The sequence below is a fragment of the Bos mutus genome, chromosome 9, assembly GCF_027580195.1.
Source record: "Bos mutus isolate GX-2022 chromosome 9, NWIPB_WYAK_1.1, whole genome shotgun sequence".
NCBI lineage: Eukaryota > Metazoa > Chordata > Mammalia > Artiodactyla > Bovidae > Bos > Bos mutus.
Window position 1 is genome coordinate 99637571 of NC_091625.1, and position 144179 is coordinate 99781749.

The 144179-nt window shown below is 39.4% G+C and overlaps 2 pseudogenes; both read left to right on the top strand.

Annotated features, from left to right (window-relative positions):
- Positions 1 to 32155: 32155 nt before the first annotated feature.
- LOC102269824 (growth hormone-inducible transmembrane protein pseudogene) lies at positions 32156 to 34023 on the top strand (annotated as a pseudogene).
- A 3352-nt stretch (positions 34024 to 37375) lies between these two features.
- On the top strand, positions 37376 to 99558 carry LOC138989156 (regulator of microtubule dynamics protein 2-like; annotated as a pseudogene).
- Positions 99559 to 144179: the final 44621 nt, after the last annotated feature.

Consider the following 144179-nt stretch of genomic DNA (forward strand, 5'->3'; position numbering starts at 1 on the left):
ATCCCACATTGCAGGCAGATTCTTTACCAGCTGAGACTCCAGGGAAGCCCAAGAATACTGGAGTGGGTAGCCTTTCCCTTCTCTAGCAGATCTTCCCAACCCAGAAATCAAACTGTGGTCTCCTGCATTGCAGGCAGATTCTTTACCAACTGAGCTATCAGGGAAGCCTGTTGAATGATGGGTATAACATAAATCCCAGCGTGGCAGTGGTGGGATAAAGCAAGCCTGCCTGTCCTAGCCATGGAAGATGAGGAAAGTCAAGTAGTGGAAGCCAGAAAAAGCAGCAGAGATTGGTGAAGTTTAAGCAGGAGAAGTCATCAGTAGATTTTGTTTTATTTTTATTTGCATAGTGGTATATTAAAAATGTTCTATTATTGAATCTTCACCATTCTTCTGACCCTTATCCTAACCCATCTTACTCAAAGAAAGGCAAAATGAAACAGTCAAATCAAGTCCACAGAAATGAGAGAACATAACAAAGCAATGTGATGAAAATGAGTAATCAGGAAATATGTTCTTCATTTTTTTTTCTCTTTTCTATACCAAGATAAGAAATAATGCTACAAGTGTGTCAGAGTAGGCTGAATTCCTCCCAGTCCAATCTGGAAAACACACATGCTTTAGATGGTAGGTGTCCTCTAATTCCAATGCCTCAAGTTATATAGCAAATAGCAGTCGATTCTCTATCATTAAGGGTCTAATTAACTGCTCTTTACACCATTAAGTGTCTTGATTTTCTTCTGGGAGCCTGGATTCTGACATCACTCTGATAGCACCTTCCACAGAGGGAGCCAGAGCTGATAATTAGTCCATTTTGCATTTGGAGAACATTTCCTGTAAGTACCCGGTGGACGTCTTAGGTCAAACTAGCACCTAGGCTTCCACTGCTGGCGGCAGCTCTGCGTCCTCACATTCCCGCACTGTGGGTGCTGGGATCACCCACAGATGGAAGGAGCAGACGGGGCAGTCCTCTCCCAGCCTCCTTGCAGCTCCGGGTCCCGGGGTCTGCAGGCCCGTAAGCTTTTCTAGCTGCATCAGGACGCCACTGCTGACAAGAGAGCAGAGAAATAACGAGCTTCAGAGTCCGATCCCGACATGCTGGAAGGGGCGGCTGGACACGAGGGGTCCTTTACAACATCTCTTCCACCAGAATGTGGACAGAGGAGCTTGGTGGGCTGCCGTCTACGGGGTCGCACAGAGTCGGACACGACTGAAGCGACACAGCATGCAAGCATGCACTGGAGAAGGAAATGGCAACCCACTCCAGTGTTCCTGCCTGGAGAATCCCAGGGGCGGGGGAGCCTGGTGGCCTGCCGTCTATGGGGTCGCACAGAGTCAGACACGACTGAAACGACTTAGCAGCAGCAGGAACTTCCACCAGAAGGTCTATGAAATCTGCCATTTTCACTTGTGCTTCTGCTCACTCCTTGATTGCAGAAGCGGTTCTCCGGGAGTGCACGGAGCAGCTGTTGCAGCTTAGCTGGGAGGACTGAGGACTCAGCCCTCCACAGGAGCAGCCTGGCTCTCCTGACACTCAGGGCCAAGTTCTTGTCTCCTCTCTCTACCAAGGAGCCATCTTTATGCAGTCTCCCGCCTGAGAACTGATTTGCCGAGCAGGATGAGCCCAGAGGTTGGTTTGCGCGTTGCCAGGCTCTGCACAGATCACGGCTCCACTTCCCGCCACAGTTAAAACCCTCGGGCATTTGCTGTTGGCTCCACCAGCTCTGTTCCCTGAGTTCTTCACATCAGTTCCGCACAGGTACCTGTCAGAGGCAGCATGTTCATCCTCAAAGCTCTTGATGCCCTCAGGTCTGGAGGCCTGAGAGTTCCTTTCTATTTTGGGCAGGCTACACGGAATAGATACTTGTCATCTTTATCCTACCACTAATTTTAGAAGTGCACAACATTATGAAACTGGCTCTACCTTTAGGATTTCCGTGCCTTCTAAAACAATAAGGATCCCGCTTTAGTATTTTAATATTTGGGATTTTAATAGCGTGAATTATTCTTTACAAAAAGAAGTTTCATGGAATCCCATTTAATTATCAAAATTCTATGGCATAAGGAGGCAAGATATAATTTCCATTTTACTCATGATCAATCAATATCAGCAAAAAGCTGCAATCGACTAAGTTCATAAGTTAGAACCTATGCTCCTGCCTTGCCCTAGCCTACGCCGCATGGGATGAGGGCTTCTTTATAGACTGTCATTCTCACTCCAAACCCTAAAAAGCAGCCTTGAAAATTCAGCACCGGTTATAACTTCTGTTTCCTTTACACTCAACATCCAGGTGTCTAGCCAAGTGACACCAGCTGAACCATAGCCTCCCTTTCATCCCAGCATCATTCTCTATCAGACTGATTTCCCAAGAGCAAGACTTTTAATACTATAGCTCTTAGATATTATTCATTTGTCTGAAGTATGATTCTGATTATGTCATTTTCCTAGCTCATGGGTCTTCTAAAATTCTGTACTAGCCTCTAAATATAAGTTCAAAGGTGATACTCAAGATTTTCAATAACTTGATCAAGCCTATATTCCTGAAGTTCAGTATCACTAACTAACCCAATAATACTGATCCTGCTAATATCAGGTAATAAATTATAGCACTCTCTGGGTCTCAAGCCTTATAGGTAGAACAAGAATTCTCAGAATACCATTGCAGAGATAATATATTAGTCTGCTAGGGTGCCATAACAAAAATACCCACAGGATAGGTAAACTGTGGAAAACTGTATTTATCACAGAGGCTGGGGTCTAAGATCAAGGTGTTGTCAGGATTGGTTTCTCTAGTGGCCTCTCACTGTGACTTGTAGGTAACTCCCTTCTCACTGTGTGGTCATATTATTTTTCTTCTTCCTCGTGTATGCATTGTTTGAGTCACTTCCTTTTTCTAAGAACAATCCTATCAAATTGCAGCAAACCCTTGTGACTTCATTTAACCTCAGTTACCTCTTTCAAAGCTCCATCTCTAAATATGGGCTTCCCTGGTAGCTCTGTTGGTAAAGAATCTGCCTGCAATGCAGAGGCCAATTTCAATCCCTGATTTGGGAAGATACCCTGGAGAAGGGAATGGCTACCCACTCCAATATTCTTGCCTGGAGAATCCCATGGACAGAGGAGGCTGGTGGGCTCTGGTCCATTGGGTCACAAAAGAGTCAGACACGACTGAAGCGACTTAGCACACATGAACAAAACCTCAAAGACAATTAACAGGACTGCTGCTGCTAAGTCACTTCAGTCGTGTCCGACTCTGTGCGATCCCATAGACGGCAGCCCACCAGGCTCCCACGTCCCTGGGATTCTCCAGGCAAGAACACTGAAGTGGATTGACATTTCCTTTTCCAATGCATGAAAGTGAAAAGTGAAAGTGAAGTCGCTCAGTCCTGTCCAACTCTTAGCGACCCCATGGACTGCAGCCCACCAGGACTAGAACCTTAATATTTGCAGAAGTGGAAACACAGTTTCTCTCTACTATCACCATAATTTTTGACAAAGATAATCCCAGTAAAGCTAGTTTGTTTGTATTAAACTTGACCTAATTATTTATATAAATGTGACAAGCATAGTAACCGGCCATATAAGTTCCTTTTTAAGATGGCTTTGCTGAAACTTTTCATAGGTATTTTCAGACTTTCTCCTCAATAATACCATTTCAGTCCAAGCCTCAGTACCACGGTCAATGTTTGCACTCTGTCCTGTTACAAGGGACATGAAAATAATATTCCCTGAGGATACTTGAATTCTGGAAGAACCAGGTAGGGAGAAAAAGTACATTTTTCATATTTGGCCACAAGATGCTATGCTGTGCTAAGCTGCTTTAGTCGTGTCTGACTCTTTGTGACCCATGGACTGTAGCCCACCAGGCTCCTCTGCCCATGGGATTCTCCAGGTAAGAATACTGGAGTGGGTTGCCATTTCCTTTTCCAGGAGATCTTCCCAACCCAGGGACTGAACCCAGATACCCCACACTGCAGGTGGATTCTTTACCGTCTGAACCACCAGGGAAGTCCGAGAATACTGGAGTGTGTGTGTGTGTGCGTGTGTGTGTGTGTGTGCGTGTGTGAAACCACTTCAGTCGTGTCCAACTCTTTACAGCACTGTGGACTGTATCTGCCAGGCTCCTTTGTCCATGGGCTTCTCTAGGCAAGAATGCTGGAGCGGGTTCCCCTTTTCTTCTCCAGGGGATCTTCCCAACCCAGGGATTGAACCCTCATTTCTTACGTCTCCAGCATTGGTAGGTGTGTCCTTTACCACTAGCACCACCTGGCCACCAGGGAAGCCCAAGCCCACTGGAGTGGGTAGCCGTCCCCTTCTGCAGGGGATCTTCCCAATCCAGGGATCAAACCAGGGTCTCCTTCACTGCAGGCATATTTGTTGCCAGCTGAACTACCAGGAATTGTTTATAAGATAGAGCTTACCAAATCGTTGAGTGCTTACAAGAAAGATTTCTTTAAATTTGGGAAAAAAACATTAAAATCCCAGAAATATTTTAAGCACTTAAATCATAACAATTATAATCATGTCATCAGTTCCTGCAGCCCCACGTTATTCATTCTTGTTCTGTTTAAACCCAGTGTATCCAGTAGTTCTCCCAACTTTGCCTGGTGACTCAGGGTGTTAGGAAGAGTGTTAATTCCAAGAAACTTGCAAGGTTTTTGTTAAGGCACATGTAATTCTCCCAATTTTATCACTGGAGATTTTGGAAAGTATGCCCCTAGAAGGAAGCATGTTTTCTAAGTTTCTTTTCCTCTGTGAAGATGTTGGCTTTGCAGCAGTGGGAGACTTCAACCTATCTGGCAAACATATATGTACAATGATAAGAATATATTGAGAACTCATCGCAAGTGACAGTTGAATGAAGCCCAGCTGCAGGTGTTCAAGGGTCCAGAGTCAAGAGGCCTTAGCCTCTGAGAACAAAAGTAGATTTTTGTTGTTAAATTCACCGTGGTGGGTGAAGGAGTGTAAGATCTGATACATGGGGGGTTGACAGGATGTAGGGGTGAATCAGAGGCCATCTTGGATTTTCTATACATTCCCTGACTATTTACTTCATTTACAGCCACTGTTTATCCATCTTAATTTCTCCAATTCAGGAACAGAGTGATGCCACATTATAAGGACATTAGAATGGAAACAATTGTCAATAAAGGGTAGTTAATTTTTCAGAAGCAGAATGGCCTTCATCCACATGTGCCAACCACCTTCCTACACCTGCCCCTGGGTGAACATGGGCGAAGAGAATTTCCTGATATTCAAGTCCACTCCTTGTAGTGAGAGCTCAGTTTTGATAGCAACATTTTCAAAAGCTACCAGAGTAACAATCAGATCAGATCAATCGCTCAGTCGTGTCCAACTCTTTGCAACCCCATGAATCGCAGCACGCCAGGCCTCCCTGTCCATCATCCACTCCCGGAGTTCTCTCAGACTCACGTCTATCAAGTCAGTGATGCCATCCAGCCATCTCATCCTCTGTCGTCCCCTTTTCCTCCTGCCCCCAATCCCTCCCAGCATCAGAGTCTTTTCCAACGAGTCAACTCTTCACATGAGGTGGCCAAAGTACTGGAGTTTCAGCTTTAGCATCATTCCTTCCAAAGAAATCCCAGGGCTGATCTCCTTCAGAATGGACTGGTTGGATCTCCTTGCAGTCCAAGGGACTCTCAAGAGTCAGAGTAACAATAGGAAGATATAGAATATCAACGAGATAGATCATTTTCTTGTCCATTTTTTGATAGGTGTGGCATCATCCAACATGTTAATGTTGATGTATGGCAAAACCAACACAATATTGTAAAGTAGTTAGCCTCTAATTAAAATTAAATTTAAATTAAAAAAAAAAAGATAGTAACTAGAATTACAAGTGATAATATCGTACCAGGGCATACTAGATTTCTAGAAATTTTACATAATTTCTAGAATATTTGTATTATTGACACCTATCTACACAAATATAAGTAAGGAAGGTTTGGCATCTCTTATTTGACAATGCCTCCCTTGTAATTTAATATATCAAATACATCTCATTAGTTTAATAGCTTTCTTTTTATAAATACAGAGAATAAACCTTTTAAAATATTTTAGGGCCCTCTGAAAAATCTCAAAGTTAGATTGTGGTCAAAAAGACTTCATTTAGAATTTTGGGAAGTTTGTCAAAAATGTTTCTTTTAAAATTTTAAAACGCTTGCCTAAATAGGATCACAGAACATTATAAAACTTAACACTTAACTACCTATTAATGAAAGTAACTCTTTTAACATGAAGAGGACTCAGTTTTCCTAAGTAATCAAAGACCTGATGAAGACAGCAGACACAGAAAATGATTTTGATAAAACACAGAACCTTTGTTTTCAAGGCAAACCATATAAAGGGTAAAGAAAGCCTTTGTTTACAATTTCTTATTAACAGCAGACCAGCAATCAAGAAAGCTCTCTCCTTTCAGCAGACAATAGAAAATCAAGTTTAGTTTTACATAAGTATTGAACTGGGTAAAAAGTTCATTCAGTTCCCCTAAATCTCACTGAAAAACCCAAACAAAACTGTTGGCCAACCCATACATTATGGATACTAAAAATTATTTTTAACATTCCTATAATGTATATTCATTTGGGGCCATTTTGATTATACAAGATGAAATTCTCTCTTTTTTCTCTGTCTTTCTTTCCATATCCATTTAGTTTGTCTTAATTTTCTTCTTCCCATATCAAAATAATCAGAAGTTCTAGTTTAGACAAAATTACTCTCATTCCCTTAACAAAAAGCATCGTCATTCCTCATATCTTTTCAAAAGCAAAAGCATATCCTATCTTTCCTGCATGCAGAGCTGTTTGCCTTATTATTCTAGTAGCTTTAATTACATATATTAGAATTTTAAACCTGAGATCCTTAATTTCTAGTCAAAAATAAAGAAGTAAACAATTATAAACTGTCTTTTAGGTTAGATTTCTGTGGTTTGCCAAGTTTATAAATACTTGTTATAATTTTTAGAAACATGGTGTTAGAAAATTTCTCAGCATGGCACCAGATATATATTCTTGTAGACCCAAATATCTAGTTCTTCTGTAATAAGAAGTCAAAAGTAGAGAACCCATATGTTCTGTCATTAATGTTTCAGTATTTTATCTTTACTTGGAAATGATGTAGATGTTTAACAAATTTCTATCATTTAATTTGGCTTAGCAAAACTCTGACATTTCAAGTTACCAAAAAGATTTTGGAGGTTATTCTAAGTCTATATAATACATAATACAATAAGCTAAAAATTTCATCTAAAATGCTTATTCTCTTTATGCCTGTCACTTGCTTTTAACAATTATGTTTAGATCATTCCCCTAAGCTTCATGAGACATTTGACAAGATCAACTGTCATTCTGAGTTATTTTTACTGACAAATTTTGTGACAGAGATTGCAGGAACTGATTTGACTAATAAACTCAGAATAAAGGTTGTTTATTCTTCTCTGGTGGCTCGGTGGCTCAGATGGTAAAGAATCTGTCTGCAATGCGGGATACCCGCGTTCAATCCCTGGGATGGGAAGATCCCCTGGAGGAGGGCACGCCAACCCACTCCAGTGTTCTTGCCTGGAGAATCCCATGAACAGAGGAGCCTGGTGGGCTACAGCCCACGGGGTCTCACAGAGTGAGACACACCTGAGCGGCTAACACACAACACGGAAGTCCTTTCCCTGTGTCACATCCAGTGTGATAACTGCGATGCATATTTGTTTTGGTTACACCGACCAGCTTCTACTGGCTTTTATTTACCAGGATCATGCCAGATCATAGGAACTTGAAAAGCATCTGGGTTAATTTCTGTTGATGTCCGCTCCTCCAAGAGCTGGACTTCAAATCAACTAGAGCTCTTTTATAAATTAATTTTAGCAATGCCATCCAGAAGTTAAAAAACATCACAAATCTGCAACATACCTATATAGATATGCACACACTTATATATAACCAGATACAGAGACTTTGGAGAAGGCAATGGCACCCTACTCCAGTACTCTTGCCTGGAAAACCCCACAGACGGAGGAGCCTGGTAGGCTGCAGTCCATGGGGTCCCGAAGGGTCGGACACGACTGAGTGACTTCACTTTCACTTTTCACTTTCATGCATTGGAGAAGGAAATGGCAACCCACTCCAGTGTTCTTGCCTGGAGAATCCTAGGGACGGGGGAGCCTGGTGAGCTGCCATCTATGGGGTCGCACAGGGTTGGACACGACTGAAGCGACTTAGAACAGAGACTTTATAGTTACTACTATTTGTGGAAATGTAAATATGGTAAATAAAATGGTAAATATTTTACCATATTTACCATTAGCCCAATTAAAAAAACAAAAAAAAGACTCCTCTCTCTTTTTCCCCTTCTGACTAGACAAAAGTTTAGTTTGCGTTTCAAAGAACGCTTCTTAGGTTCTGGAGAACACAGGCTGGAAATCCACATCCACAAAGGCTGATTATGTGCAGGAAAATTCTGTCTCCAGTTCTGAATTTTTCAATTTTGAGAGAGATAGGTGAAATTTGGAGGATTAGGAAAACAAACAAACAAATGAAAGAAACACTTTAACTTCACAATTCTAGAGCCACACTTTGGCTTTGCAGAGATTTGCAAGACAAGAGCAGTGGTTTCCAATTCTCCAAAGAACTGGGTTGTAGTTTTTGTTTTAGCCATTTTTTATCTCTTTAATTTTTCATCAGTTTTTTGCAACAAATCTTTCAATGAGGCCATTGTGGAATTCTGAAACATTCTGGAGGCTTCTGCAAACTTATTAAAACAGGTATTCCATTCTGCTTGACTTGGCAGTTCATGCTTTTAAGTGAATTTTAAAATGATCTCAACTGTTTGGAATGTTCCTCTTAATGGTTATAATAATTCTAAGTTATTTTTAGTAAAATCCTGCCATCTTATTAGATATGCACAACTTCTGGGGCTATAGTTGTCAAATATAAAATAAGCATAAAATATAAAATAAGTGCTCGAAGGTGGTTCACACAAACCTTTGGATATGAAGAATCTTGTTTATTTTAGTTGGCTTTTGGTTGTCTCCTGCATGTGTGCTAAATCACTTCAGTCATGTCTGATTCTTTGTGACCCCATGGACTGTAGCCCACCAGGGGATTCTCCAGGAAAGAATACTGGAGTGCGTTCCCATGCCCTCCTCCAGGGAATCTTCCAGACCCAGGGTTAAACCCACATCTCATGTCTCCTGCATTGGCTGGTGGATTAATTACCTCTAGTTCCACCTGTGAAGCCCTTCTGGTTGTCTCAGAGTCAGACTAATGCCTAAGCGGGGTGAGGCCCTGGCGTCCTTGAAGTGCTTGGACTCCTGCGCACCCATGTTGCCACTTACTTTTCTTCAGAGATTCCTGTTAGCAACTGCCCTTTATTTAGTATCTACCTGAGGCCTTGAGGACTCAGTCCAGCTCCAACTGGACCCATTCTAATATGATCCCAAACCTAGTCTAAATTTCAATTTGGACCCAGTCTGTTCCTGGACCCATTCCAGTCCTGGTCCTTCAGATCAGATCAGATCAGTGGCTCAGTCGTGCCCAACTCTTTTCAACCCCATGAATCGCAGCACGCCAGGCCTCCCTGTCCATCACCAACTCCTGGAGTTCACTGAGACTCACGTCCATTGAGTCAGTGATGCCATCCAGCCATCTCATCCTCTGTTGTTCCCTTCTCCTCCTGCCCCCAGTCCCTCCCAGCATCAGACTCTTTTCCAATGAGTCAACTCTTCGCATGAGGTGGCCAAAGTACTGGAGTTTCAGCCTTAGCATCAGTCCTTCCAAAGAACACCCAGGACTGATCTCCTTCAGAATGGACTGGTTGGATCTCCTTGCAGTCCAAGGGACTCTCAAGAGTCTTCTCCAACACCATAGCATCAATTCTTCGGCGCTCAGCCTTCTTCATAGTCCAACTCTCACATCCATACATGACCACAGGAAAAAATCATAGCCTTGACTAGACGAACCTTTGTTGGCAAAGTAATGTCTCTGCTTTTGAATATGCTATCTAGGTTGGTCATAACTTTCCTTCCAAGGAGTAAGCGTCTTTTAATTTCATGGCTGCAGTCACCATCTGCAGTGATTTTGGAGCCCAGAAAAATAAAGTCAGCCACTGTTTCCACTGTTTCCCCATCTATTTCCCATGAAGTGATGTGACTGGATGCCATGATCTTCGTTTTCTGAATGTTGAGCTTTAAGCCAACTTTTTCACTCTCCACTTTCACTTTCATCAAGAGGCTTTTGAGTTCCTCTTCACTTTCTGCCATAAGGGTGGTGTCATCTGCATATCTGAGGTTATTGACATTTCTCCTGGTCCTTACCCACTGCCAATTCCCATGAAACTGTAGACTAGGGGAAAGGAATGAACCAACACCGCTCAAAGAATGGGGACTCTCAAACAAACCTCTCAAAAAATCTCTCAACAAACAAATCTCTCAAGAAACAAACCTCTCAACACCTCTCAAAAAAAGGGAGAACTGTGCATGCCACCCCCAGGTCCCATCATGGAGCTGGGGAAGGATTCCAAACAAGTGGGAAACTACAACAGTGCCCAGCAAGGAATCTGGGAATCAGGAGCTGAGGTTTTCCATTCAAAAACCAGGGAATCGAGGTATGAAATGCCAAACAGATCAGAAACTTGAACACACAGAAAGTGAAGCTCAACTGGGAGGGACTTACCACCAGCCCTTGAAAGTGTTGAGAAAGATGGTGAATTCAAAATGAAGTTCTCAAGTGCCACAGCTGATCCCAAATACCACTGGGACTTGGCCTGAGATCCCATCACTGCTGCCAGCCTGTCTAGCAGTGATCTTCGGACAAGAGGCTCCCCGAGTTTCCAGATTCTCACACCAGCTCACTGCAGTGACCAACGAACTGACTGTTTGTGTCCCTTGAAATTCATAGGTGGAAATCCTAACCCTTGATGTGATGGTTTTGGAACAGAGGTCGGGCCACAGGGAGGTGATTAGGTCCTAAGAGTGGAGTCCTCATGCACGGGATTAGGGCACTTATAAATGAGACCAAGGAAACCCCCACTCCCCTTCCTCCAAGTAAGAATAAAATGCAAAGGTGGTATCTGCAATCCAGAAGTCATCTCTCAGCAGAATCTGACCTTGTTGGCACCTTGATCTCAGAATTCCAGCCTCCAGAACTGTGATCAATGGTTACTCTTTATAAGGCTTTCTATCTATGGTATTTAGTTATGGCAGCCAAAACTATGAGACACTCAATCTTGGCATTTAGAAACTCTAAAAATTTCACGTGAACTTGTTACTCATTTTTATGGTGCCCAGCATCAGTCCCTCTCATGCTCTGATGCAGGTAAGTGAATATTGCCACTCTGGTTCCTGGAAGGCACCTGGCTTTCATCGGATTACCTTGGAAGCCCTGCTGGCACAGGTCACTTTGAGATTCAGGAAACATTATGAATTTGTAATTTCCCTGGATGTTATTTTCCCGTTAGGTGGACATTCTTCCCAGGCTTACTATTCCTATTCAGAAGCAGAATCTCTTTCTTTGCGAGTATTCAGAATATTGGAAAACAAAAATAGAGATCTATATTTATTTACACATTAATTATATTTAAGCTAACAGATAGGCATTTGGATAATCTTTCAACCTTTAATAAAATATAATCATCAAATTATATTTCTTACTCTCTCATAAGAAAATAATATTCACATAAGAGACTCAGTTAAGTTGAGTTCCGTCTCTCAGTTGTGTCCAACTCTTTGCAAACCCATGGGCTGCAGCACACCAGACCTCCCCATCCAACATCAACTCCCAGAGTTTACTCAAATTCATGTCTGTTGAGTCAAAGATGTCATCCAACCATCTCATCCTCTGTCTTCCTCCTCTCCTCCTGCCTTCAATCTTTCCCAGCATCAGGGTCTTTTCAAATGAGTCAGTTCTTTGCTTCAGGTGGCCAAAGTATTGGAGTTTCAGCTTCAACATCAGTCCTTCCAATGAATATTCAGGACTGATTTCCTTTAGGATGGACTGGTTGGATCTCCTTGCAGTCCAAGGGACTCTCAAGAGTTCTCCAATACCACAGTTCAAAAGCATCAATTCTTCTGCTCTCAGCTTTCTTCACAGTCCAACTCTCGCATCCATACATGACTACTGGGAAAACCATAGCTTTGACTAGATGGACCTTTGTTGCCAAAGTAATGTCTCTGCTTTTTAATATGCTGTCTAGGTTTGTCATAGCTTTTCTTCCAAGGAGCAAGCATCTTTTAATTTCATGGCTGCAGTCACCATCTGCCATGATTTTTGAGTCCAAAAAAATAATATCTGTCACTGTTTCCATTGTTTCCCCATCTATTTGCCATGAAGTGATGGGACCAAATGCCATGATTCTGGTTTTCTGAATGTTGAGTTTTAAGCCAACTTTTTCACTCTCCTCTTTCACTTTCATCAAGAGGCTTTTTAGTTTTTCTTTGCTTTCTGCCATAATGGTGGTGTCATCTGCATATCTGAGGTTATTGATATTTCTCCCGGCAATCCTGATTCCAGCTTGTGACTCATTAAATCCAGCATTCCTCATGATGTACTCTGCATATAAGTTAAATAAGCAGGTTGACAATATACAGCCCTGACATAGTCCTTTCCCAATTTAGAACCAGTCCATTGTTCCATGTCTGGTTCTAGCTCTTGCTTCTTGACCTGCATACTTATTTCTCAGGAGGCAGGTAAGGTGGTCTGGTATTCCCATCTCTTGAAGAATTTTTCCACAGTTAGTTGTGATCCACACAGTCAAAGGCTTTGGCATAGTCAATAAAGCAGAAATAGATATTTTTCTGGAACTCTTCTTTTTTTTTTGGTGATCCAGCGGATGTTGGCAATTTGATCTCTGGTTCCTCTGTCTTTTCTAAATCCAGCTTGAACATCTGGAAGTTCATGGTTCACATACTATTGAAGCCTGGCTTGGAGAGTTTTGAGCATTACTTTACTAGCGTGTGAGATGAGCACAATTGTGCGGTAGTTTGAACAATCTTTGGCATTGCCTTTGTTTGGGATTGGAATGAAAACTGACCTTTTCCAGTCCTGTGGCCACTGCTGAGTTTTCCAAATTTGCTGGCATATTGAGTGCAGCACTTTCACAGCATCATCTTTTAGGATTTGAAATACCTCAACTGGAATTCTATCACCTCCACTAGCTTTGTTCGTAGTGATGCTTCCTAAGGTCCACTTGACTTCACATTCCAGGATGTCTGGCTCTAGGTCAGTGATCACACCACTGTGATTATGTGGGTCATGAAGATCTTTTTTGTATAGTTCTTCTGTGTATTCTTGACACCTTTTCTTAATATCTTCTGCACCTGTTAGGTCCATGCCATTTCTGTCTTTATTGTGCCCATCTTTGCATGAAATTTTCCCCTGGTATCTCTAATTTTCTTGAGGAGATCTCTAGTCTTTCCCATTCTGTTGTTTTCCTCTATTTCTTTGCATTGATTGCTGAGGAAGGCTTTCTTATCTCTCCTTGCTATTCTTTGGAACTCTGCATTCAAATGGGTATATCTTTCCTTTTCTCCTTTGCCTTTCACTTCTCTCCTTTTCACAGCTATTTGTAAGGCCTCCTCAGACAACTATTTTGTGTTTTTGCATTTCTTTTTCTTGGGGATGGTCTTGATCACTGCCTCCTGTACAATGTCACGAACCTCTGTCCATAGGAGGTTAATAAGGGACAAATTAAAACTGGTAGAAAAAAAATGATGATGATAGAAAGAGTCAGATTTTCAAACTCTGGATCTATTATAAATTCAACAATATAAAATGTCAATGCCTATTTCATCTACTTTTCACCATTACAAAAGCAAAGCTATCAACAGTACATGTATACATTAAATGACAACTCCTGAGATTTTCCAGAAGATGACTTATCTTCAAAGAAGTTGCAATGGACCAATTCTATGATCTCCCACATTATCTTCCTGGTGGATCAGCAGTAAAGAATCTGCCTGCAATGCAGGAGACTTCCAGGAGACACGGGTTTAATCCCTGGGTCAGGAAGATCCCTGGAGAAGGGAATGGCAACCTATTCCAGTATTCTTGCCTGGAAAAATCCCATGGATGGAGGAGCCTGGCAGGCTACAGTCCATGGGGTCCCAAATAGTTGGACACGCCTGAGCATGCAGCATACACACACATATCTTAATTTTTAACACGTCTCTTAATAGCTTTGTCTATCAGAATGCATCTTTTATCTCAAATAAGTTCCTTGGATGATTCATCTTTGGAAATGCTTCTCTTTAATAGTGGTTGTGTTGTTTAAACAGGCAGCGCTGACACAGAAATTCATGTTTGGTCAGCATGTTCCCTGCCTGATTGAGGGCTGGGGGAAGGAAAGGGCGGGTCTGGACTGGGCATAAAGGGTATTCAGGCACTCTATTGTTGCAGTCTAAAGTTTCAGTGCCCTGGAAACACCCCATGGGTACTCACTCCTTGGAACTAGAGACAGGCAGTGCCCAGGCAACAGAGGGGTTCATTGTCATCGCTGCCTTCTCTTGAGAACATTTAACCCAGTGGCAGAGCGCCACTGCCTGCAAGCAGGCAGTGTTATATTACTCCTGGGTGGGAACAAAATCATGTGGGAGAGGTAAGAACAGCTCATGGAGAAAAATTACCATTTTGTATTTATTACTTTGGCTAGTTTAAGAGCCATAGGAATAGACTCTAATGCATTAAAGAGCAGATTCCCCAACAATGTGACTCTGTTGCTTGGTAAACTATTTTTAGAGACTATCTCAGCTGGCTTTTAAAGACACATGCCATCCCATTGTCAGAGGTTATTTTAGTGGTTCCTCAAAATGATATAAATAACACAACCTCCCTCTTCAGATTAAAGAAATATGGGACATTCTTCAATGAAATTTGTATTCTTAAAAAAATAAGACGGTTTTTCTTACTCAGTACTTTTCATTGCTAAGCTCTGACACAATTCTGTTTCATGTCTTTGATATGATGCTTATTCTGTAGTTTAGCTTTGCTTAGTTGCATAATCAGATGATAGGATTTTCTTGAAGCCTCCACTTGGAAGGTAGCACCTACTTATCTCTGGCGGAGTTCTAGATGCTGGTAAATTTTGTTCTGCAGTTGCATGGCCGGGTCAGCTTGCCGGAGAGCGGTACAGCTGCCATTGAACTTGAAATGCACTCAGAGTTCTTTCATCCTGACATACCTCGGGATTTATTTAATGTGAAATGGGGTAGAGAATCTACATTTCCATATTTCCTCTTTTTCCACAGGACAAAATAGTAAGGTTGAGACATTTGGGGGGATATTTACCGGAATGAGGCATTCCTAAGAAGATTAACTAACACCACAAGGCAATTTGAATCCTGCATTTTCAGCTAAAGGAGCTACTGGCTGTTGAGGGTTTTTGTTTACTGATCAGCTAGAAGCCCTCCCCCCCCCACCCCCAAGAAAGCTTACCATTTGTAGTTATTATTTTTATCAACTAAATCCCTTTTCTCCAGTGAGGTAACTGTGTTAAGTATATCACAAAGGAGAAATCAAGCAAAGCAGGTTTTCTTATAACTTTCATTGAATTCTTGGAAGATGTGTGGCCTTTTAAAAATATATTCAAATAAATATATTCTCTAGCGGACAGAATTAATGTGATTCTGGAGAACTGTGTTAGCGATTAACTCTTATTTCTTCCTGAGAATAAATGGTTTGAATTTTTAATATTGTTCACTGCTTTCTAACTATTGTATAATGCTAATGTGTTAGTGTATATTATCATCTTTTCATTGCTGGGCCTTTAAATATGCTAGATCAAGAAAACCAAGAATAATTTCAAGTAGTAGGCAAGTATTAATAACAGTTGGCATGTTGAATTTGCAGGCATGTGGTCCTTTATTTGAATATTGTCATAATGAACAGAGTTATTTCCTCTGTTCATTATGGAAATTAAACATATTTTAACTATCCTGCTGTAAACTTCTTGAAAGTTGGGGCCTTATTTATCATATTTTAAGTACTTGACATTATAACTAGCACCTAATTAATGTTCAAGAAAGGTTTAATAAATAAATGAACTAACGTATGCATGGCAAATGGTTGAGACAAAAATCTTTGATTTGCATAAGAGCCCAAGGAGGCCTGAATGTGAAGAAGTTTTCTTCAATCATTAGCATTGTTGGGAACATTAACCTGGGAGGCATGGAAACTTGCTCAGGACAGGTTTATTATCTTCTCCATCTGAATGTGCTTGAAAACATGCATTAAAGGTTTTGACTTACTTGATAAATGCACTATATTTTTCAGAAAACATGTACCTTAAAATATATATAATATTAAGTAAGATTCTCTTATCCAAACATTGATTTCTTAAATTTAAAACCAAAGATACTGTTGCGAGCTGAAAAGTCCCGAATGAGGTGCATGGACTTCCCCATCCTCCAAGGTAAATGATGAGAAGAAGAGAGCCCTTGAAGACAGGGGACGTGCTGTGTGTCTTCTTGCATTGTGTATTTTACTCTAAAAGTTGGGGAAATCCACACTATCCTTCATATTAAAAATTGCAACATCTATATAACATAGTCGGAGAAGGCAATGGCACCCCACTCCAGTACTCTTGCCTGGAAAATCCCATGGAGGAGCCTGGTGGGCTGCAGTCCATGGGGTCGCTGAGGGTCGGACACGACTGAACGACTTCCCTTTCACTTTTCACTTTCATGCGTTGGAGAAGGAAACGGCAACCCACTCCAGTGTTCTTGCCTGGAGAATTCCAGGGACGGGGGAGCCTGGTAGGCTGCTGTCTATGGGGTTGCACAGAGTCGGACACGACTGAAGCGACTTAGCAGTATATAACATAGTAAAGTACACATTCTCACCTGATATGAAGAGTCAACTCATTGGAAAAGAGCCTGATTCTGGGAAAGATTGAGGGAAAGAGGAGAAGGGGGTGACAGAGGATGAGACGGTTGAATGGCATCACTGACTCAATGCATATGGTCTGAGCAAACTCCAGGAGATAGTGTCCAGGAGATAGTGAAGGACAGGGAAGCCCGGTGTGCTGCAGTTTATAGGGTGGCAAAGAGTTGGACATGACTTAGCGACTGAACAACAACAAAAGTTGCTTGGTTGAAAGATGTGACTTTAAATAAACACTGAAATCAGGGTAGGCCAGTTTTGGCCATAAGGCCAAAGATATCTAAGACATGCTTGTTCTTTTTCCTTCTGCTTGGAGTCACTTCCCTAGATTTGTGAAGAAGCACTAATATGACATAAAAATGTTGCAAAGTTAGTGTTGCATAGGTTAAGTCTTTTAAAAAGAGAGAAAGGAACAGAAAATATAAGTATTATTTTGTTTTAATATTAGTCTTAGGTGTATGTGTGTGCAAATGTGTATGTGTGGGTTTGTGGTCTTTGCAAAGGCAACTGCCTTTTAGGAATTGAGTAGTGTGGCATTCTTAGTCAAGCTTTTTAAATACTTTATCCATTGATCCTTCACTCAAGCTGTAGAAAAAACTGAAAACACACAAAATAAAATAACTTCTGCAGGGATCCTTCTTCCATAGCTTGCCCTGTTCTCCTCTTTCTTCCAACCAACCAGACCAGCTTGTCTTCAACAGCATCTCCCAGTATTCCCAGTATCTCCCCAGGCTCCTAGATGCTGCTGATGGAACGTATCTGCTTAGCACCTGCAGAGTTGCAACACCCGGTAAGCCTGGACACAAGGTGGAGGTCTCAGCCAGCCAGGAGTCTCTCTCCTCTCTGTTCCTGCTTTTCCTTTACTTGCCATCACCTGCCTCCTTCTCCATTACTCAACCACACCATTTATGTGGCGTTCACGGTCATTAAAATCGTTGCATAGACTATGCAGAGAAAGAAAACTGAGAAGCACATTTAATTGTCATCAGGCCACCACCTCACACAGTCATGAGTCAAATTCTTCCAAATTTATAATTTCTTTTCCTCTTGTTCATAAGACAGTGCCCATTAAAACTTTGATTATCAGTTACTACAAAACGGAGGTAAGTGATGGGGGACAGCTCATTATTTAAGTCTTTCTCCAAATACCTGATTTTCATCTAAGCCAGAAAATGCTTCCCTTTCTCAGCATTCTCAGAGCACTTTTTGTCTTGACTAAGACACAGTGAAGTTCCCCTCAGCTTGACTAAACTTTAAACAGTTTTCTTCTGACTTTTATAGGGCCCCTTGCCTCCCTTTTCTTCAAGAATTTAATTTAGAAAACTTGCATTTGTAAGTTACTTTGTTGCCACTTCAAGATGAAGGCCTCCCGCTGGCAACCAACCTCCCCTAATATCCTGCAGTGCTTACTTTTCCACTAGTTCATCCCAGCTAACAACCATCCTGTTTTCTATTTCAGCAGAGTTGAGTTTTTCTCATTCCCCCATCGCAGTAGCATTGAATAAAATCTCCCATAAATTCAACCAGTGAAATTCTTTTACAAGACAGTCTTCGTGAGGAAGGTAACTATTGGTCTACGGATCTGATCACTGAGAGTGGTCATTGGATGGATCTTCTGAAATTAAGGAAAAGAGGAAAATGAGCAAGTATCTCAAAGAGGTAAAACAACACAAACATGTATGTACTACATCCTAGGCCCGGAGTGTCTCCCATTCTTCTGTGTACTAGTAAACTCAAGATGTTATAGTTGTATCTGTTGAAGACAAAGTAGCAGAACCCAAAGTTCTGCAAAGACTAGATTCAAGAAGTGAAATACTGAAAAAAAGTTTTAAAAAGTCACAAATGGTCTTTTGCTAAATGGTGTATTGGTTCGAAATATGAATAAGTCTTTATTATTTCCCAAATGAGAAAAGGTTACTTGTCTCCTCTGACTAGTTGCATCATACTAATCAGAGATTACTAGACTGAAAGCAGCTTGATTTTTTTTTTTTTTTTTTTGTAGTAAGCCATGAGGAAGAGGTCATTTCCCCTCCACATAACTATCTAATTGACTCAGTGCATGCATATTCACTTGTGTCTGACTCTTTGTGACCCTGTGGACTACAACCCTCCAGGCTCCTCTGTCCATGGGGTTTCCCAGGCAAGAATACTGGAATGGGTTGCTTTTCCTTCTCCGGGGGATCTTTCTGACCCAGGGATCGAACCGGCATCTGCTGTATGGCAGATTCTCTACTGCTTGAGCCATCCAGGAAGCTGGGTTTCCCAGCTGGCACTGGTGGTAAAGAACCTGCCTGCCAATGTAGGAGACACAGGAGACGTGGGTTCCATCCCTGGGTCTGGAAGATTCCCTGGGGAAGGAAATGGCAAACCACTCCAGTATTCTTGCCTGAGAAATCTCATGGACAGAGGAGCCTCCCAGAATATACAGGCCATGAGATTGCAGAGAGTTGAACACGACTGAAGCCACTTAGCATGCAGACACAGAAGACTGAACGCAGCCTGAAAGGTGTGGGTCCAGAGTCCTTTCATGGATTAGAAACCAGAGCCCTGATGGTCTGTGTCCTTCCTCAAGGTTACAGACTCAATGCTCCCGCCCTTTATTCAGAGCCCTTTCACCAAACAGCACTAATTCATACAACAGCTTAGGGAAGGAAATACCATGGAACTAAATTTAAATCGTATTAGACCTGACTGTATTGTTGAATGTTAGCAAAGTCATGTTAAGCAATCACTGACCAATTCAACTGCATTAAATTTATCCAAGTCTATCTGAATTCAAGATAGTTTTATGAAATACATTTTATTGTACTCAAAACTCTATAAAACTTTCTCCTATGTATATAGGCATTCTGGTTTTAACTTTATATTATTTTATATGGTTTTAAATATCAAAATAAATGATAAAAAGTGGGGAAAAAATAGCACCAACACAATGGATCAAAACCTCTTTAAGTCTGATGTGAACAACATGCAACTCTGCACCTTTTTCCTAAAGTATAGGACGGCTTTCCATAGCCCACCCAGAGATCACTGCTGGTGCCTGAGCTCTTTCAAAAACGCTCTCATCATCACTGAAGCACAGAGGCACCAGCACCATGAAGATATTTCCACAACTTTTAATTAGCTCCCAGGATTTTTCTTTTAGAGACTGCATTGTTTTAGGAGTAGCAATTAGCGGCTATTTTGGCTCCCTGATTTGTGGCTGTGTTTCTGACTGTCTCTCGTGGATTTAGAAGAGAGAACAATTACTTTTGGAAAGGGCAATGATAGGGTTCTTGCCTGACAGTTTTAACCCAGCCCTGGTGTGAGTCACCATGCTCCTGGAAACAAAGGAATGGAGTGGGAGCAAGATTTCCACTCTGCTTGTCACGTCGCAATTTCAGAACACTTCTCTTTGACCCATCTCTGCTTCTTTCTCAGTTCAAACTAGCATCTTCGAGGCACAGCAATGAAAATTTCTCATTTATAGCTAAAGATTTTTGACGAAAAAAATCTGAAACATCTTCAGAAATAGGGAGAGCACAGTGTCCTTTCCCTGTTGAACGTTCAGATAAGACCCTGCATGAGCCTTTTAGCCTGTCCGATATTTTTGCTTGTTTCCACTGGAATTTTCCTTCTTTCTTTTCTTCTCTCTTTTCTTCCTTCTTTCTTTCTTCCTTTCATTTTATTGAAGCATAGTAGATTTACAATGCTGTGCCAATCTCTGTTATACAGCAAAGTGACTCAGTTATGCGCATTCCTTTTTCATATTCTTTTTCAGTATGGTTTATCACAGGATACTGAATACAGTTCCCTGAGCTATACAGCTAGACCTTGTTGTTTATCCTTTCTAAACATAATAGTTTGCATCTGATAATCTCAAACTTCCAGTCCATCCCTCTCCTTCCCTGCTCCCTGCTTTACAAACACTATGAGGAACAAGCACAAAACAAATGGAGAAAGGTTATCAACTGGTCAAGGACTGTATAATCATCAGAGGCTTAGGTAGGATGTGGGTTCAGCCAACCACTGCGATATAGTGTCTCATACAGTTCACTGTTTATTCAGGCTTAAAAAGATCACTCTGGAAATTAACCAAGACAGAGGGCCTTTGAATATAACCTCCAAGATTCAGCTCTGTTGTTGCTTCCCTTATAAAACCTTCCTTCCCTTTAGTAAGAAGATAGCACTTCCTTCTCTTTGCTTATAAAGTATTTTGTTTGGTTCTCTTTTATACCACTCTTGACTGTCAGATCATAATGAATGCAACCATATTTATTCAAGGGTGGAAACTGTCTTACTAATGCTATTGTTTAATTGCTGGTGATCTGCCTTGAACACAGCAGGTTTCCAATATAGGTTTGCCTAATTAAGTTAATAAGAGAGTCCTTTGGACAGCAAGGAGATAAACCAGTCAATCCTAAAGGAAATCAACCCTGAATATTCACTGCAAAGACTAATGCTAAAGTTGAAGCTCCAGTACTTTGGCCACCTGATGTGAAGAGCTGACTCATTGGAAAAGACCCTGATGCTGGGAAAGTCCATGGGGTCACAAAGAGATGGACACAACTGAGCAACGGAACAACAGCCAAGCTAAACTGCAGACACGCAAGTATTTGTTCATTAAATGAGGGTCCACTTTCAAGAGCTACAAGTTTTGGTAAATTGTAGTTGGAGAAATATTACAGTGCAGCCAGTTCTTGTATGTTCTTATTTATCCTAGTTCTCTTTGTTCTGGTGTGAAGAGTACACACAAGTGCCTAAAAGCACGGATCCATTCAGTTCCATTCCAACTGAATTCAAATCCAAACCTTGATGCTAAGTAACTGAGAATTTGGGCATGTTTTGATCTCCTTAAATTTCATCTCTCAAACTGTAGTACAAACAGTTATCTCAGAGTGTTGAAGAATCTGAAAATGGTTGAATATTATATTAAAAAAAAGTCACAACTTTGCTATCAGTTTCTGTCACTGAGCAGATACTATAATGATTGCTTTCATTATTTTTCTGTTTTATAAGATAAATAGGAGAAAAAGCTTTAAATTCTTTTATATTATTCATACATAAATAGGAGAGTTTCTAGGCTCTGTAGCTCTCCATTCTCAACTGTCATAACTCCAAAAGGAAGAAAACTACTCAAAAATCATTACCCATCTTCTTCTCCAACTGAAAGGAGCAGCTCTTAATTCTGAACATAATAATTGTGCTTTGGAATTCTCAGAATCTAAGAGCTAGGTAGAATGACCCCACCTCTCCAGGGATGTAGAGGTAAGACTGGGAAAGACCAAATATAATTTAATGGTACAACCAGAAGAAAGTGGGAATAGATGGGGTTGCACATGTCACAGTGGTAAAATGTAGTAAAAAATTATAGAATCCAGCCAAATGCTAGGAAATACATAAATTATATATTGAAGATTAATAATGACCTCACCCAAATTAACTTTTTTCCCTTGCACTGATGATATTTCAGATTTGGTAGCATGTTTTGATATAAAAATTTATGTATAGAGTTTAATATTTCTTTTGTGTTTTCCTTTAATTCACACCTAAAATGAAAGTCAATTAACATGCAAATATCTGGAGATGTGTCTATTTTTCCACCACTCATGCAAAGAGGCATGTTTGAGTCCATGAAGGGAAAATACAAGTTGAAAAAAATTAACCATATGCTAATCATCACTGGCCACTTCCAATAACTTCAGTGTGTTTACAGGCGTTTTAAGTGATTGAAGCTGTGCTTGAACTATGTGTGCGTGTGCTTAGTCACTCAGTCGTGTCTGACTCTTTGCGACCCCATGGGCTGCAGCCCACCAGGCTCCTCTGTCCATGAGGATTCTCCAGGCAAGAACACTGGAGTGGGTGGCCATGCCCTCCTCCGGGGCATCTTCCCAACCCAGGGATCAAACCCAGTCTCCCACATTGCAGGCGGATTTGTTACCATCTAAGCCACCAGGGAAGCCCTCTTGAACTATATAGGTGTGTATATATATATACATATGTGTGTGTGTGTGTGTGTGTATATATATCTATATATATCTATATATATCTATATATATTCTGCTTTCTTCTCTCAAGGAACAGGAAAATATAATGATATGTTTGGTAAAATCTGGAGGTTGTGAGATAAACATTTTTGCTTTTTTCCTCTTAAATTAAAAAGTAGTTTGAGTAGTATCAGTACAGAAAAGGACCTAGGGGATTATCAAATTCTAACACTTTGCTTTTCAGATGAGTAAACAATAGTCTATAAAATCCAGGTCACAGCACAAACTATCACAAGTCTATGGCAGAACCAGGAGTAGAGGTGTCTTCTCAGCTCTGGTCCAGGCTCTTCCGCCACTTATCCTGGTTTTGCACGATTTTGGATGAGTGGTCATCGCACTTGTACACAGCATTCCTGGGAGTTCCTGTAAAGGGCCCATTGGAACAAGTTAGTTTTAATGTGAGGAGTGAACACTCCTTTGGGGGTGCATTCCAAATGTGAAGTAAGAGTCTATTCTTTTTAGTACACACACATGCACAGACAAGCGAAAACACACACACTCACATTATGTTTGCAGCCCCTTCCACATTTGCCAGAAGAACTAAAGAGCCTCCTGATGAAAATGAAAGAGGAGAGTGAAAAAGTTGGCTTAAAGCTCAACATTCAGAAAACGAAGATCATGGCATCTGGTCCCATCACTTCATGGGAAGTAGATGGGGAAACAGTGGAAACAGTGTCAGACTTTATTTTGGGGGGCTCCAAAATCACTGCAGATGGTGACTGCAGCCATGAAATTAAAAGACGCTTACTCCTTGGAAGGAAAGTTATGACCAACCTAGACAGCATATTCTAAAGCAGAGACATTACTTTGCCAACAAAGGTCCGTCTAGTCCAGGCTATGGTTTTTCCAGTGGTCATGTATGGATGTGAGAGTTGGATCATAAAGAAAGCTGAGCACCGAAGAATTGATGCTTTTGAACTGTGGTGTTGGAGAAGACTCTTGAGAGTCCCTTGGACTGCAAGGAGATCCAACCAGTCCATTCTGAAGGAGATCAGCCCTGGGTGTTCAATGGAAGGACTGATGTTGAAGCTGAAACTCCAATACTTTGGCCACATGATGCGAAGAGCTGACTCATTTGAAAAGACCCTGATGCTGGGAAAAATTGAGGGCAGGAGGAGAAGGGGATGACAGAGGATGAGATGGTTGGATGGCATCACTGACTCAATGGACATGGGTTTAGGTGGACTCTGGGAGTTGATGATGGACAGGGAGACCTGGCGTGCTGTGGTTCATGGGGTTGCAAAGAGTCGGACACGACTGAGTGACTGAACTGAACTGAAGTACATTTGCATTCATATTTATGATTTTTCTGTTACTTCCTTATTGATATTTGAGATTCCAACAATTAAAAAAGAATATTTCATACCCTAAAAAAAGAAAGCTTACTTTTTTAACAATATGGCACAATTACAGTGTAATCAATGCAATCAAAACTGCAAGAGGACAGTTGACCAGATTTCATATGAGCAGTTCTACTGAAGGTTCACTAACAGAACCTTTGCACAACTTATCAAGTGCTAATATGTACCCAGGGTTACCCCTCATCCTGCCTGTAGTTGGGGTACCTGAGTGATAGCTTTACAAGACCTTATTTGAAATATCTAAGGACTAGCAAGGTCTTCCCTGGCGGCTCAGTGGTAAAGAACTTGTGTGCCAATGCAGAAGACGTGTGTGATCCCTGATCTGGGAAGATACCCTGGAGAAGGAAATGGCCACCCACCCTAATATTCTTGCCTGGAAACCCCCTTGGACAGAGGAGCCTGGCAGGCTACAGTCTGTGGGTCACAAAGATAGTATATTATCGCATACTCAACTGCACTCTGTCCTTAAAAATTGTGAACAATGTTAAGTGTATTCTTTAAGTTTCATAGGGAAGTATGAGATTATAAATAACAAATCCTAGGGAAAGTAAGGCTTGGTTATACTAGTAGTATTTCTGACTTTATACAAATCTATTTTGACATAGAACTTTTAATATTAGATGAATAAGTAGTAAAATGTAAATATCAATCTTTATTATGTTAGGACATTTTTTTAAATTTAGAACTTTTATTTCAAAATCAAAGTCATCTGATCTTAATTGGTTACTGATGTGCAAAATCTGTCAAGTTCTCTGGTAGCGATGACAAGCAAGGTACGTACAATGATGCCCAGTTAGGTAGTGTCAAATTCAGTGCTGTAACTTGATGGGATGCGGGGATCCATAAGGGAGAGGAAAAACAGCCCATCCTGCGTCCACACCCATCTCTCACAATGAAAACCCCAAAAAGCTGCTGTCTTTCCCAGACCAAAGCTGACATGGCCAGTTCACATCATGGCCAGTTCCTTGAGAAATGGTCTCACCCACTAACGGTAGACTGTTTCTAAGACAATGTAATACATCTTGCAAAACCCCTATTTTATTGCCTTTGAAGCTGTTGAAAGTTCCTCTGATGCCCATCCACATTTTTTTTTTTTTTTTTTCCTGGAAAATAAGAGATACCTTCAAGTTCTGAAGACTACAGGAGACAGTTCATACTAAGCTTAAAGTTGTTTCCACCAAATCTCCACTTGGAAACTAGAAGTTAGCGAATCTTACTCTTCTTCCTCCTGTGTCATCTTGGGGTTCAGTTCAATACAATCCCTTGTCAATGCTCATCTTTCCCGTTCCACTTTTCCCACTTCATATTTCTCTGGAATTTTCCTCCATGTTTCAACTTCTCACCTCTTACTTCCTCCAGCCATTTGAACTCTGTTGGACACCATTCTACACTTAAACAACGACAACAACAAAAAAAACACCCAACCTTAGAAACTGTCAAACTTCATTTGACTTCAGTCACCTGATCGTGTGACCATATTCTTGACCATCTCTTAACCCAGAATTACCACTTCTCCAACATCTTAAACTCCAGAAGTTTCAGTGTCTCAAGTCAGGTCTGTGCTGCCCTCTGCTCACCGCATCTCTGTCCACTTCCAGTGGGATCAGTATTCTTCCGCTGTGGCGAGCCACCATCTCTTTCTCCATTTCAGCTCAGTAGTTTAGTTCTGTTCTGGCTTAACCACCCTCCCTGATCAATTTAGTCACAAAGGTTCAGCACTTCAACCATATTATCCATATATTTATTTCTGATAACCTCTTATCATGTGGTTACCATGTCTATTAACATCCTGTGAATCTATTAATTAAAGAACCCACCTTTCCCTTCCTATAACAAGGCTGTTTAGCGATGAAAAACCACAGAACAGGACCACTATGGACTCATAGTCTTCAGTCTCTGATGATTACGTAAAACTCAACTGCTCTTCTTTTATGTACTCCTAGTTGCCTATTTCTGTCTCTCTTAAAACTCTCAGGAGGGAACATCTCCTACTGCAAACAGAATACAGGCCAGCAGTGGAGGACGGGAAAAAACTGCACTCCCCGTCACTTCGGAACCTGTGTCAATCCAGACCCTATGGAGATCTGTCTCTGTTCTCCTTCTAGTTTCAGTGGAAGATTCCATTTCCCCTCTTCATGTGCTAATGTGTTTAAAATAAGCCCCCTGTAACTCCTCTGGGGGATTATTAAACATTAGCTACTGGTATGGCTCCTCCCAGAACCTAAGATTTATCTCCGTCAGTTCTTACCCCATTCCCCATAGTAAATAGACAGGCGTTTCTCTCCTGTCGTGAAACAAAGACTTTCTGTTGACTCTCCTCCTCCTCCTCTCCTCATTCTCCTTTCTCTCTCCTCTGTGAAGCTTTATAAATAAAAGTCAGTACTTATTTCTTGCATTTCCCCTTCATCACATTGAAATCTGGTGTCTGATTTTCGCACTCTATGACAATTGTTATTATCCAGATTGTAAGTGGTCAGATGACTTAATTCAGTGAATTTTTTTTTTTGGTTCTTATATTACTCATTCCATTTATGGTGTGTAAAATTAATTGCTTCTTATAGGTTTTAAGAGTCTGTCTGTCGTCATTGATAGGATTCTCTCTGGCCTCAATTTCTCTTCTTCCGTCTCTAAGCTAATTGTGAAGCAGATTCAGAGCCAGTGACTGCAGGAAGCAGGAGTGGTGAAGACCATTCTGGCGATGCTGGTGGGGCCACACAAACTTCTGCAAAAGGCAGCGTTGGCAGTGCTAAAAGTAGCACTTCCAGGGCTAAGAGGATTTTCAGGATAAGCTGTGGAGTCCGGTCCTCAAGGCTAGAGGCAGCAGATCCTAAATAGCTGTTGAGAAAATCGTGTTTTTTCCTCATGGAATTGAAACAGTGAAAAAAAAAAAAAAACTAGACAAATATATAATGAAACCTCGAGTAGTGATAAATGCTAAGAAAATTGAAGAAAAATGACACTGTGATAGGAAGTGGCCAGTGTGGACATGTAATGTTTTAACTACAGGATCAGAAATCAAGCTGAAGAATCACACTGGGGCCAGGTACTAACAGAGTGAAGCACAAACCATGAAAATATCTCGGACAGTCCTTTCCAGTCATGGGAAGGGCTGATGCCAAGGCCCCAGAACAGAGACAGGTCTGGCAATTTCCAAACATGATCAACACAGCAGGAGAGATGAAATCAGAGCTTAGACAAGGGCCAGCACTTGGAGGAGCTTGGATTTAGTTCTGCGTGTGATAGGTGTAGTTAGAGCGTTTTCAGCAGTGATGAAACACGGCCTGGTTTAATTTGGGGAAATGCTACTTTGTGTCCTGAATGAAGTAGAGAGTTTCAGAAAATCGGAACTGGAAACAAAGAGAGAAATAACTGAGTTGAAGGTCTTGGTGCCTTGCAGTTAAGTCACAGGAAAGAGGATGACAGGATATAAGTAGATCCAGGAAATATTTTGAAGGAAGAGCTGATAACACTGGATGATTGACAGCAAATGAAGTATGACTTCTAGGTCTTGAACCTTAGCTCTGAGATAGATGTTAGTGACATTTATGACACTGGGGGCGTGATGGCGCAATGAAGAATTCCTTTGGGGACAAGTTAACATGAATAGGCCTACAAGACATCAGAGAAGAGAGCCTTAAATTGAAGAACTTGACACATAGTAGAGATTGAGCTGGAAATGCAAACTTGACAGCTATTCCAGGTAGTAAATATGTACAGAGAAAAGAGAAATGCCAAGCAACTTAAGGCCAGGGAAAGGATGATCCAGTAAATAAAACTGAGAATAGAGAAAAGAAACGCCATGACTGTGGTGCTCTGGAAGGGTACCTGTGGATCGCATTTCAAGAAAGAGTGAATAATGAAGAAATGGTGCAAACTGCTGACTAGGTGTGGAAAGATACAGGGTATTGGTGCCTTCAACATGAGCAGGTTTGTGAAACAGGAGTGCTAGAGATGTGGGGTGTAAAGAGGGCTGAGAAAGTGGGGGCAGGGATTGGAAGCAACCCTACTAATGAGCTGTGCTATGAAGAGGAACAGGTATGGGAGTTACGACATATTCTGAGAACAGACAGTGTCTCCACATTTATATAATTGTTTCTTTAAGGACATGTTTGTTTGGTGTGGTAAATGAGATCCAGTAGAGAGGGACAAAGCAAGGATGCTATAGGAAGAAGGGAGAATTAAAGGACTAAAGGGTAAGGGAGAGCAAGAATCGATGAAATCCAGAGCAGAAATACGATAGTGGGAAATGCACCTGAGCAGCTATCCACTCTAACAAAAAAGAAAGCGAGCACCTTGGTACCCAGGGAGATGGGCTTTTGATTTTCCTGCAGCTCCTGTTTTCTAAGCAAAAGTAGATGAAATATCATGAACTAATGGTGAAATGGAAGCAGGAACACTGGGCATTTGAGAGGAAGGAGAAGATGTAAAATAGATACATCAGAGAGAAGCAGTGTACTTCATATAAATGAATAGAATTGCTAGGAAATAGCAAGGGCCCACTTGGGAATCATAGGGAAAAGTCTAAGAAGGGACTGGGTAACACTGTTCTAAGTTTCACCTCTTGCAGGGTAGGGCCTGTGTTTTATTTTCTCGGTCTCTCCTGAGCTTTCTGTGTGTGTGTGTGTTAGTCGCTCAGTCATGTCCAACCTTTGCAATTCCATAGACTGTAGCCCACCAGGCTCCTCTGTCCATGGAGTTCTCCAGGCAAGAATACTGGAGTGGGTAGCCATCCACTTCTCTGGGGATCTTCCCAACCCAGAGATTGAACCCTAGTATCCCACATTGCAGGCAGATTCTTTATCCTCTGAGCCTACCATAGTAGATACTAAATATGGAGAAACAGACATAGAGAATAGACTTATGGACATGGGGAGAGGGGAGGAGCAGATGAGATGCATGGAAAGAATAACCTGGAAACTTACATTATCATATGTAAAATAGATAGCCAATGAAAATTTGCTGTATGGCTCAGGAAACTCAAACAGGGGCTCTGTATCAATCTTGAGGGGTGGGATGGGGCAGGAGAGGGGAGGGAGGTTCAAAAGGGAGGGGATATATGTATACCTATGACTGATTAATGTTGAGCTTTGACAGAAAACAGCAAAATTCTGTAAAACAATTATCTTTCAATAAAAAATATAAATTAAAAAATAATGGAAATAAATGAGTTCATTGCACAACACTCTAAATGAGAAAATGTTTCTTTATATGTAAATATATCTCAGACTGTAAAAAAATACAGGTGCATAATTCATCTAAAAGCTTCTTTCACAAGTCATGATTATCCTCAAGATTATTACCATCCTTATATTCCATTATACTTTTCAGTTTGTAAAGTTTTCCTTGCAAAACTGTGTGTTTTTTAAACTTTGCTTTTAAGCTATTTGCATAAGTTATGACTATATTTAGGTTATTATATCACAGATGTTAAAAGTAAGCTTATTTTTGAATTAGACCATCATCCATTTGAATTATGGCTCTAAACCCTGTTAGCTGTATGACCTGAGACATATTACTCAAACTATTTTTTGCATCAATTATTTAAAAATAAAGTGAAAATACAAACACCTATTTTCTATGCAAAGTGCACAAGTAGAAAAATCATTATAACTGCAAAGATCACAGGAGAGAAAAGAATCAATGTAGGTATCTCAATGCATCAATGTAGCAGGAGAGAAAAGAATCAATGTAGGTATCATGTAGATAACCATGATGATGTGATCACTCACCTAGAGCCAGACATCCTGGAATGTGAAGTCAAGTGGGTCTTAGGAAGCATCACTACAAACAAAGCTAGTGAAGGTGATGGAACTCCAGCTGAGCTATTTCAAATGCGAAAAGGTGATGCTGTGAAAGTCCTGCATTCAATATGTCAGCAAATTTGGAACACGCGGCAGTGGCTACAGACTCGAAAAGGTCAGTTTTTATTCCATTCCCCAAGAAAGGCAATGCCAAAGAATGTTTAAACTACTGCACAATTGCACAAATCTCACATGCTAACAAAGGAATCCTCAAAATTCTCCAAGCTAATCTTCAACCGTATGTGAGGCAAGGACTTCCAGATGTTCAAGCTGGTTTTTAGAAAAGGCAGGGGAACCAGAGATCAAATTGCCAGCATCTGTTGGATCATACAAAAAGCAAGAGAATTCCAGAAAATCATCTATTTTTGTGTCATTGACTACACTAAAACCTTTGACTCTGTGGATCACAACAAACTGTGGAAAAATTCTTAAAAATGGGAATACCAGACCACCTTACCTGCCTCCTGAAAAATCTGTATGGAGGTCAAGAAGCAAAGGATAGAACTGGACATGGAACAATGAACTGGTTCCAAATTGGGAAAGGAGTACATCAAAGCTATATATTGTCATCCTGCTTATTTAACTTATATGCAGAGTACATCATGGGAAATGCTGGGCCAGATAAAGCACAAGCTGGAATCCAAATTGCTGGGAGAAATATCAGTAACCTAAGATATCCAGATGACACCACACTTATGGCAGAAAACAAAGAGGAACTGAAGAGACTCTTGATGAAAGTGAAAGAGGAGAGTGAAAAAGTTGGCTTAAAACTCAATGTTCAGAAAACAAAGATCATGGCATCCAGTCCCATCACTTCATGGCAAATAGATGGGAAAGCAATGGAAATAGTGACAGACTTTATTTTCTTGGACTCCAAAATCTCTGCAGATGGTGACTGCAGCCATGAAATTAAAAGATGCTTGCTCCTTGGAAGAAAAGCTATGACCAACCTATACAGCATATTAAAAAGCAGAGACATTATTTTACTGACAAATGTCCATATGGTCAAAGCTATGTTTTTTCCAGTAGTCATGTATGGATGTGAGAGTTGGACCATAAAAAAGGCTGAGAGCCAGAGAACTGATTCTAGAACTGTACAAAAAAGATCTTCACGACCCAGATAATCACGATGGTGTGATCACTCACCTAGAGCCAGACATCCTAGAATGTGAAGTCAAGTGGGCCTTAGGAAGCATCACTACGAACAAAGCTAGTGGAGGTGATAGAATTCCAGTTGAGCTATTCCAAATCCTGAAAGATGATGCTGTGAAAGTGCTGCACTCAATATGCCAGCAAATTTGGAAAACTCAGCAGTGGCCACAGGACTGGAAAAGGTCAGTTTTCATTCCAATCCCAAAGAAAGTCAATGCCAAAGAATGCTCAAACTACCGCACAATTGCACTCATCTCACATGCTAGTAAAGTAATGCTTAAAATTCTCCAAGCCAGGCTTCAGCAATATGTGAACCGTGAACTTCCTGATGTTCAAGCTGGCTTTAGAAAAGGCAGAGGAACCAGAGATCCAATTGCCAACATCCACTGGATCATGGAAAAAGCAAGAGAGTTCCAGAAAAACATCTATTTCTGCTTTATTGACTGTGCCTAAGCCTTTGACTGTGTGGATCACAATAAACTAGGGAAATTCTGAAAGAGATGGGAATACCAGACCACCTGACCTGCCTCTTGAGAAATGTGTATGCAGGTCAGGAAGCAACAGTTAGAACTGGACATGGAACAACAGACTGGTTCCAAATAGGAAAAGGAGTACGTCAAGGCTGTATATTGTCACCCTGCTTATTTAACTTCTATGCAGAGTACATCATGAGAAATGCTGGACTGGAAGAAACACAAGCTGGAATCAAGATTGCCGGGAGAAATATCAATAACCTCAGATATGCAGATGACACCACCCTTATGGCAGAAAGTGAAGAGGAACTAAAAAGCCTCTTGATGAAGGTGAAAGTGGAGAGTGAAAAAGTTGGCTTAAAGCTCAACATTCAGAAAACTAAGGAAGGAGAACTGCGTGCTTGAGGTGTCCAGGGACTGAGCATTTCAGATCTGCTTGGTAAACCTGGTGCACCACCATGCTGGCCGCAAGACTTGTGTGTCTCTGAGCTGTACCTTCCAGGGTTTTCCACCCAGCTTTCACCAAGGCCTCCCCTGTTGTGAAGAATTCCATCACGAAGAATCAATGGCTTTTAACACCCAGCAGAGAATATGCTACCAAGACAAGAATTGGGATTCGACATGGAAAAACAACCCAAGAACTCAAGGAGGCAGCTTTGGAACCATCGGTGGAAAAAATATTTAAAATTGATCAGATGGGAAGATGGTTTATTGCTGGAGGGGCTGCAGTTGGTCTTGGAGCTTTGTGCTACTATGGATTGGGAATGTCTAATGAGATCGGAGCTATTGAAAAAGCTGTAATTTGGCCTCAGTATGTGAAGGACAGAATTCATTCCACTTACATGTACTTAGCAGGAAGTATTGGCTTAACAGCTTTGTCTGCCGTGGCAGTGAGCAGAACTCCTGCTCTCATGAACTTCATGATGAGAGGCTCTTGGATAACCATTGGTGCAACCTTTGCAGCCATGATTGGAGCTGGAATGCTGGTACAGTCAATATCATATGAGCAGAGTCCAGGCCCAAAGCACCTTGCTTGGCTACTACATTCTGGTGTGATGGGTGCTGTGGTGGCTCCTCTGACGATCCTAGGGGGCCTCTTCTCCTCAGAGCTGCGTGGTACACGGCTGGCATCGTGGGAGGTCTCTCCACCGTGGCCATGTGTGCGCCCAGTGAGAAGTTTCTCAACATGGGGCCCCCCCTGGGTGTGGGCCTCGGTGTCATCTTTGTGTCCTCACTAGGATCAATGTTCCTCCACCTACCACTGTGGCTGGTGCCACTCTGTACTCAGTGGCGGTTTATGGTGGATTAGTTCTTTTCAGCATGTTTCTTCTATATGATACACAGAAAGTAATCAAGCGTGCAGAAGTAGTACCAATGTATGGAGTTCAGAAATACGATCCCATCAGTTCGATGCTGGGAATCGACATGGATACATTAAACATATTTATGCGTGTTGCCACTGTTCTAGCAACTGGAGGCAACAGGAAGAAGTGAAGTGACCCGGCTTCTGATATCCTCAATACATCAGATATCTGGCTTGTTTAATGGGGGCAGATATTCATTAAATAGTTTGTACAAGCAGCTTTCGTTGAAGTTTAGAAGATAAGAACTTGTCATCGTGTTTCAAACGTTCCAGTAATGTGATGCTTCAGGTCTGTTTTTCTCCTGGAGAATAAATTCAGTAGTTCTCTTCCAGATAGCACATGCATTTTCAATTCTTGTGTCTGAGTAATTCTACAATGTTCAAATGATTGTGAAAACCAAGGTTTGTTTTTCAGGAATTTGAGTGTTTTATCTATTTTAACATTTATTTGGTTTAGTGAAAGTTCACAAACTTGTGTACCTGCACTTTCCTTTTTGGAATGTTGAATATTAACAAGTAATGTCATAAGTGATGAAAGGATTTGGTGAAGGGACCAGAGAGAAGCAAAAGGGCACCTGCAGTGTTTCTTTGAATGCTCAGCACTGAGGCGATGGCCACGGCAAGCCAGGGAGTCTGCACATGGGCAGACAAGGCATGGCTGCATCTCCGCAGAGCCGCCAGACACACTGAGCAGGTGACAAAGACATCGAGGGTTCTCCAGGCGCTCCTTACAGTACAGATGGGGTCATGCTTGACTGCCTGCTGTCTCACGCTGTTACAGAGTTCAAAATGCTAACCACATGGAGAATTCCTGTTATGTGACGTGTATGTTGTAAGTCTTACTTTTGAATCACCTGAAACAAAGTATCGTTAAAACACTCAGGAAAAAATACTCAAAGCATGAATGTTATTGCATTTTTAAGTATAGAAACAATATGTGCATAATTGCTGAAAAATTTTGCAAATTTATTGAGATGCTTAAAGAAATGCATGCTTGCCTTTCTCATTTCTTCAAGCTTTAAAACTTTTATCAGAAAAACCTGTTTGTGATTTATACTTGAGATTATGAAAGTTCTTCCCTTTAATCTGATTTCTTGCATTCAAAAAGGAAGGCAAAGTGAGGCTTTTTTCCTGAACTGTATCGATCAAAAATGTAATGGAGAAAACACTTCATTAGAGTTTCCCCCGCCAGAATTTTCCTTCCGTATAGACCATTATCTTGTGCCCTTTGTAAGTTTTTTGATACAGAAGAGTTATTTCTGGAAGCTCTTAAGAATGAAAAAACTGTATGATTATTGAGATGGTATATCGACAAATATTTATTACAGTAATCCAGAAAAAACTATGCTAACCACCTCACTTCAGGATGTTTATTTCTGAATAATAAAGGTTCTAGTCAGGTGGTAAAAAAAAAAAAGAAAAAGAAAACTAAGATCATGGCATCCGGTCCCATCACTTCATGGGAAATAGATGGGGAAACAGTGGAAACACTGTCAGACTTGATTTTTCTGGGCTCCAAAATCACTGCAGATGGTGACTGCAGCCATGAAATTAAAAGACGCTTACTCCTTGGAAGGAAAATTATGACCAACCTAGACAGCATACTCAAAAGCAGAGACACTCCTTTGCCAACAAAGGTCCATCTAGTCAAGGCTATGGTTTTTCCTGTGGTCATGTATGGATGTGAGAGTTGGACTGTGAAGAAGGCTGAGCGCGGAAGAATTGATGCTTTTGAACGGTGGTGTTGGAGAAGAGTCTTGAGAGTCCCTTGGACTGCAAGGAGATCCAACCAGTCCATTCTGAAGATCAGCCCTGGGATTTCTTTGGAAGGAATGATGCTAAAGCTGAAACTCCAGTACTTTGGCCACCTCATGCGAAGAGTTGACTCATTGGAAAAGACTCTGATGCTGGGAGGGACTGGGGGCAAGAGGAGAAGGGGACGACAGAGGATGAGATGGCTGGATGGCATCACTGACTCAATGGACATGAGTCTGAGTGAACTCTGGGAGTTGGTGATGGACAGGGAGGCCTGGCCTGCTGCGATTCATGGAGTTGCAAAGAGTTGGACATGACTGAGCGACTGATCTGATCTGATCTGATCTGTTAGAGAAGACTCTTGAGAGTCCCTTGGACTTCAAGGATATCCAACCACTCAATCCTAAAGGAAATCGGCCCTGAATATTCATTGGAAGGACTGATGCTGAAGCTGAAACTCCAATACTTTGGCTACCTTATGTGCTGCTACTGCTAAGTCGCTTCAGTCATGTCTGACTCTGTGCAACCCCATAGATGGCAGCCCACCAGGCTCCCCTGTCCCTGGGATTCTCCAGGCAAGAACACTTGAGTGGGTTGCCATTTCCTCCTCCAGTGCATGGAAGTGAAAAGTGAAAGTGAAGTCGCTCAGTCGTGTCCGACTCTTAGCGACCCCATGGACCACAGCCTACCAGGCTCCTCCGCCCATGGGATTTTCCAGGCAAGAGTACTGGAGTGGGTTGCCATTGCCTTCTCCAACCTTATGTGAAGAACTGACTCATTTGAAAAGACCCTGAATCTGGGAACGATTGAAGGCAGGAAAAGAAGGAAACAATAGAAAATGAGATGGTTGGATGACATCACAAACTTGATGGACATAAGTTTGAGCAAGCTCCAGGAGTTGGTGATGGACAGGGAATCCTGTCTTGCTGCAGTCTATGGGGTCACAAAGAGTTGGATGTGACAGAGTGACTGAACTGTTCTCAAATTTGGATATGTTATTACAGAGTCACTGGTGTCTGAACTGTCGTAAATAATTAGAAAAATTGAAAAAATATATGAAACAACTTTTTCACATATTGCACCAAAGAAGGAAAAGGATTCAACCCTGGGAAAAGGGAGACCAATGAGGTGTGTCCTACCATCACTCCGATTTTGCTTGATGTCCTTTAGTACGCCATTTGTGGGAGCCGTTCTTAAAGTAGAGTCTGGAGTTTTGCTGACTTGACAAGGAAGAAAGGGGTGTCTGGGGGAGTGCTGATGGCTGGAATTTGAGTTGCAGAGAGGAGGATGCAGTGCAGAGGAAGAGCTTCAGGGACCCACACAGTGGCCCTGTGAATTCTTGCCTGGATCCTGAGACGTGCACTTGTAGAGACCAGCAAGGAGAAACTACCCTGCAGCCATAAGCGGCCAGATCAGGCAAGCACATGGGGGTCTGAGGTGTCTGAGTTCCCCTCAACCAGCGCGGGTGATGAAAGACCATTCAATTCTCTGTTGAGATCCCAGGAGGGTAACACTTCCGTGTCAGATTCAACTAGAGGTAACATACGGCCCGTCCAGAGTTGCCTTATCAGAACATGAAAAGAAGCTGCAAAAGTTTTAAGTTTCAGCATTTACTTCCTGGGATAAAGAGTATCTGCACCTGGACTTGTCCCTCCCATAACTATAGCTTCACATTGGATGAAAAACTGAAGTAAGCAGATCCTCTGAATGAACTTATTGGAAAAGAACCTGATGCTGGGAAAGAAGAATGGGGTGACCGAGGATGAGATGGAGAGATAGCATCAGCAAGTCAATGGACATGAATTTGAGCAAGCTCTGGAAGATAGTGGAGGACCGAGGAGCCTGATGTGCTCCTCGGGTAACAAAGAGTCAGACATGACTTAACAGCTGAACAACGACAGCCTACAAGTAACTTAATCACCTGCCATCTCAAACTGAAGCCCGATTGAAGAAATGTTTCAAAATTGTAATATCACAATATCCAGAATCTATTTTAAAAAATCACTTGATATGCAAAGAAACAGAAAAAAGGTGAACCATAAATGGAAAATGTTAGGTAATAGGGACTCAGAAATTCCAGAGATAATATAATAAGAGACAAATTCTTTAAAATAGCAATTATAGCTATATTCAAGTATTTAAAGGAAATAAATAAATGATATAAAAAGAAATATGTGGGACTTTTAGGGAAGAAAAAATATGAGTTGAAATGAAATTTTCAGTGAATTGACTTAATAGAATATTAGAATCTGCAGGGGAAATATATAATGAGTTTGAAGACATAGCAATCAAAGTTAACCAAAATAAAGGACACTGGGAAAAAAGGCTGAAATAAGCAGATCCTCAGAGACTTGCATACAATATCAAGGAGTGTAGCGTGCTATTTAAAGGAGAGGCGAAAGGGGGGAGCAGAAACAGTATTTGAAGGAATAATGACTGAAATTTTTCCAAATCAGATGAGAACTATAAAACTGTAGATGCAAAAAGACTGAAAAATCCAAGCAGGAAAGATAAAAATAACACAAATGACATCATAGTCAAATTGCCCCAAGGGTAGGGCATGGCATTTCTCCATCTCATCTTCTTCCAGAACCTGTTCCAAGCCATGGGGTGTGATGCAGACAACGGGGATGATGGGATGCAGCTGGTGATTGGTAGGTGTCCTTGTTTGTGAAAATAGGATGCATTGGTTTTACTCTAGGTTCTTTCAAGCTTTCTATTGGTTATAAATGTATTTCTCTACTGAAGGGAAAATGAACAGAGCCTTTTTGGCAAAAGATTTTGCACCAGGCTTCAGGGTCTGAAACACAAGGCCAGAAGTTCCTCTGCTTCAAGTGGAAGCAAGTTTTTGGTGCCCCTTCCTTCTAGTTTTGACTTGAAGCAGATCTTTTGTGCTAGGCCTTGCCTTCTCTGCCCCACCACAAAATACCCTACACACAGCCACATTTTACTCTCAGAAAAATGCCATCATTCCTAAAATATCGGTACAATCTGGAGAAATTAGAACATCCCACCCTTCATTCTCAGCCCTCTTGGTCAAGACCACTCCTTGCTGTCATTCAGGCAAAACGCCTGGACTGCTGGTTTTGTTGTTGCTGTTCAGGCACATGGTATGTCCGACTCTTTGAGATCCCATGGATGGCAGCACCAGACTTCCCTATCCTTCAGTGTATCCCAGAATTTGCTCAAACTCATGTCCATGGAGACAATGATGCCACCCAACCTTCTCATCCTCTGTTGCTCCCTTTTCCTCCTGCCCTCAATCTTTCCCAACCTCAGAGTCTTCTCCAATGAGTCAGTTCTTCCATAAGGTGGCCAAACTGTTGGAGCTTCAGCTTTAGCATCAGTTCTTCCAATGAAATTCAGGGTTGATTTCCTTTAGGATTGACTGTTTTTTTTCTCTTTGCAGTTCAAGGGACTTTCAAGACTCTTCTCCAGCACCACAGTTTGAAAGCATCAGTTCTTCAGCACTCAGCCTTCTTTATGGTTCAACTCTCACATCTGCACATGACTACTGGAAAAACCATAGCTTTGACCATATGAACTTTTGTTGGCAAAGGTGATGTCTCTGATTTTTAATACGCAGTCTGGGTTTGTCATAGCTTTTCTTTCAAAGAACAAGAGGTTTGTTTTTTTTTTTTTTAACTGCTAAAACTCTTTTTTTATTTTATTTTTTAACTTTACAATATTGTATTGGTTTTGCCATATATCAACATGAATCCACCACAGGTATACACGTGTTCCCCATCCTGAACCCTCCTCCCTCCTCCCTCCCTGTACCCTCCCTCTGGGTTGTCCCAGTGCACCAGCCCCAAGCATCCAGTATCGTGCATTGAACCTGGACTGGCGGCTCATTTCATATATGATATTATACATGTTTCAATGCCATTCTCCCAAATCATCCCACCCTCTCCCTCTCCCACAGAGTCCAAAAGACTGTTCTATACATCAGTGTCTCTTTTGCTGTCTCGTATACAGGGTTATTGTTACCATCTTTCTAAATTCCATATATATGCGTTAGTATACTGTATTGGTGTTTTTCTTTCTGTCTTACTTCACTCTGTATAACAGGCTCCAGTTTCATCCACCTCATTAAAACCGATTCAAATGTATTCTTTTTAATGGCTGAGTAATACTCCATTGTGCATATGTACCACAGCTTTCTTATCCATTCATCATTTCATGGCTGCAGCCATTGTCCCCAGTGAGTTTGAAGGCCAAGAAAATAAAGTCTGTCACTGATTCCATTTGTTTGTTGTTGTTGTTGTTGCATTTTCCTGGCATGGCACAGTTTGAGTCCAGTTCTAGAGGAAACAGAAGTAGTGGGTGGCCTTTACATGGTAACTGAGGATGAAGTGTGCTCAGTTTATTCAGTACTGCTGGGTAACTTTAAGGGACTTGTGTCAGTGGCCACACAGTTTTCCAGTTGGGGGCAGACTAATGTAAATCCATGTTTGTTGCTAGAAATCAAACTGAAATCTCAAGTTAGTTACAGGAAAGAGAAATAAAATATTGAGTTATTTGTGTTTCTTTTTAATTAACTTTAGAATCTTTTCTAATGAGTTTTGATGGCTTTCCCATCATATAAGCCCTTCATTGCTTTGTATCCCGTCTTTTCATGCTGCTGTTTCCTTCCATAACACTAGCCATTAGAGCTGGGGGTGTAAAAGTCCTCTCTTTAGCACTCAAAGTCACCTAGCACAGTTTTCTTCTCTTGATTCAACTACTTTCCATCCATTCTGAGCTTGCTAATATAAAAGAACCACCTGTTCTTTACAATTTCATAATTACCTTTTCTTTTTCCTTCTTGAAACCATACTAATCTGTCTTACTCTTGGGTTAGATTTCAAATTTAAAAGCTACATAAAATAAAGTGCCATATTAATGTGGCACTTACTGTTCTTGATTTCTGTGTGACTTATATAAACTAGTGTCAAAGCTTTATTGTCAGCAGTCAGAAAAGCTACACATTTCCTACTATGAAATATATTGCTGTGTACCTATTCAAGAATGTAGAAGTTATTTTTGGTTGTTCTCTGGTTTTCAAAACAAAACCAACTCTGATAGAATTTGTCACTATCAGCAAAACCAAAAAAAAAACAAAAAGAATAAAAATAGATAAACAGTGATAGCTTTTAGCTTGGGATTCTGTGTTTGCAGTAAACCCTAGTGCCAGGCTACTGAAAATTATAATTTTATTTCTGAGTGGTTGAGAAGTAGATAATAAATATACACACACTTAGCCTTATGTAAAACTGCAGAGAATACTACCAACAGAGGAGATGTGTCGGAAGACTCAATGCAGTTTACAGTGAATTAATAACCCTTTATAATAAGCATGCAGTTCTATTAGAGCAAGGAACATGCATTCTTTCTCACTTAATTATGAAATAATGAATAAAATAATTAGTTACGCGACACTACTTCTGCCCAGATTATGTGGCTGGTTTATAATCAAGGCATAGCATAAAGAAAAAAAAGGAGCACTCTAAGAATGTTTTTGTTTTGTTTTTTGGAGTAAACAATCTTTACTGGCAGTGTTAAAAGTGCAGAAAAAAGAAACAAGTCCAGAGGGACCATGAGGGAGGCAGGCATGGCTCTCCTCCCCTGGTTAGGACCTGTCACCAGGCCAGTGGAGTGGAAGTGCTTAACTGTGGATACTCTGAACCCAGAGCCTTCCCCAAAACAAGATCTCAGGTAGGAGGAAGCGTCCGTGATTAAAGATTACAGAGGAATACTTCCCCATCTATTTCCCATGAAGTGGTGGGACCAGATGCCATGATCTTCGTTTTCTGAATGTTGAGCTTTAAGCCAACTTTTTCACTCTCCACTTTCACTTTCATCAAGAGGCTTTTGAGTTCCTCTTCACTTTCTGCCATAAGGGTGGTGTCATCTGCATATCTGAGGTTATCGATATTTCTCCCAGCAATCTTGATTCCAGCTTGTGTTTCTTCCAGTCCAGCGTTTCTCATGATGTACTCTGCATAGAAGTTAAATAAGCAGGGTGACAATATACAGCCTTGACGTACTCCTTTTCCTATTTGGAACCAGTCTGTTGTTCCCTGTCCAGTTCTAACTGATGCTTCCTGACCTGCATACACATTTCTCAAGAGGCAGGTCAGGTGGCCTGGTATTCCCATCTCTTTCAGAATTTTCCACAGTTTATTGTGATCCACACAGTCAAAGGCTTTGGCATAGTCAATAAAGCAGAAATAGATATTTTTCTGGAACTCTCTTGCTTTTTCCATGATCCGGCGGATGTTGACAATTTGATCTCTGGTTCCTCTGCCTTTTCTAAAACCAGCTTGAACATCAGGAAGTTCACAGTTCATGTATTGCTGAAGCCTGGCTTGGAGAATTTTGAGCATTATTTTACTAGTGTGTGAGATGAGTGCAATTGTGCGGTAGTTTGAGCATTCTTTGGCATTGCCTTTCTTTGGGATTGGAATGAAAACTGACCTTTTCCAGTCCATTCTGAAGGAGATCAGCCCTGGGATTTCTTTGGAGGGAATGATGCTGAAGCTGAAACTCCAGTACTTTGGCTACGTCATGCAAAGAGTTCACTCATTGGAAAAGACTCTGATGCTGGGAGGGATTGGGGGCAGGAGGAGAAGGGGATGACAGAGGATGAGATGGCTGGATGGCATCACTAACTCGATGGACATGAGTCTGAGTGAACTCTGGGAGTTGGTGATGGACAGGGAGGCCTGGCCTGCTGTGATTCATGGGGTCACAAAGAGTCGGACATGACTGAGCGACTGAACTGAACTGAAGAATACTTCACAGGAGAAACACAGTGAGAATCTAGCTTCCACCATTTAAGAATACACTTTATATTAACTAGAACTTGACCCAGAAAGTTTCTAACTTTAAATTTGCAATGGTAAATAATGTGGCTACCTATGATCTTGACTTTCTACTTTTCAAAAAAAAAAAAAAAAACCTATTCTCTTGGTTCAAATTTCTAATAACATATGGAAGATTATTTTAGTAAAGGATTGCTAGAGGTAAGAATCTGCCTGTCAATGCAGGAGATGCAAGAGACATGGGTTTGATCCCTGGGTTGGGAAGTTCCCCTAGAATAGGAACTGGCAACCCACTCCAGTATTCTTGCCTGGAAAATTCCATGGACAGAAGAGCCTGACAGGCTACAATTCATGAAGTTGCAGAGTTGGATATGGCTGAGTACACACACATACACTCAGACACAGAGCCCATCAGACAATTCCTTACTTGGGAAGGAAAGATCCAGTTGTATTGAAGATTGCTTAACTCTTTGCAGAAGAAAGGGACATGGAGATGTAAATGTCCAACATCTTGCTGTTAGTATGATGGGTGTAACAAGAAAAAAAAACAAAAACCAGCAAAACCAGATTAGGCAGCCACTGATGCTTATCACCTGAAATAAAGTTGCTATTAAATCACCCCTAAAAAATGACGTATAGAGCTCAGGGTAAGTCAGGAAGACTCTCCATGGCCTGAGTGGAGGCAGAACCCTAGGCAGATAAATGATGGGAAAACATTCAAAGAAAAAAACTGACCAAAATCCAGACTGACTGACAGCTTAACCGACATGTACTCCAACTCTGCCTTTCTCTACACTATTCATTAAAAGATGATCTGCACTTTGAAAATAACCCTTGAATTATGCTATAACCAAGCAAAGTCAGACAGCAAAAATGAGGAAAAATAGTTGGGTGATTTTCATCAATCTTCAAGGTAGGAAATCAATACATAATTGTTAAGAAATATAAGTAAAATTATATAATATATTAAGGTTAATACAAAACAAAAATGCAATCTTTGATATTCTAATATTTCATAAAGTAACACAACAAAGTATTGACCATATTATGAAGATAAAATACAAAGAATCTATAAGAAATTAATCAAAACATTCCAAATAAATAAATATATTTACTCTGTAATAAAAATATCAGTAAAAAAAATAACAAGCAGTGCAAAGATGCCAATTAAAAGGACAATTGATCATGTCAGAAAAAATTTGTATTCAAAACCCATGTTCCAAAGTACTTTTTAAAATTAGTAATGTAAAACTTACAGAAAGTTTCATAGCCATGAATTCTTAAATGCTTAAAATATTACAAATATTTCAAAAGAAGTTAGACATTCAATTTAAAGAGTTGGAAAAACTTTAAGAACTAAATGAAATGAGAAATAATAATAGCAAAGCAGAATTAAGTTAATAATTAGAACTATGTAATAACTAAAAAATACATTTCTGCTTCTAGAAATAAATTGCCTATAAAATCAATTTCTGCTTCTCTGTGGAAAAATAATACTGAGATAGAGAAGGCACTAGCTATCTTGATAAAAAATAATTTCATAAATTTATAACTGAGAATGAGCTAGTAATCACAGAATTAGAAGTAATTCAAACATAGATATTAAGTAATTTGATCAATTGTCTCCATATTTTTTTGAAAACCTGGGAGAAATGGACAATTTCCTAGAAAAATATAACCTAATGAAAGTAACTGCTGATAGTCTAAAGTGACCAATTACTATTTAAGACATTGAGAAAGTGTCAAACAATACCCAGGTATATTCAGTTTCTCAAGTAGATGCTATTAAAACTTCAAAGAACATTTACATATTCATCTAATTGGAATAGAAAGACTGGAGATAGAAAATGAGTCAGGGAAGCAATTGAGACGATAACAATTTGGAAAATTTCAGAACTGATGAAACACTTTAATTCCAATTAAAACTGTATACAATGCAGCACACATCAAAATATCTCTTGATGTTAAAAACTGAACAGTGTTTTAAAATACATGAAAAAACAGCACACGATCCTATAGGGCATGACGGGGTAGTAAGTCCCAAATTGGTACTTACTGGAAAGCATAATGACTTCAATAGTATTAGACCTTGTAGAATGACCAGCACAGGAGTAGCAATAAAAAGTGTAGTTTTAGAATTAATAAATTAAAAACTTGGCAGGAACTAAAATTCTAAATTCAAAAGGAAAAAAGATGGTTTTAAAATATTAGACAGTAGATAATTTTAGGAAAAAACACAAAGACGACAGTAAAGACATATGTAATTGGACTAAATAATGCAGCTAAAAGGCAAAATTTTGTCAAGAATTTGGTAAAGAAATTTCCACAAATAATGGAATAAACTCTTCTATATGTTGTTTACAAAAATATATCTAAATTACAATGTTATCAAAATGTTGAAAAAAAAAAGCTAGGAAAAAATCTACCAAGAAAATACTAAGCAGAAAGAATGCTGGTATAACTCTTTCTTACTGGACAAAAATAGAGTTTAAGGGTAAACATTATTTGCATATTTCATAATGATAAATTTTAATATAGCTGAAAGATATAATTGTAATTAAGATAAGAATATGAATATAATTAATGAATAATTATAATTATAGTGTGCATTTAATAACACAGCTTAGAGATACAGAAGAAAATCTGACAGACTGAGAACTTTTTCAGTAACTAATAGATCAAGAAAACAAAAATCAATAAAGGTATAAAATGTTCAGATTTTATGGCAAGGAACCTAATCATAGTATATATATAACTGAACCCTAAAACTATGAACTCTAAAATTATGAACTTTTTTCAGTTCAGTTCCATTCTGTTGCTCAGTCCTGTCCAACTCTTTGTGACCCCATGGACTGGAGCATGCCAGGCCTCCCTGTCCATCACCAACTCCTGGAGCTTGCTCAAACTCATGTCCATTGAGTCGGTGATGCCATCCAGCCATCTCATCCTCTGTCTTCCCCTTTTCCTCCCGCCTTCAATCTTGCGCAGCATCAGAGTCTTTTCAAATGAGTCAGTTCTTTGCATAAAGTGGCCAAAGTATCGAAGTGTCAGCTTCAGCATCAGTCCTTCCAATGAATATTCAGGACTGATTTCCTTTAGGATGGACTGGTTGGATGTCCTTGCAGTCCAAGGGACTCACAAGAGTCTTCTCCAACACCACAGTTCAAAAGCATCAATTCTTCAGTGCTCAGCTTTCTTTATAATCCAACTTTCACATCCTTACATGACTACTGGAAATCAATGTGCTTATCAACCATAAATGGTGTATTACATACAATTTGCTCTATTTTAGATTATTTAGTAAATTCAGTAAGTTTCAATTTATTTCAAAGGATTAGTGTCATATAGATATTATCTTTTATCTCACTTTCCATATCCAAAATTCTTATATATTGTAAAACTAAGAAATTCTTCTAAATAACTCACAAATTAAAGGAGAAATAATAATGAAAATCAGAAATATCGAAAACAAGGCATCATTAAAAATGCTACACAGAAAAAAAACAGATGATTTTTTTTAATTTATTGGCAAAATTGCTCTCTTAAACTTTAAATGAGAAAATAGTAAGAGGTAATAAATTAAGCAACAGACATGGGGAGATATTATGGAAAGGCAAAGCCAATCTGAAGGAAAGAGGCAATTTGGCACTTTTATCAATAACCTCAGATATGCAGATGACACCACTCTTATGGCAGAAAGTGAAGAGGAACTAAAAAGCCTCTTGATGAAAGTGAAAGTGGAGAGTGAAAAAGTTGGCTTAAAGCTCAACATTCAGAAAACGAAGATCATGGCATCTGATCCCATCACTTCATGGGAAATAGATGGGGAAACAGTGGAAACACTGTCAGACTTTATTTTTGGGCGACTCCAAAATCACTGCAGATGGTGATAGCAGCCATGAAATTAAAAGATGCTTACTCCTTGGAAGGAAAGTTATGACCAACCTAGATAGCATATTGAAAAGCAGAGACATTACTTTGCCAACAAAGGTCCGTCTAGTCAACGCTATGGTTTTTCCAGTGTCATGTATGGATGTGAGAGTTGGACTGTGAAGAAGGCTGAGCACTGAAGAATTGATGCTTTTGAACTGTGGTGTTGGAGAAGACTCTTGAGAGTCCCTTGGACTGCAAGGAGATCCAACCAGTCCATCCTAAGGGAGATCAGTCCTGGGTGTTCATTGGAAGGACTGATGCTGAAGCTGAAACTCCAGTACTTTAGCCACCTCATGTGAAGAGTTGACTCACTGGAAAAAACTGTGATGCTGGGAGGGATTGGGGGCAGGAAGAGAAGGGGATGACAGAGGATGAGATGGCTGGATGGCATCACTGACTCAATGGACATGAGTTTGAGTGAACTCTAGGAATTGGTGATGGACAGGGAGGCCTGGTGTGCTGCAATTCATGGGGTTGCAAAGAGTTGGACATGACTGAGCGACTGAACTGAACTGACAGAAACATTTCAAATAATATCAATAAAAACTCATAAAAGAACATTTTCTTAAAACTGAGAACAACACTGAGTGCTTCCACCACTACTTCTATTTCCCTGGTGACTCAGACAGTAAAGCGTCTTGGTTACAATGAGGGAGACCTCGGTTAGATCCCTGGGTTGGGAAGATGCTCTGGAGAAGGAAATGGCAATCCATTCCAGTACTCTTGCCTGGAAAATCCCATGGACAGAGGAGCCTGGTAGGCTACAGTCCATGGGTTCACAAAGAGTCAGACATAACTGAGCGACTTCACTTTCAGTTTCTATATTTCTAGCTAGTTCAGTAAGTAAAAGGGATGGGAAATTATAAAAGTAGAAAGGAAAGTGACATTACTTAACTTTTATCTCTATAAAATACCCTGAAGAATCTACAAATAAATTAGTAAAATTAATAAGGGAAATCAGCATAATTCCTGAATGTAATATCAAGATTCAAAAGAATGTATTTCTATGTATCAAAAAACAGGAAAATATTTAAGTAAAATATTTTAGTAGCCCTTCTATTAAGTGTACTTAGTCACTCAGATGTGTCTGATTCTTTGTGATCCCATGGACTGTAACCCACCAGGCTCTTCTGTCCATGGAATTCTACAGGCAAGAATACTAGAGTGGGTTGCCATGCCCTCCTCCAGGGGATCTTCTCAATTCAGGGATCGAACCCAGGTGTCCAGAAGTGCAGGGAGATTCTTTACCATCTGAGCCACTAGGAAAGCCATTTACCTGGAAATAAATCTTCAACAGAAAAGGAGATGCAATGGTTAAGCAACATTGGAAAGTATGTTCAAATCCAGTAATACTCAGAAGAGTACAAATCAACAACATAATGGATTTCCATTCCACAATGTCCAGATTGGCAAAACGTTTAAGCTGTTAAATATACCAAATGTTTGTGAAACTGTGGAACCCTAGAGCTCACAGACATTGCTAATTGGAGTGTCAGTGGTACAAGCAAAGTGGAAAATATTTGGCATAACATATAAATACGAACTTATGCTTATGCTACTACTCAGCAGTAAACTAGAGAGAGATGATCTCACTTAGATACCAAGAGGGAATGGAATAATGTTCATCGCTGCATTGTCTATAAGAACTAAATGTGGGACATCCTACATGGCCTATCTAATGAATACAAGACTGCAAAGAATCCATTCGATAGAATTCTATCATCAGTGAAAATAAAATTAGCTTGAAGAATTAGATTGACTACTTGTAAAATGACCTAATCTTAAATATGAAATGCTGAGTGAAAAGGCAAAAATCCATGAGTGCAGTTGCATTCCTATGTAGCTCAAAATCAAAACTAAACAACATATCTTTTAATCTCTCTCACACACTCACACATACACACACACTTAGCTATTAAACCTGTAGAGAACAGTAAGGGGATAACTAACACAAGGATCAGAATTGCAGTTACTTCTGGGCAGAACTATCAGTTGGCATTTGCAAGTGGCAAATAGGAGGCGTAAGTTTCTAACAATATTCCAATTTTATTATTTATTACTCTTCAACCATTCAAACCATTCCTCAGCATTTTTGAATCTGTTTTGTTGCTATCACAGATTTTGTAAAAAAAAAAAATGGAAAGAATATTTAGGAAGAATGAAGTTTATTATAAAATAATTTATATAAAAATAAAACAACTCTGTGATAATTTAAGTGAGTAAATGTGCGATTTTGTGAACCCCATTTGAGTGGCAAAAGAAATCTAGTTTTGAGCTAAGAGAAAGAATTCAAATGGAAAATATTAATATTTAAATACATAAATTGATATTAACATGTTTGTACATATATGTATATAAATGATTATTGAATAGTTAAAAGTAATAACCACTCAATAAAATGTTTATCAAATGCCTTTCCTGTAAAGTGCAGTGGAGCTTCATAATTTACATGTAGTCTCTTAGTTAATGTAAAATCTCCATAAAGTCAGCAGTATTTTGTTGTTACTGTTATAGGTTATACTCTGCATATATTCCTTAGGAGCTTTAATAAACCTTTAAGAATAAGTAGCACTTTTTTAGTATTGCTTACTCTTTTTTCATTAATGTATATTTTAGAGCTTTATTGAGAGAAAAATTACATAGCATATAATTCACCCATTTTCTATGTAGAATCCAATGATTTTAGTAAAATTATAAAGTGTGCAAATATTACCACAGTAGTTCTAGAATATTTCAAAACGCCCTTGAATCTATTTTCAATTACCTGCTATCAGGTTAAGCCCAAGGCAACCATTGATCAGCTGTCTGTCTCTAGAAATTTGCATTTTCTGTATACTTCATATAAAGTGATTCATATAATCCATTCCCATATATTTGTTTTATTTTTGGTTTATATCACTTTCATTTATCATAATAGTTGTGAGGTTAATCCGCATTGTAGCATTTATCAATAGTTCTAATTTTTGTGTGTGTGGCTGAATAGCATGCCATTTTATGAACACACCATACACTGATTTGTGTTTAACTTTTTAAAAAACTGCCACACTGCTTCCAAAGCAGCTGTAACATTCTTTATTTCTGCCTGGAATATGTTGAAGTTTTCATTTTTTTCCTCCTCAGGAGCAGGAGGCATTTTTTTTTGCTGTTTTTGGTCTTTAAATTATGGTCCTTTTCGTGGATAGACATGAAGTGGTATCTCATTTAATTTGCATCCCCTACAAATACATTTGAACACATTTTCATGCATTAATAGCCATCACTGTATCTTCTCTGGTGAAATATCCATTCAAATCTTTTTCCCATTTTAACTGAATTATTGTATTCCTTTTCATTGTTAAGTGTATTATATAGTGTGGATACAAGTTATTTATTAGAGAAATGCCTTGTAAATGTTTCCTTTCTGTGTGTGACTTGTCTTTTCATTTTCTCAATAGGGTCTTTTGAAGTGCAAAGGTTTTAAATCTTCATGAAATCCAATTTGCCTTTTGTTTTTGTTTTATGGATCATGCTTTTGGCGTTACGTCTAGTTCTTGACCAATGCACAGTCTTGAATTTTTTCTCATAGAAATCTTTGCTCTTCTATTTACTTTCCCAGTGGACACTATTATTATCCTCATTTACCAGAGAGGCTTAAAGATACAGGGTGACAGTCCCCAGTCACACAGTGATGGAGCCAGGATTTGAAACTCGCCTGCTGGCACGAGCTTCTAAACTTTGCAAAACTGTGCAGTGCTGCTTAATGCTTATTTTAGATTTGCTCTATACATGCTTATGACATCTGCGAGGCTCAAAAACAGCAGTAATCATGAACATCATGAAGACGTGCAGTTTAGAGATCGGCAGCAAGAGCAACCGCAGTCTTCATGAGTTTGGAAAGACAGCTAGTTTAAAATTTTAAAATTAAATAATCCTGAGCCTGCGTTGAAGATCTACCACTGCCTTTATATAAAATGAACACTCCTTCTCTGACTGTCAGTTCACTCTTTCCTATGCTGCCTCACCTGTGCATCTGTAGACTCTTGCCTTCCTCCCTCAATAGCCTCTTTACCCATTTCAGAGCCTGAAATGCTGCTCATAATTGTGCATCTCTCTGTTCTTCCCCTGATCTCACCTGGACCATTTCATTCATTAATATTCTGTTATGTGAAGTGCAGTTTATAGACATAGTTGGGTGGACCAGGTTTAATGTCCAGTAGCTATATTCTACTGGCGGAGGCAGATGTTCTAAAAAAAAGCTCCCTGTCCCTTTAATGAGCTTTGAGTCATTAGTTGTCACTTTAATGCCTTCACAGGGTTACTACTCTCTGAATTTAATCTGTGACCTATGATAGAGACACAATATGTAGAACAGAGCAATCGATTATACCTGTGAAGATCCCAGGAACCTTTACAGAGGTGATATTTGAGCTGTGACAAGTATTTGCAGCCTCTTTATTGCTTTTAAGGCCCATTTTCTTATAAAGCCTTGGAAAATGTTTAAAGTTTATTGCTAAGCAGATCCTGTGAAGCTTCACCATGGTCTGTCTTCCTGATTTACAGGTGTCTAATGAGATTAAAGGCTTGATGGATCACTGTGCTTTCATGATAAATAATAATAAAGTCCAGGGATGTGACAAGCCCTGTGTTATACTCCACTCATGGAGACACCTTTGTTTTATTCTTTCTTTCCCTCCCACTCAACGTAAAGGCCAAATCAGTAAAAGGTCAAGCTGACTGGTATGGATTATTATAATATTGTTCTCAACCTGTCCAGAGATCAATAGTGAATGTCATCATCCATTTTCCAGAAACATAGACACTAACTTCATTATCCTAATACATTAAAGAAAGCAGAGCCTGAAGCTACATTTCCACAACTTTCAAACTTAAAAAAAAATCTGGGTAAAATGTTTTACAGGTAAATGTTTTTCATCACAGCTGCTTTAGCATTGATCTGAATCAAGCCCTCCAAGTTTACTTTGATAAGTTTGTGAATTTCAGATTTATGTCTTTAAGAAAACCATACTCCAATAAAACCTTCTTAAAAAATAAAAGTCCTAATGATTATGCTCTCACTATAAACTTCAGTGAATGAGGAATGTCCGTTCCATGTGCCTTCTCTAAGGGCCTTAGATACAGGTGCTGACTACCATGATCACCATGATAAGCAGCACGTGGAAACAGTCCCTTCTCTGCTCACATATCCTACAATCCCCTAGTAATTCTGGCAAGATGAGCGATTTCAGTAAGAATGAAAATATTACCTGAAAAGTAGTCTTAGCATAAAAGAATAAAATTGACTCCCACCTAAAAACAATCTTTCGATATATGAATTATCATTATAGTCAAACTTAAGGGACTAAGGTTATACAATCTATACCACATTTCTTATTTCCATAATGCACCTTAAATGTCTTCATGACTTGATCTCTGGATGCAGGTTGATGTATGGCAAAACCAATACAATATTGTAAAGTAAAAATAATAATAACAATAATAAAAATAAATAAAACATTTAACCCATGTCTATCTGAAATTAGATCTGAAATTTACTAGTTATAGTCAGCATCCATGATTCAAACATCTAAAATTTGACTACCTTTTCTGTAATATTGGGACTAACACTATCTACTTTGTAAGCTTTTCGAGAAGAATAAACGTAAATCTACTCACTTCTATCGGGCTTCCCTGGTGGCTCACAGGAAAGAACCCACCTGCCAGCGCAGGAGAAGGAGGCTCAGTCCTTGAGTCGGGAAGATGCTCTGGAGAGGAAAACGGCAACCCACTGCCTGGGAAATCCCACGGACAGAGGAGCCTGGCGGGCTACAGTCCATGGGGTTGCAGAGTCGGACATGACTTAGAGGCTAAACAACCACAACAGGCAGCTCTTCTCAATGCCTGGATACACACATATTTTCTCGATACAGTTTGGTTTTGTTTGCTTGGATTGTAGAACATAAATTTGAAGGTCTGTTAGGACCAGTACAAGTATCAGTATTGATAACATCTCATTAACAATGAAGTAAAAGTATTATACAATGTATAAATTAATGTCATTTTATAAATTTCCTATATTTAGATTTTTATATATTTGGAGACTATGATTATAAAAATCCAATACACAATATACTACAATACACTTTAAAATGTTTTCAACTTTACAACAAAATTTCTATCTTTAATAATTTACCACCAAATCAAAAAGAGCTTAAAAATATAGACAGAGGGTTATATATAATGATTCAAATATTACATTGGATAATAGTCTAAACATAAAAGAATAAAATCAACTCCCACCTAAAAGCAGTCTTCCAGTATATGAATTACAGTCAACATTAAGGAAGTAAGGTTACACAAATTACAATCTATACCACATTTCTTATTTCCATAATGCACCTTATGTTTCTTAATGACTATGATCTCTTGGTACCAGGATCAATGACTGATTCTTTTTTATATATCATATAAAACCAGCATATAGCCTTGTATATTTCTAATGAATGAATAAATTGATGAGCAAATAAACTTATAAAGGTGTGAATGAATCATAGCAATGTTACATACACCAAAGGAACGCAATATCTTATTCTGTAGAATAACATCTTTATCTCAGTTCTTTCTGATATTTCAATACAGGAATGCAGCCTAGGAGATAAACTACCAATTATCAGATCATTGAGATTTAAAACAAAACGCAAATATTTTTCTAGAAATTCTGGCATCTCCAATGATTGTTGTTGCTGTTAAGTCACTTCAGTCGTGTCCGACTCTGCATGACCCCATAGACGTCAGCCCACCAGGCTCTCCTGCCCCTAGGATTCTCCGGGCAAGAAAACTGGAGTGGGTTACCATTTCCTTCTCCAATGCATGAAAGTGAAAAAGTGAAAGTGAAATCGCTCAGTCGTGTCTGACTCTTAGTGATCCCATGGACTGCAGACCACCAGGCTCCTCCATCCATGGGATTTTCCAGGCAAGAGTACTGGAGTGGGGTGCCATTGCCTTCTCCGGAATGATTGTTGTTAGAGAACACATTTGAAGATGAAGATAGGAAAATTGGAACATATTTTAAATACCAACACCAGTATGATGAAGCAACACATTTTTTCCTATAATAAGCTGTACAGATAAATTTTGTTTGCAAAAAAGGTCATGTTGGGGGAATATGAAAGGCTGCCCCCCCATACAAGGGAATTCGCCTTTTGCACTGTCCTAAGAGGCAGGCCTGTTATCTGCAGGTTAGAATTTACATATAGGGAGATGTGCTTTGAGTGAATTTAAGAACTTCCTATAGACATAGCTACCTCATGAGAAAATACCTTGTTCCCAGTACTCCCAGTGTTAAGTGTAGACAAGATGCTCATGATGGATGAAATCCAAGCTTAACAAGTGTAGCTTTAGGATTATTTCCCACCCAATAGTGGGTTCAGTCCCTGGGCAGGAAGGGAGAAGGAGAAGGAAATGGCAACCCACTCCAGTATTTTTGCCTGGGAGATCCCATGGACAGAGGAGCCTGGTGGACTACAGTCCATGGGGTCACAAAGGGTCAGACACGACTGAGTGACTAACACTTTCACATGATTCATGATAAGGTGTTTTTTTTTTTCTTATTTTAATTCCAATGCTGATTCCAAGGAATTGAGCATTAATGAAGTACATTTATCAAGGAAAAAGTTGGTAAGGAAAGGAGATGAGGAGACCTCCCTCTGCAGCTGAACTCTAAGGCCACATGCTTCTCCCAGGTCCTGGACTCTCCTGTGTGTATGTGAGAGTGGGTGTGTGTGTGGGAGCCGTCTATGCGGGCATGAGTGTGCTGTGAGTTTGATGTCTTCTTGTTTTGCACTTGAAAAGAGGCATATAATGGGAGAAAAATTCTTGTGTTTTCTCTGAATTGTGTAAAGAGTGCAACCCTGAGATTTTCACTCAGAAAAACCTGATGAAATGAGATAGCATGTATTATTCCAGCAGGTAGATTTTATGTTCCATATTCTAGAAATGGTTACCCTTCCCCCATCCTCCCAGTAAATAGTGACCATTAGAAAGATACCAGAGTAAACAGTGTCAACCACAGGGTTGCCAACGATCATTCTGATCCTCTTTAGACAGCTGCGTCTACCCTGGCAGGCTACCATGGGGCTGCAAAAGAGCTGGACGTGATTTAGAGACCAGACAACAACAGCAACATGGATTTGTCAGTTTCTGCTAAGTGAACACTGAAAGAAGCTAAGTAATTAAAGGCAGTATTTGTGATTAAAAAAACAAAACAAAACTGTATTCCAGCAGTACATCTTGGAGAGACATCAGAGCAGCCTTGTCTCTGCATTTGTAGTAACCAGCTAAGATGCTATCTGAGAAGCAAAGACCTTTTAAGATGGATTTTTAAAAAATTTTCTGGGGTTGTAAGTGACACACGTAAATAAAATAAGTAAAAATACAAATCCAATATTCAGTTAACAATTATACTGTAGACAGAAAGCTAAGTTAGTGTACAATACTTCCTCTCCTGTAATAGGCAGTATAGATGCTCATTTACTGTTGAACAAAATTAAGTGCCAATCCAGTTTTCTCCAGTGAGATATTCTATAAAATGTCCATTAGTGCATTTCAGTATTTTAATCAGTTGAGCGCAGAGCAGTTACAAAGACACTATTTGAGAATGATAATTTTTTTTTCTTTCAACAATGTAAAGCACTGATTGGTTTTAATAGATTTTTGTGTTTAAAAAACTATTAATGTTGATGTTTGATGGGAAACAACAAAATTCTGTAAAGCAATTATCCTTCGATTAAAAAATAAATTAATCTAAAAAAATGGAAAAAAAATTACTAAAAAAGCTCTGCCTAAATGACAAAGTCTGACCATGTCTCTCCAGCTGGTCAAAGTCATTACTGTGGACACTCATCCCCTCCACATATGGTTTGGATTTTAAAACCTAAGTTTGTACAGTATACTTGGGAAGACAATCTGAGAAAAAAAAACTGGATATTGGAAAAATATAAATTCTGAGATAAGATTAAGAAAAAAAATAGAAATGATTAAGATAAATTCTACTGTGTGTTAAGTGTAAATACCATCAAGTTATTAGGGAACTATTTTGATGGTGTTTTCATTTATATGGATTCCTCCTTCCATCCTTACCATTGATAAAAGAATAAAATAAGGAGTATTTAAAAACATCTCATATATTCGTTAATTGTTATATTTGTATATATATTCTTATATATGCAAATATATGAGATGCTTTCAAATGCTCTTTATTTATTTGTAGGGCATAAATAGAGGCACAAACATAGAGAACACATTTTGGACACAGTGGAAGGAGGGGAGGGTGGGACATGTTGAGAGAGAGGCATTGATGTACATACACCACCATGCATGAAATAGAGAGCCAGTGGGGAGCTGCTCTATAACATGGGGAGCTCAACTCAGGGTGGTTGGCAGGGAGGTTCAAGTGGGAGGGGGAATATGTATGCCTATGGCTGATTCATGTTGTTGTATAGCAGAAGCCAAAAGGGTATTTTGGGTCAATTATACTCCAATTAAAAAAAATTTAAAACCTCTTTTTCATGAAGCACTGTAATTTTGTGAAATAAAATATTTAGGATATGATGCATTCATAACCATTCTTCTAGGAAGAAAATATCTTTCCAACATTCTGCAAGCAATTTAACTGTATCTTTATTGGTATCTTTAAAAATTAGATACAATTAAAATTATGGTATAAATTATGCTAAGCCATTCATGCAAAGGTATTATTTTGCAATCAACTAAACAAGGAAAATTTAAAGTGTAAAAGCTTTGCTCCACTAATGGATAAAAAGAAACAAAGTCCTCACTAAATGGTCTGTTTTAACTCCAACCCCAAAGAAGGGCAATGCCAAAGAATGTTCAAACCACTGCACAGCTGTGCTTATTTTGCATGCTCATAAGGTTATGCTCAAAATCCTTCAAACTAGGCTTCAACAGTACAAGAACGAAGAACTTCCAGATGTACATGTTGGATTTAGAAAAGGCAGAAGAATCAGAGATCAAATTGCCAACATTCCTTGGATCATAGCAAGGGAATTCCAGAAAAATATCTACTTCTGCTTCATTGACTGTGTGAAAACCTTTGACTGTGTGGATCACAACAAACTATGGAGTATTCTTAAAGAGATGATAATACCAGACCACCTTACCTGTCTCCTGAGAAACCTGTATGCAGGTCAAGAAGCAACAGTTACATAGGACAATGTACTGTTTCAAAACTGAGAAAGGAGTACAACAAAGCTGTATCTTGTCACCCTACTTACTTAACTTATATGCAGAGTACATCATGCCAAATACTGGGCTGGATGAATCACAACCTGGAATCAAGATTGCTGGGAAAAATATCAACAACCTCAGACAGATGATACCACTCAAATGGCAAACAGTGAAGATGACCTACATAGCATCCTTATGAGGGTGAAAGGAGAGAGAGAAAAAGTTGGATTAAAATTTAGCGTTCAGAAAACTAAGATCATGGCATCTGGTCCAACCACTTCATGGCAAATAGATGGGGAAACAATGGAAACTGTGAGAGACTTTATTTTTTTGGTCTCCAAAATCATTGCAGATGGTGACAGCAGCCATTAAATTAAAAGACACTTATCCTTGGAAGAAAAGCTATGACCAGCCTAGACAGAATATTAAAAAGCAAAGACTACTTTGCCAATAAAGGTCCATCTAGTCAAAACTATGGTGTTTCCAGTAGTCATGCATGGATGTGAGAGTTGGACTATAAAGAAAGCTCAGCATCAAAGAATTGACGCTTTTGAACTATGGTGTTGGAGAAGACTCTTGAGAGTCCCTTGGACTGCAGGATATCCAGCCAGTCTATCCTAAAGGAAAACAGTCCTGAATATTCATTGGAAGGACTGATGCTGAAGCTGAAACTCTAAAACTTTGGCCACCTGATGCGAAGAAGTGACTCATTGGAAAAGACCCTGATACTAGGGAAAGATTGAATGCAGGAGTTGAAGGGATGACAAAGGATGAGATGGTTGGATGGCATCATGGACATGAGTTTGAGTAAGCTTGGGGATTTGGTGATGGACAGGGAAGACTGGCATGCTGCAGTCCATGGGGTCACAAAAAGTCAGACACAATTGAACAACTGAACTGAACTGATATCATTTTGCATCCTACACAATAAGAAATGAATCCTAGTTGTTCCACATCTCCAGGCATGGGCATTGTCAGATTTCTAAACTATCATGAAAAAGTAATCTTAAATTTGCATTCTCTTAAACACTAAGGCAGGCCAGGAAGCAACAGTTAGAACTGGATATGGAACAATAGACTAGTCCCAAATACAAAAAGGAGTATGTCAAGGCTGTATATTGTCACCCTGCTTATTTAACTTATATGCAGAGTACATCATGAGAAATGCTGGACTGGAAGAAACACAAGCTGGAATCAAGATTGCTGGGAGAAATATCAATAACCTCAGATATGCAGATGACAGCACCCTTATGGCAGAAAGTGAAGAAGAACTAAAGAGACTCTTGATGAAAGTGAAGGAGGAGAGTGAAAATATTGGCTTAAAGCTCAACATTCAGAAAACAAAGATCATGGCATCTGGTCCCATCACTTCATGGCAAATAGATGGGGAAACAGTGGAACAGTGACTGATTTTATTTTTTGGGGCTCCAAAATCACTGTAGATGGTGATTGCAGCCATGAAATTAAAAGACGCTTACTCCTTGGAAGGAAAGTTATGACCAACCTACATAGCATATTCGGAGAAGGCAATGGCACCCCACTCCAGTACTATTGCTGGAAAATCCCATGGACGGAGGGGCCTGGTGGGCTGCAGTCCATGGGGTTGCTAGGAGTCGGACAGGACTGAGCGACTTCACTTTCACTTTTCACTTTCATGCATTGGAGAAAGCAATGGCAACCCACTCCAGTGTTCTTGCCCAGAGAATCCCAGTGATGGGGAAGCCTGGTGGGCTGCCGTCTATGGGGTTGCACAGAGTCAGACACGACTGAAGTGACTTAGCAGCAGATAGCATATTAAAAAGCAGAGACATCACTTTGTCAACAGAGGTCCATCTAGTCAAAGCTATGGTTTTTCCAGTGGTCATGTATTCATGTGAAAATTGGACGATAATTGAGTGCTGAAGAATTGATACTTGTGAACTTTGATGTTGGAGAAGACTCTTGAGAGCCCCTTGGGCTGCAAGGAGATCCAAGCAGTCCATCCTAAAGGAGATCAGTCCTGGGTGTTCATTGGTAGGACTGATGTTGAAGCTGAAACTCCAATACTTTGGCCACCTGATGCAAAGAGCTGACTCATTTGAAAAGACCCTGATGCTGGGACAGATTGAAGATAGAAGGAGAAGGGGATGACAGAGGATGAGATGGTTGGATGGTATCACTGACTTAATGGACATGGGTTTGGGTGGACTCCAGGAATTGGTGATGGACAGGGAGGCCTGGCACGCTGCAATTCATGGAGTCACAAAGAGTTGGACACGACTGAGCGACTGAACTGAACTGAAACACTATGGATGTGTACTTCAGGTTCTACTTTGCCATTTGTTTCTTTTAATTCATGAAGTGATTGTTCAATTCTTTGGTAATTTTAATATCTCTCCATTTTTCCCTTTAACATTTAGTCATTAAAGTTCCTTATACCTAGTTGTTTCATAGGTATGCTCTTGTTGTTGTTGCTGTTCAGTAGTGTCTGACACTTTGGAGACCCTTTGGACTCTATCTAGCTCACCAGGCTCCTCTGTCCATGGAATTTCCTAGGCAACCATACTGGAGAGTGTTGCCATTTCCTTCTCCAGGCGGTCTCCCCACCCAGGGATCGAGCCTGCATTTCCTTCATAAGCAGGCAGATTCTCTACCCCAGAACTCCCTGGGATGTCCCAGGTGTGCTCTTAGGCATAGGTATCTACTGTGGAAAGAAGTTTAGAATACAAAGCACGTCTGTCAGGCTGTTGCTGTATTCTGAGCGAGGTGGAACTTCCCCCCATCCGCACACCTGTGCACTTTCTGTCACTTACCCAATGTGTTCATCTTTCTTCCTGCTTGGCTTGCTTGTTAAAAGCAATCAATAGACACAAGCAAACATGCGTAGACATCACAGAACATATCTCTTCCCTGCGAATTCACTTTGTGCGAGCTGGAATGATGTGCAGATGTTGCGGAATCATGGCGGCAACTTGTAAATGATGCATGAAAAGGAAACAAAATATCCCAGCTCAGTGTGGGCAGGGCAATCAAAGCTTTAGGGTGTGTGTGTGTGTGTGTGTGAGTATGCACAAAGCCGAGTACAAACAAAGCTGTGGTATGTGTGTCTGTGTATGCACAAAACTGAGTGCAAGCAAAGCTGTGGTGTATGTGTGTGTGTGTGTGTGTGTGTATGCACGAAACTGAGTACAAGCATGGCCTCCCATAGTTTCCCCTTAAGTTAAGAAAATCCTCAGCTATACCTTAAAAAGACGTCTTCTGGATCCTCACTTCCTCATTGTCAGTACTTTAGAAGCCAAATGAAATCCTAAAACATGGACAGTAACCGTGCAGCTGAAATGAGTCATAAAATATGTGAAGTGTTTCTCCACATTTTAAAGGACACTTTCTAATCTGGAAGGAAGGATTAGTGAAAGTGTCTCAATTTTATGATCATCTGGCACTTAAAAATTTCCTTGCGAACTAGTCCTGACGTATTTCATGGTTAAGGTCTTGCTGTGTGACCTGTTGCTCTGAGACGTAGGCTAAGGCTCCTGTTTATAACACGTTCACAGTCCACTTTCGGTAAGGAGAGACATTCTCATGTTTCTTGAAAATATGGAAATTAAAAGGGTAGACTCCATACAGCAATATTACAGGGAAAAAGTCTCAAGATGACTGTCTGATTTTGCATTTTTAAGAAGAAGCCATTGTTTTTTGTTATATGATAGAACTAGAAGCTTAAATTGACAAGATTACTAAACAGATGTAAACTTTGAAATATATTATGTATGAATTTTCTCAATGTCTGTAATAAAAATAAAAAGCAGTCTTTTGTAAATGAAATTATCTAAAATTTTCCAAGCTGGTTATTCTCTGTCTCTTACAGAAGAAATAATTATGATTTCTTTCTTTTGAGCAAACTTCTCCCTGAACAGTGATGAACTGTTCCCTTGGATTCTGGTTTTGTCCTGGAATTGAGGTATCCTCAGGTTAACCACATTTTCCTTCTTTACCAGGCTATTCAGAGTTTAATTGAACACCAGACTGGGTCATGCAGGCCACTTTACACATCACACCCAACATGCATTTTGCCTTATTTTCAATCTATTGGTTCTCTATCGACATAATGAGTGCCATAATCAGGAAACATTGCTGTGAATTTTATACCTATGATATTGAGGAAGATCATGGAACAGATGACTTATCAACCAAGATTAATCAAGAATATGGTTTTGTACTTCATATTTAAATGTAATGGTGAAATAGAAAAAAAATGTGATATTTTTACCATAGTGGAGAAGAGAAAGGCAGAAAACTCTATTTTCATTGTCTCTTTCTTTAAAAAAAAAAATCAAAGAATGAGATAGAATAAGCATTTTAATTTGTTGAGGTATTTCTCTTTGTTATTATTGGGTTTTCAGAGCCCTGTAGCAGCAGATTATTAATAGAAACTGGAGTCATAAAACCATGATGTGAAGGAATAGATGAGGATTTAATTAAATGGGAAGTCAAAACTCAGCTAGAGTTCTCCCGGAGGGTCAGTGGTAAAGAATCCACCTGCCAATGCAGGAGACACAGGAGACCCAGATTCGATTCCTGGGTCAGGAAGATCCCCAGGAGGAGTAAACGGCAACCCACTCCAAAATTCTTGTCTGGAAAATCCCATGGACAGAGGAGCCTGGCAAGCCACAGTCCATGAGGCCAAAAAGAGTCAGATAAGACTTGGTGACTGCGTGTACATCCATGCAAAACTCAGCTATACTGTGTTATCCTTCAAAAGTGCTAGAGAAATGTTTTGAATGCTTTTCTATGTATTACTTTTCATTTATCGTAGACAATCTTTTATAGCTTAAAAATCTTGAGAATTAAAAAAAATCTTTGAATTCTATATCTTTTCTTGAAATTATTTTAAGAAAAATCTGTTATGTTCTGGAAAGTAGTTTTCCAGTCACCAAAAAACTCATCAGACAGCATGACTACTGATAGGAAGCCATTAGGTAAATTTAGCTTTCTTACAAATAAGCTTCTAATAATCATGTTTAGCTTCTGACAACTTCACATATTTTTTACATTATGCGTAATATACTCATATCTTGAAACTGACTTGGTTTAGAACTACAGCAGACAGAAAGCCAGATTTCTCCTGGGACTCTGCGCCATCCTTAAAGACATGTCATGCACCCACCCCTCTCTGTCATTTCGATCTCAAAAACCCAACTAAAGAGTATCTACTGAAATATATTGCTTATTAAATATACAGATTCTTAGTTTGGTATATAGGTTCTCCTAAGAAATTCGTTCCCTTGTGGTTATAGAATTTTTGATAGAAACTTACTTGCCTATGTCAGAAACACAGTCTCAGAACCTCATGTTATTTCCTTAGGGGATAAATTTTCCACAGAAACATTTTACATAATTAGAAAGCTTCTCTCCAGTGAGATATTAAGTGTTTCTGTCTTGTTCCCATCTCCTCCTCCTGGATTTAATGTATTTCCAGGTCAATTCCCATATAGTTCCAATTGTTTCTACTCCACTTACTTAGGAAATTTAGCCAACACAACTCTCTCAGCCTACACTCTCTGGAATATAGCTTAGATTTTACCCTCATGTAAATGGTATATTTCATGGGTAACATATCAAACATGTATTGACCCACTAAAATGACCCTGATCATTCCCAATTATTATTCTTAGGACAATTTTCAGAAACCAAAACCAACATTTGATATAAATTTAAGTGTTTCAACTAGCTTCTCTTTAAAAAATATTGTTTCAATTTTCCAAATTAAAAATATTGCTGTCCTTAGTGACAACTTTGACAAATGACTTAATGAAACTTTTATAAATCAGAAAAAGAACACAATGCAAAATTGGAAGATTTTTTTAAAAAATCAGTTTTGGAAAGATCATTCGGATATCCTTAGAAATGTGAGCTTATAGCTCTGAGAGGATTTTTGACATTGTTTTAAAATTCTTACTTATCTATTTTCTTACCTGTGTTGTGTCTTCCTACAATATGTAGTTGATAACAGTATGTCAATATGTCTACTTAATAGTGAAATGAAAGATGAATGAATAATGCTAAATGGTGTTCTATTCTTAGAACAGATTTCATTATAATAGGAAATTTGGGGAGAAACAGCAAAGAATGTACTCAGAGAATGCAAAAAAAATACTTTTGAGGATAAATTATGAGTAAAGCAGTCTTCCTCCTTGTCTTATGCAAAATCTAAACTGTATATTTAGCCTTATTCTAAGAGATTTTACGATGTACAGAACTTGGATAACACCAAAGGCAAACGTGGCATGTGGTATGCAAAGCCAGTGACTCTGGGAAAAGCTGCTTCTACAGAAACAGACAAAGCCCTGTGCAGATTCTGTATTGGTGCTACCCGAATATGACCAAACAACATCACTCTTGGAAGGCTAAGGAGTTCCAGGTCAACTGAGCTGGACATTGTAAGACCAATAGAAAAAAAGTGTGTTAGTTGCTCAGTCATATCCGACTCTTTGCAACCCCATGGACCGTAGCCCACCGGGTCCCTACATCCATGGGATTGTCCAGGCAAGAATGCTGGAGTGGGTTGCCATTTTCTTCGCCAGGGGATCTTCCCAACCAGGGATTGAACCCGGGTCTCCCACATTGCAGGCAGGGAAACCCAACAGAAGAAAAGAAGAGGAGAATGAGTAACACTTTTTTGGCTGTGTTGTCATCCTGCCCGTTTCACTCTTTCAAGCTAGAAGAGTCTTACTCTGCCTTTCCCCATTTTTGAGACTTCCACTCTTGGATTAGTTAGTTACTCCGGTAAACAAATGTGAGCCCCAGTGAGTAATCTGGGAAAAACATCATAAACCAGAGGATCCAATAGCAACAAGAGAGAAAAAGATTGGAACAAACTCAAGAACTGGCAAAACATGGCAGCTATAGGAAATCTCATAAGTTAAGGTTCTCCAGGGAAGCAAAAACCATAGCTGGAGATCCAAGGGAGAGCCTGTTTTGGTTCTAGTTTAAAGGCCATTAGCCTGACAGAATCCCCTCTTTCTTGGGGGATATCTTTTGTGGAGCTAAGGTTTCAAGTTATTGTATGAGACCACACATTATAAAGAACAATCTGCCTTACTAGAAGTGCACCAATTAAAATGTTAATTTCATCCAAAATATCATAACAGAAACATTCAGAATAATGTTTGACTACATATCTGGGCACCATGGTTCAGCCAAGTGTTGACACATAAAATAAACAAAAACAGAAACAAGGCATTCAGCAGATAAAAAAAGAAAAAGGAGGTTTAGGAGAATCATTAAAAAGACATTATGTAGATAGAAAACATGATTTATCAGATATAAATTCAACTGAAGAAATAAAGATAGGGATCATCATTATTCATACCTGTGTAACCTCAAGAATCACATGAAATTGGTATTTCATTGAACAAAGAGAAAATATAAAGTGATGAAAATTATAAGATTCTTAGAAGATGTAAAAGATTGTGAGTAGTTGAAGTTCCAGGGGAAAGAATACATATGTGGAAGATAAGAATTATACAAAGAACAGAGGAAAATGCCCATGAGTTGAAGAAATAGCTACACCTATTTCTTCAATAGCTATTTGAAGGGTCCACCTGAATCTAAACTGAAATGATGAGACAATCGTAAATGCAGACTCAACTTGGTTAAAAAATATGCCAATTTTCCAGATAAAAGTTCATGTTTTCTATAAAGGATGCAATATCGACTCTGCATGAGGAATCCATCTACTGAAGGATGAGTGTCATAAAAGCAAAGTCAATGAAGAGTCTTCAACATAAGCACTTATGAAGTGAAATCGCTCAATCGTGTCTGACTCTTTGTGACCCCGTGGACTGTAGCCCACCAGGCTCCTCCATCCATGGGATTCTCCACGCAAGAATACTGGAGTGGGTTGCCATTTCCTTCTCCAGGGGATCTTCCTGACCTAGGGATCAAACCCAGGTCTCCCACATTGCAGGCAGATGCTTTAACCTCTGAGCCACCAGGGCAAGAGGACTTATGGATAGCATTAAATACAGAATTGCTTACAGAACTAAGATTAAACGGGAAGCCACTCCAGTACTCTTGCCTGGAAAATCGCATGGACGGAGGAGCCTGGTAGGCCGAAGTCCATGGGGCCGCTAAGAGTCGGACACGACTGAAGGACTTCACTTTCACTTTTCACTTTCATGCACTGGAGAAGGAAATGGCAACCCACTCCAGTGTTCTTGCCTAGAGAATCCCAGGGACGGGGCAGCCTGGTGGGCTGCTGTCTATGGGGTCACACAGAGTCGGACACGACTGAGGTGACTTAGCAGCAGCAGCAGCAGCATGTAGAAAACCATATGATCTGAAAATATAGTACACAAATGTAAAAATAGAATATGAAGATAGAGTATATAAACTAACCTACTTCAGCTATCAAGATTAGTGAGATAGTATTGGTATGGTTATTCTGAGAGATTTGTATGTGTGATGATGAGATATTTCAGTTCTGTCATCTCCTGTGACCCTGACAACTAGGATTCTCAATGTAAGTGAAAACAGACACAGATGTGATGTTGAAGACATAGAATAGAAGCTGTGCTGTCCTGAGAATTAGAAAAGCAAGCATAAACGACAAGGTATGGGGTAGCTATTAGGTAAATACATATTTGTATTATATATATACATTATAATTTATGCTATATACATAACATTATACATTATTTACATATGTGTTTATTATACATTATATATTATATAATGTATCATATATGTTATATGCATTATATATAATGGAGAAGGAAATGGCAACCCACTCCAGTGTTCTTGCCTGGAGAATCTCATGGACAGAGGAGCCTGGTGGGCTGTAGTCCATGGGGTCTTGAAGAGTCGGACACGACTGAGCGACTTCACTTTCACTTTTCACTTTCATGCATTGGAGAAGGAGGTGGCAACCCACTCCAGTGTTCTTGCCTGGAGAATCCCAGGGACGGCCGAGCCTGGTGGGCTGCTGTCTATGGGGTCGCACGGAGTCGGACACGACTGAAGTGACTTAACAGCAGCAGCAACATTAAAATATGTGATGATTGGACTCTAGCATATTTCTGATGATCCCAACCTCCTGGAGATACTCTCCCACTTGAGCCTCCAGATTAGTGTGCAGCCCAAAGGCCTCTCAACCCTACTTTGTAAGATCCTAAATAGAAGATCCAGATTAGCTTTATGCTGAAGCTCAGTCCAATGAAGACCCTAGAATTCATGAGAGTCCAAAGACAAAAACATGTCATGCCCATAGACTTTAGATTTGAATATGAAATGCCATTTTCTATGTAAAGAAACCAGAACTTCTTGAAGAAACAGATGAACTTAAATTTTGAGAAGGAAATGTGCAAGAACATTAGACAAAGAAATGATCAAAGATTGCCAGGTTTATGTCAAAAGGAGTAAGAAGCCAGCTTGAAAGAGCCCTCACTGACAAAGATATGGAAATGTTGTAAATATAATAATAATAATATATATAAAGAAAGGGTTTTGGCTTTCCTTATATGTAAAGGATTTTATCAGATTAAATATATTTAAGCCATAACTTATATTAAATAGGATTTCCCTGGTGGCTCAGATGGTAAAGCATCTGCCTATGAACTAGCTGCCTCTGAAGATGCTAGAAAAACAATTTGCTTGCCTTAAAATTTGGCATTCATTTTGACTTTCCTATATGAACTGTATGAATGAGCAAACAGATAAAGGAAAGAATCTTATTAGAAAATTACTCTAACAAGTATTAATAAAAATATTATGAGAATTATAAAAGTTATTACTTTGCAATTCCTCAATAAATTGAGGATACAGAAATTAAGGGCTTCTCTAGTGGCTCAGGTGGTAAAGAAACTGCCCCAAATGCAGGAGACTTGGGTTTGATCCCTGGATCAGGAAGGTCTCCTGGAGAAGGAAACGGCATCCCACTCCAGTATTCTTGCCTGGAGAATTCCATGAACAGAGGAGTCTGGTGGGCTACAGTCCATGGGGTTGTAAAGAGTCAGAAATGACTGAGTGACTTTCACACACACACACACACACACAGAAATTAAAGAGGAACACTACCAATGTCAAAAAAGCACGAAAACTAGAAACCCTGCATCAATATACTGGAAATCATAATACTATTTTCTCTGTAAGACCATTGTGTGCTTTAGTTAATGCATAGAAGAATTTCTGGCACCAAGAAATCACTGTACAAATCTTAACGATTAGTGTGTATATATATATGTATATATATACACATATATAGAGAGAGAGAGACTCGGGGAAACACACATTTACAAAGAAATATTCTTGCACGCAGTGCTCAGTTGTGTCCAACTCTGTGTGACCCATGGACTGTAACCTGCCAGGCTCCTCTGTTTGTGGGATTCTCCAGGCAAGAATATTGGAGTGGGTTGCTATCTCCTTCTCCAGGGAATCTTCCCAACCCAGGTATTGAACCTGTGTCTCTTGCATTGGCAGGCAGATTCTTTACCACTGAGCCACCTGGGAAGCCCTTACAAAGAATTATAATCACTTTTTTATCAATATAAAATATATTATTTAAAATACATGCCTCCAGGAGGCTGAACAACACGCTGCTGAATAACCAACAAATCACAGAAGAAATCAAAAAAGAAATCAAAATATGCATGGAAACGAATGAAAACACAACAACCCAAAACCTGTGGGACAGTATAAAAGCAGTGCTAAGGGGAAAGTTCATAGCAATACAGGTTTACCTCAAGAAACAAGAAAAAATTCAAATAAATAACCTAACTCTACACCTAAAGCAACTAGAAAAGGAAGAAATGAAGAACCCCAGGGTTAGTAGAAGGAAAGAAATATTAAAAATTAGGGTAGAAATAAATGTAAAAGAAACAAAGGAGACCATAGCAAAAATCAACAAAGCCAAAAGCTGGTTCTTTGAAAGGATAAATAAAACTGACAAACCATTAGCCAGACTCGTCAAGAAACAAAGGGAGAAAAATCAAATCAACAAAATTAAAAATGAAATTGGAGAGATCACAACAGACAACACAGAAATACAAAGGATCATAAGAGACTACTATCAGCAATTATAAGCCAATAAAATGGACAAATTCTTAGAAAAGTGACAGCTTTTCAAAACTGAACCAGGAAGGAATAGAAAATCTTAACAGACCCATCACAAGCACAGAAATTGAAACCGTAATCAGAAATCTTCCAGCAAACAAAAGCCCAGGGCCAGACGGCTTCACGCTGAATTCTACCAAAAATTTAGAGAAGAGCTAACACCTATCCTACTCAAACTCTTCCAGAAAATTGCAAAGGAAGGTAAACTTCCAAACTCATTCTATGAGGCCACCATCACCCTAATACCAAAACCTGACAAAGATCCCACAAAAAAAGAAAACTACAGGCCAATATCACTGATGAACATAGATGTAAAAATCCTTAACAAAATTCTAGCAATCAGAATCCAACAACATGTTAAAAAGACCATACACCATGACCAAGTGGGCTTTACCCCAGGGATGCAAGGATTCTTCAATATCCACAAATCAATCAGTATAATACACCACATTAACAAATTGAAAAATAAAAGCCATATGATCATCTCAATAGATGCAGAGAAAGCCTTTGACAAAATTCAACATCCATTTATGATAAAAACTCTCCAGAAATAGAGGAATAGAAGGAACATACCTCAACATAATAAAAGCTATATATGACAAACCCAGAGCAAACATTATCCTCAATGGTGAAAAACTGAAAGCATTTCCCCTAAAGTCAGGAACAAGAAAAGGGTGCCCACTTTCACCACTACTATTCAATATAGTTTTGGAAGTTTTGGCCACAGCAATCAGAGTAGAAAAAGAAATAAAAGGAATCCAGATTGGAAAAGAAGTAAAATTCTCACTGTTTGCAGATGACATGATCCTCTACACAGAAAACCCTAAAGACTCCACCAGAAAATTACTAGAGCTAATCAATGAATATAGTAAAGTTGCAGGATATAAAATCAACACACAGAAATCCCTTGCATTCCTATACACTAACAATGAGGAAACAGAAAGAGAAATTAAGGAAACAATTCCATTCACCATTGCAACGAAAAGAATAAAATACTTAGGAATACATCTACCTAAAGAAACTAAAGACCTTATATATAGAAAACTATAAAACATTGGTGAAACAAATCAAAAAGGACACTAATAGATGGAGAAATATACCAGGTTCATGGATCGGAAGAATCAATATAGTGAAAATGAATATACTACCCAAAGCAATCTATAGATTCAATGCAATCCCTATCAAGCTACCAATGGTATTTTTCACAGACCTAGGTCAAATAATTTCACGATTTGTATGGAAATACAAAAAACCTCGAATAGCCAAAGCAATCTTGAGAAAGAAGAATGGAACTGGAGGAATCAACCTGCCTGACTTCAGGCTCTACTACAAAGCCACAGTCATCAAGACAGTGTGGTACTGGCACAAAGACAGAAATATAGATCAATAGAAACAAAATAGAAATAGAAAACCCGGAGATAAATCAACTCACCTACGGACACCTTATCTTTGACAAAGGAGGCAAGAATATACAATGGAGAAAAGGCAATCTTTTTAACAAGTGGTGCTGGGAAAACTGGTCAACCACTTGTAAAAGAATGAAACTAGAACACTTTCTAACACCATACACAAAAATAAACTCAAAATGAATTAAAGATCTAAACGTAAGACCAGAAACTATAAAACTCCTAAAGGAGAACATAGGCAAAACACTCTCCAACATAAATCACAGCAGGATCCTCTATGACCACCTCCCAGAATATTGGAAATAAAAGCAAAAATAAACAAATGGGACCTAATTAAAATTAAAAGCTTCTGCACAACAAAGGAAACTATTAGCAAGGTGAAAAGGCAGCCTTCAGAATGGGAGAAAATAATAGCAAATGAAGCAACTGACAAAGAACTAATCTCAAAAATATACAAGCAACTCCTACAGCTCAATTCCAGAAAAATAAACGACCAAATCAAAAAATGAGCCAACGAACTAAACAGACATTTTCCCAAAGACATACAGATGGCTAACAAACACATGAAAAGATGCTCAGCGTCACTCATTATCAGAGAAATGCAAATCAAAACCACAATGAGGTGCCATTTCACGCCAGTCAGAATGGCTGCAATCCAAAAGTCTACAAGCAATAAATGCTGGAGAGGGTGTGGAGAAAAGGGAACCCTCTTACACTGTTGGTGGGAATGCAAACTAGTACAGCCACTATGGAGAACAGTGTGGAGATTCCTTAAAAAACTGGAAATAGAACTGCCTTATGACCCAGCAATACCGCTACTGGGCATACACATCAAGGAAACCAGAATTGAAAGAGACATGTGTACCCCAATATTCATTGCAGTACTGTTTATAATAGCCAGGACATGGAAGCAACCTAGATGTTCAACAGCAGATGAATGGTTAAGAAAGCAGTGGTACATATACACAATGGAGTATTACTCAGCCATTAAAAAGAATACATTTGAATCAGTTCTAATGAGGTGGATGAAACTGGAGCCTATTATACAGAGTGAAGTAAGCCAGAAAGAAAAACACCAATACAGTATACTAACGCATATATATGGAATTTAGAAAGATGGTAATGATAACCCTGTATGCAAGACAGAAAAAGAGACAGTCATATAGAACAGTCTTTTGAACTCTGTGGGAGAGGGAGAGGGTGGGATGATTTGGAAGAATGGCATTGAAACATGTATAATATCATATAAGAAACAAATCGCCAGTCCAGGATCGATGCAGGATATAGGATGCTTGGGGCTGGTGTACTGGGATGACCCAGAGGGATGGTACGGGGAGGGAGGTGAGAGGGGGGTTCAGGATGGGGAACACGTGTACACCCATGGTGGATTCATGTTGATGTATGGCAAAACCAATACAATATTGTAAGTAATTAGCCTCCAATTAAAGTAAATACATTTATATTAAAAAAAATAAATCTAAAAAAATAAAATAAAATACATGTATATGCATCCTTAAGTTCTCCACTCCTGAAAAATAAAAAGCTTAAATTATTATTCAATTTGTAGTAGTTGGATATCTACCAAGAATTTAGTGTACATATAAGTTTAAATGTCCATGTCTATTTGAAAGTGTGTGCATTTGTGTTCACACATAAACATTTGAAAAAGATCTTACTTTAACCTTCACAAAAGCTGCTGTAATCAAGCTTTTGCAAACCATATGGAATTCCTCGAAGGGCTCTCCTTTAATGGGGCATTGGTGCTTTGAATACCAGGTAATGTACTGTTTATGTTGGCTCGTGCCAGGAATATCAGAAGAAGCAGTAACTTTCAATGATTTTTTTTTTCCAACTGTGGCTTTTGTTTAAGATTAAGAAAAGGCAAAGAAAAATAATGAATATTATCAGGACATCTTTACAAGTACTGTTAAACCTGAAAGTCCTTGCATGCTGGCTCCAACTTCCCCCGATGAATCCTCAGGACCCCCTTTCTCAGCAGGATCCACTCACACCAGTGTTCTTTAATGTTCTGGATATGGCCTTTGCCTGTCTCTTGACTTTTTCTGTTTCTGATACATGAAATTCTGAGCCTTCAACACTTTACTATCACTGTAATGCTAAAATGTAGAAATGGATAACTTGTTAAACTGATTACTACCAGAGAGATGGCCTTCCCTGGTGGCTTAGCAGTAAAGCATCTGCCTGCAATGCAGGAGACACAGGAGACACAGGTTCGATTCCTGGGTTGGGAAGATTCCCTGGAGAAGGAATTGGCAACCCACTCCAGTACTGTTGCCTGTAGAATCCTATGGACAGAAGAGTTTGGCAGACTATATTAAGACTTTAAGCTAAAGATTCAATCCACCACATACTATATGGACAGGTATAGGGTATATAAATTTTAGGACTATACCTGCTGCCTAGGCATGCTCTGGGGGCTTCCCAGGTGGTCTAGTAGTGAAGAATCCGCCTGCCAATACAGGAGATGCAGGACTTGCAATTTCAATCTCTGGGTTCAGGAAGATCCCCTGGAGAAGGGCCTGGCAACCCACTCCAGTATTATTGCCGGGAAAATCCTATGGACAGAGTAGCCTGGAGGGGTACAGTCCATGGGATCACAAAAAGTTGGACATGACTGAGTGAACATGCACACACTGGAGATATAAAAAACATCCAAATAAATATAATGAAGCAGTAATTCTTAAATTTGTATTTTTTTAATTGAGGTAAAGTTTACAGATAGTACAATGCACATGTCTTAAGTGTACAATCAATTTTGACAAATACACATTTTAGCATCACCCAAACAAGATAGAGAATACATCCATCTCCTCAGATTTCCTTGTATTCCTCTTCTTTAATTTTTTACTCACTGTTCGAATTTTTATTACTGTAAAATAATCTTGTTTCTTCTACAGCTTCATATAAATATTTAACTTGTTTTAGATTCCTCCAAGTTATTGCTTATGCCAGCAGTTCATTTAAAAAAGAATTACTGAGTATTCCATTGTGTTTGGGTTTTTAAAAATAATTTTCTTGTTGATGAAAACTTGTCTTTTTCTCAGTTTGAGGATTGTTACAAATAGAATTGTTGTGAATAATTTTACATGAGTCTTTAGGTAAGCATTTTTCCATTTCTCTTAATCAGATACCTAAAAGTAAAATTGTTGACTCATAAGCTCAGTGTCGGAGAAGGCAATGGCACCCCACTCCAGTACTCTTGCCTGGAAAATCCCATGGACGGAGGAGCCTGGTGGGCTGCAGTCCATGGGGTTGCTGAGAGTCGGACAGGACTGAGCGACTTCACTTTCACTTTTCATTTTCATGCATTGGAGAAGGAAATGGCAACCCACTCCAGTGTTCTTGCCTGGAGAATCCCAGGGACGGGGGAGCCTGGTGGGCTGCCATCTACGGGGTCGCACAGAGTCGGACACAAGTGAAGTGACTTAGCAGCAGCAGCAGCAGCAGTCTCAGTGTGGGCTTCCCAGGTGGCTCAGTGGTAAAGAATCCTCCTGCCAATGCAGGAGACACAAGAGACATGGGTTCTATCCCTGAATTGGGAAGATCCCCTGGAGGAGGGCATGGCAACCCACTCCAGTATTTTTGCCTGGGAAATCCCATGAACAGGAAAGCCTGGCAGACTACAATCCATGGGGTCATGAAGAGTTGGAAAGGGATGAACAATTGAGCACAACCTCAGTGTATATTTAGCTTGGTAAGAATTTTGCACATTGTTGCCCCATTTGTGATCCCATTTATTCTATATTTCAGGAAACATTTATCTGAAGTTAAAGATTTCCAACCTTTTAGTATGCTTATCTAATCTATAGTTCTTTTAGTTTTTTAAACATTAATAGATTAGCATGGTTAAAGTAAGTATTGGATTGTTACCTAAAGTAGTGCATGCTGTTTGTTATTAGTACATTGTCATTCTAATTATGTCTTTAAATCACTAGAGCAATATTTCTCAATATTGCATGCAAGTAAAAACGGGGCGTATACAGGTTGTAATTGCTCCACATCTTCCCAACATTTGATTAGTCATTATCTTGAATTTTGACATTCTTTTTGATGTGAAATGGCATCTCACAATAGTTTTATTTTCTCTTTCTCAGATGACCAGTGATACTGAGTACCTGTTGATATGATTATTGGTCATTTCTGCATTATCTTTGTGAACCTTCTGCATGTTCCCATTTTTAATTAAAATTATATCTCTGTTATTGAGCACTGGGGGTTATTTGTGTGCATTGTGTTGGTCACTCAGTCATGTCCAACTCTTTGCAATCCCATGGACTGTCGCCTGCCAAGCTCCTCTGTCCATGAAATTCTCCAGGCAAGAATAATGGAGTGAGTTGCCATTTCTTTCTCCAGGGGATTGTCTATGTATTCTAAATGTAAGTTCTTTAAAAGATATATGTATTGTAAACAACTTTTTTCCCCGATCTCTGGAGTCAGCTTTGCTTTTAAAAATTCTCTGATAAGTTAAAAATGGAGAATAAATGCTCATTTAATTTAGTAATATTTCATTAAATTCATTGCAATGAATATTTTAACTAATTTAAAACATCATCAAATCAAAATTTGTTCTATATTTCAGGAAACATTTATCTGAAGTTAAAAATTTCCAGACTTTTAGTATGCTTATCTAACCTACGGTTCTTACGGTTTTTAAAAAACATTAATTAGGTTAGAATAGTTAAAATAGATATTGGATCATTACCTAAAGTAGTGCATGCTGTTTATTATTAGTACATTGTTATTCTTATTCTTTAAATAGAGGAATATTTCTCAATATTGCATGCAAGTAAAAATGGGGATGTATCGCTTTCTTCAACTAAACTATTTTTATTCATCACATTAACAGTTCTAGACAGTAAGTAAGGTTTTTATAAGTTCTTAAATAACCAAGCTAAGCATCTTCTGTGCTACTGAATATTTTATGACATTCCACTAAGAGGATATGTCTCTTAATTCTAACCTAACCCTAAAAAATTATACAAAGTTTATTCTATGAAAAATCAAATTAGTCATTGTAATTTTAGCTATGAATAGTATATTAAAATAATAACCTATAAGGCAAAAGAATTTGAAAAAGAATATATATAACTGAATTGCCAGGCAGTACACCTAAACTTAACATTATATTGTAAATCAAATATATTTCAAAAAATATTATATAAATATTAATATATCAATTAAGTCCATACTAAACAATTAATAAGTTTGATATTTAATTTCTTAATTTCAGACATTTAGCTTTATAACTAATTTCTCAAACTCTTTGTAAAATATTATTTTTGGAGGAAACCTTAGTTGTTCCTGGCATAGCAAGGTCCGTTTCAGAAGATTAAAATAATTGCTGAATAAATAACAGGATATCGTTTTTTCACATATGTGATTTGGCGGTCGATGTTAAGGTTGCTCAGCAGTGTTCTCTGTTCCTCTCCTTTCGAGCACAGGGCTGTGGATGCTCTCCACCATCTCAATATCAGGTATGGCCATGTGAACTGACCTCATTGGATAGCTGGTTCTGGACTCTCCAGCCTTCTCTCATCTTTGACTTTTGGGAGCAGGTGTCTATCCCTAGGTACCATAACATTAAAGCCATCTGCAATGCTAAGCTAACAAAAAGACGGAGAGCCCCTGGCCTTAACAGACAGTGGAGGCAGGAAGTACATTTTCCCGTCATTGATACCCCTTGACATTACATGGGTGTTGTTACTGTAGCTTACCCTTGTCTATCCTTACAATTAGGAATCCCGTTATTTTTAATTATAAACCATAATGATAAACTAATTATAAGTGTTTGAAAAGTCTTGCTGCAATTATCTGTGTCAAAATATAGGTTTTGATAAGCGTTAGGGTCTCACAAGACGTGTTCTTGTGATGGATTGAGATGTTCACCGTGTCCATAAGTGCATCTCTATTTTTTTTAAACTGAAAGAAAATTCTATGGATTTTATTTCCTGCCTTCAAATAGAAAATGTGAAAAGCAAATGTTGCTTTGTTCAGTCGCTAAGTTGCGTCCAACTTTTTGTGACCCTGTGGACTGCAGCATGCCAGGCTTCTCTGTCCTCTACTATATCCCAGAGTTTGTTCAAATTCATGGCCATTGAGCTGATGGTGCTGTCTAATCATCTCATTCTCTGCCGCCCCCTTCTCCTTCTGCCCTCAATCTTTCCCAGCATCACAGTCTTTTCCAGTGAATCAGCTGGCTCCTTCCATCGGGTGGCCAAAGTATTGGAGCTTCAGCCTCAGCACCAGTCCTTCTAACGAATATTCAGGGTTGATTTCCTTTAGGACTGACTGGTTTGATTTTCTTGCAGTCCAAGGACCTGTCAAGAGTCTTCTCCAGCACCACAATTCAAAAGCATCAATTTTTCCATGTTCAGCCTTCTCTGTGGTCCAACTCTCACATCCATATATGACTAGTGGGAAAACCATAGCTTTGACTATATGGACCTTTGTTGGCAAAATGATGTCTATGCTTTTCAATATGCTGTCTAGCTGTGTCATAGCTTTTCTTCCAAGGACCAAGTGTCTTTTAATTTCATGTCTGCAGTCACCATCTGCAGTGACTTTGGAACCCAAGAAAATAAAGTCTGTCACTGTTTCCAGGTTTTCGCATCTATCTGCCGTGAGTTGATGGGACCAGATGCCACGATCTTAGTTCTTAATGTTGTGTCAGGTCAGTTTTTTACTCTCCTCTGTCACCCTCATCGAGAGGCTCTTTCATTCCTCTTCAGTTTCTGCCATTAGAGTGGTATCATCTGTATATCTGAAGTTGTTGAAATTTCTCCCGGCACTCCTGATTCCAGCTTGTGCTTCATCCAGCCCGGCATTTTGCCTGATGTACTCTGCATGTGGTTTAAATATGCAGGGGACAATATACAGCCTTGTCACAAAAAAAAAAAAAAAAAAAGCCATATTAATCCTATTCATGTGTACTTACTTTGATATCATTTCTTTTACAGAATTTGCTTTTCATTTTCTACATATAACCTAAAATTGTTATTATCTACTACATAATGAAATCTGACTATTCTGGAAGTAATTGTATATTTCTAAAGTGCATTTCATTGTCCCCCAGTTTATTAAACAATAAATATTTTATCTGTTCATTTGATTTTCTTAGGAGCATCACTATGAACAACAATTATTGTGCTGTGATAGTCAGGACCCCAACAGAGCTGGAGGGAGCTATTGTCTCACACCTAAGACCTAAGTTGCAGCTGTATTATTGGAAGCACTTTTGATCACAGGTCCTTCTTTTACTCTCAGGATCATACAGCTATTAGCATGTATCCTCGGGCAAGCTATTTCTCATCTAGGCTTTAGTTTTGCATTTTCAAATATTCCTACTTCATAAACTACAGGAGAGAATTAGATGACAGTAATATAAGTACTGAGTAGGAACAGTAGATGCACAGTAATTAGCATCTCTTATTACCAGTTTTGCTATGGGCATTATCTACATTTAAATTGTAACTTCAGTTGTACTGTGAGCTTTCCAAAAGATGCAAACCCAGGACAATTGCACGAAAAAAAAAAAATGAAGAAAACTACAAGCAAATTCCCCAGGGAATGAACACTGTGAAATTTATTTTGTGGCTCAGTGGTCATGGTTCATATGAATGCTGTGCTTTGAATATGCAAGACTAATGACTGTTTCCTTTTAATAAATGCAGGAGCTGTTGTGAAACATAAAATTTACCAAAATTTAAAATTTTGGCTAAGTTATCTTTCAGGAAATCCATGACTGAATTTCACTTTTTCTTTTTTCCCCTGTATTATATATTGCTTGATATCAAAACATAATATGCAATTATTAAAAATAATAATTAAACAGAATACTAGCATTTATATTGTATTAGCCTGAAAAATCTCATGGATGGAGGAGCCTGGAAGGCTGCAGTCCATGGGGTCGCTGGGGGTAGGACATGACTGAGCAACTTCACTTTCACTTTTCAACTTCATGGATTGGAGAAGGAAATGGCAACCCACTCCAGTGTTCTTGCCTGGAGAATCCCAGGGATGGGGGAGCCTGGTGGGCTGCCATCTATGGGTCACACAGAGTCGGACATGACTGAAGTGACTTAGCAGCAGCACAATAGTATTTGATGACTGGAAGAATGGAGTGAAAGATTCAAAGCTAGAAGATGCCCAAAGACATAATTTATCTCAAAGGGACTTCATTTGAAGGATGGGGCTATCAAGTCTGAATGGCTGGGCCAGAAACTCAGAGCAACACTTCCTATTTCTGCTGGTACTGAAGAGTCAGAGACACACTAGATGACTCTTATACTGTAGATATACAATTCTCCCTTCTAACACAACCCCAAGATTTTGACTTTGTGTGATGTAGGAAGCAAAAGCAAACTTCAAGAACTCTGAAGGAAAGAGCTTTCAGTATCAAAAAGGCAGTGTTAAGTTGCTGTAGTCATGTTTGACTCTTTGTGACCCTATGGATTATAACCCACCAGGTTCCTCTGTCCATGGGATTCTCCAGGCAAGAATATTGGAGTGGACTGCTGTGCCTTCCTCCAGGGGATCCTCCCAACCCAGAGATCCAACCCATGTCTCGTAGGTCTTCTGCACTGGCAGGTGGGTTCTTTACCGCTAGTGCCACATGGGAAGCCCAGAGTTTCTGGGCATTCCCTAGCAATCCAGTGGTTAGAGAGCAGAACAGGGAAGAGAAGTTAATCTCTCATCAACTTTGGGTGCTTAGAAGATGAAAACTCCGCAATGTGATGTAGAGTGGTTTGCCATAAACTTACAGTTCTTCCCCACAAACCATTTGGAATTAGAACTAGATGAAATTTAAATGAAACTTCACCCCAATTCTGGACAAGATGTATTATTAATTGACTGATTGGTTCATCTCCTCATCCTATCTGTGTAACAGGCAAAACAATATACACGGTCTGGGGAAGAACAATAACAATTTCGACTACTAGATATTATGAGACAAAGGAAGAATTTTCTTCAAAGCCAAGAAAACAGCAAGAAAATAAAAACTGTGATCAAGAGAAAAAACATAAATAAAAGTGAATGCATAGACAGTCTATCTGCTGAAGTTAATATCTTTACTTCAAATACATATTTTTTAACAGGAGAAAAGACAAGGAAATCGGGATCTTAAAAAGGAGAGAATGTTAACAGATAATTGCAATCTCTTAAACAAAAAGCAGGCATTCTATAATTAATACAATGTCAGAAAGTTAATGATCATGAAATAGATTTAATTAATACCAAGAAGATAGGATTAGTAAATTTGAAGACAAGTAAATGGAAATTATCAAAATTGAATCCTATAGTAACATTCAAAAAACCTAATCAGGTTACAGAAGTATATAAAACTATCAAATTATTGATCATATATGAAAGAATGCTCAAACTACTGCACATTTGCACTCATGTCACATGCTAGTAAAGTAATGCTTAAAATACTCCAAGCCAGGCTTCAGCAATACATGAACCGAGAACTTCCAGATGTTCGAGCTGGTTTTAGAAAAGGCAGAAGAACCAGAGATCAAATTGCCAACATCCGCTGGATCATGGAAAAAGCAAGAGAGTTCCAGAGAAAACATCTATTTCTGCTTTATTGATTATGCCAAAGCCTTTGACTGTGTGGATCACAATAAACTGTGGAAAATTCTGAAAGAGATGGGAATACCAGACCACCTGACCTGCCTCTTGAGAAATCTGTATGCAGGTCAGGAAGCAACAGTTAGAACTGGACATGGAACAACAGACTGGTTCCAAATAGGAAAAGGAGTATGTCAAGGCTGTATATTGTCCCCCTGCTTATTTAACTTATATGTAGAGTACATCATGAAAAACACTGGGCTGGAGGAAGCACAAGCTGGAATCAAGATTGCCAGGAGAAATATCAATAACCTCAGATAGGCAGATGACACCACCCTTATGGCAGAAAGTGAAGAAGAACTAAAGAGCCTCTTGATGAAAATGAAAGAAGAGAGTGGAAAAGTTGGCTTAAAGCTCAACATTCAGAAAACGAAGATCATGGCATCTGGTCCCATCACTTCATGACAAATAGATGGGGAAACAGTGTCAGACTTTATTTTTCTGGGCTCCAAAATAACTGCAATTGGTGACTGCAGTCATGAAATTAAAAGACACTTACTCTTTGGAAGGAAAGTTATGACCAACCTAGACAGCATATTAAAAAGCAGAGACATTTCTTTGCCAACAAAGGTCCGTCTAGTCAAGGCTATGGTTTTTCCAGTAGTCCTGTATGGATGTGAGAGTTGGACTGTGAAGAAAGCTGAGCACCGAAGAATTGATGCTTTTGAACTGTAGTGTTGGAGAAGACTCTTGAGAGTCCCTTGGACTGCAAGGAGATCCAACCAGTCCATCCTAAAGGAAACCAGTCCTGGGTGTTCATTGGAGGGACTGATGTTGAAGCTGAAACTCCAATACTTTGGCCACCTGATGCGAAGAGCTGATTCATTTGAAAAGACTCTGATGCTGGGAAAGATTGAGGGCAAGAGGAGAAGGGGACGACAGAGGATGAGATGGTTGGATGGCATCACCGACTTGATGGACATGGGTTTGGGTGGACTCCGGGAGTTGGTGATGGACACTGAGGCCTGGTGTGCTGCAGTTCATGGGGTCACAAAGAGTCAGACACAACTGAAGGACTGAACTGACTAACTGACTGATAATTAAAGGGCCAGAAAAAGAGGAGTTCATGATTGGGATAGAATTAGACTTAGAAATATAAATGGAAATATATTTCCTAATGTTTGTTGTTAGTATACTAAAATACATTAGATCTTTATACAGTGAATTTGGGACATCTGATCCTGCTAGATGAGCATGTTCAGTCCTGCCGGCTGTTTGATGGGTTTGTTAAGATATTCTGCACATACGTACGCATCACCAGTGAATAAAGAAACTGATTGCTTTCTTTCTATTTGGTAATGCTTTATATAGTTTTCTTCTCCTGTTGCACTAAGAACTCAGGCACAAAGTTAAATAGAAGCAGTGAAGAGAGACGTCTTGTCTTGTCTTAATATAGAAGAAAACATTCCCTCATAAATACAGAGTGGCTTGAAGGTTTTGTAGGGAGTGTGTATCAGCTTAAGCACGCTTCTTCATACTATTACGTCATTGAGACATTGTAAGATGGATTCATTTTAAATTTTGTCAGATGTGCTTTTTAAAAATCTATTCATTCATTATATTTTTCTCCTAAATGCCCTTAATTTGGTGAATTGCATTGTTTGAGTGTTTTTTTTTTTTTCAGTTCAGTTCACTGTGTCTGACTCTTTGCAACCCCATGAATCACAGCAGATTTGTTGAACAAATGTTGCATTTCTATGATAAACTTAAGTATAACTTTTTATTCATTTTATATATTACTGATTTTAATTTTCTAGCATTTTGTTAAAGGTTTTTGGTTTTATATTATGAGTGATGTTGACCTGAATTATTTTTGCAATACCTTTTGCTGGTTTTAGAAGCAAGATTATACTTGTCTCATAAATGTGTCTAGAAATGTCCCTTCCATGTCCATTTTCTGAATTAAAAAAAAGAAAAAGATGCATATACTGACACTTTTTTCTTCCCTAAGTGTTTGACATATTTCATGAGCCCTGACACCTTAGTCTGAGATTTATTCTGTATGAAAAAAAAATTCACTTATGCAATTTTAATAGGATTTAAATAAGGCTACTTATTTATTAATAGATAACAAGCTTTAATAGGCTATTGAAGAGCTTATGTTTATGAAGCTAATTGTCTATTTTATCTAAGCTGGTGAATGTACTATAATAAATTTTTCCATGCTCTTCTCTATTTCTTTAAAAATATTTTTATTGTCTCTACTGGTGTCCAATCCTTAATACTGGTCATTTTTATCCTTGCTCTTACTCTCCCGATCAGTCTAGATAGAAATTTCTTGATTTTGTTGAGAGATCTTGACATCCACTGCTTCATTATTTTTTATTTTTTACTTCTTTTAATTTTTACTTCACTGCTTCTGTTCTTTTAATTTATTTATCTCCTCCTGTTTCTATTCATAAGGTGGAAAATTAAAATTTTCTTTGGAAATCTTTATAGATTTACATAGCTATGATCAATATTGTTTGTTTTATTTTGTGTGATAAAAGCCAAATGTTCTTTTTCAAATATCTAGTTTTCCAAGAACTATATGTTTAAAGACTATTGTTCATTAAATTATCTTGGTTCTTGAGGGGGAAGAAAAAAGACCATATTTGTTTGGTCAAAGTCCACTTATTTGCACTTTCAGTGATATCCAATCTCTTCTAAGATTTTGTATTTTCATCTAGGATCAGTCTTCAGTCTGAAAATTATCTTTAATTATTTCTTGCAGTGTAATTCCCCCCATTGACTCAGTTTCTGCCTAAGAAGTCCTAATTTCACTAGCTCTAGAATTTTAGGTTGACTATTATATTTTCTCTTAATTGAGCACAACACTAATTAATTCTCTTTATTAAGCACAAACTGTTTCTGGCCCTTTTAGTCTAACATAATTGTAGAGTTTTCTTGTATATATCCTCCTTAAATCCTCTCTGGGCTTCCTATGAACATAACAGACACTTACACAGTGCCCCAAAGGGACCGTCCATAACCCTTTGGAGACACGCTCTTTTGCACGTGGTCTTTGTGTGAGGCAGTTGTAGTGCCAGGCACTGAGGGTTCTTAGAAGGGCTTTTGCCAATTTTAGCTTAATTCTACTATCCACTGCCTTATATCTCTCTGAATCCTTGAAAGTACATTTGATAGCCTCATCCTGATGTCATCTCTCTTCTGATGCCTTTCATTGCATACAGATTCTTCTAAGAATAAAACTCCTATTAAAAAAAAACTCCTTCAACCATATATGTTGTCCTCTATACTGCCACTAAATTGTGCTTACAAACTGAACACAACTGAAGAAAGGAATTTTCAAGCAAACAGTTGAGAATTTCAGAGAGGTCTTGAAAATGGAAGTGTGAATCCCCCAGGAAAAGCTAAACAAACTTGGCCGTACATCCACCCTGCTTTTGCCATCCCATTGTTGCCTTCACTATAACTCTTTAAACAAGAGAGATGGCTCTTAAATTCTTAAATAGAGGGAACCTTGGGATTCCAAGGTGGCTCAGACCACCTTGCACATTGCAGGGAGTAAAGAATCTCCCTGCAATGCAGGAGACACCAGTTCGATCTCTGGGTTGGGAAGATCCCTTGAAGAAGCTAATGGCAGCCCACTCCAACATTCTTGCCTGGAGAATTCCTTGGACAGAGGAGCCTGTAGGGCTACAGTCCAGGAGGTCACAAAGAGTCGGACACAACTGAGTGACCAACAATTTCACTTTTCAGAGGACATAGTTCTCCTCTGTGAAAAATCTGTTTCCATAAAGGAGAATGACCTAGAACAGTTCAAACAGAGAAGATGAAGAGAACAAAAACATTTTGAAATAAGCACATTCTAGACTGCATTCTGAAAGTTCTATGAACTGCTTTGGGACATTTGGGTTTCTTAATTCTATCTCCTTTTTTTGACATCACTGACACTTCATTTCTCCTTTCTCCTGTAATCTGTCATCTATCAAAAATGAAGGAATAAGGGATTATTTCACCAAAGCAAGGAGCTCCTGGCTAAATGGAAAATAGCATGAGGCTGGAGTTTCTTAGTGGGAGAGTGCCGACAATATTTTATATCCTCTGCCTGCATGGTTTAGAATTTACATCAAACTAGAGCATCTCTTCGTTATCTCTATTCTTCAAATAAGTAAATTCTGAAGAATATGACACAAATACAAGTCAAGTCACATAATTAGGACAGAGAAAAAGTAAAGACTAGTTATTAACCTGGTTCTGATATGAGTTAAATATGCGGTGAAGGGAAATGACATGATCATAAAGGTATTTGAAAGAAGGAGGGAAAGAAACATTTTAATTTTGTTTTCTCTCTGTACCTCTCTTTTGCTCTTCCTTTCCTTCCTTCTAGGGAGAGGTCACGATGATGAGATAGATGAGCAGAAATCAATGGCTCTGGCTCCTTGGTGGTCTGAGTCCATCCGTCAGACGACTGGTGGCAGTCACTCAGCCTCCACAGTCACCCCCCGCCCTGTGCTGGCCCACGTGAGAGTGCATAGCTGGGTAGCACTCCCTGTGGAGTCGCATTGAGCGATTTTGCAGCTGTGACAGCTTGAAATAGAAAAGCTAATGCAACCAACCCTTGACTTCCTCTTTTCCTAAGCCCTAGCTGGGAATTCTTGACATGGAAAGGGTGAAGATCCCTTAAAATAGAAGGGAAAATGAATAAAGCTCTCAGGTATTGTGTGTTAAAATATCACCAGGCATTTTGCATTTCTAATTTAACATTCCTTGGCTCTGATTTCTGCATTCACCTCTGATTATACTTACCTACTTTGCTTTACTGGTTGAAAGGAGAATAGTACTGTTGGGTTCCTTAGTAGATATCTTTCCTTTGCCTTTTGGGAAACAAAGACTTGAGTGATTTTCCTAAAGTTTGAAAATTCAGGAAAGCTTTTTTTCACTTCTCTTTTTTATGTTTCCTTCGATGTGTACTGGCCTCCTTATCTTTTACTCTCTCTCCAGCCATATCTCTCTGTGCAAACACGAACATGGACATACGCATGCATATGGCACAACGCATTGTGAAACAGGAGCCTTTGATTGATTCTCCTGAATTAACTGAATTTTAATGTTTTCAGAACACTATGTGGAGAAATTAAAATATTTTTCGCACACAGACCTCTGTACATTTGTCTATTATATTTAACATTACCTTGCAATTTAAGCAATGATTCTTCTAAAATGTGGAAAATAATATATTCAGTTACCTTTCATTGCAATTTCTCGTCACATAAACCAAATAATGGATTACATGTTGACCATATTTCTTTTAAAATAAGTGAGCCACAGCAATATAGCCTCATTATTTTAGAATATATTATCATGAGGTAGGTACTTGGGGAGGTGGGGAAAGTCAGTTTTTCTCACTAAAAAGGAATCAAGACAAAAAGTGTATTGGTTGGAGAAAGCTGGGTTGGTGAAGATTAAAATATTTGTTAAAATTTATTCCTTTACTATTTGTATCCAGAAAGGTCTTCATTAAAATTTATTGGCTCAACTAAATAGGTTTATATCAGATGCATTGACTTTTCCAAAATCTAATATAATGCCTTAAATTAACATTGCAAAACCCAGTAATTATTTTATTTCATGCCAAATGTCAGTTAAAACATCAATATCTGAGTGGTTTCCATGAATCAGATTTTGCTAAACTTTCTAGACCCTTCTGGAGGATATATTGCTTATTGATACATATATACATTTGTGATGCTGTTGGGACTGTGGGGTGAGTACAGGGCTGCAGTGGTGGTTGACTAAAGCTGCTGTAAAAATGATCAGAGAGTTCCATATTGTTCTACACACACGTATATATAGGGAACCATGACTGGACATGAAAGACAGTCAGGACTCATTTAAGGAGAATATTTCACTCTGTCGTTGACTCCTGTGAAGCGTCAAAATCCCACCGTGACTCCTGTTTCATCAGGATCCAGGCAGCTTTCAAATTACATGCATGCAGAGTGACTTCTCCAACTACATCTCCAGGCCGACTTCTCCGAACGATGCCATCTGCTTATGCTGGCCAGGGGAAATCAGAACATCTGAGGACTGGCCCCAACCAGAAATCTCCCTGACACATAGTATTGGGGATTATGTGATAAGTCTTTGGTGAGTTTTCCAAATTGGGTGTGTATATTATCAGGTTTGGCTAAAACTAAGGCAAGAATTAATTTCTAGGTCAACTAATGGAAACATTTTTGCAGGAAAAGATAAATATCAAGATGATCCTACCAGAAACTCCCATGTAGTTACAAACTCCACTTAGGTTTCCCCAAGCGGAAACTTTCTTCTCCAATTCAGCACCTCTTCTGTTGACTAGCTTGTGTCATTTCAGTCTTGTCTGACTCTTTGCAACCCCACGAACTGTAGCCAGCCAGGCTCCTCTGTCTGCGGAATTATCCAGGCAAGGACACTGCAGTAGGTTGCCATGCCCTATCATATAAACCACTTATAGATCTCTTGCTTCATTATCACATATTATATGATGTATGTGTTATGTCAGTCCTAAGGATCAAGCACTAATATTAGTCTTATTACTGAAACTCCAATACTTTGGAAACCTGATGTGAAGAGCTGACTCGTTGGAAAAGACCCTGATGCTGGGAAAGATTGAGGGCAGGAGGAGAAGGGGACGACAGAGGATGAGATGGTTGGATGGCATCATCGACTCAATGGACATGGGTTTGAGTAAACTCCAGGAGTTGGTGATAGACAGGGAGGCCTGGCGTGTTGCTGTTCTTGGGGTCACAAATAGTCAGACACAACTGAGTGACTGAAATGAACATAAATGAGAAATTAAGGTAATAATGAAAAGAGGAAGAGAGAAAGATAATTCATTACTCTATGTAGCAGGCAATATATTGATATAATATTTTTTCTTTAATCTTTGATTTTCTTTAACTCTCATTATTCAATGAGTTGAATATCATCTCCATTCTACACCTGAGGATAACAAAACATTATACAGGCAATTGGTGGAAGCAGTAATCTCCTGGACACAAAGAGAAACCTGTACTTCAGAAGCCTCCATGATGGCCCTTCTCTGACCATGCTTCTCTCCTGGCAAGGAGTCTTAAGCAGCAAAGGGAGATGCCCACAGAACTACTATGCCCATCTGTAGACCAGGTTCAGGTTCAAGAATTCTGGATTCTTAAATCCTCGGCCAAGTGATCTAAGCTCAGTTCCATCATCAGTATGGATCTTTTCTCCTCCCAAGGATAATCCATACCGCTCAGGACTTTTAACACTGAGTCCAAGGGGACTCAGCTTGAGTGTGCAGGTGGGTGTCCATGTCCATGCACATCAGACTCCTTGTGATGCTGCATAAAGTCAGAAGCAAGAACAAAGGGTGTTAGGCCAGAAACTTGGGGAGAAATCCAAGGAGTCTCAATGTGGTCCTAGCCTTTCAGAGTGCTATAAGTATATTTGTTGAGGTGAGAGGAGAGAGCCTGTTTTATTTAACATCCTACTAGCTTGGTGTGCAATCTTCCAACCCTGAATATACGTTGGAAAGACTGATGCTGAAGCTGAAGCTCCAATACTTTGGCCACCTGAAGTGAAGAGCTGACTCTCTGGAAAAGACTCTGATGCTGGGAAAGACGGAATGCAAGAGAAGGGGGAAACAGAGGATGAGATGGTTGGATGGTATCACCAACTCAATTGACTTCAGTTTGAGCAAGCTCCGGGAGATAGTGAAGGACAGGGGAGCCTGGCAGGCTGCAGTTGGTGGAGTCACAGAATTGGACCTGACTGATTGACACAACAAAAATGATACTTAGATATATTGTACACGAACTTTTGGGGCCTCAGAAATAGTATGATTGGCACTTGGTGCAGGAACCAGGCTTTAAACCAAAATCTCTTACTCCGAGTTCTAAGCCCTTTGCCAGTAAACCAGATCTGTCTCTCTCCTTTTGCTTTGTGGGAGAAGTAAAGTAAAAGCCCTATAGATTCCCATCAACTTCGTTCTTCTTTTTATCTTTTTATGTACTTTAAGGACAGAAATTCTTTTAAACCTGCTGCAGACTGAATATTTCTCACCCCCAGTGTGGCAATTTTTGGAGGTGGGGCCTTCAGGAGATGTTTAAGTCATGAATTCAGAGCCCTCATGACTGGGATCAGCAGACTTACACAAGAGCCCTCAGAGAGATCTCCCACCCTTCTGCTTTGTGAGGACACAGCAAGAAGAAAGGAGTCTAAACCAGGAATCCGGCTCTCACCAGACACAGACTCCACCAGCGTATTGACCTCCAACTGCCCAGACTGTAAAGCTGTGAGAAATCCTGGCTGGCCACAAAGCTTGCTTCAGTTTTTCTGTAAGATGTTGCAGACTTTTGGACAATCCAATATATTTCTGCTGTTTATAACCTGAGAAAGACATTTCTGTTGTTTATAATGTCCTGGATGGGCTCTGATATCATCTTTTCTTGTTTCTGGTCATAGAAGGAAAGCTTTCAAGAATTTACCATTAAGCATAACGTGAGTCCATCCTAAAGGAGATCAGTCCTGGGTGTTCATTGGAAGATGTTCATCAGTCCTGATGTTTAAGCTGAAACTCCAATACTTTGGCCACCTGATGCGAAGAGCTGACTCATTTGAAAAGACCCTGATGCTGGGAAAGATTGAGGGCCGGAGGAAAAGGGATGACAGAGGATAAGATGGTTGGATGGCATCACCGACTCAATGGACATGAGTTTGGGTGGACTCCAGGAGTTGGTGATGGACAGGGAGGCCTGGCATGCTGTGGTTCATGGGGTCACAAAGAGTCGGACACGACTGAGCAACTGAACTGAACTGAGCTGATAAAGTGAGTTTTGTTTTATTTTTTTATATCCTATTGTTGAGTTCAGAAAGTTTGTTTCTATTCCTAGGGGGATTATTCAACTTTTTTTTTTTTCCATAAAAGAGTAATGGATTTTATCAAATGATTGTTCTGTGTCTATTACAATTGTATGTTTACTTCCCTTTTATTAATATGGTATATTATATTGACTGACTTTTGTGTGTTAAGCCACACTTAGAATTGTGTGGCAAATTCCATTTGGTCATGCTGTATAATCATTCTGATATGTTAGATTCACTTTTCTAGAAATGTGTTAATATATTTTATGTCAATATTTTTGTAATATTTTGCTATCAAATGAGACTGATCTCAATAAAATTGAATCAGAAAGTGTTTTTTTTTTTTTTCTTTTAGTTTAATGTTAATTCTTTAAATCATCATTATAGTTTACCAACAAAGTAATGTAGGTTTGGATTTTTCTTTGTGGGAAAATGGTTTCAAATACTCAATCTGTACACTTGTTACTGATCTATTCAGGTTTGTGTCTTCTGAGGAAGTTTATTTATTTATTTATTTATTTATTGACCATGCAGTATGGCATGTGAGATCTTAGTACCCCAACCAGGGATTGAACCCAAGTCCCCTGCTTTGGAAGCAGAGTCTTATCCATTGGCCAGCCAGGGAAGTCCCCTGAGTCAGTTTTGGGAGCTTGCATCTTTTTAGGAATTTGTTCATTTCACCTGCATTATATAATCTATTGCCATACAATTGCTCAGAGTATTTCCTTACAACCTTTATATTGTAAATCCAGCACTAATTTTCCCTATATCATATTCAATTTTAGTAATTTAAATCTTTTTTCTTGGTCAGTCTTGCTAAAGTCATCAATTTTATTGGTATTTTAAGTGTTTCATTTTCTTCATTTTCTCTATTACTTTTTCTGCTTTGTAGGTGTGGTTTATATCTACAATCACTTGCCTTCAGGATAAGAGATTATCCTTAATAATGTGGGTGGGTCTCATCCAATCAGTTAGAGGCCCAGAGAGCAACAAATGAGGTTTAAAGTGAAAAGAAATTCTGTCTCAAGACTGAAGTGCCAACTTCCACCTGTTTCTAGCCTATGGCTTGCCCTGAAGATTACAGACCTGCCAGCTCTCATAATCACATGAGTGAAGTTTTTAAAAATTATATTTATATAGATATATGTATGTATACATACACACACACACACACACACACACACACACCAATATTCTGGTTTGGATTCAGTGAATTTCCTAAATATGTAAACTGTATATAACAGATTTGGAAACATCTTCCAATTTGCCCTTCTCTCCTGTCCTCTATTATTTCTAACTGGAGTCTTGAAATGGTGCTAGAACGTCTTACACAATCTTATGTATCTTTTTAAGTCTCTTTAAGATATACCCCCACTCTTCTACAGAGCATTTCCTGTACAATTTCTTCAAGTCATCTGTTTAAGTTTTTCAAATCTATCTCTAACTCTCTCTTAAGTGATGTTTATTTTGGTGCACAGCTACTTAATTTCTATTCTAATTTTCATTTTATAATTTGTTTATTTCAGATTTAAATTTGCTGTCACGTATTATATCCTGCTTTCCTTCATTATATTTTGTTAACTTTATTTCTTTAAGTATCAGTTCAGTTCAGTCACTCAGTCGTGTCTGACTCTTTGTGACCCCATGAATCGCAGCACGCCAGGCCTCCCTGTCCATCACCAACTCCCGGAGTTCACTCAGACTCACGTTCATCGAATCAGTGATGCCATCCAGCCATCTCATCCTCTGTCGTCCCCTTCTCCTCCTGCCCACAATCCCTCCCAGCATCAGAGTCTTTTCCAATGAGTCAACTCTTCGCATGACGTGGCCAAAGTACTGGAGCTTCAGCTTTAGCATCATTCCTTCCAAAGAAATCCCAGGGCTGATCTCCTTTAGAATGGACTGGTTGGATCTCCTTGCAGTCCAAGAGACTCTCAAGAGTCTTCTTCAACACCACAGTTCAAAAGCATCAATTCTTCAGCGCTCAGCCGTTTTCACAGTCCAACTCTCACGTCCATACATGACCACAGGAAAAACCATAGCCTTGACTAGACGAACCTTTGTTGGCAAAGTAATGTCTCTGCTTTTGAATATGCTATCTAGGTTGGTCACAACTTTCCTTCCAAGGAGTAAGCGTCTTTTAATTTCATGGCTGCAATCACCATCTGCAGTGATTTTGGAGCCCCCAAAAATAAAGTCTGATACTGTTTCCACTGTTTCCCCATCTATTTCCCATGAAGTGATGGGACTGGATGCCATTATCTTCGTTTTCTGAATGTTGAGCTTTAAGCCAACCTTTTCACTCTCCTCTTTCACTTTCATCAAGAGGCTTTTTAGTTCCTCTTCACTTTTTGCCGTAAGGGTGGTGTCATCTGCATATCTGAGGTTATTGATATTTCTCCCGGCAATCTTGATTCTAGCTTGTGTTTCTTTCAGCCCAGCATTTCTCATGATGTACTCTGCATATAAGTTAAATAAGCAGGGTGACAATATACAGCCTTGGCGTACTCCTTTTCCTATTTGGAACCAGTCTGTTGTTCCATGTCCAGTTCTAACTGTTGCTTCCTGACCTGCATACAAATTTCTCAAGAAGCAGGTCAGGTGGTCTGGTATTCCCATCTCTTTCAGAATTTCCCACAGTTTACTGTGATCCACACAGTCAAAGGCTTTGGCATAGTCAATAAAGCAGAAATAGATGTTTTTCTTAAACTCTCTTGCTTTTTCCATGATCCAGTGGATGTTGGCAATTTGATCTCTGGTTCCTCTGTCCTTTCTAAAACCAGCTTGAACATCAGGAAGTTCACAGTTCACGTATTGCTGAAGCCTGGCTTGGAGAATTTTGAGCATTACTTTACTAGCGTGTGAGATGAGTGCAATTGTGCGGTAGTTGGAGCATTCTTTGGCATTGCCTTTCTTTGGGATTGGAATGAAAACTGACCTTTTCCAGTCCTGAGGCCACTGCTGAGTTTTCCAAATCTTTAAGTATATCAAACACTTATTTTATATAGTTTATACGATAGTTCTAATATCCGTTGTCATTGTGTATCTGTATCTGTGATTTCTTCTGATAAATCAAAATAATTGGGCCTTCTTTCGTTTGTAATTAAAAGACTCGGTTTAAGAGCTTTGTATTTTACCCTTGTCATCATAAAGGACCTACTGGTTGAACTTTGAACCCTAGATGTAGGATGCGTGTCCTCAGGATGTGTGTGTCCCTCCCCTTGTGTCGTATATGCACACAATTTCTTTCATTTTTTCCTTTCTTCTTCAGGGAAATAGAAGGCACTACCAAGTCCAGATTGATGTAAACTAAATGTTTAGCTCTCATGTAAATTCTAGATTTTTCCTATTTGATCTACTGAACGTGCTACTGATCAGAGGTCCTCACGTTAGCAAGGTTCTCCTCAATAAATCTGTGTTTTAAACCATCAGAACTGGCATTCACTGTTAGAGGAATATTGACTCCAGATATTTTTGCTGAGTAGACTCATGACTTATTTTTGTTTCCGACTAGAACAGTATGTAAGAATCTTTAAACTTTGCCTTAAATTTTAATTCATTAGAAATAAATTTAATCTACCATACATCGACAGCTAATATGTTTTTAATATTTTTGGAATAAAAAGCAGTTTTATCTCTTATAAGAATATATTTAACAAAATACTTTTTAATATTTCATATATTTAATATTCATATATATGTGCACACATGACTATTGCAAGAGAAAGTTATATTAACATTACTAGTTAACATATATTTCATATTGACTTTAAATGTTTTAAAAGTTGAAATGTGGAATGTGTATTTTAAATTATGTTACTGTACCCCTGGGCTTAGTGACATAGGGTGTAACTCATAAACTGTATAATATGAATATTTATATACACACAGAATGATCCATATTTAAATATGGTGCTTCCTCTGATTATTCTAACTCTGAGTGAATAAGAATACCTTACCATAATAAGGAATTTGACTCTTTATGGAGACTATAGTGAGAATTCATTATATTACTTGTGAAACACTCATGAGAAAACCTTTTTGTCAAGAATTTCACATCCGTTCTAGTTACGCGTTCACCATGTTCAACCCTGAAACATTATTTCTTCGGAACAACATTCAGGAAGATGCCCCTGGGAATACAAAAGGCCAGTGGTAAATTTTAGAGAATTGCTTGAAAAAGCTGCTCAAGTGAAGGCTTCACTCAGTTTCCTGGTGTTTGTGCAGGCTCCATGCATTTCCTGTCAGAGGCACAGGTTAAATTTGGTTACCTTCTGAGCGAAATCTGGGGATAACTTGAGTGTAGAACAAGGGAAAGAATACAATATCCACAATCCAAATGCAGGATTGGTTCTAAGGTTTCTCCTGGGATTTTAGAATATGTCTGGGTTGAGTGCCTGTCTCAGCCACTCACCGGCCACTGGGAGCCTGCCAGTCACGGCACCCTGGTCTCAGCCATCACTCCCGAGCCACAGCTCACCTAAGCCCAAGAGCAGGGGAGAAAGAGAACTGCAAACATTTGGAGCAAGGATGAAGGGGGAAGAGCACTTTGGTTTTTAGGAAGGTGAGGGCTAGTCTACCGCTGAAAAGATCTTTAAGACTGTTATATCTGATATATGATTAAAGCTAAGAGAGTATATTTTGAAACATTATTATAGCATATTTGCTTTACAATGTGTTGTTAGCTTCTGCTGTACAGCAAAGTGAGTCGGCCATATGCATATGTCTGTCCCCTCTTTGGGGGATTTCCTTCCCATTTAGGTCACCGCAGAGCATCGCATGGGGTGCGTATACAGCTATGTACCTATGTGTGTGCCCCCTCCACTATAGTGTGTGCTGTTGCATCCATCCCTTTGCAACCCTATGCCGGGCTCCTCTGTCCATGGGATTCTCCAGGCTGGAATACAGGAGCGGATTGCCATTTCCTACTGCAGACGATCTTCCTGACCCAGGGATAGAACCTGTGTCTCTCGCATCGGAGGCAGATTCTTTACCTACTGTTCCACCCAGGAAGCCTGTGTTTTATAGTGGATTAGTATATTTTTAACTGTAATTGGCCTTTCCTTGAAAAACCGTGAATTCTACATATGAGCACATGCTAAGACTCAGAGGACTTTTCCATTTCCTTTTGCTGTTCCACAGAGGATTTGCCTTTCTGTGGTTGGGGAATTACACTGCAGGAAACAAAACTTCATCTCCCCCCAATAAAAACCACAAATGCCAGGTTTCACGTCCCAGACTCTATTGCAGGCAAGCAGGGAACATGACATAGCAACCCGAACTGGACATGCCGACCCCACACTTTGAATCATAAGCAGTGTGACTGAGCAGGACCCATTCTTGCTATGGGTGGAGAACGCTGACAGCAGTTACCTCCAGGTCCCTGGTGGCTCAGACAGTAACGAATCCACCTGCAATGTGGGAGACCTGGGTTCAATCCCTGGGTTGGGAAGATCCCCTGGAGGAGGGAAACGCTACCCACTCCAGTATTTTTACTGGAGAATCCCCAGACAGAGGAGCCTGGCGGGCTACACCCACAGGGTTGCAAAGAGTCAGACATGACAGAGCGACTAAGTACACACACTAGAGGTTAGATCTATATTGTGTTGTCCACTGTTGGTGAGATGCTTTTAGTGGAAAAAAGTTACATCTGCAGCCAGTACTTCACTGACTTGATTTTTTCTTTCAATATTTTTTGATCATGCCCATAGCATGTGGCTTTCCTGGTGGCTCAGATGGTAAAGCATCTGCCTGCAATGCGGGAGACCCAGGTTTGATCCCTGGGTTGGGGAAGATCCCCTGGAGAAGGAAATGGCAACCCACTCCAGTACTCTTGCCCGGAAAATTCCATGGACAGAGGAGCCTTGTAGGCTACAGTCCATGGGGTCGCAAAGAGTCGGACAAGACTGAGCAACTTCACTTCACTTCACTTCATAGTATATGGGGTCTTAGTCCCTTGACCAGGGATCTAACCCCTGACCCTTGCATTGGAAGCTCAGAGTCAATCACTGGCCCACCAGGGAAGTCCTTTACTGACTGGATTTAGATTATTATTTCTCTTTATGTAGCCTCCAAATTCTGTTCCTTAGATTTCCTAGAGGATTTGTGAATCACTTAATATCCTTTTAATACATTCCTCTTCAGGTTAAATTATTCATACTTTATTTGTTGCCTTCAATTAAGTATCACATACAAAATGTGATAGGTAATATAGCTTATTTTGTTCCTTAGAATTTCAGTTCAGAAAATCATGTAGAAACAATATCAACATTCATTAGTTATTAGATTATGATTTTGCAGGATGATTGTGGTTTTGGCTAACTGTTTCTGAAGGCAAGCTATGTTAGACGCTGCGTGGAGAGTTTTATATGCAGTGTTGCCTATACTATTCAACGTGGCACACAAAGTAGGTACTATTATTACTTTTCTCACACAGGTGTAGAAGTCTAGCCAAAGATAGGCAGTACTGTGCAAACACTATGGTGAAGCCACAGCAAACACTGCCTTGGAAGCAGCTTCATGCTCTGCTGTGGGCCTGTTCTATATCAGTTAATGTGCTTAGAGCTAGAAATGCAAAAATTAATTATGAACATTCCTATCCTTGATTCATCGTTTAGGTAAAATAATAAAGTAAATCTATAACTATTCTTCATTACAAAAATTGTATAATAGCATGATGGAAACTCAAATAAGGGCGCAATCATTTCTCAACACTAGTGTCCTGAAAGGCTGTAGACCAGAGAAGACAAGGATTCCCCCTTGTGCGTATATGGCATCTGCTGTTGGACAGTTCTATCAGTGTTATTTATGGGCTGAAAGGGTAAGACTGTTGTTGTTCAATCACTAAGCTGTGACTGACTCTTTGTGACCCCAGGTACTGTAGCACTGCAGGCTTCCCTGTCCTTCACCATCTCCCAGAGTTTGCTAAAACTCATGTCCATTGAGTCAGTGACGCCATCCAAAAGGGTAAGATATGGTGACTGAACAAAAACTAAATCCTGAAGACCACTCATGATGCCTAATCTATCAGAGAAGAGTGTAAAATATCACTACTGTGGATTCCCTCCTAAGACTGCATTATCAGGAATTTCTTGGGATTTTGTTTTACAAATGATGACTAACTTTGGGGGATAAGGAAAAGAAACAAGTAGCAGATTTGTTTGCAATATTTAAATGATATATTAGTGACAGGAAAACATCTGACTTTATACGGGTCAATTTTGACCTGATTACAAAATATTTTAATTGTGTAGATATTTAATGGTGTCTTTATATGTAAGAGATGGAGAAGGAAATGGCAACCGTGTCCAGTATTCTGGTCTGGAAAATCTCCTGGACAGAGGAGCCTGATCGGCTTTAATCCTTGGGGTTGCAAAGAGTTGGACATGACTGTGTGACTGAGCACACATGTGTATGTAAGAGAAAGCAATTTTCTCAGTAAGAATCAAGTCTGCGCTTTTAATGAAATAGTTTTATGAATAAAGAGGTCAATAAGAAATATAATCTCCCACCACCAGAAACACATTTCAGATGTGAAACCTTTAAGGGAAATAGACCAGACAGAAGCTGCAGCAGCTTCCTAATGTCTCTGAAACAAACCAGACAAAAGTAGTGGCTTAAAAGAACACAAATGTATCATCATCATTTGGAGGATGGCAGAAATCCCAGGTGGTGCTAGTGGTAAAGAAACTGCTTGCCCATGCAGGAGATATAAGAGATGTGGGTTGGACCCCTGGGTTGGGGAAATCCCTTGGAGAAGGGAAAGGCAACCTACTCCAGTGTTCTTGCCTGGAGAATTCCATGGATAGAGGAGCCTGGCGGGTTATGGTCCACGGGGCTGCAAAGAGTCAGACACGACTGAGCGACTTGACACATGCAGCAGAAATTCAAACTATGTCTCTGCTGCTGCTGCTGCTAAGTCGCTTCATTCACGTCTGACTCTGTGTGACCCCATGGACTGCAGCCTACCAGGCTCCTCTGTCCATGGATTTTCCAGGCAAGAGTACTGCAGTGGGGTGCCATTGCCTTCTCCGAAACTATGTCTCAAGAGGCTCAAATCAAGGTGTCAGCAGTGCTGTGTTCCCTGAGGCTCCAGGGGAGACGCCGTTTCTCTGCCTTTTCCACCTTCTAGAGACACCTCGGTCCTTGACTGCCTCTCATCTTCAAAGCCATCAAGAACATCACTCAGCTTCTGCTTCTGTCATCACGCCTCCTCCTCTGACTCTCTTTCCCGTCTCCCTCTTTCACGTTTAAGGACCTTTATGATTCCATTGCATCTACCTGGGTGATCTCTCCATCTGAAGCTCCTTTCCCCAACTGCAAAGCTCCCTTTGTCATCGAAGTAACAGATTCACAGATTCCAGAGATGAGGGTGTGGATCTATCTGGGGGGCATTGTTCTGTCAACCACAGAATCTTTTTCCTTCTACTTTGGCTCCCAATTTCTCACCTACTGAATAAACTTATTTTTCTCTCCTGATTTCTTTCCCTTAAATATGCAAGCCTATTTTAGAATGTCTTGTTAAAGCAAATAAACTTCTCTTTGGACTTTATATCTCTCTCCAATTACCATCTTACAAGGTTTTTTTCTTTAACAGCAGTCTTTTGAAAGTTTCTTTCACTCACTCTTTCCATTCCTTCTCTCTAAATCAATCTCCAGTTCATTTTATTCCCCAGGGAGATTTTATAGCTGGTAACTCCAGAAAACACTCCCTCCCTCTTCATATTCTGAACCCTCACAATAACAATTAAGATACCTTCCTTCTTGAAATGACCATTGAGCTTGGATTTCATGCTATCACCTTTCCATGGTTTTCCTCTGATCCCTGCAGATTAATCTTTTCCTAGTTCATTTGTTATTTTTTTTATTTTCTATCTAGGTTAGTCTTGAACTTTTCTCCATTCCTACAAAACTGTTTCTGTCTAGGTAATCTCATTCACTTGCTTTAAGTATGGTCTATATGCCTTTTCTTTCTTTCTGGAAAAAAAAAAGAAAAAAAATATATATTCTATTTACTTAGAGAAAATGAATGATAATTGTTCATGCTTATGTTTCAGTGAAGTTATATATGGAAATTTTGTGTCAGTTAATGCATATCTATCTCATTTCTATGGCAATGCAATATTATGGATATACCATAATTAATATAACTAGCTTATTGAGAAACTCCAATTTTCTATTTTTTCTATTATAGCATCATTTTGATAAATGTGTAATATGTAGTGACAAACATTTTATCAGTGAGGAATACCAGACAAGGATATTGAATTCATTTCAAAAGAAACATCATAGATGTTATACTGTGAACAGTATTTTGGTCTGAAGTCCTTTCCGTCAGCAGAGTCCAGCAGTTCACTAACTTACTTCCCTATGCATTAAGGACCCGAAGTCATAAGAAAGAGAGTAAGTAGTTATGCAACCACATTGGAAAGTAGTCCGTTTCCAACTATGTTCTCTTTTTTTGGAGAGGAGATACTTCCTCTTTCCTTGGCGCTTTTCCATAAGAATGCCCCTTCAAGAAAAGAAGAAATATTCCAATAATATACACATGTACAGTGAAAAATTCTTTCTATATGTTCTGTTAAACTTGTATAGAAGCAGTGACAATTTTTTTGAGCAACAATATAGGTTAAAACTCAGGATTTATATGGTCACATCTCTGATGTTATCTGCTTTTCTCATGAAAAGCAGTTGATATCCAGCATAGCAGTGGTTTTGCTAAAGGTACACCTTCTGCCCTGTGACTTAGGTTAGCCTTAGGAAACCACCCTGTTCACCTCTGAGAAGGTTAGAAATAGTCCCTCCAAATTCCCTGTTCTTTTCCTTATAAATGATTATCTGAACTGTTTGTCCCCACTGATCAATGGGAACAAAAAGCTTGGAATCCAATTTTCCTTAAGATGCCCTTGAACTTGAACTCTGGCTGACTCAGCCCCAGCTGGCACAGTGCACCTCCTTAGGTGTCTTCCAGAAAAGCACCCTGACCTCAAGTGAAACATCTACCTTCCAAGAACACACAAGTTGAGGGGATTTCTGAACCTTTTCTCTTTTCCAGAATCACAAGGCTCAGGTAATAGTCAACATTGTCAAGAATAGAAATAGTTGAGCATGAATCAGATCAGATCAGATCAGTCACTCAGTCATGTCCAACTCTTTGCAACCCCATGTATCACAGCACACCAGGCCTCCCTGTCCATCACCAACTCTTGGAGTTCACTCAGACTCATGTCCATTGAGTCAGTGATGCCATCCAGCCATCTTATCCTCTGTCGTCCCCCTCTCCTCTTGCCCCCAATCCCTCCCAGCATCAGAGTCTTTTCCAATGAGTCAACTCTTCGCAGGACGTGACCAAAGTACTGGAGTTTCAGCTTTAGCATCATTCCTTCCAAAGAAATTCCAGGGCTGATCTCCTTCAGAATGGACTGGTTGGATCTCCTTGCAGTCCAAGGGACTCTCAAGAGTCTTCTCCAACACCACAGTTCAAAAGCATCAATTCTTCGGCGCTCAGCCTTCTTCACAGTCTAGCTCTCACATCCATACATGACCACAGGAAAAACCATAGCCTTGACTAGATGGACCTTTGTTGGCAAAGTAATGTCTCTGCTTTTGAATATGCTATCTAGGTTGGTCATAACTTTCCTTCCAAGGAGTAAGTGTCTTTTAATTTCATGGCTGCAATCACCATCTGCAGTGATGTTGGAGCCCAGAAAAATAAAGTCAGCCACTGTTTCCACTGTTTCCCCATCTATTTCCCATGAAGTGATGGGACTAGATGCCATGATCTTCATTTTCTGAATGTTGAGCTTTAAGCCAACTTTTTCACTCTCCACTTTCACCTTCATTGAGAGGCTTTTTAGTTCCTCTTCACTTTCTGCCATAAGGGTGATGTCATCTGCATATCTGAGGTTATTGATATTTCTCACAGGTAGGCACACACAATTTTTAAACAAAGTGGCAGAAGCAATTTAATGATGAAATGTATTAAATAAATCATATTGGAAAAAAATGGACGTCTGTAAGCAGAGCAAACAAGCAACAATCTTCATTAAAACTACATTGTATTTAAAGCATTCACCTATAGGTCCAAGTGTAAAAAGCGTAATTATAATTTTGGAAAACACGGAGAAGAACATGTGACCTAAGATTAGGCAGAGTTCATCGATATGACTCTAAAGAGCACAGTCCATTAGAAACATAATGAAGAAATTGTGCTTCACCAAGATTAAAATCATTTGATTTCTGAAAGACCTTGTTAAGAGGATGAAAAGGCAAACCACAGATGGGGAGCAAATATCAGCAAACCACATAATTGACCAAGGACTTGTTTCCATAATTATAAAATATTTTCTAAATGATATGGTAAGAATACAATTCAGTTAGAACATGAGCAAAAGACGTGAAAGACATCAGGGAAGAGAATATGAAATACCAAGTGTTCACAGGAAAGTTGTTGATGTCGTTGTCCATCATGGAAATGCAAATTAAAGCATTTTAATGATGAGATACCACTTGTTCCTGAAGAATTACACGTGCTTACATGCTAAGTTGCTTCAGTTGTGCTTGACTCTTTGTGACCCCATGAACTGCAGCCCGCCGGGCTCCTCTGTCCGTGAGATTCTCTAGGCAAGAACACTGGAGTGGGCTGCCCTCCTCCAGGGGATCTTCCCGACCCAGGGATCAAACTCTTAAGTCTCCTACATTGGCAGGCAGGTTCTTTCCCACTAGTGTGTGTGTGTGTGTGTGTGTGTGTGTGTGATAAATACAGATCATACACACACACACACACACACACACATGCCAAGTTCTGATGAGGATATGGAACAACTAGATCCTGATGCATTGCTTGGGAGATGAGAGATCATTACAGCTACTCTGGAGACTGCTTGGCGATTTTTCTTTTTTTTTGCACTCACTAGAGTTCATTTCATTGAACTGATCTAAATATTTTATTTAAAGAAATATCTGAAGATTACATTATTAATGGGAAGAATATAAACATACATACTTAAAGACCTTTTTGTAGTGACATATGGGAAATAGATTTCTCCAATAACATGATTGGTTGTGTCATTCTACTAGTGGAATACATCCTGCAGAAACATGATTTCACCTTCAAATCTGAGCGCATTACCCTCACATAAAAAAAGAAAAAAAAAGATAATTGAAAAAAAAGGAAACTTTGATTAGTTTAAATTTGCGGTAGACCACATCTGATTTGTTGAAGAGCAAGTTCTTTTCCAGTCCCTAAGACATCCAACACCCATGCAGAGGAATTAAATTTAGATGCCCTTCTTCAGATGGCTGATAATTTACATGTGAATGAGTTCAGCAAGATTGAGAGTTTGAACTACTTTTGTGACCCGGAAGAAAAGTTTAGAGATGCAATGGCGTTTATTTGGGAATTTGCTCCTGCTTCTGGAGATATGTATGAGCTATCTACAAACACACAAGAAAAGAAGCATTATGCAAATATTGTAAAGACGTGGTGAAAAAGCTATTAAGAGAACACTCAAAGATGGACATTGTCGTCTATGGCATGTGGTTTTGTGTGGCTGTGTATCTGAATGTGAGGGCTTACAAAACAAAATCAAATACCAACAACACTTAAAGAAACATCTAGATAAAACAAGGGGAGATACTGTTACACTCTCAAAACTGAACTGGATTGAGCAAAAAGCATGGCCGCTACTCTGTTTGGGAAAATACCACCCTCAGCTACACAGGAAGCTTTGCAACATTTCCTTAAGGCTGAAGAACTAATTCCTGGGTTTTCTAAGTCCAATTATATATTCTTAGCAATTTCTTATTGAGCTGAATATGTGCTATATGTTCCCGCAATTATATTCCTGAGTATTTATAATATAAAAATGAAAATATGTCTACTTAACACTCATAGCATGAAGTTGAGCAAGATGTGATTTGCCTATAAAACGTGCAGTTACCAGATGACTCGGGCTTCCCTCATAGCTCTTCCCTCAGCTCAGCTGGTAAAGAATCTGCCTGCAATCCAGGAGACTCCGATTCAATCCCTGGGTTGGGAAGATTCCCTGGAGAAGGAAAAGGCTGCGCACTCCAGTATGCTGGCCCGGAGAGTTCCATGGACCGTAGTCCATGAGGTCATAAAGAGTTGGACACGACTGAGCTACTTTCACGGCCACTTTTCACCACCAGACGACTCAACGAGTAGATAACAGACTGTTCAGTTCAGTTCACGACAGTCACTCAGTCGTGTCTCACTGTTTGCGACCCCGAGGACCGCAGCAGACACACAAGGTGAAAACAATTGTTCACATTAGTGTTAGTCCTAACAGCCATGACCAAACAAATTCCCAATGAATGATAAATAAAGGAAGAAAATATGGTATATGCACATCACAAAATATTATTCAAAAATAAAATGGAATGAAAGTGTGTAGCATGCTAAAATGTGAACTTTGGTGCCATTATTTTTCAGTTGAAAGAAGTCAGAAGATCATATATTGTACAGCTCCACTTATATTAAATACACAGAATATAAAAATCCAGGGTGACAGAAAGTAGAAAGTAATTCCTGATTTCTTAATGCTGTATGAGCTTTTTGAGAATGGAAATGGGGGGAGGCCATGATGGGCATGGGGTTTCTTTTTGGGGTGAAAATGTTTTAAAATTAGTTTATGGTGATGGGCTATACAATTCTGTGAGTATCCCAAAATGCACTGAATGGTATATTCCAAATGGGTGGCTTGAGGACATGCCACGTCTATCTCTGTTAAGTTGTTTAAACAGCTTATATGCTTTTTCATTTAGTTTTTATAACATTCTTTAAATGACAAAATCGTAATGATGGAGAAAACTCCGTAGTTGCCAGGGCGTGGGATTGGGAGGAAAGACTGTATAAATGTGGTGTATCGATGTCATATTGCTGCTCTTGATACATGTACCATAGTTTTGTACAATGTTATTATTTAAGGAAGCTTGGTCAAAGGTATCTGGGAATGCTGCTTTTTTTTTTCAACTTCTCTTGAATTTAAACAATTTCAAATTTAAAAGTTTCTAAAAATCTAACTCTTTAAGAGACTGAATCTTATTTTTGAGAAACTTTCTGACATATTATGTGTTGACATTGTTTAAAGTCAAAATCCAGCTGAACAATTGTATTACTGATAGTTCAGTCTGTTAGTTATTCTCTTTCACAGCTTAAGTCTTGAGGTTGGTTCTGCTATGTCCACACATTGATCTGTTAGAACTTTAAAGTTTTCAGCTCCAGAGAGCATCACTTTCAACACCTAGGGAAAATGTTGTCAGAAATCCTGGAAATTTAAGGAAAGAATACAACATATTTAGCCACACACTCTCCAGTTTAAAATAAATAAATATAAAGGAAAATATGTAACTCACATTCCCAACCTCATGAAAAGGCAGAAATTAAGTGGTGTGAAGCATCATCATGCTAGAAATATATCATTTCTTGTGTTTTGTCCCCTTGATGGTAGTTTGGTCACGAAGTCATGTCTGATTCTTGCAACTTCACGGACTGTAGCCTGCCAGGCCCCTCTGTCCATGGGATTCTCCAGGCAAGAATACTGGAGTGGGTTGCCATTACCTTCTCCAGGGGATCTTCCCGACCCAGGAGTCGAACCCAAGTCTCCTGCATTGCAGGCAGATTCTTTACCAACTGAGCTATGAGGGAAGCCCTTTGTCCTCTTAGGATATTTTAAAACAATAAAATGAGTTAGCTCATATATGTATCCTCTTCGTTAGACCTTCATGTTGATTTATTGATTAGTCCTTCATGGCCTCTGTGTGATCATGTGAGCTTGAAGAAAAAAATAAAAAGGAGACTAAAAAGTGATACCTGCTGAGCCTGCCAATACAAAAGCAGCTTTGACAGTTACAAGAGAAAACTGCCACGCTGTCAGAAAGGCTTTGACGGAATTAAGTGAACCACGTTGACAGGATATCACGCAGCATCTGGTGGGCTGTTTCAGATGAACGCTCTCATTTCCTTGTCAGTGTGCTTACGTGGGATGCATTCTGTGGACTGTCTTGGTTTCCCACAGCTCCTTGAAAGCAGGGGACTGGTACCTTGAGCAGAATCACTGCTCAGCTTTTTATCAACTGCCTTCCAAAGGAAACGTGACCATCGGAGAGGTGACAGTGGAAAATTCTGAGTTTTAGCCCAAATTGCTGGTCAAAAGGAATTTCCATTGCCTCAACGCCAGGCTAACAAAACAGGCAAAAGGGATTTTCCCCTATACTTCTGTACTCTTTGGAATACTCTCTTTTTTCAGGGACATTGTTATGGAAATTCACTTATCTCTGCTCCAAGAGAAGGAGAACACAGTGAAAAACTACTTTCCAAGTGTGATTTTTTTTGACTGCTTACCTCACTCCCTATCTTATGATAGACTCTCTGGTCCTTCCACACACAGGGAAGTAATAGTTACTGAACTACTGGACTCTGTGCTATGATCACAGGATCAGAATAGTATTCAATATCATAATTTGGGAATATGTTAACTATTCTATGGCATTCTCCACTGACCAGTTATTTGTTACAGCCTATTACATAGTTATTAAAATGCTTTTAGAGTAGAGACAATAGAAAAAGATAACTACTCAATAGGAGAGCTGTTATAATAATTATAGTGAATCCAGAATACTGCATTGCTATACAAATGAGGTAAATATCCATGTGCTAATATGGAAAATTTCCATGCTATGATTTCAGTAAAAAGCAGAAATAAATAATTATCATCTCTTTTCCCTAAGTAAGCAAGAAAATATGTTTTTTTTTTTTCTTTCTTTCTTTCCAGGAAGAGTTATAAGAAAATTAAAAGAGTGATCATCTTTAGGGGAATAAACTGGAAACTGGGGTAGGGGTATTTCTTTCATTTTTCATCTCACTCCTTTCTAAACAGTTTAAATATTTTAGCTATGCATGCGTAGCACTTTTTTATGTTAACTATCATTATCCAGGAAGAAAGAACACAGACACCTGTTTGTTTCAGTCATTGTGTTCTCTTTCTTCAAACAAGAACCACAAGCCTGCTTGCTGCATTCATCTGAGAGATTCTGTCTGTTTATTCACTGGTGATCCCTCACACTTGGCACACATTAGGAACTTAATAAATGTTCATTTCATAAACAAGCAACAAAAATGAATAAATATATTTAAAATGGCATTGGAGTTAAAAGGTCTCTTTAAGTGCAAAATAAACAGATTCAATTATACTTATTCTTAGCAGTACTTTCCCAGAGTGTTAACCCTGCCTGATAAGAAGTGAAGACATTCCCATTAATGAAACACTTTTAATGCTGAACTCATTATAAAGTGCGTTATTGGCTCAGTCAGTAAATATGTCAATACTAATGCCTTGTATGAGCTAGATGAATGAACTAAAGAGATAAGCATGCACAAATGTGTATATGAGCTTTAAATTATCATATGAATACAATTCTAAAATTAATTCGGGATAAAGAGTTGTAACAGAGTGAGAATTCACTTACATTAACCTTCCAAAGAAAGTCTTCCTGATTAAACTCTACAGAGATTTAAATCTAGAGTCTACATGTACATGCGGGGAAAGCCTTTCAAAGCCATGCCAGTTTTGGTTCAGAAGAGCTTCCCAGGTGATGCTAGTGGTAAGGAACTCGCCTGACAAGGCAGGAGACATAAGAAACGCGCGTTTGACCCCTGGGTCCGGGAGATCCCCTGGAGGAGGGAACGGCAACCCATTCTAGTATTCTTGCTGGGAAAATCCCATGCACAGAGCAGCATGGAGGGCTACAGTCCATGGCGTCAAAGAGTGGACACAACTGAAGGGACTGACCGCCCACACACACACACACACAGCATGTCCCCAGAGACTGTGAGCAGGGCCTGTAATTGAACTGTGGCATGTAGCACCAGAGAGATCACAGAGACCAGTCCCGACAGAGTTGTGGGATACTTGGAAAACTCATTCTTCAGTCTAAGAGCAATCAGAAGCCATGGAAGAGTTTTAAGAATGGGTATAATTTGCCAAATGTCTTCCTTTTATTAATTGATTCAACCATGTGGGGTTTTATTCCTTAGATGGGTGATATAATGGACTATATAATTGAATTTTGAATATTGAAAACATTAACATTTTGGAAAGAAACCTGACTTGTTAGTGGCATGTTATTCTTTCAGTTTAGTGGCTCAGTCGTGTCCAGCTCTTTGTGACCCCATGGACTCCATGCCAGGTTTCCCTGTCCATCACCAACTCCTGGAGCTTGCTCAAACTCATGCCTATCGAGTCGGTGATGCCATCCAACCATCTCATCCTCTGTCACCCCCTTCCCTCCTGCCTTCAATCTTACCCAGCATCAGGGCCTTTTCCATGAGTCAGTTCTTCGCATCAGGTGGCCATAGTATTGGAGCTTCAACCTCAGTCCTTACAATGAACATTCAGGACTGATCTCCTTTAGGATGGACGGGTTGGATCTCCTTGCAGTCCAAGGGACTCTCAAGAGTCTTCTCCAACACCACAGTTCAAAAGCATAATACTTCAGCACTCAGCTTTCTTTATGGTCCAACTCTTATATCCATACATATGACTACTGGAAAAATCAAAACTTTGGCTAAATGGACCTTTGTTGGCAAAGTAATGTGCAGTGATTTTGGAGCACAAGAAAATAAAGTGTCACTGTTTCCACTGTTTCCCCATCTATTTGCCATGAAGTGATGGGACCAGATGCCATGATTGTTGTTTTCTGAATGTTGACTTTTAAGCCAGCTTTTTCACTCTGCTCTTTCACTTTCATCAAGAGGCTTTTTATTTCCTCTTCACTTTCTGCCATAAGGGTGGTGTCATCTGCATATCTGAGGTTATTGATATTTCTCCCAGCAATCTTTATTCCAGCTTGCACTTCATCCAGCCAGCCCAGCGTTTCTCATGATGTACTCTTCATATGAGTTAAATAAACAGGGTGACAATATACAGCCTTGAAGTACTGCTTTCCTGATTTGGAACCAGTTCATTGTTCCATGTCCAGTTCTACCTGTTGCTTCTGGAATGGGTAGGTCAGAATACGGGAGTGGGTAGCCTTTCCCTTCTCCAGGGGATCTTCCCAACCCAGAGTTTGAACCCAGGTCTCCCACATTGCAGGTGGATTATTTACCAACTGAGCCACAAAAGAAACATGCTATTCTTTAGATTTCTAGTTGTCTATGTATTTATGTATGAATGTGTGTATCCATCAAACCATCTAAATTTATACCAATATAAATTTATATCAATCTATCTATACACAAAATACTAGATTTGATTTGCTACCATTTATACTGAGGATTTTTGTGTCTAAGCTCTTACAGGATAATATTCTATAGTGGGTTTTTTTTTTTTTTTTTTTACTTTTTTTGTCTAGTTTTAAGATCAGGGCAAAGCTGGCGTCATGAAATGAGTTGAAAAATGTTCATTCCTATTCTATCTCTGGTGCAGACTGTGCTGAATTGCTATTTCTTCTTTTATGTTCGGCAGGATTGAATCTTCCTGAGGGACTTTGGTTATGTGTAGTTGTCAAGGAGCCCTTTTATCTAAGCTGCTAAATTCATGTGCTGATAGGTGTTTGTAGTATTCGTGGTGATTCTTGTAAAGTCTCTGGGATCTCTTCTCATTATCCTCTACAGGACTCCTGATATTAGCCATTTGTGTCTCCTCTTTTTTTTTCTTTTATCAGTTTTGATAAAAGGTCGTCATTTCATTGTTATTTTTACAGAGGTAGGTTTCGGTTTGACTGATTTTTCCATTATTTTTGCTCTTGATTTCATTGATTTATTTTCTATTTCATTTTCTTCCTTATGTTCATTTTGAGTTTATTTTGTTACCCACTTCCTATTTCTTGATGTGGAAGCTGGTATTATTAATTTGAAGCACCTCCATTATCTTTTAAATGAACTTCAAATAAGAAGAGATGTCTTATTACTGACGTTTATAGATCCTAGTGATCTTAAATCCTTTGTATAGATCCACATTTCCATCTGGTCTAACTGTCTTTTGATTGAATGACTTTCTAAATACTTCATTGGTTACTGGTGATGAGTTTGTTAATTGTCTGTACCTCAAACATTTAATATCACCCATGTTTTTAAAAGCTGACTAGGTGTAGAATTCTCCTTTCCTTCTTATTTTGCATTAAACATGGTCATCCTGGTTTTCTAACTAGGATTTTTGATGAGAAGTCACCTGTACTTTTCCTTTTCCTTATGTATGTAGGTCTTTTTGGATGTTATTTTTTAAATAATTTTCTATAGACTTAAACAATTTTATTTTCACCAGTTCTGTATTTTTCTTCCTATTTCAGCTGCTTATGGTTCATTAAGCTTTTCGCATCTGTGTATTTACAGCTTGTATTTTTTTTGTCCATGCCATGCAGCATGCAGGATCTTTGTTCCCTGTCTAGGGATTGAACTTGTGCGCCCTGCAGGGAAAGCTCAGAGTCTTAACCACTGGCCTACCAGAGAAGTCCCAAGAAAAAGAACTAAAGAGCTTCTTGATGAAAGTGAAAGAGCAGAGTGAAAAAGTTGGCTTAAAACTCAACATTCAGAAAACTAAGTTCATGGCATCTGGTCCCATCACTTCATGGCAAATAGATGGGGAAACAATGGAAACAGTGACAGACTTTATTTTGGGGGGCTCCAAAATCACTGCAGATGATGACTGCAGCCATGAAATTAAAAGACTCCTGCTCCATGAAAGAAAAGTTATGACCAACCTAGACAGTATATTAAAAACCAGAGATTACTTTGTCCACAAAGGTCTATCTCATCAAAGCTATGGTTTTTGCAGTAGTCATGTATGGATGTGAGAGTTGGACTATAAAGAAAGCTGAGCGCTGAAGAATTGATGCTTGTGAAGTGTGGTACTGAAGACTCTTGAGAGTCCCTTGGACTGCAAGGAGATCCAACCAGTCAATCCTAAAGGAACTCAGTCCTAAATATTCATTGGAAGGACTGATGCTGAAGCTGAAACTCCAATACTTTGGCCTCCTGATGTGAAGAGCTGACTCATTTGAAAAGACCCTGATGCTGGGAAAGATTGAGGGCAGGAGGAGAAGGGGATGACAGAGGATGAGATGGTTGGATGGCATCACAGACTCAATGGACATGAGTTTGGGTAACTCTGGGAGTTGGTGATGGACAGGGAGGCCTGACGCATTGCTGTTTACTTCAGTTCAGTCCTTCAGTCCGTGACTGGGCATGACTGAGGGACTCAACTGAACTGAATTTACATTTTTTATTAATTCATGAAACAACTGGCCATATTTCATCACACATTTTCCTGTACCCCCCTTTTTCTAGAGTTCCAATTTATTCAGTATATATTCAGTATATTCAGTTCCAGTATATATTTGGCCTCCTGATGCTTCATATGTTACTGAGTCTCTGTACATTTTTTTCTCACATTAGGTTTTTTCTGAGTTTGTTTGTTTATTTGTTTATTTTTACTACATCCTAAGTTCATTTGTCTTTTTGGTCTTGAATGTCTAACACTTTTAATCCCACTCAACATATATTTTATATGATACATTTAGTCTCTAGAATTTTGATTTGAGTATTTTGGGCATGCATATCTGCTCTTGACATGCAGCCTATATTCAAAATAGCTTCCTTACCGTCTTTACTCACTAATTGCACTTTCTGTTCCTTTTTACGGTCTGTTTCTATTGACTGACTAGTCTCATTGTGGGTCATCTTTCCTGCTTCATTGCATGTCTGATTTTTTGTATAAGTAATTCTATTTCTTTATGGCTATGCTGGATCTTCGCTGCTGCATGGGCTTTCCTCTAGTTACAGTGAGTGCGGCCTGCACTTCAGCTGTGGTAGCAGGCTCTTCTCATTGTGGGGCCTTCTCTTGTTGAGGAGCATTGGCTGTATGGCACGTGGGCTTCAGTAATTGCAGTGCTTAGGCTCAGTGGCTGTGGTCCCCAAGGTCTGGGGCACAGGCTCAGTAGCTGTGGTGCATACGCTCAGCTCTGCAGCCTGTAGGCTCTTCCTGGATCGAGGATCAAACCCACATGTCCTGCCTTGGCAGGTGGATTATGTCCCACTGAACCACCTGGGAAGCCCCCTTTGTCATCTTAATTTTGTCATATTTTATCAATCTGGTAAAATCAGAGCATTATTTTCCATTACTCTCTCTCTATATTTTTTTAATTTCTCTTTTGCCTACACACTTGTTTTGAAGATTCAGAATCATCTTGTCAAGAATTCATTTCTGACCGCATACGCCTTTTAACCCAGCAAAAACACACACTCTCCATAGAATGCTAATCAGTAATAGTGAAATTGGAAATTTAGTTGGAAGAATCTGCCTGCAATGCAGGAGACCCCGGGTTGATTCCTGGGTCAGGTAAAACTGCTGGAGAAGGAAAAAGCTACCCACTCCAGTATTCTTGGGCTTCCCTGGTGGCTCAGCTGGTAAAGAATCCACCTGCAATGTGGGAGACCTGGGTTCAATCCCTGGGTTGGGAAGATCCCCTGGAGAAGGGAAAGGCTACCCACTCTATTCTTGCCTGGAGAATTCCATGGACTATATTTCCATGGGGTCGCCAAGAGCTGGACACGACTGAGCGACTTGCACTTCACTTCACTTCACTACAGTGGTTTCAGCTACATCTTAAAAAACATAAAAAAGACTGCTACTCAGTCAATTCTTGTGGCTTTACAGGTGCCTTCTTCCCTCCCATATTTCCATCATGCTATGCAGGCTCTTACCATAAGAAACAACCTCACATTCCTGGGCTTCCCAGTTAACTATATACTCTTCATCACCTTATTAAGGGAAAGCATGTGCATTCTATTTTGCACCAACTTTAAAAGGGAAGGATGCAGCAGAAATCCAAAACAAACTGGAGTTAACAATTGTCATAAATAAAAATTGGGAGGAGATGGGGATAGTCCTGAAGCAGTTTCCACAGCCATTTGATAAAGAAAAGCTTCCCAGTTGACTCATATATTTATGACACAGATGAGTAAGGTGATTATTCCCAATTCCTGGCAGTAAAAACTATACCACACCCCACAAGTTCCCAGCATTTATTTTCTCTCTCTGAGTGCATTAATAACACTCCTTTTTCGTAGAAAAATGTCCAGCTTCAGTCACCTTTCCAAAGCTGGGCCCTTAACAATTGTACAACCACGTTCAGTGACAGAGTGAAGTTGCAGATGGGTCAAAACGACCTGGGAGAGGAAGCGAGCAGTAGATGGCACAGATGGATTTTCTCTCTTTATTTGACCAGATAGCCCGAGTGGCACTCAGAAAAGCACCCAGCGACGCAGAAACACAGCTCCTATCGGCTGTGAAGAGATCCATCTCCGTCAGTCCCTCCACGTTGGGCAGTAACCTTCTGACGTGCTTTTGCACACAACAAGGTGTTTGATAAATAAAGCGAAAACCCTGCATCTGCCACTTCATTGTCTTCTTCTAATGGCATTTTAAATTATCTTTATGATCTGATTGTAAGTGTTCGAGGTGTCCTGAGGAAAACTGTCTACACCAATGACAATTCTTTAAAATGTTAACTGCATACACCACAGATATACTTGGAAATGTGTATTTTTAAAATAAATTGGAATATATTAGTGTAGCAGGAAAATAAAGAGGGTTCCCAGGTGGCGGAATGGTGAAAAATCCACCTGGCATTGCAGACACCAGAGTCATGGGCTTGATTCCTGGGTCAGGAAGATCCCTTGGAGAAGGAAATGGGAACCCACTCCAGTATTCATGCCTAGAAAATCCCATGGATAGAGGATCCTAGCAGGCTACAGTCCACGGGGTTGCAAAGAGTCAGACAACTGAGCACACAGGAGAGTAAAACTTACAAGAAAATAGATTTCATCTTAATATTTTTAATAAAAAGAAAGAAAAAGGTGATTTTTTATGCATGGATAAGGGGTCTGGGTGGGCTCCGGGAGTTGCTGATGGACAGGGAGGCCTGGCGTGCTGCGATTCATGGGGTCGCAAAGAGTTAGGCATGACTGAGCGACTGAACTGAACTGAACTGAGACTTCAGCAACTGATAAAAACAAATTCTGTGGTCTGATGCTATCAAGACAATGGGAGAGGTCACCCCCAACTTCAGTCGTCTCAATATAATAAAGGCCATATGTTACAAGCCCACAGCTGACGTCACACTCCATGATAAAAGTCTGAAAACCTCTCCTCTCACATTAGTAACGAGACAGAAGCACTCACAGCCATCACTTGTGTTTCACAAAGCGCTGTAGGTTCTGTCCAGAGCAATCAGGCAAGAGGAAAAATGAAAGGCATCCAGAAGAAAGCAGGTGGCCGGCAGGTTTTTCTGACTAAACGGATGGAGGAAGAAGTTAAGAGCTTAATCTATTTCCCTTGTTAATGAAGTCAAAACGTACTGCTGGCAAGGGCAGTGTTCTAAAATTATGAATCATTATAGCAAAAGTGCAGTTGCTGAAAAGATGGCAGATTAACCTTAGGGTACACCAGGTACACCAGGTCTCGGTCACCTAGATAAATAAAAAATAGATAATAAATGCACCTTGGTAAAAAAAAAAAAAAAAGGCCAAATATCATTATAAAACACTGGAAAAATAATAGTTTCAAATTAGTCTAAAGGAACTTCTGAGCATCTCGGCTTATGCATTTATGGGTGCTTTGCACATGGCATATAGTGGGCTTTAACATGATTCCAAAGCTCAGCTATTAATCTGCTTTATCTTTTAATATTCCAAACTCAAAAGAAAATATTGACTTTATATTTAGTTTACCACACAGAAAAATGCACTGAAGTATATGTAGCTTCAACTGAACACATAGACTTCCCTATGTAAGAATGAAGCAAAAAATCTAGTCAAGGGAATATTTACCTTGAATTTTTTTTCCTAATAGTAATGATAAATTGCACTGTGTCATCTGCATTCCTGTGACATGTCACTTTTATAACCCTTAATGTGCATCTACGAGACGTCAAAGTGAGAAGCACAGGTGCTAGCTGTGTACAGAGACTTTTTTCTAACTGAGAACCTAACAGGAATTAAAACCACAGCTCTGGCCTCATGATCACCATTCTAAACCTCCAGAGCTAAGTGACCAGACAATAGAGACTGCTGAAGATACTTGCTGAGCTATTAGGCTGATGAATGGGAAGTATTTCAGAATATGGCATCTTGTGAAAAATAATACAATAATACAAGTACTTGTCCATCCCAGTGGTACCAATTTATAGGCAAGGCTAACTCAATACTCTTTTTTTGCCCAGAGGCCAAGCACTGCTGAACTACTTCATTGCCAGAGAGACAGAAAATAAACACACCTAATATATAGCAATGTTGTAATCAGGCTAAGACAAAAGCAGATTCCAGGCAGAATTTCAAAGCTCCTTTTTTACCGCTACTATCAAAAATGAAAGAGAAAGAAAAATGTGCATTAGAATGCTATCCTAAATTATTTTTTATAAATTATTTATTTAATCAATATAAACGTATCTATAAGGATATGACAGGGTATGTCATCATAAGAAGAACGTTAAATTTATTTTCTAGCATATATTAATAATGAAATATAACATTTTTAAACTGTGTACCAACTATCAGCTTACATAAAGTATATCCAGAGTATTCTGCCTTGAGTTGTTAAGAATAAAAATTTTAACTCCTGAGTAACACACATACTAACAATTACATTTGAGCCACAATGAAAACCTTCAGTATGGAATAGTTGTTAAGCAGCATGTAAACTTATCTATTTGAGAGAAAATTTAGTAAAGAATGTCTTTTGTTAGCATTGCTTGAATTTGGTTTTGCTCTGTTGATCTTACAGCACTTTGATCAGTTCTTAATAGGGAGAGGCTGGAATTTAGGAGATTACCACTTAGCTGAAATCCTTGGTGGCATGACTAACCAGCTATATTTTCCAGAAAAATCTGTAATTGAAAAAGAAATAAATTAAACACAAGTATTTTTAATAATTCTGTCACTAACTTTACCTAAATTACATATGTTAAATACACATATGAAGTGTACTTTATATATTTTGTATATATTTGCCTCAAATATATACATATGTGGAGAAGGCAATGGCACCCCACTCCAGTACTCTTGCCTGGAAAATCCCATGGACAGAGAGCCTGGTGGGCTACAGTCCATGAGGTCCCGAATAGTCGGACATGACTGAGCGACTTCACTTTCACTTTTCACTTTCTTTTTTTTTAAATTTAATTTATTATTATTATTTTTTTTTTTTACTAACCCTGTATGCGAGACAACAAAAGAGACACAGATGTATAGAACAGTCTTTTGGACTCTGTGAGAGAGGGAGGGGGGGATGATTTGGGAGAATGGCATTAAAACATGTATAATATCATATAAGAAACGAATCGCTAGTCCAGGTTCGATGCAGGATACAGGAAGCTTGGGGCTGGTGCACTGGGATGACCCAGAAGGATGGTATGGGGAGGGAGGTGGGAGGGGGGTTCAGGATGAGGAACACGTGTACACCCGTGGCAGATGCATGTTGATGTATGGCAAAACCAATACAATATTGTAAAGTAAAAAAAATAATAATAATAATCACTTTTCACTTTCATGCATTGGAGGAGGAAATGGCAACCCACTCCAGTGTTCTTGCCTGGAGAATCCCAGGGACGGGGGAGCCTGGTGGGCTGCCATCTGTGGGGTCGCACAGAGTCAGACACGACTGAAGAGACTTAGCATGTACATACGTACATGTGTGTATATACATATACATATACATGTATATTTGTTGTGATTGTTCAGTTGCTCAGTCATGTCCAACTCTTGGCAACCCCGTGGACTGCAGTATGCCAGGCTTCCCTGTCCTTCACTATCTCCTGGATTTTGCTCAAACTCATGTCCATTAAGTCAAGAGAGAAAATATGTAATAAAATGTCCATAATCATAGTTAAATAGTCACAGATTACAGATGTTCTTCAGTGAAAAGGTAATCTTTCCCCCCTTTCATCTATTAATAGATAGCTAGGCAAAATGAAAAGAAAGGAATACATCATTGGAACAATATTATTAAACATGTGACCTAATTGCTAGAATACCAATACCGAACAATTGTAGAAAACTGTATTCTTTCCAAATGCATGTGGTATTTGCACCAAGACAGATCAAATCCTTGGCCATAAAGTATGTCTTATTAAATTTAATAGATTTCTGTCTTACAGAGTACATTCTCTCACTACAATGTAATTAATATATACATAATCTTACATAAAAATTCCTGAGGAATCAATAAAATAGTAATAAAGTCAGTAAGTAAATTTAACTAAATTACAAAGCATAACATTGAAACTCAAAAATCATTTGTACTCTGTATACTAAGAGGCAGAGAATTAGACGGTTAGAGAGCATCACCAACTCAATGGACGTGAATCTGAGCGAACTCCAGGAGACGGCAGAGGACAGGGGAGCCTGGCGTGCTGCAGGCCATGGGGTCACAGAGAGTCGGACAGGACTTGACGGCTGAACGACAAGATGCCAACAGTAGAGAGCCAAAAATGATAGTTTCAAAGGTTTTATTGCAGTTACACTGAGAACGTTCAGTAGGTATGAACAAAATTTTTAAAGACTTTTGAGTCTTGAAAACTATAAAATACAAACTAAGAAAAATTAATTAGAAAAATATCATGTTCATCTATTGGAAACCTCAATATTTTCAAGATATCATACTTTAGATTGACCTGTAGATTCAATATAAACCCAATAATAATCCCACCAGGCTTTTTCTTTACATTTACAGGCTGACTCTAAAACTTTTATTGAAATTCCAAGGGCTTAGAACATCTTTAAAAAAAAAACAATCTTAAAAAAGAATAAACTCAGAAGACTTGCATACCTGTTCTTCAGACTTCCTGTAAAACTAACCAAGACGATCTGGAGCTGGTCAATGGAAGGGGACAGGGAGCCCACAGATAGATCCTCAGGTAAGCAGTCCTTTGATATAGACAAGCCATCAAATCAATCTTAAGTAGAAAGAATGGTTTTTCAAGAAATGATTCAGAAACAACTGGATATCTATATGAAAAAAATAAAAAGCCAATGCTTACTTTCACCATTCACAAAAATCTATTACAAATCTAAGTATAAAAGTTGAAAGGATGAAATTCTTGATTAATCTTACTGTGGCGTATGACCAGGTCCGTATAGAAAATGGGCTGAAGCTTAGTCTTTAGTTTTTCTCGTTTGTTTCTTTTCTGTTTTACAATGTCTTTCATTTGCTCTTGCTGTGATATTGGCCTAAAAGGTGAGGTGTAATGCTTCTTTTTTTTCCTCTTATATTTTCTTAAAGAGTTTGTTTATAATTTTTGTTATTTCTTTCTTAAGTGTTTAGCAAAATTTACCAGTCAGTCATCTGGGCCTTGGGCTTCCCAGACAGTTCAGTGGTAAAGAACCTGCCTGCCAGTTCAGGAGCCACAATAGACATGGGTTTGATCCCTGGGTCAGGAAGATCCCCTGGAGAAAGAAATGGCTACTCACTCCAGTATTCTTTCCTGGGAAACTCCATGGACAGAGAAGCCTGGTGGGCTGCAGTCCAGGGTGGGTCACAAAAGAGTTGGACGTGACTAAGTGATTAAACAACAACAGCTGGGCCTTGAGTTTGCTCTAAGGAAGGCTTTTAACTACAGCTTTAATTTGTGATAGGTATGGGGTGCTCTGGTTATCTCTCCATATGTAAATTCTTTCAGTTCAGTTCTGTTCAGTTCAGTCACTCAGTTGTGTCCAACTCTTTGTGACCCCATGAATCGCAGCACGCCAGGCCTCCCTGTCCATCACCAATTCCCAGAGTCCACTCAAACTCATGTCCATTGAGTTGGTGATGCCATCCAGCCATCTCATCCTCCATCGTCCCCTTCTTCTCCTCCCCTCAGTCCCTCCCAGCATCAGGGTCTTTTCCATTGAGTCAGCTCTTCGCATCAGGTGGCCAAAGTATTGGAGCTTCAGCCTCAGCATCAATCCCTCCAATCAACACCCAGGACTGATCTCCTTTAGGATGGCCTGGTTGGATCTCCTTGCAGTCCAAGGGACTCTCAAGAGTCTTCTCCAACACCACAGTTCAAAAGCATCAATTCTTTGGTGCTCAGCTTTCTTCACAGTCCAACTCTCACATCCATACATGACCAATGGAAAAACCATAGCCTTGACTAGACAGACCTTTGTTGGCAAAGTAATATCTCTGCTTTTCAATATGTTATCTAGGTTGATCATAACTTTCCTTCCAAGGAATAAGCGTCTTTTAATTTCATGGCTGCAGTCACCATCTATTATTTAGAGTAAATTTTAGAAGTTTCTGTCTTCCAAAGAATTTGTCCATTTCAAGTGTGTGCTCAATTAATTTACATAAGTTTATTTACAATTTCCCCATGTCATCCTTTTAATTTCTGTAGTATCCAGCAGCATCATATCCCCTATTTCTTTTCTAATATGTTTGATAGATCATGTTTTCACTTTCATTCAAACTATTTAATTTTTTTTTCCTGACCGAGGTCTGACATTGAAAGCTATGATTTTTCCAGTATTTATGTATGGATGTTAGAGCTGAACCATTCAGAAGGCTAAGCACTGAAGAATTGATGCTTTTGATCTGTGGTACTGGAGAAGACTCCTGAGAGTCCCTTGGACAGCAAGGAGATCAAACCAGTCAGTCCTAAAAAAAAATCAACCCTGAATATTCATTGGAAGGATTGATGCTGAAGCTGAAGCTCCAATACTTTGGCCTCCTGATTCGAACAGCTGACTTACAGAAAAAGACGCAAATACTGGGAAAGGTTGAAGGCAGAAGGAGAAGAGGGTGGCAGAGGATGAGATGATTGGATGGTATCACCGACACAGTGGACATGAATTTGAGCAAACTCTGAGAGATGGTGAAGGACAGCGAAGCCTGGCATGCTGCAGTCCTTGGGATCACAAAGAGTTGGACATGACTTAGCGGCCGAACAACAGCAATTTTCATTTGACCTCTGAGATACTTAGAATTGAATTGCACAGCTTCCAAGTATTTAGAGATTATCTAGGTGCCTTTTTATTATTGATATTTAATACGATTTTATTTTGGACAGCAAACATACTTTATATGCTCTTAAAATATTAAGTTGGTTGGTAATATTCCTGCAGGCAATTAGCTCACTGGAAATGTGTTTGGGTTTTGTTCTGATGGAAGAGGCAAGGACTGATGTGACCCTGTTTCCTCAGCGTGTCCTTTCAGCCGCTGTATGTCGAGTCTTCCTACGCATGGACCTCAGTGAGTTAGTGGTCCTCAGCTGACGAGTGAAGAAGATGGAAAGAGGAGTGAAGGGATTTCCCTGGGGGTCCAGGGGCTAGGACCCTGCATTCCCAATGCAGGATGTGCGGGTTCGATCACTGACCAGGGAACTAGATCCTTCATGCTGCAGCTAGGAGACCCCACATGCCACGGTGAAGACTGAAGATGCCTCGTGCTCCAGCTAAGACCTGCTGCAGCGAAACAAATAAAAATAAACATCACAAAAGAAAGAAGTCAAGGTGTCTGCGGGAATGACGTCTGGAGCTTTTTCCAAATGCACGCATTATCTTGGCCTCGAATCCCTGGTTAATAGAAGGTGGGGGGACACATCTCAAAATTTTCCCATGGGTAATTTTGACTCCACTGTCCTCAGACCTTCATTAACAGCCATGTGGTCCTACTTTTATTAAATAGGCTGTGGTCCTATTTTTATTAAAATAACCTCTCTCCTTCCATTTCTCTTTCCTGTATTTACCCCTCCCTTCCATCCATGCTTTTCATCAAGAATGATCCACTCTGTACCTCCTGGGTACTACAACCTTAACCACAGTCCTGAGGAGAGTACCCGCCCTCCATGTGAAGAGAACACACACACACACACACACACACACTCCACACACTCTTGCTAAGAAAACTTAGCAAGAGGGAATGGAATTCAATGGCAAGTTAATTGGTACATGAATTAATTGCTGACGAACTGTGTATTTGTATTACATACAAATCCATATATTAGAGGTAGGTTTGCAAGAAAGACTGGATTAAGATTTAAATGCAGAATTTCAATTGACAAACTTGGGACTTAGTCATGACGTTTAGGAAGTAGCACACCAAGCAGGATGTGTTCAATACATACTAGATGGGTGCACATATAATCATGAGCATGACAGGCCGCCGAAACTGTAAAGAAAAAAAAAAGCAAGAAAAACAACCAAATAATGTAAAATCTTCAAGTAATCAAAGAATCATACCAAAATACTTATGGTCTCCTTTTTCAGTAGGAGAGATATTTAGAAGCTCATTTTCTGTTTTTCTGTATTTGCTAAATATCTTTCTATTGATTTGTATTTGTGTTAATTTTTGCTCTTTTATATGGTTCTTCAGTACATGAAATATATACACAGACATTGTCATTGTTAACAAGTCATATGATATAACGTGAAATTATTACCTGAATCTTGACTTCTCAAGTCTGAGTCCACTCCTTCACAGAATGCTTTGTTCAGAACTTTACTCCAGGTTCTGTCTTCAATTTTATATTCGAATGAAAATGTGTAATCCCATGTTTAAAAACAATGTGTTCCTATTATATTTGTGGTTCTAAAATTTGTGCTTTATGTTTTCTTCATATTTTCTTAGGCATTTTCAGTGCATGTATGTGCAAAATTATGAAAGAAATTATACACATCATTCTGTTAGTAATATTCACTCTTCTTTATTTTATGCACATATGTCTCTACTTTCCAGTGATCCGCCATCTGGCTTTCACCCGGGGAACACTGCTCTTTCCCGCTTGTCCACCTGCCAGCCTCACAGCTCATAACTGGTCCTCCCCTCCACTGGTCTCCTCTGCAGCCCTATTTACCTCCTTCTCACCTTTCAGAAACTACCGATAACTCTGGGTCCCCTAAAGGCAGTCCATTCTCCCTTGCTATTTTGGATTTATCTTTCTAAACACGCCCCTTCACCCCCTCCAGAAATTATATCTGGGGGAGACTGGTAGATTCATGAGTTCAGTCATCCATCTGATCAATCCATATATTACTTTTTATGGGAGAAATTAACTGCTTTCCACAATTTAAAAATGTTACAACCTAGATGATCTTTTTATAATCTATTTTTCCTCAGGCAGTAAATCCAATCAAATATTGAACACAGGAGGAACAAATTTCAGTTTAAGAAATAAACTAAAGGCATTTGAAGAAAAGGAAATAAGTCAGTTACTTGCCAGAAGAGAACAAGATAGATATGCATGAGGTTTACATAAGGGGCATGTTCACTGCACCGTCATTAGGCTTTCCTGTTGTCAACTAATCTAAACACCTTAATAAAAGATGAGATAATCTAAAGGAAAAACAAATTACCCACTCTCTCCTGTTTACTTATTTTGGAAAAGATTATCTACACCCTAATTTTCTACCCAACTATAATTATTTCATCTATCATTTATCTTGAATTAATTATCTCTCCTTTAAGTCATCATAAGGAAACTATGGTGTTCCTTTTCTTTCAAATCCTAAAAGATAATGCTGTAATGAAAGTGCTGTACTCAATATACCAGCAAATTTGGAAAACTCAGCAGTGGCCACAGGACTGGAAAAGGTCAGTTTTCACTCTAATCCCAAAGAAGGGCAATGCCAAAGAACGCTAAAATTACTGCACAGTTGTACTCATCTCACATGCTAGTAAAGTAATGCTTAAAATTCTCCAAGCCAGGCTTCAACAGTACATGAACCGTGAACCTCAAGAGATGTTCAAGCTGGATTTAGAAAAGACAGAGAAACCAGAGATCAAATTCCCAACGTCCCTTGGATCATCAAAAAAGCAAGAGAGTTCCAGAAAAACATTGACTTCTGCTTTTTGATTATGCTAAAGACTTTGACTGTGTGGATCACAACAAACTGTAGAAAATTCTTCAAGAGATGGGAATACCAGACCACCTTACCGCCTCCTGAGAAACCCGTATACAGGTCAAGAACCAACAGTTAGAACTGGACATGGAATAATACTGGTTCCAAATAGGAAAAGGAGTACATCAAGGCTGTATGTTGTCACCCTGCTTATTTAACTGATATGCAGAGTACATCATGTGAAATGCTGGGCTGGATGGAGCACAAGCTAGAATCAAGATTTCTGGGAGAAATATCAATAACCTCAGATACACAGATGACACCACCCTTATGGCAGAAATCAAAGAAGAACTAAGAGCCTCTTGAAAAAAGTGAAATAGAAAAGTGAAAAAGTTGGTTTAAAGCTCAACATTCAAAAAATGAAGATCATGCCAACTAGTCCCATCACTTTATGGCAAATAGATGGGGAAACAGTGGAAACAGTGTGAGACTTTATTTTTGGGGGGCTCCAAAATCACCGCCAATGGTGACTGCAGCCATGAAATTAAAAGACTCTTGCTCCTTGTAAGGAAAGCTATGGCCAACTTAGACTGTGTATTAAAAAACATAAACATTACTTTGCTGACAGAGGTCTGTCTAGTCAAAGCTATGGTTTTTCCAGTGGTCATGTATGGATGTGAGAGTTGAACTACAAAGAAAGCTGAGAACTGAAGAATTGATGCTTTTGAACTGCAGTGTTGGAGAAGACTCTTGAGAGTCCCTTGGACTGTAAGGAGATCCAACTAGTCCATCATAAAGGAAATCAGTTCTGAATATTCATTGGAAGTATTGATGCTGAAGCTGAAACTCCAGTACCTTGGCCACCTGATGTGAAGAGCTGACTCATTGGAAAAGACCCTGATGCTGGGAAAGATTGAAGGCAGGAGGAGAAGGGGACGACAGAGGATGAGATGGTTAGATGGCATCACCAACTTGATAGACATGAGTTTGAGCAAGCTTTGGGAGTTGATGATGGACAGGGAAGCCTGGTGTGCTGCAGTCCATGGGGTTGCAAAGAGTTGGACATGACTGAGTGGCTGAACTGACTGATTGACTTCTTTCTATATATAAGTGTAATATCTCCTTCCCTTTTACATCCCCCTTAAATAAATTGTTTGAATCTGGTAAGAAAAGTTAGACTAGAAGTGTACTGAAAAGATCAGGAAATGCTCTGATTTATGTAATAGTTTACATTATTGCTCAGCAGGTTGCCACTACGAGCTTCTCCCACACCCATCCTGCTTCTTAACCATGTGAGATGGCGCTTGGCTACATGACTTGCTGTGGTCAATGAAATGTTAGTAGATGTGAGCAGAGTCTCTAAGATGCTGTTTTGGATGGTTTTGCTCTTGCACTACAGTGATTTACAGTGGAAAACCACAGCCCAGGGAGCTGCTGCATCTTCATTCTAGGTCCAGTAACAGACACTTGGAACACACCTGAGCCAGTTATCCTATGGAACCAAGCATAGGAAACCAACAACCTGAAGTAGGGCTTAGCTGAGCAAACGCTTCCTAGATCGGCCAAATGTCCTGAATATTCATGAACTCATTGAGTTTGGAGGTGCTTTGTTATGAGATACTTCTGTGGCAGTTGCTGGCATTTACATTGTGAGACACATTGACTGCATTTAAAATGCTGAAAGCTTTCTGAGGTATAGATCTATGGAAGGCAGCAGCCACTCTCAGAATCTGGGCGAGAGACTCCAGTGACGTTTGTATTTCTTTCCTATTCTTCCACGTCTTCCACCTGAAATGAAAAAGAAAAGGAAGGAAAAAGAACATACAACTATAGTTTTGGCTTTCAACCTGCTGCAATGGACAAAGCAAAAGAAGCCCTCTGGTGACAAGACAGGAGAAATCCATCTGGAGTTTGTAGGCTGATAAGAACAAGACACTTTTCAGAGCTCCTGGAGGCACAATGGCTCCCAGTGGTGACCCAACGTGAGGTGGCAGCCACATAAGTTTACCGCAGCAGCTTTTCTCATCAAGGAGCAGTGATGGGCAAAAGTTCATGGCCCATCGCAGCATGGACAACAGCATCATCTGTTTGCCCTTCCAGATTTCTCCCCACCTCCTCTCCTTAAAAACAAGAAGCCTGAAAATTGATGCCGCTTCCAACTTACTGGACTTCCCAATAGGTTTTGTGGCTACTTGTGGCTTGGTGAAAAAGCATCTGCTTGCAATGCAGGAGACTTGGGTTTGATCCCTTGAAGAAGGAAATGGCAACCCACTCCAGTATTCTGAATTCCATGGACAGAGGAGCCTGGCAGGCTACAGTTCATGGGGTTGCAAAGAGTCAGACACAACTGAGCCATTAACACCTTCACTTTCTAGGAATGTACTAGACACAGGGTAGAACTAGGGGAAGTGAAATCTAGAATCTAGGGAAAGTGAACTAGACACGTTCACTTTCTAGGAATGTACAAGGAACGTACTAGACCCTTCCAAACTGGAAGATAAGTTATTGACCCTGTAGTGACCACCACAAAAGGAGACACAGCCTTGCGGAGCCTCTTCATATCAATATTAGCATGTTAATGATTGGAAAAGCTGTAAAGAAATTCACTACCATCACCTGATTCTACGTTTATTTTGCCATTTGATAATGAAATCCTTTGCTCACAGCAGTGGAATCATTTAAGCAACTTTAAGATCCTTTGGAAAATTCCCCTGGGGGACCTGTGTGGGAATCTACACTGTAATTAAGACTATATTAAACTTATACATAGAGTGCAATGCATCTTGCATTTTTAAAAGAAAGTTATATAAATATCTAAGATGTTTAAAATATCTAAGATGCAAAGCATAACAAAAAGCCTAAAGAGGAGGTTTTCCATAGACTGTGAATAACTATCAATCTATAGGTTCCAATTTACCCTTCCAGAACATTCTACCAACAAAAGCAGAAAACAGCTTCTCTCCTAGCACTGTTGGAACATTCACCAAGATAGAGCATATTCTGGCTTATAAAACAAATCTCAGTGCATTTCAAAAAAATTAAGCCACATAGAGTATGTTCTTCTACCGTAATGCAATCGAACTAAAAATCAATAATAGAAAGACAACGTAAAAATCTCTAGATACTTGGAAATTAAGCACACACTTCTAAATAAGCCATTGGGTCAACCTAGAAGAAAAATATAAAATATGAACAATTGAACAGAAAGGAAAATACAATATGTCAATTGGACTTTTTCCATTACTTTACATGAGGAAGTTTAAGATTGTCTACTTGGGAGGTCATAATCAAATTAAAGTAAAAATAATAATGAGATACATGGTTATTGCACCAGGATGTTATGTACCTCTCTCATTTAATTTCCTCAGTGGTTTTTCATGCCTATATTGATCACGTCTTGATTTTAGGGCCCCTTTGCCTTATTTTATCAGCAGAATCACTACAGCTATTATAAATATGCTAATATTAACTACTCAGGTTTGGAAATTAAATGTTGACAGTTTTGTCATGTCTGCATTTTCAATAATGGTGGGTCTAAATGCAGTTTTCAGAAGTGGTCCTTTTACTTGTTTTATTGAACTAGACGAGCACTATCAGTTCACGTTTCAAGCTACGAAGTGCTTCATTGACGTGAAGTCAGGCATCATCCTTTCATCTTAGAAAACTTGCAAAGATAGTACCTATTTATCATAACACATAAAAAGTAAGCAAAAAAAGAAGAAAACTTAGAACCAGTGATGAAGTATTAAAACAGAACTTTGAGGTAATGCATAATCACACAGTTAACTCTCTGAGTCCATTCTGAAATGAACCTGGCAAATGATGATAAATTATAATTGAACATCTCAATTTATGGCAGGTGCATTATTGCTGGGGCAGTGTATTACATTTTTAGAACATTTCTTATTATTTCAGAGTTCTTTTAATTAACCTGAAACATATTTCAATTTCATTTTTAATATGTGGTACTTTCTTAGTTTGGCTTCTTAGAGTTGGGGGAAATTCTAATAAATCTATATATATTTTCCCCCCTAAATTCTTCACTAGGTTTTATGACTCAATCATAGTTACCTTAATGTCTTGTTATTGTTGTTGTTCAATCGCTAAGTCATGTCTGACCCTTGTGCCCAGGGTCTGCAGCACGCCAGGCTTCCCTGTCTGTCATTATCTCCAGAAGTTAGCTCAAATTCATCAGATTCATGTCCATTAAGTCGGTGACGCTGTCTAACCATCTCAACCTCTGCCATGCCCTTTCTCCTTCTGCCTTCAATCTTAATCTTTTCTTAATATGGATAGCCTTAACCCTGGGCACAGTTGCTTGGGTCGCCCTCTCTCATCACTAGGAAATTTTTCTCTCTGTTGAGACCCTCGTCTCATTCAAAGGAAGTATCCACTTGTCTCTTCATCCACCTTTTTGAATCAGAGGAACTTCTCCCTCCCTTGAGTGTCTCTGGCAATACATTTGTGATATACTGTTTGCTTAACCTCCATAACTTCCCAGTCTCTGAACACACTTTAAATAGAAGAAAGAAGAGAGGCAGTCCTAGAGCGTTACCATCTGTTTTCATGTAAAATTGCTGGACTCCATTTACTTTTGTCATTGTCTCTTCGAGAAACATGTTTAAAGTGTCCTCTTGCTTTTTGTCCATCTCAAATCTGCAAATATATATGTAAAATATGTATTTTACATATCATGATCTTTTAATTAGTTATTTAATGTCCCGGACGGGAAGTTTCTTTGGAAATGACTTCAGATACAAAATCTATAGGTTGAGAAATCACAGTGTAACAGAATAAAAGTGAACTATATTTTAAATTGATCCCTGGAATCAGTAACACTAAGAATCACAGCATCCCTGGTATCGCACACCATAGATTGGATAAAGGCGTTCAGTCAGAACGGCTTCTTGTGAACTGCAAGGAGATAAATTATTGCACTTATTAATTCTGTACACAGAACTTCAGAAAGTCCCTAAAGTAAACAAAGCAAGTAGCTAGAAGGGAAAGGCTGAATGTGGAAGGGATGATGAGCTAATTACATGATTATTGAAATATATTAAACAGCCAGCAAATCTAAAGGGGTTAAACTTTTCATCTGAATGCAACTTCTGGAAGGTTGTTCTCAAAACAATAAGGGAGTTAATGCTGCAGTATCAGGGAAATAAATATTTCATGCTTCATTGCTAGCCTCATTTAAATATATTTCTCTGAATAATGTTAAATATTTTAGAGTGGAAATATGATATTTCATTGCTATTTTCAAGAATTCTCTTTTGTTTAGTGTAAATGCAAGAAGCATATTTTTCTCTGACCCATGACCTTAGGTTCAAGAAAAAAGAAAGATGAAAAAATAGTATAGGAATGAGGAGTGCTTTTAAAATTAAGTGCATTTAGAATGTTAGCTAACTGCGTTTTCATTAATGTGGATGATGAGATCAGGCTTAATATTTTAGTATACTGGCATCACACATTAAAATCGGGCTCACGTTCTGGTCTGGCTTCCTTGTTTTCATTAAATTGCTGCCTCTCCTCAGGAACCCAGACAAACGGGGTGCCTGCATCGCTCTGTGTGACTTTCTGTAGGAAGCTTCCATAAAAGGTTGCATAATTGTGAATAAGCCTTTTGGAAGAGATGTGAAAGCTTCCATTGTGGGAAAACAAGGAAGTCGGCCAATGTTTGAGAGTAGGTTGCTATAGTTTTGCCAAATTAAGGAAGGAAAAAATGCATGGGGCCAATTTTAAAGCCCAGCTGCATCTTTCTAATCTAAATATATAGAGAAATTGGGGTTCAGATTTTTAGATTTGAGTAAAATGACAGCTCTACCAAGGTAATGATTAAAAATATGTTTTAACTTTATGAAAATAATGTATCTTGGTCTGCATATGACACCATAAAATCAACACTCTTTTGCCAGCGTCTTTCAGTGAATTGAACTGAAATCTTTTTGACACTGTCCATCCCCTAGTTAAGCCCAGTAATGCCTCTCATTGTCTGCAAACCTTCATTCACCCCTATTTTCTTTCCCAATTTTGTATCTACTACATCCAAAGCCCAGACCTCTGCTTCGTGGGGTAGAGCCCTGGGCTCTCCATGGAGAACGGAGTCTTGAGTAAAAGATCAAGCTTGCAATATTCTGAATTAGAATATCCTCTCCAACTTCTGTTTCTCTCAAGAAGCTTGCATGCTTTCCTAAGTTCGGGTCTAAATTCATTTCTCAAGGATCTGTTGCTTCTAGTCACATGACATGGCATTTCCTCAGCCACCCCAAGTTCAAGCCCACATGTGTGTCTTTGCATGTACTGCTTTGAACATGCGCTGACAGACCTTCTGTGTCACACAGCCCCAGGGGAGGGGTGTCAATCATATGGAACTAGAGGCCCCGCTCTGCTGTTTACCAGATGTGTATGCACTTCAGAAACTCAGTTTCTCAGAACCCTTAAAGCAGAGACTCTGGAACTTGCTTTGACTTAATTTAGAAAAGTTTTATGAGGCTCCCATGAGACAGAAGTTCTTAGTAAATTATTAAGTTCTGTGCAAACTGAGTTTTCATTATGAAAACTGTTTTATGTGCACCTGGCTTGTTTCTTTAGCTAATTAAAAATTATTGATGGGGAGTAACCGTACTTTATACTCCATTGACTTATTGGAAGTTTAATAGAGGCATAAAATATTACAGTCTATAGATGCTCAATACATACTGTCTAAACAAGTGCTAGTTCATATGTCATCAAATGGGCTAAACATTCACTCAATGGAACATTCCCCAGCACATACACTGTTGAAAGCACTGATAAATCCTATTGCCTGGATACCTGGGACATATCTGGTAACTTTCAGAAAATCCTGAATCCTTCTATGATTCCCAGGTGGTGCTAGTGGTAAAGAACCCACCTGCCAATGCAGGAGATGTAAGAACACAGGTTTGATCTCTGTGTCAGGAAGATCCCCTGGAGAAGGAAATGGCACCCTGCTCCAGTATTCTTACCTAGAGAATCCCATGGACAGAAGAGCCTGGCGGGCTACAGTCCACAGGGTTGAGAAGAGTTGGACATGACTGAGCACAGGCACAGGAACAAGAACACATAGATCCTGTCCTCCAGAAACTACTTGAAGAGGCAGGTCTCCCGTGGTTCATAAAACAGCAGAGTTATGCACAGGGAACTCAACCCAAGGGTGGAATTCAACATGATTGAAGTGGTTGTTAACATTTTTGATTATGACACATTGCAGAGAGAACACACTAAGACGTAGTACAGGGCTCCAAGAAGCCTAGTGAGGGCAAAGACCATATGTCTTTAGCCGTCAAGATGAAAGGGCTACCAAAGAAGAATTGAATGCTCATGGATGCTATACAGAGGTTGGGTGCAGTATGCAGTTGGAACAGCTCTTAAATTTCTTTTAAAGCAAACAAACCGGCCTCATGAATAATACATGACTGTTTGGCTGAATGCCTCGTGATTGCAGAATCCTTTGGGGACAGTGGGTTGAGAGTTTGCATTTATTAAAACATACACTAACAATAATAACAATAATGAATCTTAACTCTTGTTTTTTCGTCTTATCTCTGCTTCAGAGATGCAGAATATTCAGATGCTCTAACGGCAAAAATAAATCAATAATAGACAGTCTCTTAAAAATGGCACTTAGGTGTTTAGAATTCCAAACTCCTTCCCTAGTACATAGCAGGCCTCTGGTGGGCTTCCCAGATGGCACTAGTGTTAAAGAACTCCTCTGCCAATGCAGGAGACTTCAGAGACTCAGGTTTGATCCCTGGGTTGGGAAGATCCTTTGGAGAAGGGCATCGTAACCCACTCCAGTATTCTTTCGTGGCCAATCTCATGGACAGAGGAGCCTGGCAGACTACAGTCCATGGGGTTGCAAAGAGTTGGACATGACTGAGGTGACTTAGCGTGGATACAGCAGGTCTCTGACTTGACCCTTAAGCAAGCATTAAAGGTACACTTTCTCCTCACTGAAGACAGAACATTTGGTTCCGTAAGACACAGATGTTTCATTAGGTCTCCATTTATCTTCTAAGACAGATTTAGAATTTAGGTCTTCCTCACTATTCTACTTCCCTTGACATTTTCCAAACCCCACTTTGTCTATTACTACTCTTGATTTTTATTTGTATCTTCATATTTTTATAGTACTTTGTAGCTCTTAAAGACATTTTATAGATACTCTTTTTAAGATGACATCAATCTTGCAAGATGAACTGGATAAATAAAACAGGTGAGAAAACTGCCTTACAAAAAATTACGTTAACATGTCTGGCAATTCACCAGCCTTTTATATTAAGTGCACTTTCAGACATGTGAAGATTACTAGTTCTCAGACTTATCCATTCTGTCCAAACTCTCTTGAACCCTTACTTTACTGGCTGCCCAGTTTCCACTCTCAGTTGATGCTTCTCTTCCTTTATGGAAAAAGCAGCAGAACCGTCTAGTTCGTCATCAGTGCAATTGCAAGCTTCCATGCTCTCACGGCTTATCCTATTCTCCCCATTAGAGCACTAACCAACTCACATGCAATGCATATACTCCAAGGCTTGTGTCCTTGAGGTCACGTCTAACTCCTAAAATGCTCAAGGGTCAGAGGTTGCGAAAATAAGTAGAAAGCTGCTACATAGAGGTTAGAAACCCAAGAAGAGCTTTAGGCATTCTCTCAGGGGAAAAAAAAAAAAAAAAACAAATAAACAAATAAATTCTCTCAGATAAACAAAACCAGGCCTTCAGATCCACTGAAAGAGGAAGGGTCTTGCAAAATGCCCTGAGTTTTCTGCTGAGACCTCTGAGTGGCTTTTCTCTGAGAGACAGGGCCTATGAAAACGGACCAGCACTCACGAAGTCTGAAACTCCGATCCAAAACATCTCAATTCTTGCTACTGCTGCTCAATTGCTCAGTCGTGTCTGACTCTTTGGGGCCCCATGGCCTGTAGCCAAGCAGGCTCTTCTGTCCATGGGATTTCCCAGGCAAGAATACTGGAGTGGGTTGCCATTTCCTTCTCCAGGAAGCTTCCCAACCCAGGGCTTGAAACCACACCTCCTGCATTTCCTGCTAGCTGAAAGAAAATTAAATCCAACATCAGGGAAAGTAACTAAAATGTAAGATAAAAAGTCAGAGAAGGCAATGGCACCCCACTCCAGTACTCTTGCCTGGAAAATCCCATGGACGGAGGAGCCTGGTGGGCTGCAGTCCCTGGGGTCACGAAGAGTCGGACATGACTGAGCGACTTCACTTTCACTTTTCACTTTCATGCATTGGAGAAGGAAATGGCAACCCACTCCAGTGTTCTTGCCTGGAGAATCCCAGGGACGGGGAGCCTGGTGGGCTGCCGTCTATGGGGTCAGACAGAGTTGGACACGACTGAAGCGACTTAGCAGCAGCAACAGTAGCAAGATAAAAAGTAAAAAATGAAAAGTCATTATTTGCATATGAAATATTTGTGTACATAAAAATCAAAAGACAATCAATGCTGCTAAGTCACTTCAGTCGTGTCCGACTCTGTCTGACCCCATAGACGGCAGCCCACCAGGCTCCCCCGTCCCTGGGATTCTCCAGGCAAGAACACTGGAGTGGGTTGCCATTTCCTCCTCCAATGCATGAAAGTGAAAAGTCAAAATGAAGTCGCTCAGTTGTGTCCGACTCTTAGCGACCCCATGGACTGCAGCCTACCAGGCTCCTCCGTCCATTGGATTTTCCAGGCAAGAGTACTGGAGTGGGGTGCCATTGCCTTCTCTAAGACAATCAATAAATCATAGATAATTTATCTGTAGATAAATTATAGTAATTCATATGTGAATTTAACAGTATCATTGCATGTAAGTTCAACATAAAAATTAATTACAATTCCCTGTAGTAGCAATAAGCAAATAAATTTAAGTATAAAGAAATATGCAAATTGAAGTCTATAAATGTGAATAAAATAAATTTTGAAATGTAATCCGTATCACTGACAATATCAAAAAATCTACAATGTAGTAATGAATCTACAAAGTGATGAATGTAAGTTTTACTCTGAAATTTATAAAACATTACTGAAAATAGTCAAAGAAGATTTAAACTTATGAATGTACACATGTTATGCATTAAAGTTTCAATGTTATAAAAAAATCATTCCCAAAATAATTTGTAAATTCATGGGAATTCAAAACAGAATTCCAGAATTCTGGAATTCTAAAATTCTAGAATTTTTCTAGAAGAGTGTGGAAACTGACCAGCCAACTCAAACACTTTTATAGAAATCCAGAGGTCTGAGATAAGAAGCAGAAATGTAGAGGTCTTACACAAGTAGAAACGAGGACTTACATACCTACAGTCACTAAGAGAGTAACACAGCCTGTGGACAGACAAATAGAATGGGGGACTGGAAGTGGTGCAGTCACACACTTGACATGGTCCCCAGATCTATAGCAATGGTGGGAAATGTGAAGCCAGATGCAAAACCAGCCTCTGCAGTAAGATGTTAGACAACAGGAGACTGGCAAATGGACAGTACATCCATGAGCAGTCACTCCATTCACAATTCAGCAGGGAAAGGTAATTTAAAACTATAACAAGATACCCCTACCTACCTATTAGAATCATTAAAATGAAAACAGGAAATATCTTACAAAGTTTTAGTAGAAACGTGAATCAATTGAAATCTTTCTAAAGCTGTCAGGAATTAAAAACAGTACAATTATTCTGGAAATAAAGTTTGGCAGTGTCTATTTAAGCTGGATATATGCAAACATTTGAGGAGTAATTCTGTACCTTGGTGTTTAATCAAGAAAAATGGAAGTATTTTTCTACAAAAGAAAGATGTTAGAGAATATTAGAGCATCTCATTCATTACTGAACAAATCCAGAAATAACCTAATGTCTATCAAAATAGAATGCAACAGAAAAATGTAGTATATTGGGGAAAATGCATACGATATAGCAGTGAAAGTGAATGAAGTGTTTTATAAAATACCATGAAATATAGGAACTTCACAAATATAGGAATGGGTGAAAGAAGCTAGACATAAGCAAACACATGCTGTCTGATTTCATTTATGTAATGTTCAATAATATGCCAAACTAAGTGGTGGTGACTGTAATATGGAGAGCTGACATTTTTGGTAAAAGGTGATGACCACAAAGAAGCTGGAAAGATGTTTCTGGGTATTTTTGTAGTGGTGTATGCCTAAAAAGGCAGGACTGGTTTCACAAGTGTCTTAACTGTTAGGAATTACCTACCTACACCTCCAGTATTTGTGCTTTTCCCCCTACCATCTCTTATGGCCTCTTGGTACTGAATCTTTTATCTGTATCTCTGCAAAGATAACGTCTTAGCTTCTAAAAATATAGATAAACTTCTAAAAAAGTGCTATCAGTGCAGTTGGTTCCTATCCTCACCTCTCATTTTTTATCCAGTTTTTTCATATGTTTTTTCTCCCAAAGTGCAAAAGAATACCACTTATAAAGATCCAAAGACCAGGCTACTTGTTTAAATCCAGTAGATCCTATCCTATTCTCATCTTGTTCCTCTCAACAGAATTCAGCATTTCTGAAATCTTCCTCCTAAACATGCTCCTCTGTTAACCTGTTAACTGCCAAATCTTTCTTTTTTTAAATTTCTTGTTTCCTGTTTTCTTTTGAAATAATCGTGTATTTTTTATCATTTCATCATATTTTTTCTATCAGTGTTGCTTTATAACATTTCATATCATTATTTTCTAATCGAAAGTCTAGAATTCAAGTATATGCTTTACCTCATTCCATGATTTCCTAATTTATTATCTTCTCCACACGCAGAATACTACAAGCATCTTATAGCAGTTTAAATACTTTTATCTCCTTTGGATCTTTTCATTAATGTTGTCATGTGTTTTATTTCTACAGCTTATAAATCTAAATAGATGAACTTATTGTTTTCTGTTTAAACAACCAATATTCTTTCATCTTTGTGTACAAATTTCTGTTTTCCAGTATCATTTCTTCCTGAAATTTACTTTTAATGTTCAACATTGACTATGATGTGTCTAAAAGTGCTCTAACATTTGATTATTATTCTACAGTCAAATATTAGGTATTTCATTTTGTTTTAATCTATCTCTCAGCCTGTAATTGTACATATGGGAGACCATTTTGAGCTTCTCTTGTGGCTCAACTGTTAAAGAATCTGCCTGCAATTCGGGGTACCTGGGTTTGATCCCTAGGTTGGAAAGATACCCAGGAGAAGGGAAAGGCTAACCCCACCCCCATTATGCTGGCCTGGAGAATTCCACTGACCATCACAAGATGGTCAATATTGAAATCAGATTGACTATATTCTTTGCAGCCAAAGATGGAGAAGCTCTATACAGTCAGCAAAAACAAGACCAGGAGCTGACTGTGGCTCAGACCATGAACTCCTTATTGCCAAATTCAGACTGAAATTGAAGAAAGTAGGGAAAACCACTAGACCATTCAGGTATGACCTAAATCAAATCCCTTATGATTATACAGTGGAACTGAGAAATAGATTTAAGGGACTAGATCTGAGAGATAGAGTGCCTGAAGAACTATGGATGAAGGTTTGTGACGTTATACAGGAGGCAGTGATCAAGACTATCCCCAACAAAAAGAAATGCAAAAGCTCAAAATGGTTGTCTGAGAAGGCCTTACAAATAGCTGTGAAAAGAAGAGATGGGAAAAACAAAGGAGAAAAGGAAAGATATACCCGTTTGAATGCAGAGTTCCAAAGAATAACAAGGAGAGATAAGAAAGGCTTCCTCAGTGATCTATGCAAAAAAATAGAGGAAAACAATAGAATGGGAAAGACTAGAGATCTCTTCAAGAAAATTAGAGATACCAAGCGAATATTTCATGCAAAGATGGGCTCAAAAAAGGACAGAAATGGTACAGACCTAACAGAAGCAGAAGATATTAAGAAGAGGTGGCAAGAATACACAGAACTGTACAAAAAAAGATCCTCATGACCCAGATAATCATGGTGATGTGATCACTGACCTAGAGCCAGACATCCTGGAATGCAAAGTCAAGTGGGCCTTAGGAAGCATCACTATGAACAAAGCTAGTGGAGGTGATAGAATTCCAGTTGAGGTATTTCAAATCCTAAAAGATGATACTGTGAAAATGCTGCACTCAATATGCCAGCAAATTTGGAAAACTCAGCAGTGGCCACAGGACTGGAAAAGGTCAGTTTTCATTCTAATCCCAAACAAAGGCAATGTCAAAGAATGCTCAAACTACCGCACAATTGCACTCACCTCACACTCTAGTAAAGTAATGATCAAAATTCTCCAAGCCAGGCTTCAACAGTACAGGAACCGTGAACTTCCAGATGTTCAAGCTGGTTTTAGAAAAGGTAGAGGAACCAGAGATTGAATTGCCAACATCCATCGGGTCATCAAAAAAGCAAGAGAGTTACAGAAAAACATCTACCTCTGCTTTATTGACTACACCAAAGCCTTTGACTGTGTGGATCACAATAGACTGTGGAAAATTCTGAAAGAGATGGGAATACCAGACCACCTGACCTGCCTCCTGAGAAATCTGTATGCAGGTCAGGAAGCAACAGTTAGAAGTGGACATGGAATGACAGACTGGTTCCAAATCAAGAAAGGACTACGTCAAGGCTGTATATTGTCACCTTGCTTATTTAACTTATATGCAGAGTACGTCATGAGAAATGTTTGACTGAATGAAGCACAAACTGGAATCTAGATTGCCAGGAGAAATATAAATAACCTCAGATAAGCAGATGACACCACCCTTATGGAAGAAAGTGAAGAGGAACTAAAGAGCCTCTTGATGAAAGTGAAAGTGGAGAGTGAAAAAGTTGGCTTAAAGCTCAACATTTAGAAAACTAAGATCATGGCATCTGGCCCCATCATTTCATGGCAAATAGATTGGGAAACAGTGGAAACAGTGACAGACTATTTTGGGGGGCTCCAAAATCACTGCAGATGGTGACTGCAGCCATGAAATTAAAAGACTCTTGCTCCTTGAAAGAAAAGCTATGACCAACCTAGACAGCGTATTAAAAACCAGAGACATTACTTTGCCAACAAAGGTCCGTCTAGTCCTATGTTTTTTCCAGTAGTCATGTATGGATGTGTGTTGGACTATAAAGAAAGCTGAGAACCAAAGAACTGATGCTTTTGAACTGTGGTGTTGGAGAAGACTCTTGAAAGTCCCTTGGACTTCAAGGAGATCAAACCAGTCCATCCTAAATGAAATCAATCCTGAATATTAATCAGAAGGACTGATGCTAAAGCTCCAATATTTTGGCCACCTAATGCGAGGAACTGACTCATTTGAAAAGACCCCAATGCTGGGAAAGATTTAAGGTGGGAGGAGAAGGGGAAGACCTAGGATGAGATGGCTGGATGGCATCACTGACTCAATGTCCATGAATCTGAGTGAACTCCGGGAGTTGGTGATGGACAGGGAGGCCTGGGTGCTGCAGTTCATGGGGTCGCAAAGAGTCGGACAGGACAGAGTGAACTGAAACTGAGACCATTTTACCAGAGCTATCCATTTTTTTACTTTCTTCTGTCTTTTATTTCTCCTTTGGTGCTTTAATTTGTATATTTTCCATTGATCTAGTAAAATTAGCTTTACTAATTTTGTTTAAAACTACTTCCAGGATGATTTTAATACCACTCTTTTGATATGTTTTATTATTTAGTTCTATAATATTCTTTTGGTCCATTTTTATGGATCACAACTCCTCATTAAAATCTGTACTTTTAATCCATTTTCTACAGCTGTCTCCGTAGTTTGACACATTTACATTATCTATTTTAAAGTCCTCGCTGGCTGGCTTCTGAGCCAACTGTGGATTCGCCTCCATTACTTGTTTCTTGCTCAAGTACATGTCCCGTTTTCCCACACCTTTGCATTTCTTGTAATTATTTACAGTGGAGTTCATGTTTCAACAGACTATACAGAAGAAAATCAATGTTTTTTCTCCACAGATACATTATTTTTTATTTATTCTTTAGACAGATCGGATGAAGGACTGTTTAATTCAATAGAGTCATGTATTTTGTTGTGTCCAGGTTGGATTCCAGTTTTAATGAGTTTCAGTCCAGTTCTTTTTTCAAATATCTTGAAGCTGAGTCTCTTTATTGAGACTTTGTTTTCTAAGCATTGTGAACAGATAATTTAATTTCCAGTCCATTCTGAAGGTTCGCATTTCTCCACATCTACCAAATATTCCAGGAAGAAACATGAGTGTGCGTTTGGAGTTCCTCTAATGTTAATTCATTATATCAGTTCTGGAGGCCATCAGAACTTTTTAGTGACCTTCGGCCTATGGCAAGTCTGATTCTTAGCCTGTTTCTACTTCAAGAAATTCTCTGAAAGAAAATGTTTCCAGTATTCTTTCTACTAAGGAAAAACATTTTTCTACCTGGAATTATAGTATTTTGATGGGTTTCCTAGGTGGCTCAATGGTAAAGAACTCACCTGCCAATGTAGGTGACACAAGAGACATGGGTTTGATCCCTGGGTTGAGAAGATCCCCGGAGAAGGAAAGAGCAACTCACTCCAGTATTCTTGCCTGGAGGATCCCCATGTGGAGAAGAGCCTGGAGGGCTATAGTCCATGAGGTCACAGAGCGTCAGACATGACTGAGCACAAATGTTACAGTATTTGTGGTCCTCTTAAATATTCAGACTTCCATATCTTCTAAAAATATTTTTTAAACTATGTTTACTTCTTTAATTGTTGCAAAGGAGTGATTTCCTCCACAACATCCTATAATAGTAAGAAAAGTCTTATTGCCATTTAAAAAATGCTGAAAATCTCCTTTAAAACCTTGTTACTCAGAAACTGTCTCTGCCTGTCTTTATCTCTTTCTCCTTGTCTTTGTAGGTGTGCATACTTCAAAGCTTTATAGTTCCAAGTAAGAATTATATTATTTGTTTTTAAAAAAACTTCTCCACCAGTACAAGATATGCAAAATTTTCAATATATTTTGAAATGTTTAAAGTGAAAGTGTAAGTCACTCAGTCGTGTCTGACTCTTGGCGACCCCATGGACTGCAGCTTGCTCAGACTCAGTCCATCAAGTCCATGGTGCCATCCAGCCATCTCATCCTCTGTCTTCCCCTTCTCCTCCTGCCTTCAATCTTTCCCAACATCAGGGTCTTTTCCAGTGAGTCAGTTCTTTGCATCATGTGGCCAAAGTACTGGAGTTCAGCTTTAGCATCATTCCCTCCAAAGAAATCCCAGGGCTTATCTCCTTCAGAATGGACTGGTTGGATCTCCTTGCAGTCCAAGGGACTCTCAAGAGTCTTCTCCAACACCACAGTTCAAAAGCATCAATTCTTCAGTGCTCAGCTTTCTTTGTAGTTCAACTCTCACATCCATACATGACCACAGGAATAAACAATAGCCTTAACTAGATGGATTGTTGACAAAGTAATGTCTCTGCTTTTCAATATGCTATCTAGGTTGGTCATAGCTTTTCTTCCAAGGAGCAAACGTCTTTTAATTTCATGGCTGCAGTCACCATCTGCAGTGATTTTGGAGCCCCAAAAATAAAGTCTCTCACTGTTTCTATTGTTTCCCCATTGTATTTGCCTTGAAGTGATGGGACCAGATGCCATAGTCTTAGTTTTCCAAATGTTGAGTTTTAAGCCAACTTTTTCACTCTCCTCTCTCACTTTCATCTGTAAAATTTTAATAATTTCTAGAAAAATTACTTTTATAATTTTTTCTCAGAAATAAACCATAAGTTAAAAGCATAATCATATACAAATAGAAATGTAACAGTATTCAAATATGTAATATAATTGCAATATTTAATTTAATTTATATATTTATATCAAGTTTACTGTTCTACCATAACAAGTATTGTAAGTAAAAATATAACCCAATTTTTCCACGAGGTATATGATTTTTATTAGTGGTATCTAAATATTATTTGGTCTTCCCAGGTGGTACTAGCGGTAAAGAACCCTCCTGCCAAGGCAGGAGATGTAAGAGATGTGGGTTTGATCCCTAAGTCAGGAAGATCCCCTGGAGTAGGGCATAGCAACCCACTCTAGTAATCTTGCCTTGAGAATCCCAGGGACAGAGAAGCCTGGTGGGCTATACAGCCCATAGGGTGGCAAGAATCTGTCCAAACATGCTCTTTGTCTCACTCACTATCTAATCTTGATCTCTCCTTCTCCTTAAGAAGGCTGACTATTCTAGTACAGGGACCACTGTTACCATCACCTCCTTTGTTGTTGTTCTGCCTGGACAGGTGAGTAAATGAAGTCGGACAACTTTTCTGGGCACTAGAGACAGCCAAGGGGCATATGACACTGCTGATGACATGCCCTTGCTCAGCAGTGACTTCTCAGTGAATGACAGCCAGCTTCCTGGGGCTGGCCTGGAGCAGTGCGCCAGCAGAACTGATGACCATCCTGAACCCCTGGCAGCAATGTCAGTAGGAGATGTCACTCCATCACTTCAGGGCCTGCCCCGAGCAACACAATTTGATTTGTCTTTGGTGGTTTCTCCCTTCTGCTCATTGATCATCCCTACCCATTCGAAACTCCCTTGCCTTTATGTTACCTGTAAAGAGACTGGTTATCAAATGCCTCGTTATAAACACAATGATGTGTGTGCTCAGATTGCATCTAGTCCAGATGACTACTGACCTAACACATCATTGTTAATAAACTATACTCCAATTTAAAAAAAGGAAAGAAATCATCTGCCTCAGAACAGGATTTGGTATTTATAGTCCACTGTAAATTTTTAAAAGTAAATTAAAAACTAAAAAAACTCTTAGCAGAAAAAAAGTAATAAATAATATAAGAAGCAAATTGAGAATATTAATATTATTAGAGATGGGCAGCAGGAAAAAAGTAATAAATAATATATGAAGCAAATTGAGAATATTAATACTATTAGAGATGGGCAGCAATACACTTTATTAATATTTTCCAAATTAAATACATGATTGATGTTTAGGCATCCATCAGAGCAACAATATTCCCATTTTTACCACTTTTGTCACAGAAATACAAGTCATTACGCATTTTTTGGTTGGAATGCTTTAATTATTTATGTCATTTAGACACGGATTTTTAAAGTACTTATAAATTGATTATAAATTTATCATACAGAAACAGTTTGGGCCTCTCCTTAAAAATATTAACAACAAATTATATCCCATCTTCCGTTTTTCCCAAAATTCTTAAAAGTCTGATTTTACAATGAGGATAACTTGGAAACAGAATACATATGTATGCTATAGAAAATTAAGAAAAACTGATTAAAAACATTGAAAAGTTGAATTATTGTGACACATTAAATTATTATTAATGTATTGAATGTATATTAAAAGCTGAAATGCTCTGGGACTTCCCCAGTGGTCCGATAGTGAAGAACTCACCTGCCAATGCAGGAGACATGGGTTTATCCCTGGCCTGGGAATATTTGACATGCTGCGGGGCAACGAAGCCCACGCCCCCAACTACTGAAGCTCTTGCACCGGGGCCCATGCTCCACAACAAGGGAAGCCCCTTATTCATTTCTTCTCTTCATAAGAGAACAAGTGGAAAATAGCTCCCACTTGCCACAGCTAGAGAAAGCCCACGAGCAGCAGCTAAAGAAGACCAGCACAACCAGGGAGAAATAAATACATACATAAATACATATGTATATGTTTTTTAAAGGTGAGGTGCTCCAATCACTGATGTGTTGATATGATTCAAATTTGGGATTTACTAATAACTGATCCTCTTTGCTGGAGAGTGTTCAAAGCTCATTCATACTCTGCTGCGGTGGGCGAAGATCTCAGACATTCTCCCTTCCGTCCTCACGACAAAAGAGCTGAACAAACTGAAAACCAACAGCTCTTCTTAGATCTGTCAGAGAAATGAGGTCACAGGAAGAACAGCTTCCTGCAGGAATGGAGAAACAGATCAAGAATCAGAAATCCTTGACGCAGAAGCCTGGAGGCAGAAACACTTTGGTCTTAGCCTTTACTTCCGCTTTGCACAGAGCCCTGGGCATGTGCAAAGTGCACGGAGTGAGTGTGGCCTTGTACATACCTACACCTTATGGCAGCTCATTCTCCACTGTTTCCTTCACAGATTTTTTTCCAGCTCCTTGTTTTCCCCAGTTGTCATCACCCACATAGGCAGCTGCAATATGAATTAGTTCCTGCTGATTTTTTTCAAAAAACACCCTCAAGGAAAGTCTGTCCCCATAGGGTGACCTCTGTGCATGTGTCTGTGTGTGTGTGTTTGCTTTGTTGCTCTGTCATGCCCAGATCTTTGTGAGCCCATAGACTGTAGCCCACCAGGCTCCTTTGTCCGTGGTGATTCTCCAGGCCAGAATACTGGAGTGGGTTGCCATGCCCTCCCCCGAGAGATCTTCCCAATCCAGAGATCGAACCTACGTCTGCATTGCAGGCAGATTCTTTACCATCTGAGCCTCCAGGGAAACCCCAGGGTGAACTCTAAGTCAAGTCAAATAAAGACGAACTTCATGAGTGTGGTTTTCCAGGGAAATACTGCTGCTGCTGCTGCTGCTGCTAAGTCGCTTCGGTCGTGTCCAACTCTGTGCGACCCCATAGACGGCAGCCCACCAGGCTCCCCCGTCCCTGGGATCCTCCAGGCACGAACACTGGAGTGGGTTGCATTTCCTTCTCCAATGCATGAAAGTGAAAAGTGAAAGTGAAGTCGCTCAGTCGTGTCCAACTCTTAGCGACCCCATGGACTGCAGCCCACCAGGCTCCTCCATCCATGGGATTTTCCAGGCAAGAGTACTGGAGTGGGGTGCCATTGCCTCCTCTGAGGGAAATACTGGAGAACTCTAAAGATGATATTTATATGAAAACTGAATTTTGCAGGAGTTTCAGCCATGTTGTTGTGCACCTTTTGGGAGCTCTGAGGCTTCTGGTTTTAACTGGGACAGTGGGCAACTTGTTTTTAAAGATTTCATTGAGCTTAAGAAAGGAGAGTTCATTTTATTTGAGTCTCTTTAAATTTCTCAGGTGTTTATATTCACGTATTTATCAAATTTGAGAGATTTCCGCCCATCATTCCTTCTAACGTCCTCTCTGCCCATCCCTCCCTCTCTTCCTCCGGGGCTCCCTCTCTTCCTCCGGGGCTCCCACAGTGTGCATGCACGTGGATCTGTTTCTGGCCCATGGATTCCTTAGGCACCGGTCACTTTTCTTTAATATTTTCCTCTTTCTCTTTCTTTCCATTTCCGCTGTCCTATTAATATCTTCAAGTTCATCAGTTCTTTCTCATTTCTGCTTAAATCTGCTTTGAATCTCTCTAGGCAGTTTCTCATTTCATTGTATTTCCCGGTTCCAGAATGTCTATTTTAGGTGGTCTGTCTATTGATATTTCCACTGTATCCATACATGGTTTCCTGGCTTTCTTCATATTTTCTTTAGTTCTTTGAGCTTTTATGACAGCTGTTTATACAGTCTTTGGTATGTCTATCATCAGTCATTTTCAGAGGTTATTTTCTGTTGATTTTTGGTCTCCTTTTAATGGGCCATATTTTCTTGTTTCTTTGTCTGGCTTCAGATTTTTTGTTCAAAACTACACATTTGAGTGTAACGATGTGGGAACTGGAAATCGGATCTCCATCTCTTCTAGGGATTGCTGCCTTTGTTATTAATGTGTGTGTGTGTCTTTAAACTTTTCATAGGCTTCTAGTGTACCAAGGATCAACATGATATATGAACTTAAGGTCTTCTCAAGTTCCTTCTTAGCTTGTGCCTTTCCCTGGACAGACATGATTGCTATCTAATTTTCTTTATGTATGCAGAAGCTTTGGAATGTCCTCATTTTTAATGTCTGGCTCCCAAAAGGGGACAAAAATGTGAGAGAAAATAAGCATCACTGGCCCTTTAAGTCCCCTGGAAGTCACCTTAGTCTGATTGAGGGCAGATGCAACAAGGGTCCCCCAGCCATTGCCTGCACTCCTCTGACCAGAGGCAGCTATCAGCGATCGAGGCACACACCCATATTCAGAGGGAGGCAGGTGATGGGCGTGAGTAGGGTGGAGGATGAGTAGCTGCTCCTGTGCTAAGAGATAAAATAGACCACATTAGCCACAATTTGCCTTCCAAGTCTTCCTCTGGAGTGTGTTAGCATCCAATGGACCCAGGTTTCCAAAATACTTACATCACAGAGATTCTGCCAGTGTAAGTGCTGTCTAGATTGGGAGGCTCATTCCTGCTGCTTCCTACTCTGATATCAACCCTAAGTCCTCAGTGCTGGGTGCTTATTCTGTTGAGAAACCAAAAGGCAGGCCTAGTTACCTCAAAATGAAAGAAATTTTACTAAAGATCTCTTCTGGCTCTTGTCAATGTTCTTTTAGAAGTTTACCTATGTGTGGATTAAGTAATCATAATTTTTAAAATACCCTAAAGCTGTTTTTATCCTTTCAAAAGATGCTTGTATGTTTAAAGTATTTTTCCCACCTTTTTGGCAAATTTTGTGATATATGTTAGTAATTACTGGGAGTGCTTCAGAATCATTTATTAATAAAATATGGCATTTCCCTGGCAAGAAAAATCCCATTAGTGCTTTGCTATGAAAGTCCTGTAAATGGACTTCGAAGTACTTTACCAGCTTCCGATCTTTTTTTTTTTTGAATGACAGCCTGAATCATTAAAAACAGTCAGCACTAAAATGATTTATTTTCATCTAGATAGAGATTACTTAATTTAATTAAATATGCTTTAGGCTTTGCAATTGCCACAAGTGGCTCCTACAAACGTCTAACTCATTATTTAATGCAGTTACAGCCTCAGTGGAATACTAAGAGGATACAGATTTTTAGACCTTTCAGCTCTACCTTGTAAACATCTTTAAAAATTCAGGAACTCTCTGGAAATTTTTGTGTTGGTCTATGAAACTTCCACAGCTCCTGATCACTTTTCACTACTCACTATACTTTCTTTCGGACTTCTGCAGTTCTGATTTGCTTTCTTGTGCATATGTTTATACCATGAAAGCTAAGAATTGCTCTCACAAACTTGAAGACTTGCATTTTTAATTTTTCATGGCTTTATTTAACTCTTCCTGATTCCTTTTCATTGTTGTATACAGGACCAATTTTCCTGTTTCAAAGCTTCATTTTTGAAGTTTGAAATTTAAAAAGTATCAGGTTCACAATTTAAAACTTGCCAGTTTCAAACTATGAGTATATTTCATCTCATGGAATGTCCTATATTTAAAAAAAATACATTGGCACTCTTGAAAGCCTTTTTTTGTTTTTTTTGTTTTCCTTAATGATAAACATAAATTCCTTTCATTATCTTCTTGCTGACTTTTAGATTACTGCGATTTGAAACCAAGGCAGGCATAAGCACAGCTGATGAGCCAGAGAGATGCTGGTATTAATCACTATGGGTGGAGGTCTAGGACTCTGAACTCAACCTGCACAAGTTTGAAAAACAATGTTGCTACCTTACCTGTACAGCTACAGGAGGTCACATTTCTCCTATGAATCTCAATTTCTTCTTCTAGAAAATGGCAATTACAATAGTACTTTATAACGGCAAGTGTAACAGTGCTAATAATAGTAGTACATTGTAATGGTGTATACACGTATAGTAGTACATTTACAATAGTATAAAAGTATAATAGTACGTACCATACATAATAGTATTGTATATGATACAATAGTGTAATAGAATATACAAAAGTATAATAGTATGAGGAGGTTATTGTACGGAATAAGTGAGTAAATACACATAAATTATTAGCGCAGTATCTGCCATGTAGCAAGCACTCAATAAGTGAAGACTTTCATCAGCTACATTTCATCTGGCGCCACATTTATCCTGGACTTTTGTACTTCGTGTACATTATGTGTGTGAAATGAACTATTTTCTGCTCTAAGCTCTACTAGTAAACAAGCCTTTCCCACTGCAAATTCCTGAGCCCAGGTGAAGCAAAGCAGCTAGTTGGAAGCTATCGGCTCCTTCTTCCCCCGTAAGAGCTGAGGAGCGGGGAGGATGTGGGAAGCCATCTTCCGCCACATTCGCCATCCCTGGATGTAAACAAGGAATTACTGTGGGAACCGTAAAGAAAGCCGGACTGGCCCCAGATAGCTGGATGTATATGAAAGAAATGATTTTGGCAAGCCCGGGCATTTGCATCTTCTCATACAGAGAAGATCACTTTTCTCTTAATTACCAATAATCTCTTCATATTCTGATTGAAGAGGAATATTCTGAGGAATATGAATAATCTCTTCATATTCCCGCCCCTTGCTGCACACTTGCATACAGCCTGGCTCCTCGCCTGCCTCCTCAGAGGCCGCTCTCTCAGCATCACTCGAGACTGTGTCTCCCGGGCTTGAGTCCTAACATTCCCACTGAGTAAAACCTAACTCTCAACTTTTAGGCTGCGCATATTTGTTTAGTTGACAAAATACCTTCAAAATACCTCTGCAGAGCCGTTGCAATTACCCATTATGCACTTACATGCTTTGCTCAAGGTCATGGAACAGATGCTGGTGGAGCCGAACCTCCTTGCAAGTCTAGGACAGACAACCCAACCTTTCCCTCTCTGACGTCCTCTGCCCAGAATAGAGAAATCGGAAAAGTGAATCAAAACACAGATATTAAAGTCTTGCTTTGTACACTCCAAATATGCAGAAAATCTGAAATGTTTTCTAGGTGGGGAGGGAAAACCCAAGAGAAGTTGGAAATATTTTATGCTCACCTGAATGGAGAACTTGGGGAAAGTTACTGATTTCCCTCAGCTCAACCCCTTCCCTACTACATCTTCCAAGGAACAAATGTCTTTTAATTTCTTGGATGCAGTCACTGTCTGCAGTGATTTTGGAGCCCAAGAAAATAAAATAAAAAACTACTTCTACTTCTTCCCCTTCTATTTGCCGATTTCCCAATGGCTCAGAAGGTAAAGGGTCCCCCTGCAGTGCAGGCAATGCAGAAGGCTCAGGTTCGATCCCTGGGTCAGGAAGAACCCCTGGAGGAAGTAATGGCAACCCACTCCAGTATTCTTGCCTGGAAAATTGCATGGACAGGGAAGCCTGGAGTGCTGCTGTCCATGAAGGCACAAATTAGACATGATTTAGCGACTGAACAACACAGCAATACCTTATAACACAGGGTTGCACTGTGGAGCAAATTGGAGGGAAGGATAACTCTTCCCAGGGAGGGTGAGGATAGAAGAAAGTTTCAAAGGAAGATAACTTTAAAGCAGGCAACATTATTCTTCAGGAGCCATCCCCCCTCCCAAATACCAGAGCCTATGTGATTTTTGGACCCTGAGGTTCTCAACTGAGTGACCAGTCCATTCCAGACTCCCTACAGGATACATGCTGCAACTTCTCCACCCCCATTTCATGTATCCCATCAGAATGCAGTGTATATCCACCCATTTTCCTAAATTTGATTCATATACACGGAGCCGTCTTGGGAAACCAAGAAATCTTCAAACTAATTTTATTCAGTATAAACAGTCATCATTAGGTTAGACATGATTTTTCCCAAGGGTATCACTATTTCAGCACAGAAGCAAAGGACTGTTGAGGTTGGAAAATAATTCGATGCTGGGAATGAGTTGCTAAAGGGGGAATTATTAGGGTCATGGGGAGTTGCTCAGCACTCCTAAATTTATTCCAAGAAGCAGCTGCTTTCTCTGCTGTCAGGGAAGTCTGCTTCTACTCAGGGTTTGTGAATGCCTGAGGAATAGGGAATCCTCACCTGATGATGCTGTGATGGCATTCACTTCCGAGCGGTCTGGTAGAGACCTCTGACGATCCCCTTGTGCACACAGCCCCTGTGTGTGTTTGGTTTACTTTAGGACAGAGGTTTCCACGTGGGGAAAGAGGATGATCTGAGCAAAACCAGTTTCCCCCTGCTCTCCAATTGATAACACATGGCCCCCATTACAGATGCTCCTGAGTGCCTTTTCTAAATTCACACATATTTCTGCACAAAAACTAATGGCCCATTGACTCAGGAGTTGCGCATGTGACAGTAGCTGCTGCCAGATGTTCCAGAGGAAAGCTGAAAGCCCCCATGACGGAGCTAACCATCAGAAACAAAAGCACAGGGAGACGTCCGAGCTGACCCAAGGTGGGAATCCATCACATCTTTTGAGCCAAAACGATCATGATTGTTGGCAAAACCTCATCTTGGCAAGTGCTGTTGCACACACCACTTTTCCATACAAATTAAGCTAAATGCATTATGAACAGTTGGTAACTATTAGCAGTGACTACACTTTTCGACAGTCTCTAACAATTTCTTCAACTCTTACCATGTTAATAGATGTGTTAATCACTGCACTAAACAAGGCATATAATGAGATCAGTTACCGTGGCTCTCTAGATGGAGAAAGGGGAACATTGGAATTATAACGACAAAATCACACACATTTTAAAAAGATGTTTTACTTAGATAGCCCAATAATGAGAATTCTAGGATGTTCAGAGAAAATTTTAATAACCTACTTAGAATATAAAAGCAACATATACAGAAATCAATCTATGTTCCTCACAGCTTTACATATAAAGTTAGATTGGAAAAGGTGAGGAATCAGATAAATAAAATAAATTATATTCACATGACTAACCTCTCTGTAGTTATTGAAATTAATTTTCTAA